Raw genomic sequence first — 114,485 nt, 5'->3', positions numbered from 1 at the left:
GAAAACATAGATTTAAAGTGGAGCTGAACCCATTCGTCACCTCTAACCCTAACCCTCACGTGTGTCTGAGTCCGTTTCAGACTGAAAACATAGATTTAAAGTGGAGCTGAACCCATTCGTCACCTCTAACCCTAACCCTCACGTGTGTCTGAGTCCGTTTCAGACTGAAAACATAGATTTAAAGTGGAGCTGAACCCATTCGTCACCTCTAACCCTAACCCTCACGTGTGTCTGAGTCCGTTTCAGACTGAAAACATAGATTTAAAGTGGAGCTGAACCCATTCGTCACCTCTAACCCTAACCCTCACGTGTGTCTGAGTCCGTTTCAGACTGAAAACATAGATTTAAAGTGGAGCTGAACCCATTCGTCACCTCTAACCCTAACCCTCACGTGTGTCTGAGTCCGTTTCAGACTGAAAACATAGATTTAAAGTGGAGCTGAACCCATTCGTCACCTCTAACCCTAACCCTCACGTGTGTCTGAGTCCGTTTCAGACTGAAAACATAGATTTAAAGTGGAGCTGAACCCATTCGTCACCTCTAACCCTAACCCTCACGTGTGTCTGAGTCCGTTTCAGACTGAAAACATAGATTTAAAGTGGAGCTGAACCCATTCGTCACCTCTAACCCTAACCCTCACGTGTGTCTGAGTCCGTTTCAGACTGAAAACATAGATTTAAAGTGGAGCTGAACCCATTCGTCACCTCTAACCCTAACCCTCACGTGTGTCTGAGTCCGTTTCAGACTGAAAACATAGATTTAAAGTGGAGCTGAACCCATTCGTCACCTCTAACCCTAACCCTCACGTGTGTCTGAGTCCGTTTCAGACTGAAAACATAGATTTAAAGTGGAGCTGAACCCATTCGTCACCTCTAACCCTAACCCTCACGTGTGTCTGAGTCCGTTTCAGACTGAAAACATAGATTTAAAGTGGAGCTGAACCCATTCGTCACCTCTAACCCTAACCCTCACGTGTGTCTGAGTCCGTTTCAGACTGAAAACATAGATTTAAAGTGGAGCTGAACCCATTCGTCACCTCTAACCCTAACCCTCACGTGTGTCTGAGTCCGTTTCAGACTGAAAACATAGATTTAAAGTGGAGCTGAACCCATTCGTCACCTCTAACCCTAACCCTCACGTGTGTCTGAGTCCGTTTCAGACTGAAAACATAGATTTAAAGTGGAGCTGAACCCATTCGTCACCTCTAACCCTAACCCTCACGTGTGTCTGAGTCCGTTTCAGACTGAAAACATAGATTTAAAGTGGAGCTGAACCCATTCGTCACCTCTAACCCTAACCCTCACGTGTGTCTGAGTCCGTTTCAGACTGAAAACATAGATTTAAAGTGGAGCTGAACCCATTCGTCACCTCTAACCCTAACCCTCACGTGTGTCTGAGTCCGTTTCAGACTGAAAACATAGATTTAAAGTGGAGCTGAACCCATTCGTCACCTCTAACCCTAACCCTCACGTGTGTCTGAGTCCGTTTCAGACTGAAAACATAGATTTAAAGTGGAGCTGAACCCATTCGTCACCTCTAACCCTAACCCTCACGTGTGTCTGAGTCCGTTTCAGACTGAAAACATAGATTTAAAGTGGAGCTGAACCCATTCGTCACCTCTAACCCTAACCCTCACGTGTGTCTGAGTCCGTTTCAGACTGAAAACATAGATTTAAAGTGGAGCTGAACCCATTCGTCACCTCTAACCCTAACCCTCACGTGTGTCTGAGTCCGTTTCAGACTGAAAACATAGATTTAAAGTGGAGCTGAACCCATTCGTCACCTCTAACCCTAACCCTCACGTGTGTCTGAGTCCGTTTCAGACTGAAAACATAGATTTAAAGTGGAGCTGAACCCATTCGTCACCTCTAACCCTAACCCTCACGTGTGTCTGAGTCCGTTTCAGACTGAAAACATAGATTTAAAGTGGAGCTGAACCCATTCGTCACCTCTAACCCTAACCCTCACGTGTGTCTGAGTCCGTTTCAGACTGAAAACATAGATTTAAAGTGGAGCTGAACCCATTCGTCACCTCTAACCCTAACCCTCACGTGTGTCTGAGTCCGTTTCAGACTGAAAACATAGATTTAAAGTGGAGCTGAACCCATTCGTCACCTCTAACCCTAACCCTCACGTGTGTCTGAGTCCGTTTCAGACTGAAAACATAGATTTAAAGTGGAGCTGAACCCATTCGTCACCTCTAACCCTAACCCTCACGTGTGTCTGAGTCCGTTTCAGACTGAAAACATAGATTTAAAGTGGAGCTGAACCCATTCGTCACCTCTAACCCTAACCCTCACGTGTGTCTGAGTCCGTTTCAGACTGAAAACATAGATTTAAAGTGGAGCTGAACCCATTCGTCACCTCTAACCCTAACCCTCACGTGTGTCTGAGTCCGTTTCAGACTGAAAACATAGATTTAAAGTGGAGCTGAACCCATTCGTCACCTCTAACCCTAACCCTCACGTGTGTCTGAGTCCGTTTCAGACTGAAAACATAGATTTAAAGTGGAGCTGAACCCATTCGTCACCTCTAACCCTAACCCTCACGTGTGTCTGAGTCCGTTTCAGACTGAAAACATAGATTTAAAGTGGAGCTGAACCCATTCGTCACCTCTAACCCTAACCCTCACGTGTGTCTGAGTCCGTTTCAGACTGAAAACATAGATTTAAAGTGGAGCTGAACCCATTCGTCACCTCTAACCCTAACCCTCACGTGTGTCTGAGTCCGTTTCAGACTGAAAACATAGATTTAAAGTGGAGCTGAACCCATTCGTCACCTCTAACCCTAACCCTCACGTGTGTCTGAGTCCGTTTCAGACTGAAAACATAGATTTAAAGTGGAGCTGAACCCATTCGTCACCTCTAACCCTAACCCTCACGTGTGTCTGAGTCCGTTTCAGACTGAAAACATAGATTTAAAGTGGAGCTGAACCCATTCGTCACCTCTAACCCTAACCCTCACGTGTGTCTGAGTCCGTTTCAGACTGAAAACATAGATTTAAAGTGGAGCTGAACCCATTCGTCACCTCTAACCCTAACCCTCACGTGTGTCTGAGTCCGTTTCAGACTGAAAACATAGATTTAAAGTGGAGCTGAACCCATTCGTCACCTCTAACCCTAACCCTCACGTGTGTCTGAGTCCGTTTCAGACTGAAAACATAGATTTAAAGTGGAGCTGAACCCATTCGTCACCTCTAACCCTAACCCTCACGTGTGTCTGAGTCCGTTTCAGACTGAAAACATAGATTTAAAGTGGAGCTGAACCCATTCGTCACCTCTAACCCTAACCCTCACGTGTGTCTGAGTCCGTTTCAGACTGAAAACATAGATTTAAAGTGGAGCTGAACCCATTCGTCACCTCTAACCCTAACCCTCACGTGTGTCTGAGTCCGTTTCAGACTGAAAACATAGATTTAAAGTGGAGCTGAACCCATTCGTCACCTCTAACCCTAACCCTCACGTGTGTCTGAGTCCGTTTCAGACTGAAAACATAGATTTAAAGTGGAGCTGAACCCATTCGTCACCTCTAACCCTAACCCTCACGTGTGTCTGAGTCCGTTTCAGACTGAAAACATAGATTTAAAGTGGAGCTGAACCCATTCGTCACCTCTAACCCTAACCCTCACGTGTGTCTGAGTCCGTTTCAGACTGAAAACATAGATTTAAAGTGGAGCTGAACCCATTCGTCACCTCTAACCCTAACCCTCACGTGTGTCTGAGTCCGTTTCAGACTGAAAACATAGATTTAAAGTGGAGCTGAACCCATTCGTCACCTCTAACCCTAACCCTCACGTGTGTCTGAGTCCGTTTCAGACTGAAAACATAGATTTAAAGTGGAGCTGAACCCATTCGTCACCTCTAACCCTAACCCTCACGTGTGTCTGAGTCCGTTTCAGACTGAAAACATAGATTTAAAGTGGAGCTGAACCCATTCGTCACCTCTAACCCTAACCCTCACGTGTGTCTGAGTCCGTTTCAGACTGAAAACATAGATTTAAAGTGGAGCTGAACCCATTCGTCACCTCTAACCCTAACCCTCACGTGTGTCTGAGTCCGTTTCAGACTGAAAACATAGATTTAAAGTGGAGCTGAACCCATTCGTCACCTCTAACCCTAACCCTCACGTGTGTCTGAGTCCGTTTCAGACTGAAAACATAGATTTAAAGTGGAGCTGAACCCATTCGTCACCTCTAACCCTAACCCTCACGTGTGTCTGAGTCCGTTTCAGACTGAAAACATAGATTTAAAGTGGAGCTGAACCCATTCGTCACCTCTAACCCTAACCCTCACGTGTGTCTGAGTCCGTTTCAGACTGAAAACATAGATTTAAAGTGGAGCTGAACCCATTCGTCACCTCTAACCCTAACCCTCACGTGTGTCTGAGTCCGTTTCAGACTGAAAACATAGATTTAAAGTGGAGCTGAACCCATTCGTCACCTCTAACCCTAACCCTCACGTGTGTCTGAGTCCGTTTCAGACTGAAAACATAGATTTAAAGTGGAGCTGAACCCATTCGTCACCTCTAACCCTAACCCTCACGTGTGTCTGAGTCCGTTTCAGACTGAAAACATAGATTTAAAGTGGAGCTGAACCCATTCGTCACGTGTGTCTGAGTCCGTTTCAGACTGAAAACATAGATTTAAAGTGGAGCTGAACCCATTCGTCACGTGTGTCTGAGTCCGTTTCAGACTGAAAACATAGATTTAAAGTGGAGCTGAACCCATTCGTCACGTGTGTCTGAGTCCGTTTCAGACTGAAAACATAGATTTAAAGTGGAGCTGAACCCATTCGTCACGTGTGTCTGAGTCAGGTTCAGACTGAAAACATCATTTGTCTAACAAAACAAACGTGATGACGAAAGAAAAAAAACGTTGCATGGATGCAACTGGGACGTATCCTCAGTGATGTACCCTGGGGTCATAGGATGTTTCGGGTCTCGCAACATCATACACCCTCGCCCAGGTGACCCAGCCGGGGCTGGCCAAGCCCCAACTTACGTCCCAGTAGCTACCCACGGTCAGCCCTCTAGGAAGGGTCGAAGGTGGTCACGTGGTCAGGGCCACTCAATCCGCTGCTCCGGAACTACCCTGCCGGGACCGGGGGAGGGGGAGGGCTCTGGTACGTAGAGGGACCAGGCTCTGTGGGTTGCCACCCGGCCGGGCTCCTCCCTCGTCTCACCAGGTCTAGGACCTGTGCGCTGCACCAGACTCCCCCGCTCCAAACATCTCATTCCGAGGTGATGGTATCTTGGTGGACACCATGCAGTACCAGTACTTGGTGGCACTGCAGTCTCCACTTGCGGCTTGAATGGCCCTCCTAAAAGGCCTCTCGTGGATTGTTGGGCTTCTTCCTCACGGAAGACGCAGGCTGGGGAGCTAACCCATACTGCTCCCGGGTGCCGTCCCTGTTCCGGCTGTCAACTGTCTCTCCAGTAGTCACTAGTCTTTCCTGGTTGTCACGTAGTCTATTCCTATGAGTCACTGGCTAAGCCAGGCTAACAAGTTGAGAGGCGGGTCATAGTATCATGTCGATGATTTTATTTGACAATTCTGGGGACTGGATTGGGCTTTGGCCAATCCTGGCGTGTTCCGCCTCCAAATCGAGTGGGATTCAGCGTGTTGTGGCGCTCCCCTCGGGAAGAGCCTGCTGACTGACGCGAGGTTAGTGGCTGAGTGGAGCTCAGCGAGCTGCAGGCAGCCAGCTGCCTTCGTGTTGCCGAGCGGAGAGTGCAGCACGTCCGCCTGGAATCTCCGAGGGACTCTCTGGCTCTCTGTGAGGCGGCGAGGCGCGCGCCAATATCGCCATTGCATTAAATAATATTCCTGGAATGCGACTTTTAATGAGCCAGTTACATTTCTTTGCATTCTTAGACATTACCGTTTGATTTAGTTTGCATAATTGCTCAAATTAATAGTTAGTTTATGGGCTAGAAATTCTGCCAGATGACAGGCACTAGGCACCATTTTCCCCTTCATTTGGAAGAGAAAATTATCCTGAAATGAAGATTTGATTGACAGCTGCCATGTCATGATATGATTGGTTGAAATGGGGTAGAAATTTGATAGTACTGGGTGACGTCCGCAAACTGTAAATTACTGTTATCAATGAAATCTTGAAAAATGAACTTTTGATGTGAAAAAGTGTGAAAAACTAAAGAAATTAGATTTTTGTGATTATTTTTGCCATACATTATTAAATAGGTGCACTGCATACCCAGGTATTTGAACTAAAAGAAAAAAGTCATTTTTGGGTTCAGCTCAACTTTAAAGTTTAAATGACAATGAAATAAGTGCTAATTAGTGGATTCCATGTGTGCTGAATTGAGGAGTGGTTCCTAACAGATCATAATAAAGGTCTGAAGTGATGTTCTACCATGTATGTTACCTTGTTGCTGAGCAAGTGCAGCTTTAAACTGCCAGATTTTTGAATGGAGTTTGGTGCAATGCAAGAGAGAACAGCTTATATTGGGGCGGTCAAGTTGTAGTGAATCCTATTTGTTGATGGTGGTTTCCCCCCTCACTAGGAGCCAGAAGAAGGAGGCTGACCTGGCTTGTGTGTGTGTGTGTGTGTGTGTGTGTGTGTGTGTGTGTGTGTGTGTGTGTGGTGTGTGTGTGTGTGTGTGGTCCCCACATCTCTAAATCATTACAATAAATAGTAGTTTGTTTTAAGTCACAATTTCACTTCAGTTATTTATGTACCATATACAGAGGGGGGGGGGGGCAGTTAATTCAGTGGCATACAGTATTTTAAACCTTAGCATTTTTGTAGACTAGTTTTAATGTAATTGTTGTAATCAAATTTCCATTGGACTATAACTTTCTTTGTTTTAATGTGAAACACTTTGTAAGCTCTGATTTCAGATAAGGGTTCTATAATTAATGATTTATATAGGACTTATCTCAAACAGATTATTATTAACACGTTCACTGCCAATGACGAGTTGAGTCGTCAAAAAAAATCCAACGGTTGACTGCCAATGACGAGTTGAGTCGTCAAAAAAAAAAAAAAAAAAAATTGACGGTGAGACGTGGATCAACGCCCCCCACGTCTCCTATAAAAATATTGGAGCCACCGAACGTGTACAACCCATTCCACCGACCCACTAAGTGGCGACAGTGCTCTCCAGACTAGAAAAAGCCAGCCAAAACTGCAGGGGAACGCGCGAGGAAACCATTCTCTCATACTGTAAAATGGATTGGCGAAAACGCTTTTGCTTTCGCGCATTATCGCGCTGGGAGCTGGCGGTGGGGGATTGCAAATTTGCATAATAGATTATGGGTGAAACACACTTTGAAACACCAGCATAAAGCGCAGAATCGCAAGCAGCTTCATTCCAGCTGAGCTCAACCTCAAACCCAGAAACGAACGAGCCTCATTCTCATACTGTAGGCGAAAACGCTTTCACGCTGGTGCACACGGGCGCACAACGGTGGGGGGTTCCAAAAATAGACTGGGTGGAAAACACACTTTGAAACACGCAGCATAAAGCCTAGAATCGCACAAAGCTTCATCAAAGCTCTCAAACCCAAGAAACGAGTGAGCCCCATGCACACTGCCGCCAGGGAGGGAGGCTGCTCACTGCTCAGACAGGCAGTAGAAACTCGCTTGTGACAAACGCTGCTGAAAGCCACCAGACACGCCCACGGAGGGAGGAGTTTGAAGGAGAGGGCGTTCAGAACTATATTGTTTAGATGTCTGATCTCTCACTGATGCCAAAAATAAATGGTTAAAGTGACTGTTCTGCCTGTTTGATTGAATTTCACAAAACTGCGATTATCTCAGCTTTCAGTCTCAGACGCTGAAACCAGGCTGTACTCAACGGCTAATATCTACATAACTACTAACTCTACAAACTAACTCTTTTAGACAGAGAAAGCACACATTCTACTAGTACTTTTGTGAACTTTGTGTTCACAAAGTCCAAGCAGAAAATAATCCTCGGCTCTTGTAAAATGAGCCAGAATCCTAAAAAAAAAACCTCTGGCAGAAGCTACCTACAGTAAAAAAAAAATGGCTGGCAGTGAATGTGTTAACATTAATGATTAATTCTACTCTGCATTATCTTATTGAAACATCTCTGGATGCCTGTTTGACCCATCGACCTATATATGCCTACCACAATGAAGACCTGGGTTCGATTCCCGGCAGCGGTGCTTCCGGCTTGGTCAGACGCTCCTACAGACACAATTGGCTGTGTCTGTGGGGGGGATGCCGGTGGGGTATGAGTCCTGGCCGCTGCACTAGCGCCTCCTCTGGTCAGTCGGGGTGCCTGTCTGAGGGGAGGGGGGGGGGGGGGTAGCGTGATCCTCCCACGCGCTACCCCCTGCTGGTGAAACCCCTCGCTGTCAGGTGACAAGAAGCGGCTGGTGACTGCACATGTATCGGAGGAAGCATGTGCTAGTCTACAACTCTCTCCAGATCAGCAGAGGGGGTGGAGCAACGCCCGGGACAGCAGGGGGAATTGGCCGAGTACAATTGGGGAGACAAAGGGTGAAAAATCGGCGAAAAAATACTTGATCAAAAAAGTAAATTACAACACTTCATCCTAAAATAAATGGGGGAATGTATTGAACACACTAAATTGTAGGAATGTATTGAACACACTAAATTGTAATGATATCTGAATGTATTGAACACACTAAATTGTAATGATATAGTAGTAGTAGTAGTAGTAGTAGTAGTAGTAGTAGTGTAGGTTCTCTCTCTACAACATCCGCAAAATCCGTCCCTTTCTCACAAGAGAAGCGACTCAACTCCTGGTCCAGTCTCTTGTCTCCTCCCGCCTGGACTACTGCAACGTGCTTCTGGCCGGCTTACCTGCCACCGACATCCGACCGCTTCAGCTCATTCAGAACGCTGCAGCCCGTCTGATATTCAACCAACCCAAATTCTCTCACGTCACTCCCCTCTTCCAGGAGCTCCACTGGCTTCCCATCTTGGCCCGCATCAAATTCAAGACACTGGTACTGGCCTACAGGGCAGTACACCAGTCAGCTCCCCGGTACCTGCAATCCATGGTCAGGTTCCAAACCTCTCACCGCTCCCTTCGCTCCTCCACCAGTGCAGGTCGCCTCGCCCCTCCTTCGCTACGGGGGCTCAAAAGTCGCTCATCCCGATCTCGACTCTTCTCGTCCCTGGCACCTCAATGGTGGAACGAGCTTCCACCTTCGGTCAGGACTGCTGAATCACTGCCGATCTTTCGGAAAAGACTAAAGACACACCTTTTCAGGCTCCACCTGGGCCCTCCTTGATCTAACTTCGTCTCTCTCTTTCCTTATATTAAAAAAAAAAAAAAAAAAAAAAAAAAAAAAACCTAACCAACCTTGTACCACTAACCTAAACTTGTACCACTGTTCCTTCAGAAGTTGTAGTTGTCACAGACTGTGCTCCATAGTTGATTGTTCTATTGCTGACAAAAAATGTGTTATTGTAAGTCGCTTTGGATAAAAGCGTCTGCCAAATGACGTAATGTAATGTAATGTAATGTAGTAGTAGTAGTAGTAGTAGTAGTAGTAGTAGTAGTTGATATCTGACAGTTTCAAATGGTTTTCTGTAACGATCATTACATTATTTCACAGGCCTCATAGGACAGACAGTTAGACAAACTCCAGTAGTGCTGCAACACTAATCCCATCCAGACAGGTTTTCATTTGGATTGAGTTCTGCTTGAAAGTCTTTTGGAAATTAACTCCTATGTTCTTTTTTTATGACACAATGCTGGACAAATGTATTTGTTTAGCAAATGACAAACAAAGAAATCACCTTCGTATCACAAATTCACACAGTTATATCTGTGAATTTGACTGCAGGTTCCTACAGCATTTCACAGAGGACATGAAGTTCAGCGTTGAGAACCGTTTGACCATGCGTATCCAGCACAGAGCAGCAGAGCTGGAAGAGGTGCTGTTCCCTGCTGGAGCCACTCCCTCCAGCCACCAACCACTCAGGTCAGACTCTAGGGCAAGAATCTAGCAGAGCTTCTTCTCCTGGAACAATACAAATGTATTGAACATGTGATTAGAGACAGCCATACTACAGTCAGTCCCTCTAGGATTTTGTGAAACTGTTGCGATCAAAGTGCTTGATTTTGCAGCGGTATTTCTCAAAAATTGCAATGCAATTTGCAAAGTTGTATTTGATTATTTTGTTGTAAAATTGTGGAAAATGGCAACAAAGAGATCGTGACCCCCCCCCCCCCCCCCATAGTACCTAATGGCAGCTTTTCTCTGCAGTTTTTGTGGAGAAATTGCAGGCCCCGCCTACATTGCAGTGATTGGTTGAATTTGGATTCATTATTGCAATCGCAAAATGGTGGAGGGACTCGACACCGTAGCTTTCATCCTAACCCTGAAACTGAATCCCTGAAATGTTTGTGTGTACAGTAGCTTGATTAACAGTCAACTGGAGAACAACCCAGAGCAGCGTAAAGGCTTTTGCACACCAAGTCCGTATAGTCCGGGAGCCATGGGGTTGAACCTCGCTTCGTCGGATAAAGTTTTTTTCTCTGCTGATTCTTGTAGTTTGGGGGTACCTATTCAAAATATAGGAGGGTGCCCGGTGAGTACCCTTGAGCATTTTCAGATATTAACCCCTTAACACGTTCACTGCCATTGACGAGTTATCTCTTTTTTTTTTACGGTGGGACGTGGATCAACGCTCCCCACGTCTCCTATAAAAATATTGGAGTCAGCGAACGTGTACAACCCATTCCACGGACCCACTAAGTGGCGACAGTGCTCTCCACACTAGGAAAAGCAGAGCCAAAACTGTAGGGTAACGCGCGAGGAAACCATTCTCTACTGTAAAATGGATTGGCGAAAACGCTTTCACTTTCGCGCATTATCGCGCTGGGAGCTGGCGGTGGGGGATTCCAAAAATAGACTGGGTGGAAAACACACTTTGAAACACGCAGCATAAAGCCTAGAATCGCACAAAGCTTCATCAAAGCTCTCAAACCCAAGAAACAAGTGAGCCCTATCCACACTCGCTGCCAGGGAGGGAGGCTGCTCAAACTCGCAGCAGCAGCAGAACACTCGCTTGTGACAAACGCAGGCTGAAAGCCACCAGACACGCCCACGGAGGGAGGAGTTTGAAGGAGAGGGCGTTCAGAACTATATTGTTTAGATGTCTGATCTCTCACTGATGCCAAAAATAAATGGTTAAAGTGACTGTTCTGCCTGTTTGATTGAATTTCACAAAACTGCGATTATCTCAGCTTTCACTCTCAGACGCTGAAACCATGCTGTACTCAACGGCTAATATCTACATAACTACTAACTCTACAAACTAACTCTTTTAGACAGAGAAAGCACACATTCTATTAGTACTTTTGTGAACTTTGTGTTCACAAAGTCCAAGCAGAAAATAATCCTCGGCTCTTGTAAAATGAGCCAGAATCCTCAAAAAAAACCTCTGGCAGAACCTACCTACAGTAAAAAAAAAAAGGCTGGCAGTGAATGTGTTAATTGCCAAAATTCCAGAAAAATAGGGATTTATGGGATTTCATGCAAAATACTCAAATCAAATGCATCCAATTTGTTTTCTCCAATGTCTATTCATAAAGGAGGTCATGTACAATGTATTTCATTCCACATTACATAATATTAACCCTTTTAGGCCGTGCCAGCAAAACAAATGTTTTATGACAATAGGGGTTGTGCTGGATGAGAACATCCATTGAGCCTTGGCAGGTGGCAGGTGCAGTGCACAATTGCTCCACTTTGCATCACTGATGACAGCCTACAGTTCGTAGCAAAAGTTAATTGAATTGTGTGTGTGTGTGTGTGTGTGTGTGTGTGTGTGTTGCGTCCATGCGAGCGCGGGATGTGTGTTTCTCACAAAAAGGTTATTGCACTTCAGTTTACATCAGTGCCTATGACTTCATCAGTCATGTCATACGATGATATGCTCTTATGACATCACTGATGACATCGTCAGTCTTATAACATCACTGATGACATCATCAGTGGTCTTATGACATCACTATGACATCATAAGTTGGACAAAAATGTAAACAGAGAACATTTACATTTACATTACGTCATTTGGCAGACGCTTTTATCCAAAGCGACTTACAGTAACACACTTTTTGTCAGCAATAGAGCAATCAACTATGGAGCACAGTCTATGACAACTACAAATCCTGAAGGAACAGTGGTACGAGTTTTAGTTTAGGGTTTTTTTTTTTTTTTTTTAATATTAAATAAAGAGAGAGAAAGAAGTTAGATCAAGAAGGGCCCAGGTGGAGCCTGAAAAGGTGAGTCTTTAGTCTTTTCCGAAAGATCGGCAGTGATTCAGCAGTCCTGACCGAAGGTGGCAGCTCGTTCCACCATTGGGGTGCCAGGGAGGAGAAGAGTCGAGATCGGGATGAGCGACTTTTGAGCACCCGTAGCGAAGGAGGAGTGAGGCGCCCTGCACTGGTAGAGGAGCGAAGGGAGCGGTGAGAGGTTTGGAACCTGACCATAGATTGCAGGTACAGGGGAGCTGACTGGTGTACTGCCCTGTAGGCCATTACCAGTGTCTTGAATTTGATGCGAGCTGAGATGGGAAGCCAGTGGAGCTCCTGGAAGAGGGGAGTGACATGAGAGAATTTGAGTTGGTTGAATACCAGACGGGCTGCAGCGTTCTGAATGAGCTGAAGCGGTCGGATGTCGGTGGCAGGTAGGCCAGCCAGGAGCACGTTGCAGTAGTCCAGGCGAGGGATGATAAGTGACTGGACCAGGAGTTGAGTCGCTTCTCTTGTGAGGAAGGGACGGATTTTGCGGATGTTGTAGAGGGAGAACCTACAGGAGCGTGCTGTAGCAGCTATGTTGGCTGAGCAAGACAGCTGGTTGTCGAGGATCACCCCAAGGTTCTTAGCTGTTTGGGAGGGCAGTACAGTGGTGTTTTCGATGGAGATGGAGAGATCTGTGAGAGGACAGTCTTTCCCTGGGAGGAAGAGTAGCTCTGTCTTACCAAGGTTGAGCTTGAGGTGGTGGGCAGACATCCAGTCGCCAATGTCCTTGGAGAACAGAGCAACATGCTCCCTTTTATATGGATTTTATAGGAATAGCCAAGCGAATGTGATTGGAACAACAACGTTTGACGCTAGGCCAATCAGATGCGGAGAAGGGCGGGTCATGCCTTTGCCATCCTGGGAAAAAATAAATAAAGACGATTACTTAACTTCCGGTTGAAAGGTCAGCATGTGTAAACTGTCCGGACATTTTATTTATTGCCCAATTGTTATTTATTGTTAAAAGTTCTTCTTGAAGGGTGCTGGGCATCATGCCTTCACTGTAAAAAAAAAAAAAAAAAAAAGAGAAAAAAATTGCACTTTGGGCATCAGGGGAAAACGGGCAGGTGCTCGGGCACCCCTAGCACCCACCTCTGCACGTGCCTGATTAAGAGAGTGTGGACATTGCATTTGATGTAAACCAGAGCAATTTAGAGAGAGACTGGCGTCAGCGGAGGACCAAAATGTGTGACTCATTAGCTAATGAACAGCCAGGAAGGGTCTCGCGCTACTTTTGAATGCTAAAATAAAGCTGATAATGTACAATTTAATTAAAAAAACAAAAACTAAAAAAACGTTCAAAGTACAACACAAACTGTCCATTTTACTGCAACTCGATAGTGTTGCTTAATCCAGGACCTTACTTCCTGGAACTCTTGAGAGTAAAAAACTGGTCCATTGGAGTGAATGGAGATGTCGTGACTCTTCTATATACACGGCTCTGATGTAAACTCATGACTTTGTCCTTGTCTCATACTAGGTAGCAGGGCTGGACTGCAATGTATTCTTACCGGTGCGATGGCCGCTGGGTAAGTGGGCCGGTCAGGTTGGTGAAAAAGTATGTATTATGTATTTGATTGGGCCGGTAGCGGCCCATTCAGGCGTCAATAATGAATGATTCTGGTCTCTGGAGTGGCCCTCTAACCAATGCTAATGTATAGCTTTGTAATTTAGGATGTTACCTGAAGGCAACACAGGTGGTGACAGCCAATGACATGCACGGAAAACGTATGTATGTCTGTGTGTGTCTCTGACCACAGAGAGAGAAAGAGAAACTGTTCCTCGTGTTATATTTATTTCCTCCGTCTTGCTGCTGCTCTGGGAGTGCACGCGAGAACTGCTGCATTAACCCACTCTGCTAACAGACGTGTTGTTCAAAGATGTTGTTGGTGCTCCCTCTAACTCCACAATGTGCAAGATAGTAATAGGCTATGTGTCTCTGTATAGGCGGGTGCACAACGCACACACCCTGCTGAGAGCAGCGCACACACATGCTGACATGCTGCGCTGCTGAGACGCACAGTGTGCGACTGAAATGTCTGCACTTTAAAAAAATCAGTGTTATGTTTAGTACTTGTTCAAAAGGCCGTCTATCAGCGCCGTTTGCTGAGGATGCAGATCAGGTACGCGCTGGGGATTGGAACGGACTCGTGCTGTAGCGGGCACGCGCTGTAGTGTAGCGGGCACGCGCTGGAGAGGTGAAGTGCGAGCGGACAGAGAGAAGAAAGCGAGTGAGGAGCATGGTTCATGTCCGCGGTTCAGAGACTGATCTCAGTTAGTACTGTGTGCGTGCGTCCCTGAGACCTGTAAGTCATGTCACTGTTTAAGTTATCAGTTAATTGCAGTTAATGTAAAGCATAAGTTTATATTCATGTTGGAGATTTGGTTACCCTAGAAGGATGCGTGATGGATTCCGCTCCTAGTACACGTGGCTGTTAATTGAATAATTGATGGAATGCCATACTCCGTGCCTGTCGGGTGCATTGTGGAGACTATGCTATGACTAAGATTATATTAGAAATAGATGTTTGCCCTGCATTAGTATTGTATAATTCATAGTGGTTTGTGGTTTGGTGCACATTTAAATAGTTTTATTGTATCAAGCTTAGGCAAGTAATAGTAATTATTAGTGATTGTTATTTCCACGATATATGTACATGTATGTTGATATGGAGGCTGATATGCTGGCTATGTATGTAGTGAACATACAATAGTTTATGTCAGTATATAGTGTATATACTGTGTGTATGTATGCATAGATGGATATAACTGATGCTATAGGCTTTGTGGTGGACTAGTTTATTACTGTAATTATAATAATGTATATATATATTTTATTATGCCTCCGCCGGCGAAGCCAGGCCGAAGGCATTATGGATCCGGGTTGTCCGTCCGTACGTACGGATGTCCGTCCGTCCGTCCGTCCGTCCGTCCATACGGATGTTTGTTAACGCCATATCTGAGGAACGCCTTGATGGAATTTCATCAGATTCGCCTTAAACATTCACTTAGGCCCAAGGATGATCTGATTAGATTTTGGTGGTCCAAGGTCAAAGGTCAAGGTCACTGTGACCTCTCGAACGCCATTTTCAAGCTTGTTAACGCGATATCTGAGGAACGCCTTGATGGAATTTCATCAGATTCGCCTTAAACATTCACTTAGGCCCAAGGATGATCTGATTAGATTTTGGTGGTCCAAGGTCAAAGGTCAAGGTCACTGTGACCTCTCGAACGCCATTTTCAAGCTTGTTAACGCGATATCTGAGGAACAACTTGACAAAATTTCATCAGATTCGCCTTAAACATTCACTTAGACCCAAGGATGATCTGATTAGATTTTGGTGGCCCAAGGTCAAAGGTCAAGGTCACTGTGACCTCTCGAACGCCATTTTCAAGCTTGTTAACGCGATATCTGAGGAACAACTTGACAAAATTTCATCAGATTCGCCTAAACATTCACTTAGGCCCAAGGATGATCTGATTAGATTTTGGTGGTCCAAGGTCAAAGGTCAAGGTCACTGTGACCTCTCGAACGCCATTTTCAAGCTTGTTAACGCGATATCTGAGGAACGCCTGGACGGAATTTCATCAAATTTGCCTCAAACATCGACTTAGACTCAAGGATGATCTGATTAGATTTTGGCGGTCAAAGGTCAAAGGTCAAGGTCACTGTGACCTCTCGAACGCCATTTTCAAGCTTGTTAACCCGATATCTCAGGAATGCCTTGACGGAATTTAATCAAACTTGTCTCAAACATCGACTTGGACTCAAGGATGAACTGATTAGATTTTGGTGGTCAAAAGTCAAAGGTCAAGGTCACTGTGACCTCTCAAACGCCATTTTCCAGCTTGTTAACGCGATATCTCATGAATACCTTGACGGAATTTCATCAAATTTGCCTCAAACATCTACTTAGACTCAAGGATGAACCGATTAGATTTTGGTGGTCAAAAGTCAAAGGTCAAGGTCACTGACCTCTCAAACGCCATTTTCAAGCTTGTTAACGTGATATCTCAGGAATGCCTTGACGGAATTTTATCAAACTTGTCTCAAACATCGACTTGGACTCAAGGATGAACTGATTAGATTTTGCTGGTCAAAGGTCAAGGTCACTGTGACCTCTCAAACGCCATTTTCCAGCTTGTTAACACGATATCTCACGAATGCCTTGACGGAATTTCATCAAATTTGCCTCAAACATCGCCTTGGACTCAAGGATGATCTGATTAGATTTTGGTGGTCAAAGGTCAAAGGTCAAGGTGAGCTCTCGAACGCCATTTTCAAGCTTGTTAACGTGATATCTCAGGAATGCCTTGACGGAATTTAATCAAACTTGTCTCAAACATCGACTTGGACTCAAGGATGAACTGATTACATTTTGGTGGTCAAAGTTCAAGGTCACTGTGACCTCTCACACACCCAATTTCCAAGCTCTGTAACGCAACATCACAGGAGCGCCTTGACCGAATCTCTTCCAATTTGCCTCAAATGGCGATTTGGACTCCAGAATGAACTAATGGCGGAGGCATAAGTCCGCGTTGCGGTCGTTCTAGTTTCTTTACAGAACCACATACACATGTAAACCACGCCCATGTCTGACCATTGCTCAGTCAAGTAAAAGTCTTGAAAGAAGATAAGTTGTCTGCTTCCGTGTTTTAACAGACACACCTGGAGCGAAGTTTAAATCCAATCAGAACCAGCAAGTTATAGTATCATACAGTCCTTTATTATAGCCTCAACAACAGTACTGTACTTATGTCTATTTAATAAGTAACCGTTGAGTTCTCACTGGGCACGTTTATTTAATGCTGCAACATCATTACACCTAAAACCCCTAGACCGGGTCATAACATGTGGCTTTATAAGTAAATCCCCAACCCATGCGAGCGCGAGCTCGAAAAATTGGGCCGATTCGAAATTGTGGGCCTGTCTGACACATGGCAGGTAGCTTTTTTGGTCCCAGTCCAGCCCTGCTAGGTAGGTAGGTGCTTCATACTAATGATGTGATTCATGACCAGAGACTTTGACAATCCATCAGTTCCTACATGGTCACTGAAATACCAATACCCTTCAAGGTGGCAAGTGGGCGGGGCACATTAGGTTTATCGCTCTATAAACTAGCAAAGAAACACACAAACACACATGCGTGCGCACACTCACACACCCGCACACCCACAGCACAGAATACTACAACAGTTACAGAGAAGTGTAATTAGTGAGTTAGAGGCCGAGGCCCAAATCCACTCAAGATTGTTGCTAGCGTAAATCCGAAATCAGTCAACCATTGTTTTCATTTCCACCCATATTATTTGCAGAAACTGTCCAATTTCATTTTCATGATGGTGTTTTGGCGGGGCTCCAGACTGCAAAACCATTTCATCACATTTTTTGCAATCATTGTTCTTGGCAGTGCTACCCAAAACTATAACTGGTCACACCAGTCAGTGCAAGTGGTATAATGTGTCAGATAATAGGAATCGTTGTAAACTTCCCTTTAGGAGAATCCAAATTCATTTTCATTTGTGAGCATTTGCATACAGTTTGCCAAACACAACAGTCAATGAATGATCAGTGTCAGGCACTTGTGTGCCTTGAGGCAAGTCCAGGTGTGCTTTGGGATGTTGTGACAACCATACATTATTATTGCAAATAGTCTACATGTACAAAAAGTCACGAGTTAATTTTGAATTGGACTATATCAGTTATTTGTATGCACTCATAGGCAGATTCTATAGCCTAAAGAAATTATTTCAAGGATAACAGAGAAATAATGATGGGGAAACACACATAGAGGCTATTTTGCACAGGTATTGTGTGCCTTGAGATTTTGTCTTGCACTTTGGTGTGCCTCAGACACACACAAGTTTAAACACCACTGGTCAAGTTAGTTCAGATGTCACCTGCACATACTGTCTGTACACACACTCTTCCCCCATAAGCGACCCAGACATGTTCAGGCCAAAGTGACAAGTTATTAAGACACAAGTTGACCCTGGTGCCTCTCTATCTCAGATCTTCTACATTCGATCGTCAAATAGGTCTAATTATTTATTTTTTATAAATACTTGATTCTAATCGGTCCCATTTCCAATTGATTGTAAATATGTAAAGATCAAAAAGTCTTTGATCAACAAAAACAAACATCTAAAGCCTTTAGAAAAGAAAGAAACAAACACTGATTCAACTTGTTTAATCAAGTAAAAAATTACAGGCTCTGAAATTTAATCTCATGGCTGTTCCTGTGCAATGCTAACTGAACCTCACGTCATATTAAGATAAACAGAATTTCTGGCGTGAGGACTCTGGAGACGATGAACCAAGCACACACGGATACACTCCAATTATCGCTCTCCAATGATAGAAGTAGAATTGGCTACAGCCCAGGTGGTGTATGATGCTATATAATCTCTGGTCCTGGATTTGTTTGAAACACAGTCACTGAAGAACTAAATGTAGGAAATGAAATAAATTAACTGACAGTCCTTAAGTCAGTTTTGGTGGAGCACAAAGTCCTTCATCGCTTGTGGTAGTGGTAGGGAGTGGACTTGGTTCAGCCGATGTGTGCCCAGCACTGACCAGACTGTGAGGACATCTCTTGGCCTCCAGAAAGACCCTGAGAGCCTCAGTTTCTTCCCCCAGGCTGTCCGCATGATAAATGCAAGACAGTAGTAACTGTAGGACGTTGCCATGTTTTTTATTATTTTTTCTAACAATTATTTATGGTTCGATTATGGTATTTTATGCAGGCCGTGTTAGGCTACTGCTTTTTAAATTATTTGGTCTTTTTACTTAGGATACTGTACAATACTGTACAGCACTAAATGGTTAGCACTTTATGATCAGCACTTTATGACTCTTATGTCCTGTGTCTTTTATTGTTATTATTGTTGTTTTCTTTCTTCTTTGACATAGTGTAAAGGCAGAGACCTAATCCTATTTCATTTCACTGCATGTTTTACCTTGTATGACATTGTATGTGACAAATAAACTACCCTTGACCCTTGACCCTTGAGGATCCGCCCTCACATCCAGCTCTGCCTGCTCTCTGGTCACCAGGGCCGGGTCAGCACCGTGGTCCAGCAGCAGCTGGATGAAGGCCGTGTTGCACCTGTTATTCAGCACCACCTCCAGCAGGAAAGAAGCCACATCACGGGTCAGAACGCCAGCGGCCTGGAGCAGCAGGCGGAAGCAGTCCAGGTGGTTGTGTACAGCACTGATGTAGAGAGGGGTCAGGGTGTCTGAGCCGTGTATGATTCTGTTCGGGTCGGCCCCGGCTTCCAGGAGGATCCGGACACAGTCCAGGTGACCAAAGCTCACGGCCAAGTAGAGAGGCGTCCAGTAATACTCATCAGCTAGGTCTACCTGTGCTCCCTGTGTGATCAGGTAGTCCACACAGGCAGCATGACCCCACAAGGCTGTGTATGCCAGAGGGGTCCCACACCCATAAAAACACTTCTCATTGATCTGCCTTCTGAAGTGGTCTTCCTGCAGCAGGCTCCTCAGTGTGTCCAGGTCTCCTGCCCTGACGGCATCATGGAGCTGCGTGTCATCATGCCCTGCTTGAACAGCCATTCCTTCAGATGTGTCACTGTACCACACTGACTTGTATGCTGTGTCTCAAACAGAAGGTATTATTTGGCCGCAGCTCGGCTGCTGTGTGGCCAATGAGACCAGCATCACTGATGATCAGATTTATGACATCACTGATGATGTCACAGTGGGATTTATGACATCGCCAATGATGTCACAGTGAGATTCATGACATCACTGGGATTTATGACATCACTGGGATTTATGACATCACTGATTAGGTCACAGTGGGATTTATGACATCACGGATGATGTCACAGTGGGATTTATGACATCCCAGTGGGAAAATCACGGTGCAGAGAAACAGACATCTTACAGACATACTTCCCATCTCTGATTCATTTAAACTTTTTACAACACCAGCAACAGAATTAACTAATGTGAGCCCAGCCTAAAACCCATTAGCCATGATTATGGCGCTACAATCCACAACATTTTGATAGTATTAGTCTCATTGTTAATGTTGAATATATTATTGCATATTATTTTAGTAAGCTATCAATTAATAATTATCCAGTCACTGTAATAGCTACTACTGAGACTACTGAATGTGCCACATGATTCAGAGGATGAGGAGCGCAATCTAAGAAAAATCGCAAAAACGTAAACTTTAAAGTTTGATTTATTCAAATGACTCAAATGTACAAAAAGTGTCAAACTCATCATCAACACCAGACACTTGCTATTATGCGACAGATTGTGCACACTATATAAACAACTAGGGAAAACCATCTCTGTGATGGTAGAAACTATGTGACTGCCAAAAAGTGGCACAAGGCGATTTAACCCTTGAAAAGCTGGTCTGAAAAACGCCATAGGTTGAGGCCACGTCTCATCATAGACAGTCCGCATGTCTGGGAACGCCCACAAAATGTTAAACGGCTGGCGCGCGAGTGGGGTAAAACCGCCGATATATCTCATGGGCTGACTCACCAAAAGACGTGCTGCGGCTCTAAACTACAGGTTCGGGGGTTCTAGAGCAGAACACAAGACGTCTGCTCAGATGTGCGTTTACTGCGGTGGTTAAATCCCCGATCGTGTCTGCCTGGGCTGGGCTATCAGCTAAATTCTAACTTTGCTGAATGGATAGAACAGGGGAATTTACCCCACCCTGACCCTGCCCCCAGGCTAACCCAGCGTCTATTGTGGGCGTTCCTAGAGCCTGTATGGGCGTTCCCAGACATGCAGACTGTCTCTATAGAGCCATTTTGGGGATACTATAGGTTGTGAATTTGAAGTAACTGGTTTTTAACCCTTGAAAAGCTGGTCTGAAAAAGGCCATATAGAGCCATTTTTTTGTATATATGGGTAGGTGGACAGTATTTGTGAACATTGATATTTGATACCTTTTTCCTCCCCAAAGTGAAGTACAGTAGCTGGTTTTTCATGCATTTCACAGGTCTATTAGACCATGAGAACCAGTTTTGGCCAGACTGTACTCCACATATTCAGACAGTCTATTATGCCCCTGTTAGTAGCATTAATTGATAACTTCAACATCCTGCATGCTCACCTTTTGATATTTAATTATTAAAATGATGGGTGCTTCTTCCGCTTCCGGTGTAATAGACTGTTTTAACTTGACAAAAAGAACGTCTATGAGGATTTTACAGCAGAGCCATTCTGCTCTCCAGCCGTGTCGTTCGGGTGCTGGGATAACGCAATGCATTGTGGGTAGTCGGCTACTGTGGCTAATGCTAGCGGCTAGCGTAATAGTTACTTTACATGGCAGTAAAACGCCACTAAATGACCAAATTGATTGAACTTTTAACCATTTCGAGTAACACTGTTTCCATACGGACCCCCAGCGTTGGTTAGTTGTTTATAACGTGACTAAGGAAATGGCAAGCTGCAACAATAAGTCATGTTAAACCGGACCTTGTACCCACAATTATTTTTTTACAGTGGGGCATTCAACAATAAGGTGGATAGGCTAGTGATCATCTCTGACAATCTCAATGAGACTCATGATGGCTGGGCATATTGTAGCAGCAAAGCCACATCAAACCAAGCATCGCAGAGAAAGCTATCCGGCACCGCCGAGGGAAACAAACCGCTATAGCGCTTTGAGGGATTCATCATTAAAAGCTTCCTTTGCAATGCTGACGTTAAAGTTGAAATGATCTTACAAAGTAATTATTTCGTTTGTGATTCAACTCCGAAATTGTTTTAGTGCTTCAGTACAGAGATTTGACTAATCTTGTCAAGGTATTGAGGGAGTCCATATAGCTCTCTTGTTTTGATGAAAGAGTTTTAGCTGATTCCTATTAGGGATGGGCATCGAATTTCGAATTTTCGAATAATCGTTGTTATTATCAAGGTCGACTTTTATTATTGAAATTCGAAATTAAAAAAAAAAAAAAAAAAAGAAATTGAGTGAAATGTTGCATTGTCTCCCCTGATTCTAAGTATAGTCAAATCGCTTGGTTTGAGCAAGTAAAACCATTTTTATAAGCATTTTAAGCAAGGTTTATGGAAAAAGGAATGGCGGATGAAATCCCATGAAGAGGGAGAGGGGGTGACTTTGGCACCCCTTTGGCACTCAGACCTGAGCCTACTAAATATTTAATGAACCACTCATGATTGTCAAAACTGTTTTTTATTTTCGAAAATGTCAATGTCATGTAACATGTTCTTTACTTCACTGGTGCAATGCTTGTTTGAGCTAAAAATCCACAGCAGAAGCTTTTTATATTAATTAATAAAGCCGTAGACTTAGAATCAGGGGAGACAATGCAACATTTCACTCACAAAAAAAAAAAAAAAAAAAAAAATTACATTTTTTTTTTTTTTTCGAATTAAATTCGAATTTGGCCAGCGAATTTCGAATAGTGTTTTTGCTAGAAATGCCCATCCCTAATTCCTATCAAGGCGAGAAAAAGATTTCTGTGTTTTTATCTGTGTGTGTGTGTGTGTGTGTGTGTCCGTGTGTGCGTGTGTGTGTGTGTGTGTGCGTGTGTGTGTGCGTGTGCATGTGCAGGCTGCTATGTGTTCCCGCTGTGGGTGTATGACTGGAATTAATGTGATGAAAGGGTGTTGCGAGTTATCTCTAGACCTGTTACACTCTCTGGCACACTTTGTAGAGGAGAGAGCCTCTGTAGGCTGGTCACATGACGCTGGTCACATGACGCTCATACTGGGGCCTTAGAGGAGGGGATGGATGGTGGACATTGCCGCTGTAGGATTGGCCCGCGTCAGAAGCAGACATTGATTTGTCAGGAGGGGGAGGGGCATAGAAGAAGAAGGCAGAGTCAACTTCTCGCGCGCTCGATTCGCCCTGCAACCGCCCTGCAACTTGCATACGTAGCTCAGCCGCAGCGCGGCCTCGCCCACGGCTCGGCTGCTGCATGGCCTCGCCTGCCCTATTGGCAGGTAGGGATGCAACGGTGTGAGTTTTTGACGGTATGATAACCTTGGACAAAAATAGACGAAATATTACCATACAGCCGACGTCGTCTTTTTAGATGGGGGAAAGTTCAGGGGGGTCCTTGCGGCTCCTCTCTACTGTGATCTAGTCTAGGTAGGCATGCAGCCAGGGGGAGAGGCCACGTAAGCTGCACTCTGCAAGCGACCTGGGCACTTTGTTTTGGGGAAACAGCTGATACCGTGGGGAAGGTATGACGGCAAATCTTAGTGGTTTTGATACCGTGACGTTTTCAAACCGCGGTATACCTTCAAACGGTATACCGCTGCATCCCTAATTGGCATGTAGAGATTCAGAGTAGATGATACACACTGGGAGGTGTGAAGGGCAGATTTGGCTGCTGATGGTCTGATGGTGTAGTTAAGCCTATTTGGGTATTGTGCATCCTACCCTGAAACATGCACAGAACATTGTGCATGGCAAACCAGGCACTTCACAGTTGCACTTATTTTTTTTTGTTATAAATTTTTTTATTCATGATTTTGTTACATAAAACAGTACAATGTCAAGTACATTTTGAGATGTCCCCGGAGGGATCAGGGAGAATAGGAATAAAGACAAAAATACAAAAACACAAAAACAACCCCCCCCCCCCCCCCCCTCCCTTTCCCACCCCTGTGGCGATCCGGACCCACCCCACCCACCCCACGTTGGTTTTAGAAGAAACAGAGAACACTGTTAACATTCAACAAAGAAAGTAAAGAAAATTAGTATTTAAACAAAAATGATCAGGTCAACAGCTGTTTGACTTTAGTTGCTGTAGAGGTCCATGTTAATAAAGTTTTTTCACAAGCTCCGTGCATTCGAGCTATTGATAGTTCCATATGCACAATGTTCAGGAAGGACATAATCCATGATTTATGGTTGAGAATGTGTGGAGGACTCCATCTTAGAGCGAGCATTTTCTTGGCAGCTGTTAGACCTGTAAATAATACCTGAGATTTATAAAACGGTAAAGCAAAAGGTGATGTGTCATTCAAAATGAATAGTTTAGGACAGCAGGGGACAGGCATGTCCAACAGATCCGATAATGTGGAGGAAATCTTTTGCCAGAATATTACAACTCCAGGACACTCCCAGAACATATGGATGAATGATCCGACAAGGTTGAGATTACACATTTGGCAGACAGGGGTGGAGATGATTTTCATGAGGTTGCGTTTTCTTGGTGTGAGATAAAGTCTATGTACGAAATTAAAGTGAATTAGTTTATGGTTTGGATTTTTGGACGTGCTGTCTATATTGTCCCATACGGTGGACCAGTTCACCTCTCCTTCATTGAGACCCAGGTCTCTCTCCCACACTTTTTGGACAGCAAGATGACCAGAAGAGGAAGTCAGTAACAAGTTATACAGTCTGGATACCAAACCAGTAGTGTGTACACCTATATTAAATATAGTATGAAGATTATGTGATCGTAAGGGATGGACTCCACTTAAATAGAAAAGGTGCTAAAATGCTGTCTGCCAACATCAAATCTACACTGGTCTCCTCTAGATGGGAGCCAGACACCAAATGACGGGACTCACATCCAAGCCTCCTAACCAATCAGTCTCTCGCACTCTCTCAGCTCGGGCTTGGGTTACTGTTAAACCCAGAACAGTCATATCTAGATCCATTATCTAGCTATGTATCTTCTAATGCTGATGGCTGTTTTGCTATTACAAATGGCTGTATTAATAATGACTGTTCTGATTGGAATGCTATGTGCGATTCATATAGTATTGCTATGTGTGATTCGTATAATATTGCTATGTGTGAATCATTTAATATTGCTGTTCTATTCCCGTGTATGGTACGACTGTCTCGCCGCTCTTCAAGACCAAGGGGAGTCACGAAGGGCAATCTGAAAATTATACCCATCTCTCCTGCCCCTTCTGTCCTCTCAAATAGTCCCACTTTATGGTCCATTCAGGAGTTTCATGCTACTTCGGGGCTGAAATTCCTGCATCTCAATGTTAGGAGCTTGCTGCCTAAAATGGATTTTATCAATGTATTAATTAATGATACTTTGCCTGATATCCTTGTCATCTCAGAATCATGGCTCTCTAGTAGAACCCCGGATTCGGATATTTCCATAAATGGGTTTAACCTTTTTAGAATTGACAGGAAGGCTAAAGGGGGAGGAGTAGTGATTTTTGTAAAAGATCATTTAACAGCTTCTGTTCTAACTGCCTCCTCTGTCCCAAAATGTTTTGAGTGTATTATTTTAGATGTCTGTGTCGGGGGCGATATTCACCTTTCAGTAGCTGGTGTATACCGCCCACCCTCCGCACCGAAATCAGCTTTTGAAGATCTCGGAAAAATATTATCCAACTTCACCGCTGGTGAACTGTTAGTGTTGGGTGACCTAAATTCCGATTGGTTATCTGAAACATCTGCCAGTCTGAAACATCTGTGCCTTGAATTAGATCTATCCCAGCTCATCCAACATCCCACTAGACCGAATGTAAAAAATCCATCTAAATCCACTCTCATAGACATCATCCTGACAAATAGACCAGTTAAGTACCCTCTGAGAGGGGTTTTTGCGCAGGGAATCAGTGATCATTGCCCCATAGCTTGTGTCAGATTGACCAAAAGTTTTAAATCTAGTGGTAAGTTTATAAGAAAACGTAATTTTAAATTTTTTTCAGATCAAGCCTTTTTACATGATTTATTTTATTCTGACCTGGAGAGATTGTGTCTGATTCCTGACCCTGAGTTAGCATTAGATTATTTCTCTTGTGTCTTCAATCTGTTCGCAGATAAGCACGCCCCCTACAAAAAACTGAGAGTAAAAAATCGCTCCAGTCCTTGGTTCTCAGGGGTCATCAAATCAGTATTGCGACTTAAAGACTCCGCTTGGGCAAATGCTAACTCAACTGGTGATCCTGCAGATTGGCTTCACTTTAGGAAAATGAGAAATAAATCCATTTGTATAATCAGAAAAGCCAAAGCGGATTATTATCTAGCTGCTAGCTGTAACACTTCCAACTTCTGGAAAACAGTTAAAACTCTCAAAGCCACACCTACCTCTACTCTCCCCCCCCAGATAAACGTTGATGGTAAAATAATCTCAGACAAACTTAATATGTGCAATACTTTTAACCAGCACTTTGTATCCGCGAGCTATTTGTTTGAGAGGCTCACTGATAACACGGCCCCCTCGACCCCCGCCCCCATTGGTGATCGCCCGCCTCCGCTGGCGATCCCCGCCCCAGTTGGCGACCGACCGCCCTCGCTGGCGACCCCCACCACTGTAAACGAGCGACCACCTCCATTGGCAACCCCCGCCTCCATTAGCGACCGTCCGCCCTCGCTGGCGACCCCCACCACTGTAAACGAGCGACCGCCTCCATTGGCAACCCCCGCCTCCATTGGCGACCGTCCGCCCTCGTTAGCGACCCCTGCTGGATATCGCCCGCCCCCGCTGGCGATCCCCGCCCCAGTTGGCGACCGACCGCCTTCGCTGGCGACCCCCGCCCCTGTAAACGAGCGACCGCCTCCGTTGGCAACCCCCGCCTCCATTGGCGACCGTCCGCCCTCGTTAGCGACCCCTGCTGGCGATTGCCTGCCTCCGTTGGCGACCCTCGCCTCCGTTTCCGACTCTCCGCCTCCGCCGGTGACCCCCGCCTCCATCAGCGACCGCCCGCCTCTGTTGGCAACTTCTGCCTTCGTAGCCGACCGCCCGCCTCCGATGGCGATTCCCGCCTCCTCAGACGACCGTTTTTCCTTCAGACCAGTAAGTAGTCATGAAGTTTATGAGGCTCTCTCCAAATTGAATACCAGGAAATCCAAGGGTGAGGACGACATTCCACCGTTCCTTTTACGCCTTGGCGCTGACCTGGTCGCCCCCTCAATTGCCCATATATTTAATTTAACATTTGTCACGGGCGAGATCCCGGCCATATGGAAAACCGCTCAAGTTACACCCCTCTTTAAAGGTGGTGACTTGAGCGATCTAAATAATTACCGTCCCATTTCTAAATTGTGCTGCCTTGCCAAGGTGCTTGAAACCTTGGCGAATGTACAGCTCCGTGCATTTCTAGATACTTACAACATTCTTCAGCCTCATCAATCTGGTTTTAGACCCGGCCATAGCACGGTCACTGCCACATCCCTTGTTTTGAATAACATTCTGAATGGCCTGGATAGCCGCCAGCACTGTGCGGCTCTCTTTGTAGACCTCTCCAAGGCCTTCGATACAGTAGATCACAACATCCTGATTGCTCAGTTGTCCGCCATCGGATTAGACGACCCCTCAGTCAGATGGTTTACTAACTATCTGACTGGAAGGAAACAGTCTGTAATGGCGGAAAATATCAAATCCATTTCATTGGACGTCGGGAAGGGCGTGCCCCAAGGTTCCATTTCCGGGCCTATCCTGTTCACTCTTTATATAAATAACATTTTTCTTCCTTCTGATCTCTGCAATGTCCATTATTACGCGGACGACACAATCTTATATTGTTTTGGACCCACCCCGGCACAGGCCGTCTTATCTTTGCAGGCCGCTTTTGATTCGTTGCAACGGTCCCTGTTCGATCTTAAATTAGTTTTGAACTCCACTAAGACAAAGTGGATGTTGTTCTCAAGATCTTTAAACAGAAATGATAATTTGTGTATCCGTACGCTTCAAGGCGACCAAATTCAATTAGTCCATTCTTATAAGTATCTTGGTATTTGGTTGGACACCAAACTTTCTTTTCATGTACATGTAGAACATCTCACAAAGAATTTGAGGAGAAAAATCGGCTTTTTGTATAGAAACAAGTCTTGTTTTTCACTATTGGCCAGAAAAACTGTTGTCCAATCTTTGATAATGTCAGTTTTTGATTATGGTGATGTGATTTACATGTATGCCTCTCCATCCGTCTTAAAGCCTCTTGATGCTGTATATCATAGCGCTCTGCGTTTTGTTACAGGTGATGCTTTCAGTACACATCATTGTATTCTGTACGAAAATGTGGGTTGGTCCTCCCTGTCGGAGCGTAGAGATCAGCACTGTCTGATATTTATTTATAAAGCATTAATTGGGAAACTTCCACCTTACTTATCCGCACTCCTTTCTTGTAACAGTGGAGGTTATCAAACACGATCGCGGTCCTATATCAGACTGTCTGTCCCACGGGTGCGAACCGAACAAGGAAAGACCGCTTTTTCTTGGTTCGCCCCCAACAGATGGAATGTGCTCCAGGAAAACTTAAAAATGGATAATTTGATCCCGCTTGCTTCTTTTAAAGCACTTTTAGAAAGCATTCCTCGCAAGGTGTGTTCATGTTTTATTTGAAATTATTTAATTATGCTCTTGATGCTTGTTATTGTCTGCTGTGTTAACCTGTAATTTTGTAACTGCTGTATATGTTCTTTGTACACCAGGGCTCCCTTGTAAATGAGAGCTTGCTCTCAAGGGACTCTCCCTGTATAAATAAAGGTAAAATAAAATAAAAATAAAAATAAGGGACTGGTCCAGGGGACGCCATATGCACGCATGGAAGATCTGAGTTGCAGATATAAAAAGAACGAAAAGCCGGGTAAATCATAAGTTACTCGAAGATCGTTAAATGATCTGAGACCCTCATCACTACAGACATCAGCCAATACATGGATGCCTACTACTCCACTGAGGAAAAGTAAACGAGACACCTCCAGAAAGTAAAGCAGAGTTATGAAAAATAGGACTATTTTCATGCCATTTTACATGAGAATGGGTGGCTTTCTCTACCTTATGCCAAGTGGATAAAAGAAAAGACATTATGGGGCCCATTGATTTGTAGCGTTTAACACATTCACTGCCAGCCGTTTTTTCAATACTGTAGGTAGGTTCTGCCAAGGTTTTTTTTTGAGGATTCTGGCTCATCTTTCAAGAGCTGAGGATTCTTTTCTGCTAAGATTTTGTGAACACAAATGATCTCAAAAGAACTAATAGAATGTGTGCTTTCTCTGTCTAAAAGAGTTAGTTTGTAGAGTTAGTAGTTATGTAAGCATTAGCAGTAGAATACAGCATGGTTTCAGCGTCTGAAAATTTATTCTGAGATAAATGGCTTTTTGTGAAATTCGATAGAACAGTCACTTTAACCATTTATTTTTGGCGTAAGACGTCAGACATCTAAACAATAGTTTTGAACAGTAATTTCCTCCATAGCAGCAGGAAACCCCCCTCTCCTTCAAACTCCTCCCTCCATGGGTGTGTCTCTGGTGGCTTTGCAGCGTTTGTCACAAGCGAGGCTCTGCCTGTCTGTGCTGCCTGGCTGCTGGCGGCTGCTCTTTGGGCGAGTCTGCATGAGTCGTTTCGGTTGTGAGCTCAGCTGCAATGAAGCTGCGTGCGATTGTGGGCTTTCTGCCGTGTTTCAAAGTGTGTTGCACGCATAATCTATTATGCAAATTTGCAATCCTCCACCGCCAGCTCCCAGCGCGATAATGCGCGAAAGCGAAAGCATTTTCGCCAATCCATTTTACAGTATGAGAATGGTTTCCTCGCGCGTTCCCCTGCAGTTTTGGCTCTGCTTTTTCTAGTCTGGAGAGCACTGTCGCCACTTAGTGGGTCGGTGGAATGGGTCCCAGCTGGCACGGGACGTCAGTTTAACGTCATATCGACGTTGGACTCCAACGTTGAACTGACGTTGGATTTTGGTTGAGAATGAAAATCGGGTTGACGTCAAAACACAACGTTGGCAAGACATCAGCGTCCAACGTTAGATAGACATCAGCCTCTGACGTTGGTTAGACATCAGCATCCAACATTGGATAGATGTGGAATTTTGGTTGGGAATGAAAATCGGGTTGACATCAAATCCCAACGTTGGGCAGACATCAGCCCCCAACGTTGTATAGACGTCAGTCTCCAACGTTGGATAGATGTAGGATTTTGGTTTAGAATGAAAATCTGGTTGACGTCAAAACCCAACGTTGGCAAGACATCAGCCTCCAACGTTGGATAGACATCAGCCTCTGACGTTGGTTAGACATCAGCATCCAACGTTGGATATATGTAGAATTTTGGTTGGAAATGAAAATCGGGTTGACATCAAATCCCAACGTTGGGCAGACATCAGCCCCCAACGTTGTATAGACGTCAGCCTCCAACGTTGGATAGATGTAGAATTTTGGTTGAGAATGAAAATCTGGTTGACGTCAAAACCCAACGTTGGCAAGACATCAGCCTCCAACGTTGGATAGACATCAGCCTCTGACGTTGGTTAGACATCAGCATCCAACGTTGGATATATGTAGAATTTTGGTTGGAAATGAAAATCGGGTTGACATCAAATCCCAACGTTGGGCAGACATCAGCCCCCAACGTTGTATAGACGTCAGCCTCCAACGTTGGATAGATGTAGAATTTTGGTTGAGAATGAAAATCTGGTTGACGTCAAAACCCAACGTTGGCAAGATATCAGCCTCCAACGTTGGATAGACATCAGCCTCTGATGTTGGTTAGACATCAGCATCCAACGTTGGATATATGTAGAATTTTGGTTGGAAATGAAAATCGGGTTGACATCAAATCCCAACGTTGGGCTGACATCAGCCCCCAACGTTGTATAGACATCAGCCTCCAACGTTGGATAGATGTAGAATTTTGGTTGAGAATGAAAATCTGGTTGACGTCAAAACCTAACGTTTGCAAGACATCAGCCTCCAACGTTGGATAGACATCAGCCTCTGACGTTGGTTAGACATCAGCATCCAACATTGGATAGATGTAGAATTTTGGTTGGAAATTAAAATCGGGTTGACATCAAATCCCAACGTTGGGCAGACATCAGCCCCCAACGTTGTATAAACATCAGCCTCCAATGTTGGATAGATGTAGAAGTTTGGTTGAGAATGAAAATTGGGTTGATGTCAAAACCCAACTTTGGGCTGACATCAGCCTCCAACGTTGGCTAGACATCAGCCTCCAACGTTGGATAGACAGCCTCAAACATTGGATAGACATAGAATTTTGGTTGGGGTTGACGTCAAAACCCCATGTTGAGTAGACATCAACCTCCAACGTTGGCCAGGCATCAGCCTCCAACGTTATATAGACACAGAATTTTGGTTGGGGTTGACATCAAAACCCAACGTTGGCTAGACATCAGCCTCCAACGTTGGCTAGGCATCAGCCTCCAATGTTGGCTAGACATGGGTAGAAATTTAAATCTGGTTGATGTCAAAACTTTCGTATCACAAAAAGAAAAAAATCAACATTGAATACAGAATTTTAGAAAACAGGATTTATTTTCAGAACGTAAGAAATTAGATTATCACATTAAAGGTACATTCAGCAATGTTTTTGTGTTAAAATAAGTGTTAAATGGCTCTATATTCTGACAGCAATCACTGAAATCGAGTGTTTGATCAGTGACTTAAACCCCCAACTTCGCTGTCCTCTATGTCTCTCCTGTAGTCCTGCATGCAGGGCGGACGTATCTCTGCAACTGTAACTCGTAGAGACTCATGGATGGATTTGGGGTGAGAAAATATATTATAGTCCTTTATAGGCATCTCGATCTGACCTTCCGTTTCCGAGAAAATGTCAACTTTTGTCTGATTGGATAGTTTGAGGTCAGTGCCAATTTGTATCGGCCACCACTGCCTGGATCCAGGAGAAGTGCAGAGAACATAAGCAAGACCTGTATATGGCTTTCATTGATCTCTCGAAGGCATTCGACACAGTAAATCAAAAGCTACTCTGGGACCTACTCAGTCGATTTGGAGTCCCACCCAAATTCCTCTCCATTCTAAAGCTATTTCATGACGGCATGCAAGCCCACGTTCAAATAAGTGGACAACAGTCTGACCCTTCTACGTCAAAGTAGGAGTAAAACAAGGATGTGTCTTAGCCATCATCATCTTCAACATCTTCCTCACAGCAGTCACTCTCCTCTCCCATAAGCATTCAATTCCATCTGTCTTAGTTTGCCATAGTCTCTCCCCAGACTCAAATATTACGTTGAATCGCTGCGCTCCGTATACTACATAAGTGAGTCTGTGCCAGTTAACAGCCACTGCTGGTTTTGAAGGCGGGTTGAAATTGAATGAGTGACAGGTCGTAGCACCGATGAGAGAGCAAATGGGCTGCGCCTCCCGTGTTGTCTGATCGCAAAGTCGTTACTGATTGGAGAGGACTGAAGCCATCACTGGCATATGACTGGCCAAGTGAACGGTTCCCTCCCATAACCAGCCCTCTGAGGGAAAGTGTCCCAGACCCAGAGAGAGCTCTGCAGCATGCAGTAACCTAGTGTATCAGCGTAAGAACTCTCATGGGTCTGGCGTCGAGACTAAGTTTGCCATAACTTCTATGTACTGTATCAATTCAACAGAATTCAGATACAACAGAAAGTAGCTGGCCCCCAGGTATTTTCACATTATCAAATCTGGCCCCCATTCAAAAGGGTTTGGACAGCCTTGCCATGTATAGTCTCATATCACAATATTGATATAAAATCGATATATTGCCCACCCTTAATATTGAGTGCCAGAATCAACCTCCCAATGATGCAATTTGTAGAAAAACATTGGATTTCATTTATCAATCACTGCTTTCAATGTCTTTCTGATGTAAATGTTTTATTTTTACAACCAGATCACCCTATTAAATAAACAGCGTCATGACTCAATAATGTTACTTGGCAGAGGGTCGCTCGTACTGAGCACATTTCCTCGTCAAACTGACGGTGAAAAATGTTTGCTCGTCACAAAATAAAAAAACTTATTTGAGGGAATGTAATTAGGTTATCGATCACATTCGCTAACCTGTTGCTCTTTTAAGTCGGGATGTTTGTCGGCGTTTGGTCAGCTCCCTTCGCCAGTTCGCCTCCGCACTTTTAAACATTGTTTACTGACGGGCTATGTAGTGTCAGTCCCTGTCACTGTCAGCAATGTAACGTAAGCAAAATAATCCCATATTTCGCTCTGTCCATGTCCAAGACAAGACCGTATGTGCTCACAGCAGCCATGTTTGTTGTGTTGAAGCTCTGAATGAGTGAAAGAGAGGAGGGGGGGGGGGACGCCCACGACAGGGAGTTAAAGCAGAGCACCACTTGGAGCACTCTTCGCACACCCCCACATGGACACAATGTCACATGCATGTAACATAAAATTATTTCTTTTAAAAGCACGCAAATTATTTTTAACTCAGCGTAAATGAACATCATGATTGAGAACATATATATTCACATCGAAAAAATAACACATTTAAAAGGTCTTGAATGTGAAATGGCAGAACATGACTGTTACAACACAGAACTGAAGCTCAGACAACAATTGACAAGGTTTTAAGACATTTCTACAGTGATGGCAGACCAATATATATTTTTCCTCCAAAAAAAGAACACTCATGAAGGCCTTCCATTTGCCTGTCCCTCACTCTCTCACACTCACCTCACTCATGAAGGCCTTCCATTCGCCCATAGGCTTTTTGTAGGAAGGGGTTGAATGTCCATCACGGATGGCATCATGGTGGATCTCAGCTTGCAGTACTGAGAGCACTGTTGAGTCACACTTGGAGTAAGTGAGGTGTAGGACATAATAATATGCCATCGGGTAGACAAGTCCCTCTTTCAACCGATCTCTTTCGAAGGTCGCCACTGGCATGCTCCCATGGCGATCATGCAGTTTTCCTCACTGATGACCACAACTGGAGATGATAGAGGTTGTTGGCGCAGGAAACCGTTTGGGTCTTCTGAAACCTAGATGACAAAAGTCAATGTAAAAGATTAGAAAACTACCAATTAGAAAAACCATCACAGTTAAAACAATCATTATACATCAAATCGGAGAAAAAGATTTCGTATAATTTTTTTGCTGACCAGATACTGAAACCAAGTTTCAATAAAGCGACTCTTAAAACAAAAATCACAGTGTGAACACTTCTCCTTATGTCATTGTGAAAATGACAAAGTACAAAACATAATGTAGGCATGCAGTATCCAATATACTGCACAAGTCTCACCGTAAAGACATGGAACTGGGCCTCGCTGCTTAAAGCTGGAGTGCATAACATAAACGAATGTTTATGTTATGCACATATTCAGTTATTGCAAAACGACTTCACACAATGCTGATTAAGCCTATCTGCACCACATAACTCTCTCTGTGCATTTCTCAGTATACCTGAGTTTTCTACCTGTCGGGCACGACTGTGTCGGATTGAAAACTCTGGTATATTGAGAAATACAGCATTGTGGGAACTTGTTTGGCAATGCCTTGAACGTAATGGACATTTGTTTATATAAACAAATTGTAAATGTACTCACTCCAGCAATTGTAAATGTACTCACTCCAGCTTTAAAGAGAAAGCCACAGAAACACAACCCCATAAGAGACTACTTTCCTGACATTTCCTGTTTTATCAGGAAAGTAGCTCCGGCTATCTATTTGCTTCGAAAATAAAATGTACAATGTCTCGTAATGTTATTACCTAGGTTATCCTACAAGTAGTCATGGCTAAGAAGTAGGGCTGAACGATTAATCGAATTTAAATCGAAACCGAGATTTGAAACAACGCAATTAGATTAATCGCAAAGGCTTCGATTTAACATGTGACATGACTGCATGTAGGTACACGTTACGTGACGTCGTTACGCAGCAGCAGCACGCCGTAGTAGACGGACGTATGTTTACGCAGCAGCACCAGCATCAAACGTGCCTGGATGGAGGAGGAGAAACCTAGCTGCAGCCCCATGGCTGCAGCAGTCTGCAGAATATAGCTAGCGAGCCGATTAGCGAACTTTACAAAAGTTGACACATTATTCACTCTGACTGGATTTTTAATAGTGCGCCACTGACTGGATTCTCTACAATGGAAGGGCAGCTATCTAACAAGACTCGGAAGTGTAATAGCTTCAGCCGAACAAGAACAAGAAGCGGCCGCCGGATGATTTAGCACCGAAGAAAGGCTGGAACTACTTTGGATTTAGAGCATCGGTTAGTTAGACAGTGTTAAGCAAGCGCGGTGCCGACAACGCTTCAAACGTCATAAAAGCTATGGAAATCAACAGATGGACCAGACTCCAGTGCTTCACCACAGACTACACCTCGCCATCGGTACGTTATTTAGCCTAGCAGCTAGGGCTAGCAACGTAGCAAGTTAACTTTACTAACGCTAGCTCTCTCCCTAAGGAGATAGCTCATTTAGCTAGTAAAGTTAGCTTGCTAGCCCTAACTGGCTAGCTCACGTTACATGTCCTCTTCCCCTCTCACTTAACATTATCAGTCTGACTCTGCCTGAATGCAGTAGGCTACTTGTATTGTAACGTTAGCTTGGTAAGCCTACAGTAATGTCTAAATGCCCCTCTTCACCTCCCCCAATATATTATATAGCCAATATATTGTCAGTCTGGGAAATGGAATGATTCTGTAGCTAATGTCCTCTCTCCCAGCGTTCTGCTCTCTCCCTCCCCATCTCTACTCCCTACTTTCTCTCCCTCCTACATCATCTATAATTAGTTCCAATCTTAAAAATGCAATACAGCCATGTAGTACTTATAGAATAATTTGGTTAATTATTTTGTTTTTCAGAAAAGTTGCGAACAAGCTACATAAGTGCAGAGAATGTCCCACAAATCAAGGCCCGGGTGAAGAGAGAGATGGAACAAGTGCAGGTGGCACTAAAGGTAACTTGCATTAATTCTCTCCTCTCCCACTCCTCTCTCCTTATCCTCCCCCTCTCTCCCCTGGCTTTCCTTGCAAAATAGGGCTTCACTGAAACACTGCTTGTGTATATAGCCTGCCCTGTGCCCCGTATTTGATGTGTGAATGAATGTGTGTGCTGTGAATTGCATTAATGTGAAACTTAACAGTTGTGTCTGTGTTTTGCAGGAGAAGAGGGCTGCCATCACCCCCAGATGCTGCTGCTGTGCCTCAAAGTGCAGCACAGGAAGGAGCCAGGCCATCGGCTGCAAAAAAGGCCAAGCGATCCTTGGGCAGTTACTTCAAGAGCTGCAGCGATGCTGGTGCTTTTTGTTTTGTTTGTATTGTTAAAGACTGAGACACAGAGAGAATTGCAGCTGTTGTTTAAAAGCAAATAAATGTTGCTGGAAGGAATTCTTATCCAAGTTCTCATCCTTGCATTATAATATAGAGCAGTTTGTTGATTGTGATGTTTGAATGTGGTAGGCAAATGCTCCATTGTGTTTTACATTTATTACAGTTAATATTGCACTGAAACTTGATTTAAAAAAAAATCGAAATTAAATCGAAATCGCAATATCGGTCAGAAAAATCGCAATTAGATTTTTTACCCAAATCGTTCAGCCCTACTAAGAAGCACTTTTACATTTGCAAGTGTTTTTTTATACTTTCATATTATAGACCAGAAATAGATTTTTTGCTAATAAGCATTTCCATTTTCCATGCTTCCATTTTAGAAATGGAAGCATTTTTTTCTCCTTATGCATAAAATGCGTAGTGAAACCATGACCCAAAAACAAAAGGTATGTGGACTGTGGGCTAATGTATTGTTGCAATATTGCATACAGAGTATTAAAAAATACATACATGTTTCATCACTGCTATCCTGGCGTTGCTCTGCGGTGCTCATTGCAGGTGACTGGCATTGCTGGTTTCAGATCGGCATGGCACTTGGGTGCTGGCTGCAGGTTACATCAGAAGAAAAAAGTATTGGGAAATATTAGGTTTCCAAACACTTACAAATGAATGGAATACTAAGATCCCTGGACAGACACTAAAGCTGTTGCGTGGCCTAACGTTTTCATCCAAAGACTCACAGATGCATACAGTATATTAAATGCAATACCACATACATGTTATCACTGTGATCTTGGTGTTGCACTGGGGTGCTGGTGCTTCCTGCAGGGGGCTGGTGTTGCACTGACGTGCTCCCTGCACTGACCCTTTTGTCTCACATCACAAGGTGCCATACAGCCTCAGGAAGTTTTCAGGACCGGGAAAAAGATTGTTGATTTCATCCCGGGAGAGTGAGTGCAGCAAGTCTTCTCCAACATTAGTAGCTGGAACAGAAGTTACAGTTAGGGGCAAGAAGACACTGAGCTTATCACTGAATTAATTCAGCCTTGTGTACATAACAGTTGAGGATATTCCACTATCTTTTTTTTTTTTAATTGTGACATTTCCTCTTTCCTGTACAATTGCCAGTGTTCTGAGATTTTGCTCACTCTTGCTACAGCAGACCTGCCAACCTTGGAAAATGATTTTTAGTGCCACACAGCATGTGTTTTGGCCTTGTGCTTAGTTCACATGCTTTCGCACTACAGTGCACATAACATCACTGTCAATGTGACAGTGTTAGCCAGATGGCTAATTTCCAACTGTTGTCCCTTGGCCAGAACTTAAGTTAGCCATTACTCAGTCAAAAGTTTGAGTACACTTGCTTAAACCATTGTCGTTTCATGATATATTTCAATTTGTGTGCTTACACCAGCTCAGTGGCCTTGTGGTTTGAGTGTCCGCCCTGAGACTGGGAGGTTGTGAGTTCGATCCCCGGCCGAGTCATACCAAAGACTATAAAAATGGGACCCATTTGCCTGCCTGCTTGGCACTCAGCATCAAAGCGTTGGAATTGGGGGGTTAGATCACCATATGATTCCCGAGCGCGGTGCTGCTGCCGCTCACCGCTCCCCCAGGGGATGGGTCAAATGCGGAGAACAAATTTCGCACACTCAGGTGTGTGACAATCAGTGGGACTTTACCTTTACTTTACACAAGCGGATAACCATAAGTGAAATGCAAGTAAACGTATGTTGTGATGTCAATTCTGAATAAAGTAGTTAAGTTAGTAGTAGTTAATAGTTAACACAATTGGAGAACATAGAAAAAATACTATATTGATCATAGTTTCACTGTTATCCATCTAACCATAGCAAAAAAATCTGTTGCTCATTCTGATCTCTTGAGACTAACTAGAGCCTCCTTATTTTTTAATCATTCTGTGCTCATTTATTTCTTGCTCCTAAAGCTGTGTTCACACCGAGATATTTATTTTTCTCTCTGTCGCTTGATTCAACCCTATGGAATCACTCTGTCGCTCTGTTTAAATCGCTCGTCAACAGGCACAATAATTGACGGACATCTGGGGGCTATAACGTTACGCAATGTCATGATATTTGTCCACTACGAGCCACTGTAGTTGTTTACAAGCTAAGCCTATCAGCGTGCTCCTAACGTGAGCTAGTACAGACTTCATTTCGGCTATGTTCACACAGCAAACATTAGTGCTTGAATCTGACTTGTTGCTCACATCTGATTTTTTGTGTGGCTGTTCACACAGACTTTTTAAAAGTGGCCCATATCAGACTCCAGTGTGAACAGGTCGCGGACCTGAAGTGACCCGCATGTGCAGCACACTGCTGTTCTACATAAACCCAGAAGAAGACAGCAGTAAACATGGCGGTAGCTGACGATGTTGTTTCATCTGTTGTTTACGGTTCAATTTACAAGTTATTGTGCAGTGGAAGACAGGGAATATAGTTAAGTTAAGTTAAGTTATCCTTTATTTATCCCCTTGGGGAAATCCATCCTCTGCATTTGACCCATCCTCTACTAGGAACCTTCCTAGAACTAGGAGCAGTGGGCAGCCACTGTGCAGCGCCCGGGGACCAACTCCAGTTATTTTGGCAGTACCTTGGTCAGGGGCACTGACAGCCAGGAGTATTAACCCTAACATACATGTCTTTCTTTGATGGTGGGAGGAAACCGGAGCACCCGGAGAAAACCCACACGGACACGGGGAGAACATGCAAACTCCACACAGAAAGGACCTGGGACGGACCGGGGTTCGAACCCGGGACCTTCTTGCTGTGAGGCAACAGTGTTAACCACTGAGCCACCGTGCAGTCATATAGGTGCAGATGATAGCGAGGAAGAGGAGAAAGAGAGCCTTTAGATTTTTTTTTAATAATGGCTTTCTGTGGAGCAATAGCTGCTACTTCTTGCTAATACTTATGAGGTCTAAAACCTCACTGTTCCTCCACTGATTACCTCCCTCGCAGCTGTCCTCCATGTTTGTAATCACAATCTGGTCCTCCCTCCTCCCGCCAGTGCAGAATAGTGACGAATGTCGCTCTGGAATGACGTAAAAGTCACATTGAAGCATTAAGTCAGATATGGGCAAGATGTCTGTTCACACCGGAGTCACATTCCAAAACATCAGATTCGAATCTGATGTTTTTCCACATTTGAAAGTAGCCCAGGTCGTCTTTAAAAAAGTAACTTTCAATGTGACTTGTACTGTTCACACAGTCATAAAAAAGACTGACCTGAGTCACTTAGGTGGGAAAAGATTAGATTCAAGCACTAAGGCTGGCTGTGTGAACGTAGCCTTCATGTCAGCTGTCAATGCGGTTTGTTGCCACACAATAACCAGCGGTTTGTTCCAAGCCAGTGTGATATTTGACACACTCTCACATGGCAGCCAATCAGCGTTGAACAGGGAGCGACTGATGCCAGCGTAATTTAGCTCGAGCTGGGATATTTCATCCCGGGCGGAGAGCGTATTTTCGATGCCAGCGAAAAACTTTAATAGGTCGGTGTGAACGCAGCTTTAGGGTCCCTTAGGAGCAATAATCTTTTTAGTTTAGGGGTTAGGATCGATTTTTTTAATGACTTGGCTCTCTCAGACAGCTTCTTTGACATGTTTTTCAAAGTGAAAACCAAGTTGTCAGGTGACGTAAGGATCCCACGCGAGAACGACCCACCCCCCTCTCAAAAGACCCAAATCGAAAATGGAATAATTTCTCTAGTTTTATTTTACAAGTATGAAATAATTTAGCTTACTACAATAATGATGTCTACTTTCTAGTGATGCGCTGGTCAGGTTTTTTTAAGGCCCGCCCCAACCCAACCCGTCATCGGAGCCAGCCCGCCCCGGCCGCCCCGTTAAAATATCTGAAAATTCCGAACCCAGCCCAACCCAGCAGCCCGCAACGGCCAATTTAATGTAATATGTCTCCGGACGCAGGAGGAGCACAGCAGAGCTTCCAAGGTGTGCAAAGCAGCTAATAACTCTGTCTCTCTCCCCCCTCTCTCTCTCTCACACAGACACACACACACACACAGACACTCACATGCTGCCCTGCGCGACAACAGTTGTAGCCTAGGCCTGCTCTGGATGAGTTGCGCTGCTGCTTTCATGTCGGTCTTTCTTCAATTAATCCATGGTCTTCAGATAGCACGACCGACTACGCTTCCCCAAAGTGCGGATGGCGTGACCGCGCAGTGTTTCAAATGGAGGTAGCAGGTATAGAGGTAGGCACTAGGCAGGCTACAGAAACAGTTCTTATTCTTCCCCATTTCTTTTAATTACCTCATGCGCTCTCAATTGTTGCAGTAGTAGGCTAAACGTAGTAGTGCAGCAGGTGCGCACACGGCTTGCAGATACGGCCAGACTCGCTGTCTGATTTCTTTTAATTACCTCATGCGCACTCAATTGTTCACAGCCTACTCACGTTGCAGTAAAGTTGACAAATAGATCACAGTCGAGTCCACAACAGAAAATCTGCGGTGGCATTATATGGACACTTCAAATAATAATTACAGCGAATAATCCTTCCAAAGTGTTTGTTTTGAGAGCACATAGGCTACCTCATTGAAGCGTTTCTTTACTCCATGTAGGCTATAGAGAGTGCAGCAGGAGTCTGTCTGATTGTGTGTACCTACATGCGAGAGAGAGTTAACGTCTTTAAGGTTAATTACTCTGCGTGTTTCATTGCTCTAAATTATTTAATAATGTTGCTTTGTCACGTTCTGAGCCTGCCCCGCCCGCACCCGCAATATTTTCATAATTTGCCAACCCAGCCCGCCTGCGGGGCGGCCCAGCCCGCGGGACCCGGCGGGTTCTGGGTGACCCGCGCATCACTACCGGGCAGGCATCAAACAGCACAAGGAGGCACAGATCACCGGAAATGTCCATATCTGTGCAGATAAGCATGCAAAAGATTACTTGGATTAATGTTAATGCAAAGGCCTATGTAATTTAATTGGCTTTTCATAACTCTCATTCTAGAATATCGCTATTCACAATGTCCCATCCGCGGTTCATGGCTCATTCCTGGCGGCATGACGGCAGCGCCTTTCTCCCCGGCTGGGAAGCAGCATAGTGAGCCAGCCAGGGACTGTAAGCTGGATTTACATTATATAGAGAGGCAAAGTGAACGTCACTTCCTGCCTTTCTCTCTGTACCAGCATCTGAAAAAATATGAATGGAGTGAACGGCGAGAGACGATACTTTTTTGATCCTGTTTGAATTGTGCCACGGGGTACAAATGTAATTTTGTGTCAATTTAAAAGATAACCATGCAAGTCAAGAAAGTCGCAGTTTGTGGTAAAACTGTGCCACTATAAGTTATAAAATCAGAAAGACTATGCACAACCAGTCGCATAAGTGACATCTCTCCTGCCAGTCCACGTTGTTGATGGTGTGACGTATTGTGAGACACGAGAGATGTAGTTGATTGACAAAACTAAACCTTACGTTTCAGTTTCAGAACAAACTGCGACTTTCTTGACTTGCAAAGTTATCTTTTAAATTGACAAATGTACATGTGTACCCCGTGGCAGAATTCAAACGGGATCAAAAAAGTATTGTCTCTCACCATTCACCCCCATTCATATTTTTCCAGATGCTCGTACCGAGAGAAAGGCAGGAAGTGACGTTCACTTTGGCTCTCTATAATGTGCCCGGCAGTAAGTACATCATGATACAGAAGTTAGATACACGCTTACAATGCCAGACTTCAAGCTGTCTATCACCGTGGAAGTAAAGAGATTGTATAACAACAATGAGCCAATCACATTCCCCTGCATCCACATTTAATCCAACAAGTTAATAATAATCCTGTAATTTGGAGTAGATTTTTTTTTTAAGTTGCTTGTACTGCATATCCAGTGTGAGATGCAGATGTTTTCTTACTTGGGTCCAGCATGGGCTGTTGTCCTCAGACTGGGCAGAAGAGGTGTGAGGAGTTGGAGAAGATGGCAGTGGACGTGTCCATTGGCTGGACAGAGGGGGAGGCAGATGCACTTGGTTGGCCCTGGAAGCAGACACAAGAGACAAGATAGCAGACAAGTGTGTTACCATACAATGACGCAGTGTAATGTTATGTGTGGTTGTATGCAGTCATAATGCCTTATTATAAATGGTTTTAACTTGACAACAAAAACATTCTAAATTGAACCCCAGCTCACTTCCTGTTGCATTAAAAAAATCATTAAAGTGGAGGACTGGCCATTCTGTGAAAACCGTCTATAGTAGTGTTGTGAGATAATGCGCCTTTGTCAATAGTGGTCATCAAACTTCTGTTGGTCATCCATGTGAACATGAAATGAAACACACCACACAACAGCTCTACCTGTATCTGCTGGGCTCCATCATGTTGAGACGAGAGGCAGGTTGAAGGTCCCCAGCCTGACTGTTCTCCGTTCCTCTGTGGTCCACTCTCAACTAGCATCACACAGCGTAGCATAAGGAAATTGGGGAAGTAGAGTGTTCAAAACGCTCTCCTACCCGTCTCCGACGTCCAATCGCGGATCCAAAGATATAATAATATTTCATGAAGTTTTACTTCCCAGGTGCACTGGATAGATACTAGATAGATCAGTTTTATTTCTGTCATGCACCATATTTGTGGTGCCTAGCCTGTATGTCCTTACAAGACACAAATCATTCAAGTTCAACACTTGATTTGATGATTTGATCAATGTGCTGCCGTATCCGTGTGACTGCAATGTTGTATGTTTGCTCAGACGCATGCACCATGATAGTGAGATCAAACACCCTGCTGTAAATTCAGCACAGGCTGTGGAAAGACTGCTTTTTAAAGGTTGTTTCATGCAGGAATATCATTAAAACCGCCGCCTAAACTACTGGCTTCCATAGGGATATTATTATATCTTTGGATCTGTGATTGGACGTCGGAGACTGGTAGCTAGGGCTGCACGATATTGGAAAAAACTGACATTGCGATATTCCCTGCCCCTGCGATATATATTGCGATATGAAAAAATACAGATTTTCACCAGATTACCAGAATAGCTCTATTTTAAAGAAAAGAATACTTCTAGAATGATTGGGATGATTTTGTAGAGGAGTCCATCTGATTTTGGAGGGGAAATTAGGTATTTTAATGTTTCTCAACCACTGGGCTGTCGCCTATACTGTAGGCCTCAGAGCGTCATCTATCAGGGTGCATACACATTTTGACCAATGGATTTCCATGACTTAGGCTACATACATGAAAAAGTGAGTAAGTTATGACATTCTACTTTAAAATGTCACTAGCCTACACTTCACTTAGTGTAATGCAGCCTTTAAAACCAGGGAAAGACAACATGTATGCTGTATCACCATATTACCATATCCAACATCTAAGACCATATAGTCTCATATCACAATATTGATATACAATTGATATATTGCCCACCCCTAATATTGAGTGCCAGAATCTACCTCCCAATGATGCTATTTGCAGAAAAACATTAGATTTCATTGATTATAATCACTGCTTTCAACTTCTTTCGTTCTTCTAACGTTTCAATAAATCAACAATGAAACACCCCTGCCACTTTACACACTTGGTCTGACCTCCCGGAAACCCCCTCCAGAAACGACCAAGTGGTACACTCCGCATCTGCGGAGTTCCGGTTTTTGAGCGCAAGGCTGGCAGTACAGAGAGACGAGGATTCACATGCAGCCGACCGGTGACAAACTATTCATTCGTGAAAAGTAATAAATATACATTTAATTGCCCAGATATGCCTCTTCTCTTTTTATTTTCACTGACATGTTTTGTGTAAATAAGTCGCTATGTATGATTAACTCTACCGTAACGTTACTGCTATCATGTGATGCAACATCAGAGACTTGAAGGGGAGAGACAGCCACAGTGATAACACGGACAACTTATCAGTAATCAGCCTTCGTGTCATAAGTTGCGGTCTTGCTTTTTGGTGTTTCAAGAGTAAATATCTCCACTCCACGGACATGTTGAGTTACAGCAGCCAGCCTGCTGTATGCGAGTGCGCTGCAAACTGTGGACAAGTCCGCCTCCGCAACCACATCGTTTACAGACGGGCTACTGTCTGTCAGCAACGCAACATAAGCAAAAGATAATTCAATTGAGCTCTCTGTGCATGTTTGTTGTGTTGAAGCTAAGCACTAAATGAGTGAGTACAGTAGCGGGGCGTCTCTCTCCTTTGAGAGAGCCTGCATTTCACTCAGTAGCCTCCCCTAAAGTGAGAGTTTATCAAGCAACATGACGAGTTAATTTGCTTTTGACATCGCACGTCCTGCGATGTGACTATCGCGCATGCGCACATCGCAATGTCGATGTGTAAACGATATATCGTGCAGCCCTACTGGTAGCAGAGAGTTTTGAACACTTGACTCCCCAATTTCCTTATGCTATGCTGTGTGACGCGAGTTCAGAGTGGATCACAGAGGAACAGAGAACAGCGGAACATATGTGGCTAGACACACTGTAGCTGTTGGCAAAGATATGCAAAGGCATGACTTACATACAGGTTTCTCTGACATTTCTATAAAAGCGTCTCAGTCACTCTCTCATACAGTGAATTATGAATCATTCAAGCAAGTTTGTACTCAGAAGTCTAATAGATTTTACCTGAAGCATAGAGGCAGAGGGAGACAGATGAAATCCAGGTGGGGGAAAGCTGTGGATGGATTTCAGGGAGGACACTGCAGCAGCAGGTGGGAAACATCTTACAGGCTCCCAGTTATTTCCTGGTCTATAGAGTACAAACATCCTTGTCCTCAATCAATTTAATCAACCAAAATCTCATACTGTTTCATCATACTGCTTTCTTAGCTAACTTAACAAGAATACATTTACACATTAATACACAGCAATGTGTGCTGCTGAAGCTACCCACTACATTCTCATTTTGCATACAAACACTTTGATAGACACTGAGCTAATGAGCACATGTTGAGAAGTAAATCAGAAGACACAACTAAGTTGTGCTATCCATTACCCTGCACCAAATAAATTGAGTTTGGCCCAGAATTTCCATTTCTGCAAGCCATGCATTGTGAAGAGAACTCCTAGCTAGCAAGCGAACTAGTAACAACACACTTTAAACTAAAATAAGTCTAAACTCATTCAAATTAGCCGGACATGGTCTGAAAGTTAACTGGCAGGCTGTGGTACATCAGCCCAGTGTGTCCTGTACCTATAATCACGTTAGTAATGTAGGCTAACAGTACAGCTTGCTGGGGAGTTGCAATCGTAGCCCATAACATTAGCGTTAGCTCAATGCTAACGTTAATGCTAACGCCATTAGCGTCACTTTGCGCGACTTAAAAACACAGATTTGGCTGGTCTAACCTCATTTGTTACTAGTAGTGGACTTACCTTTCCTGCTTACTTTAGTTGAATATACTGCTAATCCCATGAGACCATCCGATGAGAGCCAAAAAGTGAACATCTTCATGCTTTAACCCGCGCAGGAACTTCAAACTCAGGCCAGCTTCTTCTTCTTCTAGTAGTGTTTTATGGCGGTTGGCAAACAACTTATGGTGCATTACCGCCACCTTCTGAAATGGAGTGTGGATCAGAACGGACTTCTAAAACACTATCCTGACTATATTCTTCTATTTCGTCCAGTTTCCTCTAAAAAAAAATATATCCCTATACCCCACATTCCCTGAATTCAACTGCAATATTTATTTTAACTCCAGCTTGATTCGATTGCTCTCCAATCTGTTCTTGAGGATCTGTCTTTCCTGTTGGTAGTACAGACAATCAATCAGATTTTGATTTATGATTAGACCTCTGACTTCTTTTTTGTTATTAATTTTACTTATATTTGTGTTTGATCAAAATGTTGTAATTGCTCAGTCTTGATTTTGATATGACCAGAAATGACTAAATGTCAGACTTTATTATTATTATTATTATTATTATTATTATTATTATACTAATAATAATAATAATAATAATACTACTAATAATAATAATAGTAATCACAATAATAGCAATCATAACAATAATAATAACAATAATAATAACAATAACAATAATTATGTCAGTTGTTTCGGAGACTTCGCATCAACACCAGGGGCCGGCCAGCTCCCAGGGCACATTCTGGGCCTTCTGAGTCCATCACATGACATCCCTGAGTCCATCCATGACATCACAATGCTGCCCTGTGACATCATGACAGATGTGATGCCCCTGCCGACGATGTATGACATCAAGTAGAATGAGCTCTTCTTAACTATGCCACGAACACCACGCCCCATGCAGAGTGATTCAGGAGACGAAGCCAATAGCAGTCCGGAACAGGAAGGGATAATTAGAAGTACTCAGAGATTATTAGACCGTGTCCTGGCAGACACACCCGTGTCAACGCAAGCTTCAAGACCTGAGCCAGGCCCTTGAGAGAGACAGCTGATGGTGGGAACTGGTCCCCCACGGCTGCCTTTAAAACCTCTACAACATCAGTAGTAGTATGTGGTTACTAAAATCCTTGAAGGTATAACATTACCAGAGCCTGCTTTATAAAAAAACTGGTATGATAACCCCTTATGCCATGGCCAGGAACACTGTATACACATTGCACATTTTAATTTATCTTTACTATAGCTACTGCATGGTTTCAAAACAAATGAGAGTGGTCCCTTAAAGGATTACAGTATCCCCAATAAAATATAATTAAAATTATAGCTGCTGCGCAGCAATGGGTTGTGGCCGGGCACGACCCATTGCTGACTGGATGCTTGGTGGTGGTTGTTATGTCTGATAACGTTATGTTACGGCCTGGTTGGCCTTGTTAACTTAGGTACATGTTACTGTGCCTTTAAGAGTTACTGCACCCGATGTACGGCATTGTTGTAAAAGCGTGGGTTTACGGCAGGGAAGTAAAGAGCATGAAACAAGCAACATGGTGTGATTATTTAGCCTCTACCTAAACATAATAGTGGTGTTTTATGGGACTGGATGCTTGCATGTAAAAACACACATTGCTTCCACTTATATAGGGTGAGCCAGGACGGACACACTGCTTCCACTTATATAGGGTGAGCCAGGAAGGATTTATGACATCACAATTGCTCGAGTGACATCACTGATGGCATCACAATTGCTCGAGTGACTGATGACATCACAAATACAACCTAATTACCCCTAGGGTAATTAAGATGCTGTTTAGGCAGTGCATTTTGATGCACTGTGGGCTCAATTTTTGACCAATCGAAAAGCTGTTTGATACTTTTGTGTAGGACAGTCTAACGATGCAGATGCTGACGTTTCGTGTCGTTTGAAGAAAAAATGTGGGTTAAAAGGGCGGAGCGCTACTTTGTTCAGAATACCTTTTTTATGATTATTATTATATATTATTAAGTAGCCCAGACAGCACACACCAACACCAAGTAGCCCAAATAGCAGCAACTTATGTTTGAATGTAAATCTGACTATAGTATATATTCATAATATATGTATAGATTGGCGGTGGGGGAAGACCCACGGACATCTGTGAAAGAACGGATGACAGCTCGGAAAGACGGCACGCAACAGTGTTAGGGCTGGCACCCTGAGGCACTGCGCAAGCTAGCTACAAGTACAAGACCAAGTGCAAAGAGCAGCTACAGCAACGCAAAGCACCTGATACTATCCAGAGAGTTATCTCTGGGTTTATTAGTACTGCTTGTTAGTCGGCGGAGGACCGGGGTCAGGAGTTAAACCACAGTGCCCTGGACCTCTTTGCTCAACCTGCTCAGAGCACAAGAAGAAGGGGTGCAAGATGGGTGTGGCTGACTAGAGCTCGCAGTTGGAGCCCTTCTACAGACGAAGATTAATCTTCGCAGCCCCACTCAGGCGAGGCGTACAGGCTGGGGGGGCGAAACGCTGGTGACCCTGAGATACCTGCTGAGGATGTAGAAGGGTTTCCAACGGTGTGAGTGCTCTGGCCACACTCTCACCAAGGAATACCGCCGTGGGGGCGGCATGTCGTAGCTCCTGCGGTTTCTGCTTGTGGCAAGGCATCTTTGATGTGAAGTGAACGTCGGGGGTGCTTTGCTGCGGGCGGGGTCCGTGGGGGCCGCAGTGTGTTGTCCTGCGGTTTACTTCACCCATAGAAATGAGGTGTTATGTCAAGTTTCAAGTCGTTTCATCCATTTTTGGTTGAATGGCGGCCATTTCATTTTGGCACGACTGTGTATGTTCCAGCGCCCGCAATCTTGAAACGAGAAAAGCGATTGGCACCAAACAACACAAATCTACTCATATGGGACCCATATACAACATATTAAAAGATTGGAGTGCTACCATGTTCAGAGAACGTTTTGCTAACATTGGACTCAGCGGCATAAGGGCTGTCAGGCCCCCAGGGCAGAGGTTGATCAAAGGAACTTTTTTTCCTGAAGGACTTGGGGAGTTTATTGTTTCATAATCATGTTTAGACACCAAAGACTTGTAATATACACATGAGCGTACCATCCCTCAGTAGAGTGACAGGCATGTGGGGTCAAAGTTCCAAGGTCACCGTGTGCACGTCCCACATTACCCAATGGAAAATATGGTCCCTGCACACCGGGAGGAAACCATGTGATTGATGTGGCTGAAGATTACCCTCAATAGACTTGTAGAAAAGGGTCCATAATGGCCCACCGTTAGGCCTGTTCTTGGGGCAGTCGATGCTCGCGAACCGGCGCGCCAATGACGTAATGACGATGACACTGCCGTGACATCATCAATGATGACGTCAGAGGTCACCTGTGAGGTCATCGGCGACGTCAGGCGGTCTAGGCTGACTGTGATGGCAGACGGGACTTTACGGGGTCACCGATGATGTCATAGCATAGAGTTCACCTGTGAGGTCATCGGCGATGTCAGACATAACATATATATACAAGGTGTTCTGTGACGCTGTATCCGGTATACTTACTTCTTATATACCGTAAATTCCGGACTATAAGACGCACCGGTGTATAAGCCGCGGGACCAAAATTGACTATTTTTTTCTTCTATAAGCCGCACCGGTCTATAAGCCGCGGGTGTTTTGATGTTTAATTACCATATGAAAGGGTTCGTGCACAGAGAGGAATGTCGGGAAAGCGATGGCTGTTTGGGGAAGCTCCCATTTATTAACATTTCAACAAAACAAAACAAAAGTCAGGTCACTAATCCCCAGACAAAATCACACAACAATAGGCTATATGTGCAGCAAACCTGTAACCAGAGAAGTCAAGTCACTAATCCTCGTCTTCCTCTTCTTCCTGCGTACTGAAACCACCAAAGTCCTCATCTTCAGTGTCGGAAACGAACAGGTTCAGGGTGGCTTCGTCAACCACTCTCCTCTCTCCTTCAGGTGCCATGGCACGAGTCCGATACCTCACGAGTCCGACACCTCACGAGTCCGAAAAAAGAGGCTAACTTCCCCCAGACCCTAACCCAAAACCTAACCTCTCCCACCCCCACGCCTAAACCTAACATCCCCCAGACCCTAACCCAAAACCTAACCTCTCCCACCCCCACGCCTAAACCTAACCTCCCCCAGACCCTAACCCAAAACCATGAGGTGTCGGACTCGTGAGGTATCGGACTCGTGAGGTATCGGACTAGGGGGCAGTCCCCGCAGCGGTGATCCTCTTCATCCCGCAGCAGTCCAGCGTTTTGGAACCCGTTGGTAATTGTGGATGTTTTCACACTCCTATAATATTCCGTGATCTTCCTTTGTGTGAATTCGCCGAAGTTTGTGATTTTCTCCTGGTAGTCGGGAGGGAGTTGTTCAGTAGTTCTCCCCCGGACGGACAGTCCCTTTTGCCCAGGTTACGCGCGGCTGCTCTGTTTGATCGGCGGCTGCTCTCTTTTAATGCGAGATTGACTGCTTTCAACTTGAAAGCTGCCTCGTGTGAATTTCTGCGTACCTTCCCCATGGTAAGTGAGAGTGTTGCTTCTACTGCTCGTCTTGTTGTGAATATTCCTTGATCTTCCTTTGTGTGAATTCGCTGAAGTTTGTGATTTTCTCCTGGTAGTCGGGGGAGGGAGTTGTTGCCCGAGTGGCCGTTTGCTTACCGTAATTACCATATGTAAGTGGTCACGCACAGAGGGGATTGTCGGGAAGAGATGGCTGTTTGAGGAAGCTCCCATTTACCGTATTACAACATTTCAACAAAACAACATAACACAACACCACCGTTGTTTATTTTTACAGTGCACACAGTGTCCGCGGTGTGGTGAAAAGAGGGCAAGAGAGGAAATTAAAACAGAAGTGGATTTATAGTTAGAAAGAGTGCTAAAAAAGAGAGATTTTTTTTTTTTTTTTTTTTTTTTTCTGAAAAAATCCATAGATAAGACGCACCGTTATATAAGCCGCAGGGGCCAAAAAACGGGAAAAAAGCCGCGGCTTATAGTCCGGAATTTACGGTACTTCTTTTCTACTTCATAATGTCTACCCTTACCACGACCAAATCCGAACCCGAGCTGAACCCTGGCTGTCTTACAACCAGCCAGGCCCTGGTGACCGACTGCCTACAACCAGCCAGGTCACGAGTGGTATTCCTTCAACCGCATCCGAGGACCGACATCTCTGTGGTTCTGATCGACCACTGCCCGTGAGCCCTCAACTTCGATCCAGCACACTTCACGAGGCAAGCCCACAAGCTTCGCTACAAGACTAGATGCACAAGATGAGAGCCAATCAGGGTCGCTCAGAAGGCTGGGGAACAGCTAATTTGCCATAACATTGCAGCGGATGGAAAGAATGACTAAATTTTTTGCACGTGTGTTCAGCCGGAGGTCCTGAACTAGTGTAGCGAATATCGCCTCATTCCGTTAAGCCATGCCAAGATGAGATCCAATCAGGGTCGCTCAGAAGGCCGGGGAACAGCTAATTTGCCATAGCATTGCAACGGATGGATAGAATGACTAATTTTTTTGCACGTGTGTTCAGGGGGAGGTCCTGAACTAGTGTAGAGAATATCGCCTCATTCCGTTAAGCCATGACAAGATGAGAGCCAATCAGGGTCGCTCAGAAGGCCGGGGAACAGCTAATTTGCCATAACATTGCAGCGGATGGAGAGTATGACTAAATTTTTTGCACGTGTGTTCAGCTGGAGGTCTTGAACTAGTGTAGCGAATATCGCCTCATTCCGTTAAGCCATGACAAGATGAGAGCCAATCAGGGTCGCTCAGAAGGCCGGGGAACAGCTAATTTGCCATAACATTGCAGCGGATGGATAGAATGACTAAATCTTTTGCACGTGTGCTCAGCCGGAGGTCCTGAACTAGTGTAGCGAATATCGCCTCATTCCGTTAAGCCATGCCAAGATGAGAGCCAATCAGGGTCGCTCAGAAGGCTGGGGAACAGCTAATTTGCCATAACATTGCAGCGGATGGAAAGAATGACTAAATTTTTTGCACGTGTGTTCAGCCGGAGGTCCTGAACTAGTGTAGCGAATATCGCCTCATTCCGTTAAGCCATGCCAAGATGAGAGCCAATCAGGGTCGCTCAGAAGGCCGGGGAACAGCTAATTTGCCATAGCATTGCAACGGATGGATAGAATGACTAAATTTTTTGCACGTGTGTTCAGGGGGAGGTCCTGAACTAGTGTAGAGAATATCGCCTCATTCCGTTAAGCCATGCCAAGATGAGAGCCAATCAGGGTCGCTCAGAAGGCTGGGGAACAGCTAATTTGCCATAACATTGCAGCGGATGGAGAGTATGACTAAATTTGTTGCACGTGTGTTCAGCTGGAGGTCTTGAACTAGTGTAGCGAATATCGCTTCATTCCGTTAAGCCATGCCAAGATGAGAGCCAATCAGGGTCGCTCAGAAGGCCGGGGAACAGCTAATTTGCCATAACATTGCAGCGGATGGATAGAATGACTAAATTTTTTGCACGTGTGTTCAGCCGGAGGTCCTGAACTGGTTTAGCGAATATCGCTTCATTCCGTTAAGCCATGCCAAGATGAGAGCCAATCAGGGTCGCTCAGAAGGCCGGGGAACAGCTAATTTGCCATAACATTGCAGCGGATGGAGAGTATGACTAAATTTTTTGCACGTGTGTTCAGCCGGAGGTCCTGAACTAGTGTAGCGAATATCGCCTCATTCCGTTAAGCCATGCCAAGATGAGAGCCAATCAGGGTCGCTCAGAAGGCCGGGGAACAGCTAATTTGCCATAACATTGCAGCGGATGGATAGAATGACTAAAATTTTTGCACGTGTGTTCAGCCGGAGGTCCTGAACTGGTGTAGCGAATATCGCTTCATTCCGTTAAGCCATGCCAAGATGAGAGCCAATCAGGGTCGCTCAGAAGGCCGGGGAACAGCTAATTTGCCATAGCATTGCAACGGATGGATAGAATGACTAAATTCTTTGCACGTGTGTTCAGCCGGAGGTCCTGAACTACAATGATAACCTTAAATGGAAGTGGGCGAGGCCAAGGGGCGTCACCCCCCACCCTTCTGAGATCAATTTAGATAGTAAGTAGCCCTGGTGGCATGTGGGCGGGCTGTGTGTGGGCTAGAAGGCTGACACTTGGTGGTCGTAGAGTAGCAGGGGGTGCCACAAACATACCAAAAGATCAGCCTTCTAGCCCTCACCTCTCTTGAGAAACAGCTGTGTTCACCCTGCGTGTACACCGCGCATGCTTTATCATGTAATATGTAAAAGCTTATATCTCAAAAACGACTCAGGCTAGCAGGCAGTTCCACCTGTGCCTCCCGCCTCCCAAGACCAGAGGCAGGCGTGCGTCCCGGCCTCAGGGTTAGCACCCCGGAGGGCGCCACCCACTTCACCGGTGCCCGCACCCCGGCTCAACATTTCACCCGTGCCTCGCACCTCCCATGACCGGGGTCAGGTCAGCACGGCAGCTCCAGAGCCAACGACGTAATGATGATGACACCGCCGTGACATCAGCGATGATGATGTCAGAGTTCACTTGTGAGGTCAGCAGCGATGGCAGACGGTCTAGGCTGACTGTGATGGCAGACGTGACTTTATGAGGTCACCGATGATGTCATACCTCCCCGGACGTTGTGACATCACCAACGGTGTCATACCCCGAATGTGGGGGGGTATAAAAAGGTGTTGTTCTGTTATGATATGCTTCTTGGTCCTATTCCCCTTTCTGCAATCTGTAAGCTCTATACGTGGCTTCTGCCTTGCTCCTATCTGCCTGATATTTCATTAAAGCCTGAAAAGACATCTCTGTGGTTCTAATCGACCACTGCCCGTGAGCCCTTACCTAAGATCCGGCAACTTCACACTTCACACAAGGCAAGCACATAAACTTCCTTACAAACTGGTCCTTCGAGCCGGCGTGCGTACCGGCCTCAGGGTTAGCACCCCGGAGGGCGCCACCCACTTTACCGGTGCCCGCACCCCGGCTCAACATTTCACCCGTGCCTCGCACCTCCCACGACCAGGGTCAGGTCAGCACGGCAGCCCCAGAGCCAATGACCCAAACTACGCAACCCCCGGTTCCACTGCCCAGACAAGGGCAACGGCCATTGCCAATGCCACCAACACCCGCACCCAGGACACGTCCACCAACAAAGGTCGCCGACCCTGAGCATGCAATAGAGTGCAACGGGCACGGCTCCGCCGAGCCCGCCACTGGGATACACCACACTCAGGTAGGCATGGCGAACGTTGGGACCAACAGCACGGGGCACAGTCAGCCGGCCGGCGTCAACCATTCCCACAAGATAGCCGGACACGACAGCTGGGACCCCCCCAGAGGGCGGGACCAGCCATCACGATTACCTATTCCCGGAATTCACCTCCTGGCCCTGCCCGGGCTCATGGAGACAACTCCAGCCAAGGCCTCTAGGGATGCCAAGAAGTCCGAGCAGAGGAAGCCAAGAACGGGCCCCAAGCCTGTTCCCCCAGAAAGAAGCGGCCACCCGGCTCCCCCTGACGGATCAAGCCACCCTGCTCCCCCAGGGGGAACCGGGGGGGGGGGGGGGGGGGGGGGGGCGACTACACTGGGAAACCTCCATGGGGAAACCGTCATGCCCTCCGTAAGGTCTGCAAAGTGGTGACCCAACATGGGGACCAGAGGCTGGACACATACGCCATAATGGACGACCGCTCAGAGTGGACCGTGCTCCTACACCCAGCAGCACAGCAGCTGGCCCTTACAGGCCAGCCAGAGGACATGCCTTTGCGGACGGTGAGGCAGGAGCCCCAGATGCTTCACAGGGCGGCCGTCTCCCTCATCGTCTCGCCGGCAATTTGCCCAGAGCAGACCTATCGCACGCAGAGAGCCTTTACAACACAACTTAAAATCAACTAAATATCAATGTCTAATGATATTAGAATTTAACATTGTGTGGACGTTAATGTTAAAACGTTTAACAAACGTTGGATTTTGGTTACTTAACAACACAACATAAAATCAACATAATCTCAACATCTCATGATGTTTGGATTTTACGTCATATTGACATTAACATTGGGATGTTTAGAAGACGTTGGATTTTAGTTATTTTATAACACAACTTAAAATCGACTAAATATCAACGTCCGATGATGTTAGAATTTAACGTTGTGTGGACGTTAATATTGCAATGTTTAACAGACGTAGGATTGTGGTTACTTAAAAACATATTTTAAAACCAACAAAATATAAACGTCTAATGATGTTGGGATTTTACGTTATATTGACGTTAATACTGGGACGTTTAGAAGACGTTGGATTTTAGTTTCTTTAAAACACAACTTAAAATCAACTATATATCAACGTCTAATGATGTTAGAATTTAACGTTATGTGGACGTTAATGTTAAAACATTTAACAAACGTTGGATTTTGGTTACTTAACAACACAGCTTAAAATCAACATAATCTCAACGTCTAATGATGTTTGGATTTTACGTTATATTGACATTAATATTGGGATGTTTAGAAGACGTTGGGTTTTAGTTACTTTATAACACAACTTAAAATCGACTAAATATCAACGTCTGATGATGTTAGAATTTAACGTTGTGTGGACGGTAATATTACTACGTTTAACAGACGTTGGATTTCAGTTACTTTATAACACAACTTAAAATCGACTAAATATCAACGTCTGATGATGTTAGAATTTAACGTTGTGTGGATGTTAATATTGCAATGTTTAACAAACGTAGGATTTTGGTTACTTAAAAACATATCTTAAAACCAACAAAATATGAACGTCTAATGATGTTGGGATTTTACGTTATATTGACGTTAATACTGGGACGTTTAGAAGACGTTGGATTTTAGTTTCTTTAAAACACAACTTAAAATCAACTAAATATCAACGTCTAATGATGTTAGAATTTAACGTTATGTGGACGTTAATGTTAAAATGTTTAACAAACGTTGGATTTTGGTTACTTAAAAACACAACTTAAAATCAACATAATCTCAACGTCTAATGATGTTTGGATTTTACGTTATATTGACATTAATATTGGGATGTTTAGAAGACGTTGGATTTTAGTTACTTCATAACACAACTTAAAATCGACTAAATATCAACGTCTGATGATGTTCTAATTTAACGTTGTGTGGACGGTAATATTACAACGTTTAACAGACGTTGGATTTTTGGTTACTTAAAATCACAACTTAAAACCATCAGAATTTCAACGTCTAATGATGTTGGGATTTTATGTTATATTGACGTTAATATTGGGACGTTTAGAAGACGTTGGATTTTAGTTTCTTTAAAACACAACTTAAAATCGACTAAATATCAACGTCTGATGATGTTCGAATTTAACGTTGTGTGGATGTTAATATTACAATGTTTAACAGACGTTGGATTTTGGTTAATTAAAAACACAACTTAAAACCAACAAAATATCAACGTCTAATGATGTTGGGATTTTACGTTATATTGACGTTAATATTGGAACGTTTAGAAGACGTTGGATTTTAGTTTCTTTATAACACAACTTAAAATCGACTAAATGTCAACGTCTGATGATGTTAGAATTTAACGTTGTGTGGACAGTAACATTACAACGTTTACCAGACGTTGGATTTTGGTTACTTAAAAACACAACGTAAAACCAACATAATATAAACGTCTAATGATGTTGGGTTTTTACGTTATATTGATGTTAATATTGGAACGTTTAAAGACGTAGGATTTCAGTTTCTTTAAAACACAACTTAAAATCAACTAAATATCCACGTCTGATGATGTTAGAATTTAACGTTGTGGGGACGTTAATATTACAACGTTTAACAGACGTTAGATTTTTGTTATTTAAAAACACAACTTAAAACCAACATAATATCAACGTCTAATGATGTTGGGATTTTACGTTATATTGACGTTAATATTGGGATGTTTAGAAAACGTTGGATTTTAGTTACTTTATAACACAACTTAAAATCAACATAATCTCAATGTCTAATGATGTTGGAATTTTACGTTATAATGACGTTAATATTGGGATGTTTAGAAGACGTTGGATTTTAGTTACTTTATAACATAACTAAAAATCGACTAAATATCCACGTCTGATGATGTTAGAATTTAACGTTGTGGGGACGTTAATATTACAACGTTTAACAGACGTTAGATTTTTGTTATTTAAAAACACAACTTAAAACCAACATATTATCAACGTCTAATGATGTTGGGATTTTACGTTATAATGACGTTAATATTGGGATGTTTAGAAGACGTTGGATTTTAGTTACTTTATAACATAACTTAAAATCGACTAAATATCAACGTCTGATGATGTTAGAATTTGACGTTGTGTGGATGTTAATATTACAATGTTTAACAGACGTTGGATTTTGGTTATTTAAAAACACAACTTGAAACCAACATAATATCAACGTCTAATGATGTTGGGATTTTACGTTATATTGACGTTAATATTGGGATGTTTAGAAGACGTTGGATTTTAGTTACTTTATAACACAACTTAAAATCAACATAATCTCAACGTCTAATGATGTTGGGATTTTACGTTATAATGACGTTAATATTGGGATGTTTAGAAGACGTTGGATTTTAGTTACTTTATAACACAACTTAAAATCGACTAAATATCAACGTCTGATGATGTTAGAATTTAACGTTGTGTGGATGTTAATATTACAACGTTTACCAGACGTTGGATTTTGGTTATTTAAAAACGCAACTTAAAACCAACATAATATCAACGTCAGATGTCGTCAGTATTAACCGTCAACCTGACGTTGACATTAGACGTTGGACTGACATTGGATTATGGTCACGGACGTCACGACCTCCATCCAACCAAAGATCAACGTCTAATGACGTTGTGTGCCAGCTGGGGTTGTACACGTTCGGTGGCTCCAATATTTTTATAGGAGACGTGGGGGGCGTTGATCCACGTCCCACCGTCAAATTTTTTTTTTTTTTTTTTTTGACGACTCAACTCGTCATTGGCAGTCAACCGTTGGATTTTTTTTGACGAGTCAACTCGTCATTGGCAGTGAACGTGTTAAGAGGTAAATTAGAGTAGATTAGGTCTTGTAAACGGTGTGGAGAAGCTATTTTTTCCTCTATTGTTCGCCATGAGATTGAAATGTTGGGGTCTAACCAGACTGATAATGGGCGTAATATGACCAAAAATACATCTTTAGGTTGGGCACGCAAGTCCTCCATCCTGTCTGTCACGTTGTAAAGTAGTCAATTTAATTCGTGGGCGCTTCTCTCGCCAGATAAATCTTGTAATGAGAGCGTGAATCTTATCCCAGTAGTTTTTAGGAGGTGAGAGGGGTATCATATTGGAGAAGAAATGAATTAAAATGTCCATTTATTAACTGAAATGCGGGCTTGCGGAGAAAGTGGGAGAAGAGTTCGTTTTTCTAAGTCGGCTTCCACTCTATTTAAAATACCTTGGTCATTTTTAGTTGTGGTTATGTAGAGAGAGGGGAAAATTTCTATCCCAAGGTATTTAAAGGATTTTACTACTGGGATGTGAGGAGGTAAAGTGGAAGGGCAAAGAGATGAGTTAAGTGGGAGTAGGGAGGACTTAGACCAGTTAATTTCAAAACCTGAGAGGGCACTAAATTCTTTGAAGATATTTAGAACATATGGTATGGAGGTAGTGGCATGGTCTATGTATAATAAAATATCATCGGCAAATAAAGAAATGTGATGTGTAGTGTTACAGAATGTGATGGGTGAGATCATAGGGTGTTGTTTTATTGCTAGAGCTAAAGGTTCGAGTGAAAGCGCAAATAATGATGAGGAAAGTACGCAGCCTTGACGGGACCCTTTGAAGATAGAGAAAGGAGAAGAGAAAATATTGCCTGTGATAATCATAGCTGAAGGATTAGCATAGAGAACTTTAATCATGCTAATGAAGTTAGTGCCCAAGCCAAATTTATCTAGAGTCATCCATAAGTACTCCCATTCTAAATGATCAAATGCCTGCTTGGCGTCCAGTGAGAGGACTGCACAAGGGGAAGGAGTGTCTTGTGTGAAATGTATCACATGTAAAAGTCTACGTATATTATCTGCAGCTTGTCTAGTTTTAATGAAGCCGGTTTGATCGTGATGTATAAGTTTGGTCATATGTTTTTGAAGTCTCATGGCTAACACCTTTGCATATATCTTGATTTCTGCATTCAAGATTGAAAGAGGTCTGTAGCTGCTGCAAAGGGAGGGGTCTTTCTTAGGTTTTAAATGCACAGTCAAAATGGCAGAGTTGGCATCCCTATTAAAAGAGCCCTGTTCTATAGAAGTGGTGATCATCTGTAACATGGGGTGACCCAGGCAATCCCAAAAGGCAAGATAGAATTCTGGCGGAATGCCATCCCAGCCAGGTGATTTGCCCTTTTTCATGGCCTGCGTAGCTAACTTAAGTTCCTCAAGAGAAATAGGAACTTGTAGCTGTTCAGATGTCTCCTGAGTTAGGGATGGTAAGTTCACATTATTGAGAAAGGTTTCACATTTATCGTGATCTAGAGTCACTTCTGAAGAATACAGACTAGAGTAAAAATTACGAAATTCATTATTTATAGGATTGGTGATAGGGTTATTTGAATGGCTAGAGACAATAGTAGAAATAATAGTGTGTCTGTTGTCATGTCTCAGTCTCTGAGCAAGGAGATGACTCACTCGGCCTGGGCCCATTAAAGTAATAATTTCTTCTAGTTTTGTGAATAAGAAATTCAGCTCTCCTTCTGAGGAGGGAGTCGAGTTCTATACGTGTTACTTGAATATTTAGATTTCTGGTTTCACAAAATGATATTTGCTGCTGCCGCTCCTGCTCGACTAATGTTGATTCCAATTCTTGAATTTTATTAAGTTTAATCCTGCTGAGATGAGAGGCAAAAGATATTGTGGTGTTTCTAATACATCCCTTCAAAGCATACCAGAGGATGCGCGGGTCGTCTACAGAACCGACATTTTCTGATAGGAATTTATCTATTTCAAGTCTGGCAAATTTACAGTAGTCTGCATTCTTCAAAAGTTCGGTGTTCAACCGCCAACGTGTTGCCGGCTTAGGAGGTGTATTTAATAAGGTAAGTTTGACCAATATGACCTTCCTTTCCTTCATGAAGTCTCCAGCTCCCCTGCCTCGTTCTTCTCTCCTCTCTCAGCCTCTCTCCTCTCCTTCCCTCCTCCGCTCCCCTGTCTCGTTCTTCTCTCCTCTCTCAGCCTCTCTCCTCTCCTTCCCTCCTCCGCTCCCCTGTCTCGTTCTTCTCTCCTCTCTCAGCCTCTCTCCTCTCCTTCCCTCCTCCGCTCCCCTGTCTCGTTCTTCTCTCCTCTCTCAGCCTCTCTCCTCTCCTTCCCTCCTCCGCTCATCCACCTTGCTTTGTTTTCCTCGTCCTCCAGAGCAGGCCGGCCAGCCGCAGCAGCCTCCCTCGTCTCTGTCTCCATCCTCGTCGCTGTCGCCTTGCTCCGAGGCTCGGGTCACGCAGTTCATCCGCCAGTTCGTAGCGTCCTGCCTGCTGGTGTCCGACTCCAACACCGAGCTGTCCTATGTGCTGCCCTCCGAGGCCGTGAAGAAGGGCTGCTTCGAGAGGCTCTTCCAGGTCCGTAGTACACAACGATATTAAGATGATCGGCAAAGACGCTAGTAGAGATATCATTTAACATGACATGCAGAACAACATAGCGAGAGTCTGTGGGCCACTCTCAATATCCTGTATCTTCATGGAAAACTGACTGATTGATTTGTCCAGAATCTGGGATGGTGCACATTATGAGAAGATTTGCCTATACAGTATGTTGGATAAACATACATATTTATGTAGTCCTGCTGTTCAAACTGGTTAATAGCCCTTAAGTATGGATTTAGACTATTTATATATGGTATATTATAACAAAAAATTTGCAATGAAAAAGAAAAAGAAAATCAGGAACAAATCACTACTTAACTAATGTTACTGCTAGCATACACTTAGCAAGGCCTGCTATGCTGACATGCTATGCTAACATCTTCCACAAAGGATTATGATTGACCTTATCAGGAAATTGGGGAACTTGTGATGAATCTTCCCCCAAGCAATTTGAATGGTAGAGAAATGAGAAAGGGGGGAAAAACCAATGTTACAATACCACTAATGACAGCAGAAGCAGTAACTTGCAGTTCATCAGCTATAGTCTATAAAGGTTACTACCACAGACGTTTCAAACATGGTAGCTCAACTAGGACCTCATGGACATCCTCTTGGACACATCACGTGAAGATGCCGAGCCCCCTGACCCATACAACCTGAAGAAAGACAGAGGAGCAACAGGCAACGGAGAATGCACAGTGAACATATTTCACCCATACAGCCAAGAAATACATTGGTTCAATATCTGAAAAAGCGGTTTGGAGAGTGTAGCTTGAGGCCTTTGTGAAATGATTGATATATAGTGGTGGTCACTTCTGTTGTATCTGCCCCCGCAGGCTTTAGAGCAGAGCTTGGACAGCCTGGCGCTGACCAGCTTCGGGGTGATGGACACCACCCTGGAGGAGGTCTTCCTCAAAGTCTCTGAGGAGGACCAGTCGCTGGAGAACAGCGATGCCGGTGAGACCCCCCCTTCCCCACACACACACACACACACACACACACACACGCTGTCTCTCACAGCTCAACACCTCCACAAAGTTTTCGGCGGGCTTCATCAATTAGTTATGACTTTCTCAACGAGAACAGATTTCTGCAAGATGTGCATCATCTCGAGTTAAAGTGCTGACTTGAGACTTTTGCCAGTTTGTTATTTTGCGCCGCGTTAAAATGCTAATGTCCTCTCCTTCCTTCCTGCTCCCTTTGGCAGACATGAAGGACTCCCCGGGGGGCAGCTCGGTGGGGAAGCCGAGCGCGGGGGGCCTGGGGGCGCCTCAGGGGGGCACCGGACCCTCGGCCCAGAGCGAGAGGCCGGAGGTGGTGCTGAGCAACCTGATGATGTGCTCCAGGCTGAGCCACAGCCAGGCGTCGCTGAAGTCGTCCTCGTCCATCGGCTCGGTGAGGGGAGACGAGGGGGGGCTCTACGCCGACTTCTACGGAGAGTACTGTCCACTCTTCGACAACGGCCAAGAATCCGACTCGGCCAGCCTGAGGGGTGAGAGAAGGAGATGTGCTGCGTCAGACGCTCTGTGAGCGTTATGACAGCTGCCACCCAGAGATTTGAGGGTGGCACAGTGGAGAAATGGAAGGCTTTTTCCATTTATGGATTTTGCCCCGACTGCTCAGATTGTCTCAGATAATACGGTTACAGTAAGACGTGATGCAATGACACGATCGTAAAAGTATTCTGAAATTTAAGATCGATGAGATTAGACCAAATGTTAATTATCCCTGTGGGGAAATTTGGAGTAGAGTAATGTACAGACCAAATAAAATAAGAATGGAGCAAATGAGGAAACAGAAACCATCTGGAATTTTGACAACACCAGAATAGACAGCAGAATAATTAAGTATGACTAGAATCTAGTCATCTAGTCCCTAGATCACACATGTGGCCCGCGATGGAATTGCAAAAAAAAGATACATTTGTATTTTTACAGTGCACCTGAATACCCGCTGAATAAATGTCCAAAATGTTCATGTCATTCTGGCCAATACTCCACTTCTGTTATAGCATTTCAGTCTGGAATATGGAATATCTTTCAATACTCTTTATGACTAAAAGGCTAAAAGTAATCTCATGTGTAAGAAATGACCGTTCTACATTGAAGTAGAAATTTAAATAATGAACTCGTTGGTTTTGGATTTGTTTAGCTTCAAGAGTGCATTTTTGTTCGTGTGACCCTCAACACAGGCTTTGAGAATCCCGGGCCACTTACTGATACTTATGCTTAAATTTAGAGCCCGACCGATATGGGATTTTTGAAACCGATACCGATACCGATTTTAGGGAATAAAAAATTACCGATACCGATAATATCGGCCGATATTTTTATTTTATTTTATTTTTGTTTTTATCATCAAATGTTTATCCCCCATTAGTGCTAATTTTTTATTTATTTATCCTGGTTGCTGCTCCACCCTCTGCCAATCTGGGGAGAGCCGAAAACTGGCTCCATGCTTCCACATGGGCAGTTAGCCAGCCGCTTCTTTTCACCTGACAGGGGAAGCTTCACCAGTAGGACATAGCACGTGGGAGGATCACGATATTCCAACGAGTTCCCCTCCCTCCGAACAGGCGCCCTTAACGACCAGAGGAGGCACCACATCAGCAACCCTCAAATATCAAACACTTGACAAAGATATGATTGAGTTGACATGAATTGAAATATGTGATGTAGGCAGGATATTTTACAGCTTATTAATAATCTCAATGCAATGAAACAGTAAACTTAACTGGGAATTTAATAATTATAAATAACTAGAAATACAAAAACACAATAGAACAAATAGTTAAGAAAAAATATCAAATATACACAACATGCTGTCCATGCTGTCTATAACTTATATATATATATATATATATATATATATATATATATATATATATATATATATATATATATGTTTTGACTAATCCACCATTCAATTTAGTCACCATCAGGTTAGATGCAGGAGTTGCCGACACACATTCGTTGTAAAGCACGCACGGAGAAGTTGTACTATCAACATCAAATTTAATAAACAAAACTCCGGTTTACTTTTCCATATGAACAAAATAATATAAAACCCAGGATCGACAAACTAATATATCTTGTCTTATAAGTGAAGCGATGCGGTCGGAAAACTGTAGCTCTCCGCCGTCTAACCACACCTGTTCCACATTTCATTCATTAACTTAAGGTACTACAGAGGGGAGGAGCGTCACCCACGTCCCCCCCCAGTCATCATCAGGTAAGTATATCAGGTAACTATTCATTTCAATATCCATTTAAATACAGGTAAGTCGTAATGGTAAGTAAATCTAATTAATTACATATTTCATCAATCTGAATAAAAATAGAATTCAAAATATATTTTCTTTTACAGGTTTCCTTATTCAACTTAAATATTCCCAACATGGCTCCAACATACCGGCCCCTAATTGGAGACGCCATAGCAAAACAATTATAGTTATATCAATAACATTAAATGGAGCCAGAATACACATGAAATTATAAACAAGAAATATCAGAAATCAATTCATCACATTCAGTAATGTTCAATATACTTTTTTTTCTTTTTTTTTCTTTTTTAGCATTTCATAATGTCCCAACTTGAAACCCCCCCCCAGTCCATATTCATCATGCCCCAACTTGACCCCCCACCCCCCAAAGTCACAGCGGCAAACGTGTTCATGGTGGTAAAACCACGATACGCAGTCCATTGAAAAGGAAAGGAATGTCCAATGGCAGTAGATGTGGTGCGAGTTTATGTATGTAAAGATGGGTGACACGGGTGGTGTATGCAGGGGGCAAGGGCATAGTGGGCAGGGGCAAGGGATTTGAACATTTTCATTTTAAGCTCAATCTTCAGCTTCCAGAAGCAAGCAGAGCTTATCAACGGGCCTTTGGAGTGTGTTTGTCTTGGTTTGAACTAAAACACTCCGAACCAGCCCTTTACAGTCCGTCAAGGTCTTGACCACACGGGCTAGGGGCCATGAATTCCTTGGTGCAGTTTCGTCCACTATGACGACTACATCATTGACGTTGAAGTTCTTTCTTGTCTTGAGCCACTTTTGCCTTTGTTGCATGAGTGAAAGCTATTCTTTAGTCCACCTTCGCCAGAACAGGTCTGCAAGGTATTGCACCTGTTTCCATCTTCTTCTTGCATAGAGTTCATCTTTACAAAAGAGTCCAGGTGGCAAGAGGGGTTTGGTCTTTAACTGCAGCAGGTGGTTAGGCATTAAAGGCTCTAGATCATTTGGATCAGTTGAAACAGTTGTGATGGGTCTATCATTGAGAATGGATTCGACCTCGCATAGCGCAGTCTGTAGCACATCATCATCCATCGTTTTGTTTGGTTGTGAATGTATTTCAGTACTGACGTACTGTCTGTCCAGAATGTCGCATTCTCCAGTTCCATAGCTCCCTTCGTAACATTCTGTCAATTTTCACAGCAAGCGTTGCAGCTGCAAGCTCCAGCCTTGGGATGGTTATTTGTTTTAGCGGAGTTACCCTGGATTTGCCCAGCCTTGCTAGTGGCACTCCTAGAAGCGGGTTAGCCAAATCTGGACCTGGGAGAAGTTCTGTATTGATAGATTGACCCTTGTATGACGATGAACAGTCAAAGACAACTCTGAGTTTTTTCTTCCGCTTGTGGTAAACCCCGTGATGAGGGATATACCACATATGGCCGTCATATCTTTGGAGCTCCTTTTGCAGCACTTTTTCTGCATGACCTTTAGTCAGTACTTTTTCCATAAAGGCTTTGTATTCTGTAGCATAAGCATAATCTCTTTTGAACTTCTTTGCAAGGTTCACTGTGCGTTGCACTGCCATTGCATAGTTGTCTGGCAAGACAACATCTTTGTCCCGAAAAGGCAAAGGCAAGTTGTAGTGTCCGTTTTTGAAAACAACTGAACTTGTGGCTAGGTCCATGAATTTCTTGTCTTCACATGACATCTCCCTTTTCTCCTCATGCTCCCTTTCAGGGAAGTCCTGGTTGTATTGTTTAATCAACATGTCCTTAATATTTTCCATTGATATCCGATTAACTGACACTGACTTTGTTCCAGATTCCTCCATAGCAGAACAAGAGTTGAGTGGGCCATTGACCACCCATCCTAGACGTGTCTTGACTGCGTATGGTCCATTTCCTTGACTGTTTATTATTTGCCAAGGTTCCATGGCTTTAGGAACGTCCATTCCTATCAAGATTTCAATGTCCGCATCGATCTCCTTCAGTTGAATTCCACTGAGATAAGGCCATTTTTTCAGATCAGACTGGGTGAGTAGATTTTCCTTGGAAACGGGAATCTTGGCTTGTGTATATACTTTAGGCAAGTCAATATATCCACCCCCATCTAGATTGCCTACCTCAAGTCCTTTGAGTTCATAGCTCTTGACAGGTCCTTCTTGTCCCATTGTTCGCAGGAGAATTTGCGTTCTGCGTCCTTTTGCATTCAGCTGATTCATGAGGCTCTCAGTGCAAAATGTCGCCGAGCTTCCTGGATCCAGAAAAGCATAGGTTGTAATAGACTTGTTTCCTTTTGCGACTTTAACTTGAACCGGCACAATTGCTAGTGCACATTCTCTGCCGGCCCCTGTTCCTTGATCTGCTGAGACTAGTGCACTGTTGATGGAGGTTTCATTTGAATTTGTGGGAGTCAGGTGTTGTGCAGTTTCCTGTTTTGAGTTTTTGCCATCAATGTGCAGCAATGTTGGATGCTTTCGCTGACATGTCTGGCAATCAAGTTTTCTTTTGCACTCTTTGCTCATGTGACCTTTCTTTAAGCATCCAAAGCAGTGGCCATTCCTTTTCAGATGTTCCACCTTTTTCTCATGTGGCTCTGATCTAAATCGAAAGCAATCCCATATTGCATGTTTGCCTTTACAGAAGCTACATGAGGCCTGAATAGCAACCTGTATGCTAGAGTGCTGCTGCACTTTAGGTGTTTGTTGTTTGGTGCTGCATTCTTCAGCTGCTGCCACAGTGGTAACAAAGCTACTGCGTCTTTTCGGTGCTCTTAAGTCAGATGTTTTAATCTTTGAGATCAACCTTTTAGGTTGAGTAGTTAGATCTTTATCTTTAATGTCTCCAAACACAGGGTGCAGTAGGATGTTAGCCTGTGCTTCCATAAATTCCACCAGATGTATGAATCGAGCCCTTGTGTTTGTTTTTTGGAATTTCTCATACGCTGTAGTCCGCCATCGTTCTCTGAGCTTGTATGGGAGCTTGGATAATATCAGTCTTAAAGTAGATGTAACATCCAGTTCATCCATGTACTCCAAGTCTTGCATAGCATTGCAACATTCCCTCAGGTATAAGGCATATGCATGGAGTGATTTCCCCTCGTCTGCTTTAACAGCTGTCCAGTTAAGTGCTTTATCCAGGTATGCATTTGCGATCTTCATCTCATCACCAAAATGTGTCTTTAACAGTCGCATAGCTTCTGAATATCCTCTTCGCACATTCATGTGCAGACAGCTGCTCACTATAGCTCTGGCTGGACCTGCTGTGAACTGTTCAAGAAAGTAGAGCCTATCCTGGCAGCTACTTGTCTTGTCCTCAATTGAGTATTTAAATGCAAGCATGAAAGACTGATAAGATAGCGGATCCCCATCAAACACTGGGACTTCTCTTTTCGGTAATAGGGAGATATTTTGCTGTCTTATCATAAGATCAGCAATCTCATTTTGTTTTTGCACCATAGCACTGAGATCTTCGTGCGATACATTACTGACATCATGATCTTCCAACTGTGGAAGAGATGCACTTGTGGCTCTTTGAAGGCTACTGCTGATGTGTCCCACTGCCCCGTGTCGTTGGGTATTAGGTACTGCAGGCCCTTGAGAACTACTGTGGATGTGTCCCACTGCCCTCTGCAGTGGGGTCTTTGGTAGTGCAGTCAATTGAATGAATTCCACAGGAGAAGTGTCAGAATCCAGTGTATATTCCACCTTTGGTGCTGATTCCACCGTTCCTTGATCAAAATATTCATTCATAGCATCCACTTGTGACTCAGACTCATCATTGCTTAGGAGTATTTTCATTTTGGCATCTGCTGCTGCTATTTGTGCCTCCAACTCCACTTTTTCCATCTTTGCTTTGATCACAGTTTCTTCCATCCTTAAAGCATGTATGTCCTTTAAAGCAGCAGATCGGGCCTCCAGAGCTGCCTTTTCAGCTGCTGCCATTTTAGCTGCAGAGGAGGAGGCCCTAGAGGAGGCTCTTGATGATGATTTTGAGCCTTTTGATGATTTTGAGCCTTTTGTTGCAACAGAGATACTGTCCTGGGAACTGACTTTTGTCTGTGCAATTTGTTCATTTCTCCAAGTTTCAACTTGCATTAAAAAATTAGTGAAATTCATCATTCTGGGTTTATACCACTCAGTCTGGTCTTTCTCCTTTTCATCCTCTGATAAAAGCTGTTGCACCCGTTGATGCACCTCTTTGAGTTCATCAACAGCTTGGCTCAACACGTCCACATTGATATTAACATGATCCACATTTCCACCATCCACAAGCAACGGTTTTGTCTCATTTAATTTCCTTGTGCATCCTGCAAGTTTTCCTTTGCGAGTTGCAATCAGAGATTTTAGGAGTTCCTCTGCCTCAGCCGCAGTCTTAGGTGGGCTGGTCATTTTGTCTTGGACACTTTTTATCCACAAGCTGCTTTTATCTTCTTTGACATCAGTTTAATTAGTATCAATTTTACTCCATAATCCTCCGCTATTTTGCGTTGCATGTATTTACACAGACATCCTTTAAATCATCAGATGCGCTGTTGGCATGCTTCCATTCAAAACACCTTCATAGCGCGTAAAAGCGCTTCCATTCATATTTCCCCGTTGCGGACTGTAGCGCGTCATAGCGCTTCACTTCGCCATCCAGTAAGTAAAGCCCAAGCGTATTCATTCATAAATCGTTTATTTGGCTTGGTTTACTCACGACCGCCGTTTCCATTCACAAAGCTGGTCGCGTCCGGGGATCCACTTCACACGGACATCAAGCTTGAATCCTCCTTTCCTCGTTTGTCTTTCTTGAAAACCAGCTCGCCCGTCATTGCTTTTTGCGTCTTTGCGCAGAGTTTTCCGACTTTGTTTTGACTAATCCACCATTCAATTTAGTCACCATCAGGTTAGATGCAGGAGTTGCCGACACACATTCGTTGTAAAGCACGCACGGAGAAGTTGTACTATCAACATCAAATTTAATAAACAAAACTCCGGTTTACTTTTCCATATGAACAAAATAATATAAAACCCAGGATCGACAAACTAATATATCTTGTCTTATAAGTGAAGCGATGCGGTCGGAAAACTGTAGCTCTCCGCCGTCTAACCACACCTGTTCCACATTTCATTCATTAACTTAAGGTACTACAGAGGGGAGGAGCGTCACCCACGTCCCCCCCCAGTCATCATCAGGTAAGTATATCAGGTAACTATTCATTTCAATATCCATTTAAATACAGGTAAGTCGTAATGGTAAGTAAATCTAATTAATTACATATTTCATCAATCTGAATAAAAATAGAATTCAAAATATATTTTCTTTTACAGGTTTCCTTATTCAACTTAAATATTCCCAACATGGCTCCAACAATATATATATATATATATATATATATAAAAAAAAAAAAAACGGACGATAATTTTTTTTTTTTTACCGATACCGATATATCGATAATCGCCAATATCGGCCGATAATATCGGCGGGCCGATAATATCGGTCGGGCTCTACTTAAATTAACCCACTCATATTCTGGTTTATTTCAAGAAAAACATTTCAGCTAGTGGAAATTCTAATTGGCTGGTAACTTTAAAATCTAGCAGCCATATTGGTGGTCAAAAAAGTTAATTTCAAGCACTGCAGGGAGAGCAGGTGGTGACATAGGAGTGAGTGAGAAAAGGATCAAATATTGGTGGTTAAGACTGAATAATAACATCACAACTGTTCATTTAAAATTAGTTATTTCTCTAAACCTGGCTTCAAATGCCCCAAATTTTTCGCGCCGGCGCCGTTCGGCCCTCAGCAAAATCTGGTAGCGAGGAAATCTTTTTTGTGGCCCTCTCATCAAAGTTGCCCATCCATGGGTTACCGTATGACAATATTTGTTTGGCCCCCAGCGACAATCTGGGTTTCTCATGTGGCCCCCAATGAAAAATAGTTGCCCACCCCTGCCCTAGATGAATGAAATGTAATGTATGAATTAACAGCGTGTATGCAAGGTGTGAAAAACATCATATAGCATATAGCAATAAATCAATGGAGAATATGTGCAATATGAAAAAAAATATATATATGAAATATCATACAGCATTAAAATAAATGTAAAAATGAAGATATATGTGCTATATATACAGATTAGCAATGAGCGAAATGTGCAGAACGCCATACATACAGTACTGTATGTACTGTACAGACTTGACGTCTAGATGTTGTGCAGACATGCATTGTAACAACTTATTAGATACATCCAATCTGCTATTTTCCTGTTCCCCCCACATCTGACATCTCCTTCACCTCCAGGGGACGCAGATAACCCCTCCTCCCCACAGCCGGAGGTCCTGGAGGGGCAGGGCAGCTTCAAGCTGGACGGCTGGTGGTTAAAGCTTCGCCAGTTTCACGGCCTCATCGTCAAGCGCTTCCACTGTGCCAAGAGGAATACCAAGGGCCTCTTCTCTCAGATCCTGCTACCTGCCTTCTTTGTCTGCGTGGCCATGACCGTGACTCTGTCTGTCCCTTCCATCGGTGAGACCATAGATGACTTCTAGTTATTACACACTTTATAGCCTGGTAAACAAGCCGCTCACGTGAACTCACATTTCATTTCGTTCTTCGTTCCCGTCTGGCCTGAAGCCTACACCCAGTGTTTTGCAGTGGGTGGAGGTTGGGGCGGGTGTACTTGCCTTGACAGACAACTCCTTCAGCCAATCAGCGTTGGATCCAGTCAAACCCAAATCCACTCGGGAGAACGGCAAAAGCATATTTTATATAGTTGCGGCGATACTCCTGTACTTGTTATTGAGTCTATTTCTGCAATAACTGCACTTTATGGCTGTTTAAACTAGACGAACATTGACATTACTCCTCGAGGCGATCAGGCAAGGAGGCGGCCATTATTGATTTGTTAGTGCAGTGCTAGTGGCGTTCTTGATTGGCCAACTTGCGCTGTCAATCACAGGGCACTGAGCGCAGTCGCTGATTGGCTCTCCCACTTTGCAGTTTCTGCTTAAAGCCCTCCCAGGGCTTGAGGCCAGACGGTCCCGCAGAACCAAATGAAATGTGAGTTATGGTTGGTTTACCAGGCTACTTTATAGTAATCATCCACCACATGTTCCTATTTTTGAATGTCTGTTTTACTACTCTCTCTATTGCCACTTGTTGAACCGCACTAAAACCATGCTAAGCTCTCTGCATTGTTAGGCAGATACTGATACATAATGGTACTTTGCATTTGAAAATAACATGCAAAAAAGGCAGCACTGGTACTGTAGATGAACGAGCTATTTCTTCTGTCTTGCAGGAGACTTACCGCCCCTGATCTTGTCCCCGTCTCAGTACCACAACTACACCCAACCAAGAGGCAACTTCATCCCCTACGCCAACGAAGACAGACCCCAGTACAGGTCAGACACATTCCAGGAAGAGCATTTGTTTTGTTTTTGACCATTTTCACAATAATTACTCGTACAAACTGTGGGATCATAGTGCAGCACGAGGGAGATGAGGATATATGTAAGTCATGGGGGGTTGGGGGGTGACCCCGTGGGAAAAAAGATAATTGTTTTTTTGTTTGTTTTTTCCCCCCGCCCCCGATTTTTTATCCCATTTTTATCCCCCATTAGTGCTAATTTAATTTATTTATCCTGGTTGCTACTCCACCCTCTGCCGATCTGGGGAGAGCCGAAACTGGCTCCATGCTTCCTCCGAGACATGGGCAGTTAGCCAGCCGCTTCTTTTCACCTGACAGAGGAAGCTTCACCGGTAGGACATGGGAGCACGTGGGAGGTTCACGCTATTCCAACCAGTTCCCCTCTGAACAGGCGCCCTTAACGACCAGAGGAGGAACCACATTAGCAACCAGGATATTGCATGTTTTTGGTGAAGGGGGTTCCTATATGAAGGAAACCCCCGGGAGGCACGGGGAGAACATGCAAACTCCACACAGAAAGGCCCTTTTGACGACCCCACCCGGGCGGTGGGCACTCGAGGACATGCGGACGGGCACGCATTCCTTCAGCGTTCACAGCGTCCCAGGTGGGAATCGAACCCAGGACTTTCGAGCTGTGAGGCGACAGCGCTTACCACTGCACCACCATACCCCCCAGAAAAAAGATATGGTTACGGTTGCGTTTGCATGTGTCTACTACTATTATACAAGCACTTTGTAAGCTCTGTTGTGGAAAAGTGCTACACAAATCAAGTGTGTTATTATTCATTTGGCAACGTCGTCTCGGGGCACACATCTCACACACCACCGCGACGTTCAGCTGAGCAAGCAAAGTGACCCGGCTTCGTAATGAAGGCGATGGAGGCCCACTACGTTGCCGGCTTTCTTGACTATTGGTCCCTCTCTGTCAGGCCTGCTCGGCCCCGCGTCCAGGGCCAGGCTGTTCGCTTATAAGACATGTTAGTATGTTATCTTGTGTGTTATTTTGATATGATAAAAAAAATATTTAATAATTTATGTGAAGAACACCTACTCTTATAGAATTAATTCTCAAAATACTATGTTTTTTTTTCTAGGTGTAGTAGGCAATGCTTTTGTTCAGTATGATGACACTTTGACAGACTAAATCCTCTATTTTCAGAAAAAATAAACCTTTTTTTTCTTCTTAAAAAATATGATATATAACATTTTGAAATAGAACTCCTCATCAAGTGGAGCGTATCTACCCCCCCCCCCCCCCCTCCCTCTCAGGTGTAAGCTGTCCCCAGACGCCAGCCCTCAGAAGATCATCAACACCCTGCGTCTACCCTCGGGCGTCGGCGCCACCTGCGTGCTCAAAACGCCCTTCAACAGCACCCTGGACCAGCTGGCCCAGACCCTCAACCCCAGCGCCAACAACTCCAAGACCCTGGCTGCCCGCTACTTTGACTCCATGTGTCTGGACTCCTTCACCCAGGGGGTTCCACTCTCCAACTTCGTACCCCCTCCTCCCTCGCCCGCCCCCTCGGACGACCCGGACCCCCGCTTCGAGGACGGACTGTGGAACTACACCGCTGCCTCTCCTACCACCATCCATCGTAAGTGCATCTAATAGCAAATGACACCAAAATATGATACATAACCAGGCCTGGGACAAATCATTTCTTTACGGGAACCGGGGCATGACCACTTAGATTTGGGTTTGTGATTTGAGTTTTTGGTGTCTGCAGCAATATTATCTCGATTTTTTCCGAGTCCGTTTTACGTTATGGCATCACCAGCTGGTTTGGAAACCTCACAGTCAAGTCCAAAGCTCAAATCTTTAGCCTGGTCAAAACTGCAGGGAAGATCATCATGGGACTGCTCGCACCCCTCACCCTGCAAGACATATTTGAGCAGTCCACCACTCAACAGGCTAACAAGATTTTGTCTGACTCCTCCCATCATGTGTTGAACCCCTGAGTATGTGCTGATGAACTCTGGTAGGAGATACAGGGTCCCTTTATGCAAGGGCGTCGTTTTGGTGTCAAAGTTGGTAGGGTCGAGGACGGCATGAGGGGAGGGTGTTTCGGTGGCGCCCCGCCGAAAAAAATTTGAGGTTTTTGTTTTACCTTTTTTAGGGGGTGTTGGAGAAAAATATAAGTTAACATGACATCTGACACATTAATCAATAAGCTATAGGCCTAATTATGCTATAAGTTCCATGCCATTTGACACATAGACTCACACTGACATTTCACCCATATAGAATAGCAGGGACTGCTCCAGTTGCTGAAACCTTGGACAGTGCATCAAGTCCCATAACAAACTGATACAGACAGGCAGCCCTGTAGGCTCCAAGTCAAGTCATCACCCCCTCCTCTCGGCCTTTTCCTCCTCCTCTTCCTTTACAGTATAAAGCATAATGACTGTCGGCCATTTGCTGAATATTTGACTCTGTACATCGATCAGACATGTGTACATTGAGATTCATGCCCTCTGTCAATATACATATTGCAGAGAATGTATGGTATTAAATATACTTTTATGATAAATCTTCCTAGACTCATGGCTTCAATTCATTTGGTAGATAAGCTGTTATAAATAATCACATTTAGCGGATGTATAGAATTTTATTCTCTATCAGGGGGTCATCCCTATGTTCCCCGGGTCCTATGTTCCCCGCTTTTCCCAAATAGGGTCCTATGTTCCCCGCTATGTTCCCTGGGAGAGGTTAGGTTTTGGGTTAGGGTCTGGGGGAGGTTAGGTTTAGGCGTGGGGGGTGGGAGAGGTTAGGTTTTGGGTTAGGGTCTGGGGGAGGTTAGGTTTAGGGTTAGTGAAAAACGGGGAATATAGAACCCGGGGAACATAGAACCCGGGGAACATAGACATGATCCCTTTTTTAGCCATATTTAGACGAATATCTCATTTTAAATCAACATTAGGATTATACTGTTGTGATGTCATTATTCAGTATCTTCTCCTTTTCTCAATAACTTTCATGTCACCACCTGCTCAGCTCTCCTGTCAGCATAATTGTAACTAACAAACACAAACTGGAGGTTTAGCCATCTAATCATGTTCTTTCACAAACAGCCGGTTTGGAAAGAAAAAATTGCCACTGAATCCCACACATCATACATCCTACATTTCTTCCTCCTAAGAGTTGCACGATCTTCAGTCAGATGTCAATTGCCACCATTTGACATCGCCAATACACTGTTGTCATCGCGCAAGCACATGGCTACTTAATATGGACGTTAACGTCCATATTATAGCCATGTGCTTCAGCTGCGCGCTGTACTTTGCTAAATTAGCATCGATGCTAGCGGGACTTACCTGGTTGCTGCTGCTTGCACTGCTGCACTGCTGCGTCACTGCTGCTTGCTGGTAATGTTAATCCCATGTCAGAAAAAGTCTCCAGATTTGTCGCTAACAGGAGGGTCTGTCTGCTGCGCGTGATTTCTATAACCCGGAAAACTGTGTGTGGGTGGGCGTTTGTTTGGTCATCAGCCAAATGAGCCAATCAAACAGGAGTTTTGGGAAAAAAAGTGGACTGGCCCATTCCGTTGTGAAAAACAGGGGTAAATGTAACTTTGAACATATTGCAAACTAATTTCACTCAATAATGGTCGGGTCAATTCTATCCTTGCAAAATATGGGAAGACAATCTAAATGACCTATATAACTGCACTCCAAAGATAATGCAAATAAGGTTGCTTAAAAGTTGGTAGGGACAATTGGACACCCTGAAATGTTGGTAGGGTCCGGACCCCACCGACCCTACACAAAATGACGCGCTTGCCTTTATGTAACCACAATAGATACAAGCATTAATTTGTCCCTCTATCAGTTAAACTGATCAATGGGCTCCCCCTAGAGGTCAGACAGAAAGACAGGAGGCTCTGAGATAGCTTCACATGCTCTAATATCTGCCTGCTTACTTGCATGTATAGTTTAACATGCTTGTTTGCTTGCAGGTAATGTAATGTGAGACACACTTTGTAATCTATTACACTATAACCATGTATTTTGCACTGCACTATTGTATGATGCGAAAGGTGAGGAGTGTAAATGACTGTGACTATCTCAACTTGCTAAGTTTTTTCACGTGTCACCATATACAGTGTTTTTTAATGTACTTAACACATTCAGTGCCAAGGACGTCTGTGGACGTCCTAAAAAAAAGTAACGTTCAGTGCCAAGGACGTCTGTGGACGTCCTAAAATCATAATTCATATTATTCCATAATTCTTCTGTTTAAGGTCGTACCCAGCCAGTGAGCATGAATCCCTTCAAGGGATCACACGGCGCCACCTTAAAAATCACATCGCAGCTGCGCAGTGCAGCCACGTTAAAACCTTGCGACGCTCAGAGGCTCTTTGTAGAGTAGGTTGGTCAGTAGCAGTAGCATTAGCAGTATCCGTAGCAGAAGAAGAGAATAGATTTATAGCATTTAGTAGCATTTAGTAGAATTTAGTAGCATAGCGATTTTAGATTAGTTTGTGAGATTGTGTAGTGAGTGAATTCGAGTGCTTGGTGTGAGGTGAGTGCGTGCGTGGGTGGGTTGTGTCGGGTGTGTCTGAGTGTGCTAGCGAGTGTGCCTGTGTTAGATTTAGCAGTTAGCATTTAGCGTTAGTTAGGTCAGGGTAGATAGCATCTGTGTAAAAAAAAACAAAAAAACAAAAAAAAATTGTCTGTGTGTCTCTGTCTGTCTGTCTGTCTTGTGTGTCTGTTTTGTTAGACTAGCGTTAGTGTTAGACTAGCGTTAGACTAGCGTTAGTCTTAGATTAGCGTTAGTGTACAGTTAGACTAGCGTTAGTTAGATTAGCTGTCATGCCCAAGGCCAGGCGTAAGCGTGGTGGGCCGCTCCCAGGGCCTGGGCAGCTCACACTGCAACAGGCTCTCAGCCGTGCTGTTCGGGAGAGAGATCTCCCTGAAACAGACACGGATGAGCCCGAGGAGACGGCTTCATCATCTCCTGATGACGCCAGAGATGAGGAATGGCAGCCCCCTGGCCCTGGACCTAAGAGGTGAACATTCTTGGACGAGGCGGCTTCCAGAGGTTAGAACCTACATATAGGCTATAGATAGCCTACTTTATTGATCCTTTACAGGAAACTATTACTACTAAAGCTGTAAATGCCAGACGATTGTATGCATAGATGACTTCTCGATTGTTGACAAAAATGTGATATTGTAAGTTCTGATATTGTAAGTCGATTTGAATAAAAGCGTCTGCCAAATGCCGTAATGTAATGTCTAATAATAAAAAGAAGCAGGAGAAAAATAGGAGGTAGAAATGTAAAAAATAAAATAAACACACCCACACACCTTTTATTATTCATCAATTTATTTTCGTCAACACAAAGCTTGGTAAGAATAACGATCCTGCAATTAGTTAGCATACTAATAATACCATGTAAAATATTCAATTTCAGAGTTGGAGCACAGCTCGGAGGAAGAAGACGACGACGTCACACGTCCCCCCAGCGTCACACGTCGTGCGCGCTTGAGCTCCAGTGATGGTGAGATGAAGGCCATTTTAGAATTACAATTATTCATCTGATATTGAAAACAAACTTTTTTTCCTTCAAGAAATGTCAATATATTTTTATAAACTCACTTTTACTATACAGAAGAGTCGGAGGAGGAGGAGGAGGAGGAGGAGGAGGAGGAGGAGGAGGAAGAAGAAGAGCAACATCTGCCGGCATCTTCAAGCAAAAGAGGTGAGAAGATTATTGGATTTTGTCAAAAAGACAGCTTGTTTACATATCACAATTGTCTGAAGAAAAACCTTTTATTTCATTGTTTTCAGCGGGCAAGTCTCGTCCCTCCCTGGATCCTCCGAGCTGGCGGGATATGGCTGACTGGAGCCCCAAAACGCTGCCATTCACCGCAGTGCCAGGTCCCAGTGCGGCAGCATCACTGCAGTCCGACAAGCCTGTCGACTTTGTGGAACTGTTCCTCTGTGACAAGCTCATGTTGCTGATTGTTGATCAGACCAACAAGTACGCGGAACAGTGTATTGCTGTCATAGAGGAGCTGCGTCTGCCATACTCCAGGGTAAACGCCTGGCAACCGCTGACCCTGGTGGAGCTGAAGCGGTTTCTGGGATTGCTTTTCCTTACTGGCATCGTCAAGAAGCCGAGTTGGGCCGAGTATTGGTCTGTTGATCTGGCGCTTGAAACACCATACTTCGGGAGCACAATGCCACGCAACAGGTTCCAGCTCATTTGGCGGTTTCTCCACTTCAGCGACAATCGGGAGGTCGATGGCAGCGACCGGCTCCACAAGGTTCGTCTTGTCCTTGATCTGCTCCTCTCCAAATTCAAGGAGCTGTACCAGCCGTCACAAAACATCTCGGTGGATGAAGGGATGCTGCACTTTCGAGGACGTTTACGTTTCCGTGTATACAATCCTGCCAAACCCACCAAGTACGGAATCAAGAGTTACATTCTGTGTGATTCAGCCAATGGTTACTGCTACGCCATGAAGCCATACTGTGGAACTCACAGTACCCTGCAGGACACCGTGCGCTTCCTGATTGCCGGCCTCGAGGGGTTTGGATATCGCTTGTGGATGGACAACTTCTACAACAGCGAGTCAATGTGTCGTCTTCTCCTCGGCCTCCAGATCCACTCAGCTGGCACACTCCGTGTCAACAGGGGAGAACCGCCGTCCATCCGCGAGGTAACCACGTCTGACCTGGCAGTAGGTGAACACCGCGCTCGTCACAATGACACAGTGATGGTCCTGGCATGGCGAGACAAACGCATCGTCCGGATGATTTCGACGTTCCACCAGGATGAGATGACAACTGTGGCGGTGAGACAAAAAGGAAACAGTGAGAGAGTCCCCCAGAGGAAGCCAGCATGCGTGGTGGAGTACAACCAGTACATGAGTGGTGTGGATCGCCTGGACCAGAAGATCTCCTATTACCCCTTCATCAGGAAGACTGCAAAATGGAGCTCTAAGTTCGTCATGTACCTGATGCAGATCGCAATGAGCAATGCTTTCATTGTGTACAGGGCACGCAACCCAACGACCAGCTGCAGAACCCTAAAAGACTTCATCCTGTCTGTGCTCAAGTCCTGGACCGCAGATCCCCCTCCTCCTCCAGCCCCTCCCCAACCTCCTCTTCCAGGAAGAGCACCAGCCCACCCACGCAAAAGGTCCGCTTCAGCGAGGCTGGATGTGGACTTCGCGGGGCACGTGCCACTGCCAGTGGCAGACCCAGCCACCAAAACAATATATCGAAAATGTGCGCACTGCGCAGCCAAGGGACTCCGAAAAGAGACCAAGTACGTTTGCCCTGGCTGTGACCACGTACCTCTCTGCCTCTACCCGTGCTACTTTGAGTATCACTCACAGTGATACTTTCCCCGACCCCCCACCCCCCCACCCCCGCTTCAGCCAGTGATGCAGTGTTTAGTTTAGTTAGTGTCAACGAGTGTGTGGGCAGTCCATCAAGCTTTAGTATGTTTATTTGCTTTGACAGTTGAAAAGTAGAGACACTGGAGAGAAAGCTGTAGCGGGATTCAGTCCTTCAAGACTACAGTAACGTTACCTCCAAACACAAACTGCCTGCTGTCTGACTGTTGTCAAGCCGTCCAATAGCAGTGTCATTACTGTAACAAGAATAGTAGCAGTTGTAACACAGTAATAGCATCAGTCATGTGTATGCCTTTTTTTCATAAAATGTGTTGGTTCTTTTGAAAAAAAAAAAAAAAAAAAGCTGGAATCAAATATTTGTAGAAAATAAATGGAAGATTCTTTTCACATACTTGTTGTTATTGACTTGAGTTGAGTTTCCAACCTTTCGTTTGAGGTATTGCATTTTGTTCAACTCTAAGCAGAATTTATTCTGTGGGCTATTATGAAAATACTATGCATAAAAATGTGTTTTAGTTGGAAACTACTTTGAAGGTTTTTTTGAAGAAAAGAATACACTGCATGAAATGTTGTGGTGGAATATTTGATTGTTACACACCAAATGAAAGCTTAGTAAGTGTACTTTCATCATCAAAAAAAAAAAAGTTGATATCATGTTTCTTTATGGAGAGATGGCCTGCAACATACACCTTGATGCCATAAAAAGCAGCGTCTTGAAGTTGGACTAAGCGGTGTTCAAATATTTGTAAAAAATAAATGAAACATTCTTTTTACATACTTTTTCCCCCAAGGTAAAGTAGACATTCCAACCTTTCATTTAGGAATAGCATTTTATCAAGCAGAATTCATTCTGTGGGCTATTATGAAAATACTATGCATAAAAATGTGTTTTATTTTGAAACTACTTTGAAGGTTTTTTTGAAGAAAAGAATACACTGCATGAAATGTTGTGGTGGAATATTTGATTGTTACACACCAAATGAAAGCTTAGGAAGTGTACTTTCATCATCACAAAAAAAAAAGTTGATATCATGTTTCTTTATGGAGAGATGGCCTGCAACATACACCTTGATGCCATAAAAAGCAGCGTCTTGAAGTTGGACTAAGCGGTGTTCAAATATTTGTAAAAAATCAATGAAACATTCTTTTTACATACTTTTTCCCCCAAGGTAAAGTAGACATTCCAACCTTTCATTTAGGTATAGCATTTTATCACACTTGAAGCAGAATTCATTCTGTGACCTTTGTTTACATAAAAGTGTGTTTATCTCGGAAAGTAAAAAAAAACAGCAGAAAACCCTTGAAAGTGCTCTTCCTGCAGAGGCTGTCATTTCATAATGGAACTGTCTAGAAACAAAATTTCTTCTTTGAGAGAAGCAGGAGTGTCCAATGTTTCATTTGAGTCCAGTCCTGTCAATATACCCCTAATAGAAAAAATTATATAGCTGTTTTCAACTGAATGGAAGTGAACCTGGCACAGGCTCCAGACAATTTTACTGAAGCGCTGTGGCACTGAATGTGTTAATGTACTGCATTTTAATATTTTACTCCAAGACTAATTGCTCCCACGGGAGACAAATAAAGTGAACCTTGACGATCAGTTGGATTTGGGGAACACACACTTGATGATCAGTTGGATTTGGGGGACACACACTTAACGATCAGTTGGATTTGGGGAACACACACTTAACGATCAGTTGGATTTGGGGAACACACACTTAACGATCAGTTGGATTTGGGGAACACACTTAACGATCAGTTGCATTTGGGGAACACACACTTAACGATCAGTTGGATTTGGGGAACACACTTAACGATCAGTTGGATTTGGGGAACACACACTTAACGATCAGTTGGATTTGGACTTGACGACTCCTTGGATTTGGGGAACACACACTACCCCAGGGTCTAGTGCCGCCCAATTGCCGAATTCTCGCACTACTACAACACACAGCCACATCGAACATGGAGGCGGAATGTTTTTTCTATCCACACTTCTTGTTTTGTTTTGTTTAATTTAACCTTTATTTATACAGGGGGAGTCTCACTGAGAGCATTGCTCTCTTTTTCAGGAGCGCCCTGTTCACATTCACACACACATTCATACCTGGAAGCTGACCAGTACAACCACAGTCTGATCTGCTGGCCACTGATCAGCTCCACTGGAGCGGTTGGGGTTAAGGGCCTTGCTCAAGGGCAGCTCAGTGGTGGTAATGAGGGAGGGGCAAGCGCTGCCTTTTCACTTTCCTCACCCAAATTTATCCTGCCGGTCCCGGGTTTTGAACCGACGACCTTCCCGTCACAAGCTCGCTTCTCTTAACCGTTGCGCCACCACTGTCCAACGGTATTTGTAGTTGTTCCTCATCTCAAAAGCGGTTGCCGGTCTCTGTTCAGATTTGAATGGTCGACCAGCTCAATATAGAGGAAGATGTCAAGACTTTGAGCTTGATTCGAGTTGTAAAACTAGTGCCAACTCCTTGCTGCCACATAAGACACATATGATATTGAGTGAAATGAGTACACAATTACAGGAAAGTATTTGAAGCTCTATTTAGTCGTTTTCTTTGATTAGTAAACTTCCCAGACAATGCATGGATTGTTAGAATTGACCAGCTCAGTGGCCTTGTGGTCTGAGTGTCCGCCCTGTGACTGGGAGGTCGTGAGTTTGATCCCTGGCCGAGTCATACCAAAGACTATAAAAATGGGACCCATTTGCCTCCCTGCTTGGCACTCAGCATCTAAGGGTTGGAATTGGAGGGTTAGATCACCATATGATTCCCGAGCGCGGTGCACGCCAGGGGATGGGTCAAATGCGGAGAACAAATTTCACACATTGTGGGACTTTACCTTTACTTTACTTAGAATTATTGGCAGCTACTATTTGTGCCAGGCATGCATAAACCCCCATACAATCACACAACCTCATATTTTGTAAAAATCTACAAATAATGTTGTTCATTTTGAGTCAGAGGCAACTATAACTCCTCGTACCTGCTCTGTTTCTGGTCAGAGCCGGTGACGTCTCCTCCGACACTCCCCCTGTCCATCCACGAGCCAGTGCGCTGTACCTGCTCCATGCAGGGGACGGGCTTCTCCTGCCCCAGCGGGGTGGGCGGCCGGCCCCCCCTCATGAAGGTGGTGACGGGGGACATCCTGGTGGACATCACGGGCCGTAATGTCTCCGAGTATCTTCTCTTCACGTCGGACAGAGTGCGCCTGCACAGGTAGGACCGTGTCACTTTAATCACTACGCACCACTTGTCTCCCGTGACATTGGTGCAGAGACACTTTTGTAATTTTGTTTTTAGTTTTATTTATTTCCACACAATAAAAAGTGAAACGGAAAAAAAAAATGCAAACAGGAAAATAATGTGCAGGGTCTCTACCCTCAGAAAACCAAAATAATAACAATACAATACAATCCAGGTGTGCAAAGCATACAATACAACAGAAACAAGAAGGAAACAAGAAAACAAATAAGACAAAGAAAAGAAAATCAACAGTAAAAAAAGAACAGAAAAGGAAAAACACAAAAAGCAATCAAAATAAGTGACAGGATAATGTGAGGTGTATGTGTCATGTATGAGGGGGGCCATGCGTGACTCATCAGAGAGGTCGTAAGTTTGGATTTAAATGAGTTGAGAGATGATTGGCAATATTGATATACAGTATGTGTTCCGTAATATGGCGGCTCTGTAGCGTATTGAAAATTGGTTATTGGTAGTGAGACAATATGGGGGGTGATCTGAATGTCTTGTATTATGTATGTTAGAATTATGTGAATATGAATTATTATGTTAGAAAGTATAACCTACTGTACATGGTGCAGGGAGAGACAGGTGAGTACCGTAAATTCCGGACTATAAGCCGCGGCTTTTTCCCCGTTTTTTGGCCTTTTTTGGCCCCTGCGGCTTATAGTCCGGTGCGGCTTATCTATGGATTTTTTCCCAAAAAAAAAAAAAAAAAAAAAAAAATCTCTCTTTTTTAGCACTCTTTCTAACTATAAATCCACTTCTGTTTTAATTTCCTCTCTTGCCCTCTTTTCACCACACCGCGGACACTGTGTGCACTGTAAAAAAAAACACAGGTGGTGTTGTGTTATGTTGTTTTGTTGAAATGTTAATAAATGGGAGCTTCCTCAAACAGCCATCTCTTTCCCGACAATCCCCTCTGTGCATGAACCCTTACATATGGTAATTAAACATTAAAACACAATAAAAAAAAAAAAAAAAAAAAAAAACATTAAAACACCCGCGGCTTATAGTCCGGTGCGGCTTATATATGTAACAAACAGGCAATTTTGCAGGTGCGTCTTATACTGCAGAATTTACGGTATATATATATATTTATAGACAAAAGTGCATACCTGGAATGTGTTGATTTAGATTTTTTTTTTAAGTGCAGCTGATGGTTCAAATCTGTTCGAAGATGTAGCCAACCTAACATTTTTTTTGTATGATGTGAATTCTGTGAAGACTGGAGATAATTATACTGTATGTACTTGCCCATATGATATTTCCATACAATAGATATGGGTAATTAAACTGTAATAAAGGGTTAATCAACATGAATGATTTACCAAACTAGATATTTTTCCGATGATACCAAACCATTTGGCATTTTTTCCCATTCCCTTGTTTGCTTCTGAAATTAGAGAATCAAAGTTAGAATTAAAATGGTATCATCAGCAAAAAGTAAAGGCAGTATACATTTAGCAGATGCAGCAGCAAGGTCATTAATGTAAATAAAAAAAAGCAAAGCCCCAAGTATTGATCCTTCCTTGGGGAACCCCACACATTATTGTAGATCTTCCTGAAGACTCAGACACAGACATATTGCTCTCTGTTTTCAATATAGTTTAAAGTCGAACTGAACCCGTTCGTCACGTGCATATGAGTCCGTTTCAGACTGAAAACATAGTTTGTCTAAGATGACAGATTGAGAGGCGGGTCATAGTATCATGTCGATTATTTTATTTGACAATTCTGGGGACTTGATTGGGCTTTGGCCAATCCTGGCGTGTTCCGCCTCCAAATCGAGTGGGATTTAGTGTGTTGTGGCGCTCCCCTCGGGAAGACCCTGGTGACGCGAGGTTGGTGGCTGAGTGGAGCTCAGCGAGCCGCAGGCAGCCAGCTGCCTTCGTGTTGCCGAGCGGAGAGTGCAGCCCGTCGGCCTGGAATCTCCGAAGTGCGACCCCTGACAACCAAGCTCTCCGATGCGCGCGCCATTATCGCTGCTGTAAATACGATATCCCTGGAATGCGCGTTTTAACGAGCCAGTTACATTTCTTTGCATTCTTAGAGATTATAGTTTTTGTTTTTTGTTCATGTTTCTTGGCCAAGTTAGTAGTTAGTTTATGGGATAGGAATTCTGCCAGATGACAGGCACTAGGCGCCATTTTCTACTTCATTTGGAAGAGAAAATTATCCTGAAATGAAGATTTGATTGACAGCTGCATGTCGTGATATGATTGGTTGAAATGGGGTAGAAATTTGATAGTACTAGGTGACGTCAGCAAACTGTACATTACTGTTATCAATGAAATCTTGAAAAATGAACTTTTGATGTGAAAAAGTGTGAAAAACTAAAGAAATTAGATTGTTGTGATTTTCTTTGCATACATTATTAAATAGGTGCACTGCATACCCAGGTATTTCAACTAAAAGAAAATAAAAGTCATTTTTGGGTTCAGCTCGACTTTAATAACCATCTGTATGCGCATTCATGAAAACCATACTATGACAACTTGGAGAGTTTCACGTTCATGTTCTTCCCACATTGGCATCGACTTAGTTCTTATTTCATTCATTCATTATTTTCTCATTTTAGAGGTAGAGATGATTGTCATTCTTGTCAATAGGTATGGCGGTATAACAGTGGGGAACATCCAGAAATCAATCCCAGCATCCTTTGGGAGGAAGACACCTCCCATGGTTCGCAAGATAGCAGTTCGCAGATCAGCTCAGGTAAGACAATCAGTCTGCAATGGACTAGGAGGATTACTACACAAAGAAGAGCGACTGCTGACAGAACTCCCCCTTGTGTCCAGGTGTTGTATAACAATAAAGGCTACCACAGCATGCCGACCTATCTCAATGTCCTCAACAATGCTATCCTTCGTGCCAACCTGCCCGCATCCAAGGGCAACCCTGCTGCATACGGTAATTTTGTATTTAATTTAACCTTTATTTGATATTAATAACAATCATAATCATAATCATAATAATGGATTCTATTTATATATTGATTTTCACAGTGCTTAAAGACGCTTTACATTCACAGGATAAGAAACAACTTTCATGAAAATGAATAATAGGAATAAAATAGATGGGAGAGATAAAAAGAAGAAAAAGATTGCAAGTCTTTTTTGAAGGATGGTAGGGTGTTAGCCTGTTGACCAGGTCAGTAGGGGAAAGCTGCTGGATGAGGGCGGAGTCGGGGAGGGTCTCAGCCAAAACAGGTCGATCTCATTGAGACACAGGGTCTCATTCTCAAGAGAGGCCTGCTACTAATATAAGATACAGCCTGGCTGCTGAGTACTGGGAATAACTTTCCCATTGGAATAACAAGTTGGAAACAATCGTCGCTTGGTTTTTTGGGAGCGTTTTTGGTTTGTTGATTACATGGACATAAACAAAGGTGTGTGTGTCTGTGTGTGTGTGTGTGTGTGTGTGTGTGTGTGTGTGTGTGTGTGCGCGCGTGCATGCGTGTGCACATTTGTGTTTTGCAGGGACAAACCACCCAATGAATCGGACCAGCGCCAGCCTTTCTTTGGACTACCTGTAAGTTGCTCAGCACCATTTACTTTATTCTCTTTTTCTTCTTTGGTGGTTTTTACCTCGGCACTATTGCTACGGCGTCATGGTCATCAAGGCAAAATTCAGCTCAGGTACTCAGGGTGGAAACACTTCACTCCTCTATGGTTTTACATTATCAAACTACTTCACTCCTCTATGGTTGTACACTATCAAACTACATCACTCCTTTATGCCTAAACACTATCAAACTACACTACTCCTCTATAGCTGAACACTATCAAACTACATCACTCCTCTCTAGCTGAACACTATCAAACTACATCACTCCTCTCTAGCTGAACACTATCAAACTACATCACTCCTTTATACCTAAACACTATCAAACTACATCACTCCTCTATAGCTGAACACTATCAAACTACATCACTCCTCTCTAGCTGAACACTATCAAACTACATCACTCCTCTCTAGCTGAACACTATCAAACTACATCACTCCTCTCTAGGTGAACACTATCAAACTACATCACTCCTCTCTAGCTGAACACTATCAAACTACATCACTCCTTTATACCTAAACACTATCAAACTACATCACTCCTCTATAGCTGAACACTATCAAACTACATCACTCCTCTATAGCTGAACACTATCAAACTACATCACTCCTTTATGCCTAAACACTATCAAACTACATCACTCCTCTATAGCTGAACACTATCAAACTACATCACTCCTCTATAGCTGAACACTATCAAACTACATCACTCCTCTATAGCTGAACACTATCAAACTACATCACTCCTCTCTAGGTGAACACTATCAAACTACATCACTCCTCTCTAGCTGAACACTATCAAACTACATCACTCCTCTATAGCTGAACACTATCAAACTACATCACTCCTCTCTAGGTGAACACTATCAAACTACATCACTCCTCTATAGCTGAACACTATCAAACTACATCACTCCTCTATAGCTGAACACTATCAAACTACATCACTCCTCTATAGCTGAACACTATCAAACTACATCACTCCTCTATAGCTGAACACTATCAAACTACATCACTCCTCTATAGCTGAACACTATCAAACTACATCAGGGTTTAAATCATTTAAGAAGTGTGAGAATCAAGTCTCTTTTTTAATTAGCACAATCTCCTCTGCTCCTCTACATCCAGGCTCCAGGGGACAGATGTGGTCATTGCTATCTTCATCATTGTGGCCATGTCCTTTGTGCCAGCCAGCTTTGTGGTGTTCCTGGTTGCAGAGAAATCCACCAAGGCCAAACACCTGCAGTTTGTCAGCGGCTGTGACCCCGTGATCTACTGGCTGGCTAACTACATGTGGGACATGGTGAGGGAGGACGTTCATGTGGACGTGTGTGTGTGTGTGTGTGTGTGTGTGTGTGTGTTTGTGAGAAGATGGCAGGTTTCTTGTCATCCCCTCTAAATATCAGATTGTATTTGAATTATCCTAAACCAATTTCCCAAAGCCATCCACTGATTCATTTTTGATTCACATCGAGGTAGCTGAGATGATATCCCACACAACTACTAATCGCTTAAAATAACCTTACATTTACATTAATCCACCTCTTAATTTATGCAAAATCCCCTTAAAAATACTTCCCGGAGTTATTAATGGAGGAGACATGTTACCAGATGTTAACACATCTTTTTACCAGGAGACATCAAAACCACCTTAAACACGACTTAACACAACTTCATTTTTGACTCATCATTACTTTATCATTTAATGTAAAACCTACTTTATAATTTAATTTAAGGAGACAACAACATCGATAACTCATTAATAACCTTGTAAAACCTTACAAACCCATAATGCTAACCTTACTTTACAGTATTAAAGCTGATATTTTTTAGTCGATAATTTATGTTTATGTAATTAAGGAAATTTCAGGGAGAAAATGAAGGGCTTTGGCTTCTTGGCATTGATTGATTGATTGGTTGACTTTATTCATGGATATAGAGACAATAAAAGATAAAAGGGATAGCATGTAAAAGTGTAAAGTACCGGTAAACACTTATTTCCAACATGGTCCCTGATGTTTTAAAAACAGGACAAACAGTAACACAAAACATAGCCATCTAAAAACTGTAGCAAAAAAACCCATGACAATCATAGTATACATTAAACACCAATACACATGGTATTTCAAAATCCTGTCCTAAAGTCTTCCATCATAGTCACAATCAAATTACATCCGAAAATACAAACATTTACACAAAATAGAAACAGTCATCACAGTGAACACAATATGCTCACAGGCCACATTAGGCCTACGAAACTATTCCTTCACCTTACTCCAGAAGATGAGCGTGGACTAAACTAGAGCTGTGCATCTTCACTGATCTCACGATTCGATACGATTCGATTATACAAGTCTACGATTCGATTCGATTCGATTATTCGATGCATCTCCGATGCATCGCGATGCATCTTAAATCGATGCATCACTTTTTCCGCAATACATGATTTATTTTTTCTCACTTTCTTTTTTCTCAGTGTGGCTACTTTTCCAATAAAAGTGCATTTGGAATTGCATTGTATTATGATCCATAATTAAAATAAACAACTGCATGTACTTACATTCTATTTTATTTGATTATTAAAAAAAAAGAAAAAGAAAAAAAAAATTAAATAATCGATTTTTGATATTTGTTAATCGATTCAGAATCGTCCTATTAAGCACCGCGATGCATCTCTGAATCGATTATTTTCGGCAGCTCTAGACTAAACACTACATGACATAGAAACGCACAGGCGAGGCAATTGACTTATCCCGATTTTTGAATGGGAAAGAGATATAATGAGTAAAATTGAGTGTTTCTCCAAGTCTGAGTGCTCGCTCTCGTCTGGTCTCTCCCCAGCTGAACTACCTGGTACCCGCCACGTGTTGTGTCCTCATTCTATTCGTGTTCGACCTGCCGGCCTACACCTCCCCCACAAACTTCCCCGCAGTCCTCTCCCTCTTCCTCCTCTACGGGTGAGTCATCTTATGTTTGTACATTTTACATTTGAGCCATTTAGTGGATGCTAACTCGCAATGGCTATGTTGTCATGGACAGAGTAACCTGGTTATTGCCCATCTCATTAAGCCTTAATCAAGTTAAGCAGTTTACACAGTCAGACCTTTGATCCAAAAGCCCTGTTTGATACCATTCCCTATTACAGAAATAGTGGCCCTGTTTGCCATTTTTTACAAGTGTCCGAATTCTCAACTGTTAATTTCATTCACTATATAGTCCACTATAAAATGCCCACAATGCATTGCAATTTCTAGTGAACAGCAATTATAAAGCGGCTCTCTCAAATCAAACAATCTGATTGGTTCACAGCTGTGGTATATTTATCGTATACCACAGCTAGAGCCGCATCCCCGAAAAACACTCCGCCTCTGAGAAAACAAATGGTAGCTAGCTAGCCTGCTATCCTCGCAAACGGGAGCTCCTAAGCCAACCTGTGTCACCATAATACCCAGAGTGCCTTGCGCTAGTGTTTACTGTCATCTCCTGCTAGTGACGTCATCAGTATGCAACAGCTGAACTAGCTAGCCGCAAGCTAGCTAATGGCGATAACAACATTCGCTAGCTGCCTATCGAAATAGAAACATTTAAGGTTAGCTTCGACCTCCGGGGTGGCTTATCTATGGACGAGTGGATTGAGCAGTGCTTAACGGACACGTTATCTCCAGAAAAAAGCCACCTAGCCTCGTACCTAACATTAGCACAAGCATTAGCCAAAGTTAGCTAGCTAAGGTTAGCTGTTTGTCAACAAGCCTGTCTAGCTGACATTACGTCCAGCAACTGGGTCGGTTGTGCAGGAAGCCAGGAGGGACTATTTTATTACGCGGAAGAGTATGATTTATTAATTTTTGATCGTTCCCCATAGTTCACTAAACACTACATGTGGAATAGTGAGTGAGTGAATGAGTGAACCATTCTGAACATGGCTAATGTGATTGAGTCTTCCAGTTCCCATGAATAAAACAATCAACAGAATATTCCTCCTTCCTCTTTGGCTGAGCAACAGTACGTTACTTCTAATACAGTGGAAAGAAATTATGATACCGATAGTATTTCTCGCCGCCATGTTTTTTGACTGTTGGAGTTTGAATTTGCGCAGAAGGTGAAAACCAAAAGTGAAGCGAGTTTAGAGGTTTTCATGCCACAGTAAAATGTTTCATATGGTTAAGCTAAAGAGAGAGTAGAAAGCGTTGTTTTTTACTTCCCCCTTGAAGTTTCTCAAGAGGAAAATGCTCAAAAGTCATCCGATTTGTGTGAATTTGACGCCACCGCAGGCCACGCTCCCCCTTGTCCTCATTTATATGGTAATTAACGATGAATAAGATGAAAAATATCTCTCCCCGCTCGCGTGACCTAGAAAAAAAGGCTGAGGCGCTGGCTGTCCCCTTGATTACAGTTATGATCACTAATGCATAATTCATAATCGCCTGTCTCCAATCCCGATTTCACATAGGTCGAATTAATATTTGAATGTAAATTGAAATGGCCTATCATGGTATCTTCACCTGCTGTAAACTGATAAGCAATACCAACTGCTCAGCATCAGCATTTTTTGTGATCCATATCAATAATGCACATAATCATGAATTAAAAATACGAAATCATTATCACTGGAAATGTCAGTAAAATATATACTGTATATACATAATTCAAGTACTGTGTGTATGCAATCATATCAAATCATATCATGAGGTCCTTGACAATATTAAGTCCTATATTTTCTTGATTTGACATGGGTATATTTTCATCATATGACAGAGTTGCATGGCGGATGTGTTTGTGTGTGGTTTGCTGTTTTGATGTAAAGTGCAATGAGTTTCCCTGCACAGTATATGAAATGTGCTATACCAGTCAAGTTTGACTCTCTGATTGTTCCAGGTGGTCCATCACTCCCATCATGTACCCTGCCTCCTTCTGGTTCGAGGTTCCCAGCACTGCCTATGTCTTCCTCATTGTCATCAACCTCTTCATAGGCATCACTGCCACGGTGGCGACCTTCCTTCTCAAGCTCTTTGAGCATGACAAGGTCAGTTTGACCCTCGTTACTGCAGCTTTTTATTTTGCCTGAGACAAATCTGCTTCCCAACCATCTCCAAAGCGCTGGCGTACTCTTCAGAGGTTGCTTATGTTCAACAGCGACTGTGAACAGCTGATTGTGTTTCTAAATGTACAACTTGGCCCGTTTCAATAGAACTAAATAGATATTCATACATAATATCTGTGTGGTTTTTGACTAGGAACTGATCATTCTACCATTGATATGTCTAATTGATTTTGTGTTTAGATAATCAGCGTGTTAGCTAGCTAACCGTAGTATCAGGTCAGCTAATGGGGAAGTCCCACCAGGAACGTCAGGTACGCGTTCCGGCTCCGACGCGCTCGTCGGAGCTGCTCGCGGGCATTTTAGTCAACGTGTGTGATCCCACCAGGCACGCAACAACGCGCATCAGAAGCGGCTCGACGCCCCGCTCCGCTAAAGATACGCGGCAGTTCTATTTTTCACGGATGACGCCTGGAAGCTGCGTCAAGCTGCACAGAGCAGATCGTTCAGCCCGGAAGTCAGACACAGCAACTGCACGAGAATCCGGTAGATTTTCATAATAAAACACTGTGTGCAGACCCAATACCGACTCCTTCTCCCCCTCTCCCCCTGTAGTCGTTCAAGTAGACGAAGAAATGCAAGAGTTCTCCTGCTGCTAACAGGCACTGTATGACAAATTAAGAAATAATTTCAGCCTACTTACTTACCCATGGTAGAAGCACAACAATCAAGGGAAAATGACCAAATCAAAAGCAAGTCAACGACAGACTGTGTTGTTTGTGTGTTGTGCTCTTTACATCCACCCCATTGTACACACAGTATCGCGCGATCTCGTAAATCCCGCGCGATCTTGTATCCAGCTGGCAGGCAGCGCTCGGAAGCGCTCCGCTTCTGAAGCGCGTGCGGTGGGACATGCCGACGTGCAGAAGACGGAGCAAAACCGCGGCGCAGACGGAACGCTGCGCAGACGGGCCTGGTGCGACCAAGGTGTAACCGTCTTGTTGTAAACAAGTATGGTAATTTACACTCTAGTTAACGTGTCTATAAGAAGCTTGTGTTAGTAGTAACATGTAGTTGCATTGGATTGCATTCGAATTGTATGCTAAATGACATATGGCACAATTGCAAATTAAAAAACAGCAGCAGCGTGCACACTCCAAAATAAAGTAAATCAAGGTGCAGGGCCAAGGTAGAAACTTAAAAAAGGAGAAAAGGCCAGCAGCACTCCACAATGTCCTTCGTGCGTTTAATAAGGTCTTGTGCAGCACAGCATCAACGCTGATGAAGGCTACCTGCTGTGCATCACTACACAGTCTTCATCAGCTAAGACCTAACTAACTCACTAACGTGATTTAAAGTCACACCATCACTAACGTTGGGTGTATTTCACCCGATGCAATATACCCCATAAAACATACTTCTCATCAAAATATCTTAAAGTACAACAATACATGGCAAATTGAGGTACTCTTCTTTTGTTTTTAAATGTGAAATATCACAAAAAACACAAAAAAGTATATTATGGGGGACACTATAAAAAATATGTCAAATTCGGGAAAAATGAGGTAATCGTTATAAAAATTTAAAAAACAAAACAAAACAGGAGCTCCCAACTTCTCCTTCGGTCCACCCATTCATGGGACTTGTGTGGTGAAAAAAAAAAAAAAAGTCACCACAATACCATTAACCCTAACCCGAAGATATTTTACCCTCTATCACTAACGTCGGGTGAAAATCACCCGAACACGTAGCCGGTAGAAAAAACCATGAATGGGAGCAGGGAAACAAACTTACATTCAATGACGTCAGTGAGCATCCTGAAGGTACCTAAGGACCCGCCCACCTCAGACAGCAGCAAGACAATGAAAATCACGCGAATTCAATTGTCCGGGTGAAAATCACCCGACGTTAGTGTTCTAGGGTCAAGAAAGAACACACATTAGGACTAAATGGGAACAATTTCACAGATCCTCCCCCTCCCTCCAAAATAGAGCATTGTGGAATAGAACGAGGTGGTTTTGTGTTGCAGCACTATCAGAGTTAGCCTGTGGGTGCTTCTGTACGTATTCCTTCACTCCCTCGGTTTCTCCTCCAGGATCTGAAAAGAGTCAACAGCTACCTGAAGTCCTGCTTCCTCATCTTCCCCAACTACAACCTCGGCCACGGCCTGATGGAGATGGCCTACAATGAGTACATCAACGAATACTACGCCAAAATAGGTAAGGTAATAAGATGATTTTGCTCTATGACATCACTATGACTGACAGTAGAATGACATCATCAGTGCCTATGACATCATCAGTGATGTCATAAGATGATATTACCTGTTCATTGGCACCTCAGGTGTTCATTGGCAAACTTCAGACGGGCCTGTAGGTACATAAACCGAAAACCTAACTATGTAATTTAGGGTCTTATGTGACTAATTGTAAGCCTCAAAAGGTTTGAGACATTAGTTTCAAGCCAAATCCTAAATATCGCCATTTCAATGTTTACAATTTTTCTTGAGGCAGCATCAAAAATACATCTATGACAATGTAATGTACGAATGCATTTAGTGTAAACACAATTATAGAATGCTTCATCATTTTGGAAATGAATGTGTGCGTGTCTGTGGGATGTCACCCAGGGCTGGTTTTCAGTGCAGTCCTTTTTCAGGTCCAGGCCCGGTTTTACAGGGGTGCAAAAGCACGCATTGCACCCTTATTTTAATTGTCTGCATGCTCAGTTGAAAAGAGTGGGGGGGGGGGGGGGGGGGGGGAATTATGTCATAATAATAAAAGATAATGTAGCCTAGTAGAGTGTTGTATGTTCTGAAATACTTGTGTTGCAATATTCTTTGCTTAAACACTTTACAGCATTTAAAGAGATTATTTGGTCTTAACCAAAGGTACAATGAAATCTCCATGCTGCAGCTGCACACTTACTGTTTAAACTTGAATTATAATTGTTGTTTTTCTTTGTTCTTTGATGTGAATCTATGGCTTTTTAGAACCTATATGTAACATTTTAAGGTTGAGATAATTGTATTATCATTATATGGTCCAAATATTTCAGTAAAGCACTTGAAACACTTGAAATATTCTTGCTTGGCTGGTATCATTCTATTTGAAATGATGGTAAAATGCATTATTTTTAGTAAAATAACATGTCAAATTTTTCGGGCGGCCAGCCACCCGGGTCGGCCGGTGCATGTGCACCCCTTCCTATCTAGGATGCATCCCTAGTCATCTTGTTCTGGAACCGGCCCTGTTCAGGTCCTCCCTGTCTGCTTTTCAGTTGATGGTGTCTTGTTAAACAGACACTGAATCTGTGTTTTCAGGCCAGTTTGACAAGATGAAGTCTCCATTTGAGTGGGACATCGTGACTCGAGGACTCGTTGCCATGATAATCGAGGGCTTTGTCGGCTTCCTCATCACCATCCTGTGCCAGTATAACTTCCTCAGGAAACCTCCGTGAGTCTGTTAGCATGTTGGTGTATATAAATAAACCTCTGTGAGTCTGTTAGCATGTTGGTGTATATAAATAAACCTCCGTGAGTCTGTTAGCATGTTGGTGTATATAAATAAACCTCTGTGAGTGTGTTAGCATGTTGGTTTATTATAAATAACATGACATATAACATACTGCTTTGTGTGTACACGTGTACAATGGAATCTGATTAAATCTATTTACTTATTTATTTAATTTGGCGGGGGACAGTACAAGTCAATCAACATTTTAGTTCACACTTAAATGTAAATGTGTTAGCCAAGAGGCTAATTTCTGTATTCCCCAGGCAGGTCAAGAGCATAATCATTACAATAAACAAGAATACATGTTAGAAAAAATAAAACAGTATAAAAGTTAGTAAATATAAACAGTGCAGTACTATTAAAAATAATTAATAAAAACAATAATAACTCAACTAACTTAACTTAACTTATTTCCTACCAATATGGCGCTTTACAATACACACAGCTCATTGGCTGTGTTTGCTATGTGATTGATTGTGATCATTTGTGAATTTATTACAATCACCTGTTATTTTCCCATCAAGATGGCCATGTGATGATGCAACTGAATGCTATGAATTGCTCTCTCTACTTGCATGTAAAACCCACAGCTGGATGCAACAAGTCCAAGTGAGTTTGCTAGGGGGTTGTTGAAATGCATTCTGGGAAATGCAGTGCACTACTAGCCAAATGCGGCGCAAAATGCACTAACTGAAATTGAAGTAGACAAGGCAAGTTCAGGGGAAATGTGTACACCAAAAAACGAAACTACAGCAGCTCATCAGAAAATATCGATGACATAACAGTGAAACAGTATGTCCAGTAGGGTGGATTTATCCTTCAAGAATAAGCTGTCATTGCCAAGTGCTCCCTGTTTACATAAAGTGCTGTGTAAGTTTAACAAGTGAGTATACAATGTACGGTTACAGGAATAAGTTAGTGCCCGAGTAGAAATGTGTGTGTGTGTGTGTGTTGATCCAGGAGAGTGCCAGTCAGCTGCCAGCCGATAGAGGATGATGATGTAGACGTTGCTTGTGAGAGGCGAAGAGTGCTGCGAGGAGACGCCGACAACGACATGCTGAAGATCGACAACCTCACAAAGGTCGCCACAGTTAATACAAAAACAATATCCAAATCGCAATATTGACTGCTGCAGTTTTCAAATCACTGGAAGTTAAAATTGTATCTCATGGCAATTAGTGTGAAATGCACACTTTACTTAAACATCAATAATTCTTGAATGGGTTGTCCGATTGGCTCACGGTAAATAAACACTAGAAGAAATCACACTTAAACAGCCTGTTGAAATCGAGTATTGATTGGGCAATTACCACGAGATCAAGCTGAAACAGACCTATCAACTTTGTTATTGTGGATAAACTCCCCTGATTAGATTGAGTTTGACTGTCATATCAACAATTATTACTGTACGACACTTTACATTTTTCGCATGTTAAAATAGTGTTAACTTATCACAACAAAATCTGAAAAAGATGTGAACTGTTCATGTGACGTTCATCTGCGTGCACTCTTTGCCTTCTCGCTCAGGTCTACAAGTCCAGGAAGATGGGTCATATCCTGGCCGTGGACAGGTTGTGTCTGGGCGTTCGTCCCGGCGAATGCTTTGGCTTGCTGGGGGTGAACGGAGCCGGGAAGACCACCACCTTTAAAATGCTTACCGGCGACGAGAGCACCACAGGAGGGGAGGCCTTCATCAGTGGAAACAGGTACAATACCGGGAGGACAGGCCCTTTCACTGTACAGGAATACACCCGGTTTTGGGGAGTTGTCCAGGTCAACCTCCGGCCTTCCATGTCAACACTTTAGCATGCACTATACTGAGCGATACTGTAGATCGCCTGATACTGACATTTGTCCAGAAATACCGTATGCACCAACTTATATACAGAGACTACGCTGAATGTCCAAGCAGAATGCAAGAAAGCAGTATCATACATGTATGTATTATTATGGATTATTATGTGTGGTGTGCAGCAGAGGCCTGCTACACGACCCGAACCTGACGGGACCCGAGACCCGATTCTGGGTATTGGACAGGTAGGGTTAAATAAACAGTTAGGGCTGGGGTCAGGTAGGGTTAAATAAACAGTTAGGGCTGGGGTCAGGTAGGGTTAAATAAACAGTTAGGGCTGGGGTCAGGTAGGGTTAAATAAACAGTTAGGGCTGGGGTCAGGTAGGGTTAAATAAACAGTTAGGGCTGGGGTCAGGTAGGGTTAAATAAACAGTTAGGGCTGGGGTCGGGTAGGGTTAAATAAACAATTAGGGCTGGGGTCAGGTAGGGTTAAATAAACAGTTAGGGCTGGGGTCAGGTAGGGTTAAATAAACAATTAGGGCTGGGGTCAGGTAGGGTTAAATAAACAGTTAGGGCTGGGGTCAGGTAGGGTTAAATAAACAATTAGGGCTGGGGTTGGGTAGGGTTAAATAAACAGTTAGGGCTGGGGTCAGGTAGGGTTAAATAAACAATTAGGGCTGGGGTCGGGTAGGGTTAAATAAACAGTTAGGGCTGGGGTCAGGTAGGGTTAAATAAACAGTTAAAGCAGCTACGAGCAACTTTTTCGATTGTTATTAAACAGTATAAATTTAATATCAATGCATCACATCTTACCTCTAATAGTCGACGAGACCAAAGCCGTGTGTATCTGAGATTGCTCCCTTAGGTGATTATTAAGTCTATAGTCTGTCTAAACTCGCGCCAACAGGGGGCTCTCTAGAGCGACCGGACCGGGTAACCCGGAAGTGAAACGCGGAAGTGAAACAAGGAAGTGAAACGCAGCTGCCTTCCAACGCCGTTTGCGCTGCCTAGCAACATAACATAAACAATGTGAACGCCACGCATACTCGCGGGAACATCTCTCGTTATATTCTAACAGGTTTTTGGAAGTTATTTTGTGGTTATGGCCGAAGTGGCTGCTGCAAACCGTTTCATTTCACTTCCTGATCTGCCCTGGCTACAGACACACTAACACTGGCCGATTCACTCGGGGTTCAAGCGAGACTACTCTGCGTTGCTCTCGTCGACTATTAGAGGTAAGATGTGATGCATTGATATTAAATTTATACTGTTTAATAACAATCGAAAAAGTTGCTCGTAGCTGCTTTAAGGCTGGGGTCGGGTAGGGTTAAATAAACAATTAGGGCTGGGGTCAGGTAGGGTTAAATAAACAATTAGGGCTGGGGTCAGGTAGGGTTAAATAAACAGTTAAGGCTGGGGTCGGGTAGGGTTAAATAAACAGTTAAGGCTGGGGTCAGGTAGGGTTAAATAAACAATAGACCCTTCTCATGGGGGCCATTTTGTGTCGAGAAGCCAGGGTAAACACAGGTGCAAGCAAAACACTAATGAGGGTTTCCAAATCCCAATCATGGAAGTTGGAAACCCTCATTAGTGTTTTGCTTGCACCTGTGTTTACCCTGGCTTCTCGACACAAAATGGCCCCCGTGAGAAGGGTCTATTAGGGCTGGGGTCGGGTAGGGTTAAATAAACAATTAGGGCTGGGGTCGGGTAGGGCTCGTTATGGTCACAGAGAATGTGGGCTCTGGGTTCATTTCCAGGCCCGGGCAGACCTCTAGTGTGCAGTAGTGTGTCTGGTCATTTTGGACAAATTAAATATGTAAGGGATAATGTATTGTGAGCCGGTGATTACTGGCGAAATAATGACCGACAGGTGAATGATTGAGCCTGACGCGCAGCGGACGGCTTAATCATTCACCTGAAGGTCATTATTTCCAGTAATCACCGGCTCACTATACATTATCCCCCTTAGAACACGGCCTACAACTAAATCATTCAATAATCTGACAAAAATAATTATTCAAATAGATTTTTTATTAGCGTTTTCAACGACAAAGCGGTTTCATTCGTAATTGGCACACAAGACACCACAGCTGCAACTGGTTGGCCTAATTAGTAGTGTCTGCTGACAAAAGGCTCTTATCAACTGATTAATCCAGGTGTGGCAGAGCAGCGGTCGGTTGTCGAGAAATAATGACCGGTGAATCTTGTTGATTGACCAATCAGAATCGAGTATTCAAGAGAGCCGTGTTCTAAATATATATACCGTATATACTGTGAAGCACTCTATAATGTCAAACTAGATAACTACCAAGGCCAGGTACGAAATCAATAATGTTGTGTGTGTGTGTGCGTGCGTGCGTGCGTGCGTGCGTGCGTGCGTGCGTGTGTGTGTGTGTGTAGCATCCTGAAGGAGCTGTTGCGTGTCCAGCAGAGTATCGGCTACTGCCCACAGTTTGACGCACTGTTTGAAGATCTGACGGCCAGGGAGCACCTGGAGCTTTACACTCGCCTCCGTGGCATTCCCTGGAAGGACCAGGAGAGGGTAGAAAACACACACACACACACCACTCACACACACACACACACACACACCACACACACACACACACACACACACACACACACACACACACACACACACACACACACACACACCACTCACACACACACACACACACACACACACACACACCACTCACTCACACACGCACACGCACACACACACACACATACACCCACCACACACACACCATACACACACACACACACACACACACACACACACCACACACACACACACACACACACACACACACACACCACTCACACACACACACACACACACACACACACACACACCACTCACACACATACACACACATACACACACACCATACACACACACCACTCACACACACACGCACACACGCACACACACACACACACACCACACACACACACACACACACACACACACACACACACACACCCCGCTGAACCTCTTTTAAAGCTGCTCTAGTTAATAGTTGATGTCAAACTACACCTGCAAAGTGGGGCAGTAACACTTTATAAGGGTACATTAATTCACATTTAGTTCATCCTTAATAAGCTACCTGCTTAATGAGCAGTAACTACTAGAGGGCACACTATCTCATGCCTTCTGGTTCTGCCCTTCTTTAACGGGATTCTGGGCCAAAATATTTGACTGGTACTCTAAAGGCCTATAAAATAACCCTGCAGCCGGAGGCAGAACTCGCCATCTTCGGCTGCTCGGAGTCCTCTCTGGACTTCCCTACAGCTGTGCAACAATCTCTGACACTGGGGACAACTGTTGCCAAAAAACAAATTCTGAAGGAATGGAAGTCCTCCTCACCTTCTTTTCACGTGTGGCTGATGGACATGATCTCTGTTGTACACATGGAGAGACTCAGGTCCCTGAGAACCGACTCGCTTAAAAGGTTCTCGGCTATCAGGGACCCGTTTTGGGCCGACTTTGACGAGGTTAACAATGACTAGTGACTGAGGTTGGGGGTAGCGGAGGGCTTGTTCGGTGGGTATCTCATGGACCCCCTGTATGGGATCGCATGCATGTTGTCTCTTGCAAATACATAAGCACCTTATGCGACTGGTAGCACCATGTTGAATGTTGATGTCTGTATTTTTTTTTCTTTTTCTTTTCCTGTGTCTGATCCCGTTTGTCTTGTTCGTTTACTGTTCTATAAAAACTGAAAATAAAATATTGGGGGGGAAAAGCATTAAGTACTGTAACCTTTAATTAACAGCCTTGAATGTAAGCTTTCTCTACCTTTAACTTCAGTGTCTTCATGCCTCAACCCAACCGTCCAGAACACCATTAGATTACGAGACACTAGGGGTTGCATTGACTCGTCGAGACTAGGGATGTAACGATAACCGGTTTTAATGATAACCGTGATAAAATTCCTTATGATAACCATACCCTTTCAAATTTTCATTATCATTAAAACCGTGGTACCGTGATTACAGTGCTTTGAAAAACATGGTAAATACTTTCCATCAACTAAAGTTGGCAACAGTCTCCCAGATGCAAACGTGCAGCCTTGGAGAAATGATTTCAGTGAGTGTATCAATCCTTTTTGGGTCTGAGTTTTCAATATAAAACGTAAAATGATTTCAGTGAGTCTCTCAGTACTTTTTGAACATTTTCAGCAACTTTCTTTACGAATACCGTGATAATACGATAACCGTGATAATTTTGATCACGGTAATCGTGATGTGAAATTTTCATACCGTTACATCTCTAACAAGGATGCCTAAATGAAACTTGTGGGTTCAGCGTAGGTGGAGCTTAGGTTGAGCGTTGCTTCGGCGTCCTGTGTGAACGGGCTGTTAACAGTGTGCTGCCTGCAACATTTGCCTCCAGCCATGTGGCATTAGGACATACTGAAATGAGAGCTTACTAATCTTTGGCCATATGGCTCCTGAAGGGGAGGAGGGTAGAGGGGGAGGGGTGGGATGGGACATGTAGGTCAGCTTGAAACACAGAACAAAGGCTGTTGAACAAATCATTCTTGCCTGAACTGCAATGTAATAAAAAAAAATGACCTCAGAATTATGGCAATATGTGTTCTTCAAATGCAGGTAAATAGGCCAAAGAATAGGCCACGCCTCCCAACCTGTTAGAGCTGCTCCCCGCTAGGGCCCATATATATATATATATATATATATATATGGATATTGTATCAGGGTGGGCATGGCCATCCCTTGGTGGTGCCCCACCTGTTAGTGATATCTAAGTCCTGTGTTGCAAACAGAATGGGCATTCTTATCTTGTGGCCATAGAGGTCTGCTACATGCCACGTTAAGCCCGACTGTGATGCAACTTTTGAAGCCAAACCCGAAATCCAAACGTTCTTATTAACTCATTGGCTGCCAGCCATTTCTGGAAAACGGACGCTCCCAGTGCCAGCCCTTTCAGAGCGTTTTCAGTGATTTCTCAAGACCCACAGAATATTGTGTGATATTACTATGTAAACACAGAACACGCCCAAAAACGATGAGACTCTCTTGTATCATCAGAAAAAAAAAGTTTATTTGTATCATTTTCTGGTTTCACCAGAAACAGATGTTTCAAACTAGAACTGGAGATAATTACCCTTTTGTGAAATGAAGCATTTCAAGCACATCACTGACTCTGAAGCTAATATTTTCTGATGTAGTGACACCTCAAATATCTGAACAGTAATTTCCTTCAATAAAACAGCAAAAACAAAGGAATTTTGATGGCAAAATAATATTTTTTAGCTGCAACCAGCAGCGCTGGCCCCTGCGTGCGCAGACCCTACACCTTCTTGCTGGTCTTGATTTACTGCTGGTGGGCATCAGGTATTCCAGCTTGTGTTTGCCAATCTGTCCATCGAGCCTGCTGTCTGGGTCTGTGTTGTATGGTGCCCTGCGTGCCCCACCCCCCTCAACTGCAAACTCCTCCTCCGTGGGAGTGTCTCTGGTGGCTCTCTGCTGCACGTTTGCTCTGAACTTTCTGCTGCACGTTTCAAAGTGCGCTGCACCCAGCGTCTATTTTCAGAGCGCTCCGCCGTTTTTGTGCGCCGGCTCCCAGCGCTCCCAGCTGAGAATAATTTAACTTTTCAGAAAGACGCTGGTGTCGGGTGCTCCTCTTCTGGCAACTAATCATATGGAGAAACTATCGCAACAGAGACAGAAAGGCTCAATTGTGGGAGCAGATTGGCTGCTGTTCACAGCTAAGGTTACAGCATGCATCGGTTAAAGTTTCCCCATGGCTTCTTCTACTCTTTTTTTCTCATCTTTCTCTAATCCGGAGAGCACTGTCGCCACCTAATGGGTCCGTAAAATAGCTTATACACCTTCAAAACCCCCATATTTTTTACAGGAGATGCATCAGGCTTTGATCCACGTCCCACCGTCAAAAAACGCAATTGACGTCTTTAGACGTCAATGGCAGCCTACGTTACTATTTGAATTGACGTCTTTAGATGTCAATGGCAGCCAATGAGTTAAAAGTCATAGCCTTAGTGCTGGCCTGGCCGGCTTATAACCCACACTTCCTACCGGCGGTAAATGATCATGGATACAGACAGTGGACTAAAGGTGGCATTACAGCCCTTTGTAGAATCATGTCAAATGGGGAAATTGATAGTTTTGAGAACCTAAGCCGATCTTTCGAACTTAACAAGCAGGACTTTTATAGATACTTACAGATTCGTCATTATTTTTTTAATTTTTTAATTTTTTAATTTTTTTCCCCCCCCCGATTTTTTATCCCATTTTATCCCCCATTAGTGCTCATTTGATTTCTCTGTCCTGGTTGCTACTCCATCCTCTGCCGATCTGGGGAGAGCCGAGACTGGCTCCATGCTTCCTCCGAGACATGGGCAGTCAGCCAGCTGCTTCTTTTCACCTGACAGAGGAAGTTTCACCGGTAGGACATAGCATGTGGGAGGTTCACGCTATTCCAACCAGTTCCCCTCCCTCTGAACAGGCGCCCTTAACGACCAGAGGAGGAACCACATTAGCAACCAGGATATTGCATGTTTTTGTGAAGGGGGTTCCTATATGAAGGAAACCCCCGGGAGGCACGGGGAGAACATGCAAACTCCACACAGAAAGGCCCTTTTGACGACCCCACCCGGGCGGTGGGCACTCGAGGACATGCGGACGGGCACGCATTCCTTAAGCGTTCACATCGTCCCAGGTGGGAATCGAACCCACGACCTTCGAGCTGTGAGGCGATAGTGCTTACCACTGCACTACCGTACCTCCCTCGTCATTATTTTCTGAAGGAGGTTAGAGGGCCCGAACCTGTAATTCTCTCAAGATTGATCCACACTTTTATAGAAGCTTATAACGGGGAAGATACAAGAAGAATTATCGGTAAACTGTATAGCGCCATTACATCAATGAATAAAAACTCAACAGATTATGTGAGACAGCGCTGGGAAAAGGATTTGAGTGTGGAAGTACCGGAGGAGGTGTGGCTTCAGGCTTGGGAGGCTCATTGCTCTGTCACGAACTCACTGACCTGGAGAGACTTTGGCTGGAAGAGCCTGATTCACTTTTTTATAACACCAAAACAATTCTTTAGGGATCAGACTATGACGATATGGGTCGAAAACGGGAATAAAACTGTCTATTTACATGGATGAAAAGCATGCTGCCACGTGGCCCCCACGGAGCTCCATTCTAGGACTGGCTTGCACACTATTGATCTCAAAACAACGCCTAAGACGGAAAAAAACGCTGCGGAGAAGAACACTGGGTGAGTCGTCAGATAATAATTACGGTAATGTGAGGAGAGGGCTCCAGGTTAAAAAAAATGAAATTCTCCTTTAAGACAAGCAAACCTGAATTTGATCAGTTTTTTTAATTTTTGCACGTATAGCCTATTCCTAGATTATCATTCAAGAATTTTATTTGGGCATTGCAAAACAGAGGTTTCTCATTCTTAATAGGCTAAAACAGCTGTATTTTAAGAAAGAACAATAAACAGTAGTGCAAACGGTATTTTGATATGGCCTACCGGTAATGCAACTTCGCATCTACTCATTACATTTTCTTTTAACAGTGCAAACAGCACGTTACATATTCTTTTGAATAGAACAAACCTGGCAGTTTAAATCATTAGTGCAAAAACATTTTAGATTTCAGATTAAATCTTCTGAACACAACAAAATGGCATGTTACTACTATAGATTAGATACAATGTAAATAGCTTACTCAATGTGCTGTCGTCAGAGTTTAGTTGAATCTAGTAATGCTGACATCGCTTCTCATTAGTCGTGACTCACAACAATCAATGAGAAGCGCATTCTAGGGTAGTTGGACGTAACATGACACCACACAGGCTGAGGGGCAGAGCAGCTCCAGCAGCTACGGAGTTTCTCACTCAATACAAATAGCCCGTCACTCTTTGCACTGCATTGTTTCTCCAATACGGGACAAAGCGCGTCCCGTATCAGTTCAATACGGAACACGTCTTTTTGTTTACAAATTCCACTATTTGTTCCGTATTTTAAGGGACGGTTGGCAACCCTAGCTGCAGCTGAATAGTGATCACCATGAAGCGATTGTCTCCCAAAAAGTGATTCTTTCTCCACATTTCTTGTGACTAACGTTATGGGAAACGACAGTGTAGTCAGTAAACTAGTGCAACGTTTTGAATGAGTTTTACCGGGCGTGCGCTATGAAGAAGCGTGCTTCTCATTCGGGAGAATATCTCCAGCCACCATTTTCGGGAAGAGCTGGAAAACTTCCGGTTAAAACTTTCAAAATAATGTTACTTAAACAAAAGTAAATAGCTTATTGATGCACGTTGGAAGAGAAAAGGTATTTCGAATGAAGCAGCATCCTTGTATCAAAATCTCGTTGTGATGTTATATGGTGTGAAACTGTGGCTGTAACGCATTACTCAAAATAAATAAGGTTACAATAAGCATTTTATTTTGAAAGCAACAAAGCGGATGATGTACTTGTACATTCTGGCTGACTTGACGCCCGGCCGTGCAGTTGCTGCTGGTTGCTGCCAGATCCACATGACGATGCGTGCGTAGATCTTCTAGACAATTTTTAAAGGGGTGGGGAGTAGGGCTGGGTATCGAGTTTCGATACTTACTTGGCACCGAAATGGAAACATCGATACTAAGGGGTATCGAAGCCTCCCTTGTCAATCGATACCAATTTTCGATACCAAAACAAAACAGCGTCATTGAGCCTATAAGCATGCGACATGCTTGCACGCCGCGCTCTAATACGGCTGGTGATTGGCTGTCATGTAGAGGCATGCAGGAAACGTTACGCCCACTTTAGCCGGTGTGTTTGTTGTGCCAGGCGTGCGGTGCGGATATATTATACAAGAAGTTAGCCACTCAAGCTACTCCTATTGTCCATACTATCAACAGGAAAGACAGATCCTCAACAACAGATTGGAGAGCAATAGTATCAAGCTGGATTTAAAAGCAATATTGCAGTTGAATTCAGGGAATGTGGGATATAGGGATATATTTTCATTTCTAGAAGAAACTGGACTAAGTAAAAGAATATAGTCAGGATAGTGTAGTGTTTTAGGAAACCATTCTGATCCACACTCCATTTCAGAAGGTGGCGGTAATGCACCATAAGTTGTTTGCCAACCGCCATAAAACACTAGAAGAAGAAGAAGAAGCTACTCCTATCCTGGAGTACCATATGGCGAAGATGATGAAAAGCAGGAAAAGAAACAGAAACAACACGGACTGGTTTCCACAGATAAGAGAAATAATTGAGAGGTGGGTCAGCTTACCGCAAGTTAGCGGTTATCAGATCCCTCATTCTGACAAACCATGCATCTGGCTGTGAGTTGTAGCTAGCAGATCGTTTAATTAATTGCCGCCGTAACGTTATGCGCAAGCGGGCATTGTGTATTTTTAGCAACTCGTTAACAAACGCTGACGTCATGATAGTTTGTTGAATGTAAATGCGATTCATTTATATTGATTGGCTAGTCAGTGAATGCATGAAGTGGAGCTGTCTCGTCAGATTTGACAAGAATGACGTTCTGTTGCAGCAGTGAGCATTAAACACTGATCTGCAACACTAGCGTTAATGTTTAATTAATTAGCGTTAACGTTATGTGCAAACGTTATCGCCCATTATGTATTTTTAGCAACTCGTTAACAAACGCTGATGTCATGATAGTTTGTTGAATATAAATGGGATTCACTTTGTGCCATTGGCTATATTGATAGGCTAGTCAATGCTCAACTAGTCTTCCATGCATGAAGTGGAGCCATCTCATCAGTTTGGACAAGAATAGAGTTCTGTTGCATCAGTGAGCATTAAACCCTGATTTGCAACTCTCTGTTTTGCACTGAAAACTATTCCACTGATTTATTTGTTTTACATTTCTTTCCTTTGTAGTACTTCCAATATTTTTTGTAGGGACGGCAATACGTTTAGAGAACTTAAAGTTATGTTAAATACAGTAGGTTTTATTTTTTTCTGCTGTAAAACTTAAGATGGGGGGAAAACTAAAGATTTGTAAAATAATTTCAATGTGTAATGCAGTTTTATTTTTGTTAAAATGGATTTTTCTAAAAATTGGTATCGAAAAAAGTATCGTTCAGGAACCGGTATCGAAATCCAAGTATCGAAATGGTATCGATATCGAAAAATTTTGAACGATACCCAGCCCGGGGGCGAGTACCCGAACAGCAGAAACGTTACTCGAGCTTCAGCACGTGTCACGCTTGGAATAGGCGCATTACTGCTGTGGCTGTAACGCATTACTCAAAATAAATAAGGTTACGTTACAATAAGCGTTTTATTTTGAAAGCAACAAAGCGGATGACGTACTTGTACATTCTGGCTGACTTGACGCCCGTGCAGTTCATGCTTCCAGATCCACATGATGATGCGTGCGTAGATCTTCTAGACCATTTTTAAAGGGGTGGGGAGTGGGGCGAGTACCCGAAGAGCAGAAACGTTACTCGAGTACTGACGTTATGAACGAGTGCTCGAGTACCCGAGTACTCGCGCCCATCCCTAATGTATGTATGTATGTATGTATGTATGTATGTATGTACAGTATGTATGTATGTATGTATGTATGTATCTATCTATCTATCTATCTATCTATCTATCTATCTATCTATCTATCTAAGGCCCTGTTTACACGGCAACGCTCCCTGCATAAAATTGCAAACTTTTTTAGTGCATTCCTTTTACACGGTGATGGCGTTCTTGGGGCATGAAAACGCAAAAAAATGAAAACAGGTCCCAGAGTGGAATTCTTGATAACGCTGCCCCTTACTGTTGCTGTGTAAAGTGGAGAAATGCAATTCAAGTGATGACACAGCCGCCCTTCAACATGGAAGACAATGGTAGGCAATATGAGCATTGAACTAGCCCAATACTATACAGGCTTATGGCACAGGCACAATGAGTCGCATTGACATTCAACAAACGTGATAACGATTTGCTAAAAACACATAATCTGAGTTAAGTGCCCGCTACTAACGTTGCACATAGCCTATTAACTCATTGAGTGCCAGCCACTTTTGGAGAACGGACGCTCCCAGTGCCAGAGTTTCAGAGCGTTTTCAGTGATTTCTCGAGGCCCACAGAATATTGTGTGATATTACTATGTAAACACTGAACACGCACAAAGAACGATGAGACTCTATTCTATCATCTGCAAAAAAAAGTATATTGATCCCATTTTCCGTTCTTTAGTTATGAGCCGGAGAAAATAGCTTGATTCATCCAAAAACAGCAATTTTTTTCTAGAAGCTGAGATAATTGGCCTTTTGTGAAATTAAACATTTCAAGCACATCACTGACTCTGAAGCTTGCTGCTGGTGGGCATCGGATATTCTGGCTTGCGTTTGTCAATCCTGTCCTGCTGCCTGGGTCTGTCTGGGTGTTGCGTGCTGCTCTGCGTGCCCCCCCCCCCGCCCCGCCCCGCCCCGCCTCGCCTCAACTGCACACTCCTCCTCCTGTCTGTGGTGGCTCTCTGCTGAGTTTGCTGTGCGCGACATCCAGCTTTTTTACAGCGTTCCGCGTGTGTTTGTCACCGGCAACGATGCTTCCAGTTGAGAATAATAACAACTCCACGGTGTGGATGTGCGGATGTGCTGTCGCAACCGACACGGAGCGGCTCAATTGTGGGAGCAGATTGGCTGCTGCAGGCACAGCTGCAGTAACGTGCTTCAGCATATCGATGCATACGGATGCGATGCGATTTCCGTTTCCATAACGACTTCTTCTTTGTTTTTTCCTTGCCTTTCTGTTATGTGGAGAGCACTGTCGCCACCTAAGGGTTCTGTAAAATAGGTTATAGACCTCCAATAGCTATAATATTTGTACAGGAGAGGCAGAAGGCTTTGATCGACGCCCCACCGTCAAAAAACGCAATTGACGAACATGTCCGTCCTTGGCACTCTACGTTACTATTTGAAATGACGAACATGTCCGTCCATGGCACTCAATGAGTTAATCACTGTCTCCCGCATTGAATAATTGAAACTCAATTGTGCCCCAATGAAAACTGGTCTTTTTTATGTTGCTTCACTGGGGTTTTATTCTGTAATCCAATCTGGAGCAGTTTATTACCATTGGTGACTTCTGTGTCACTCTATCATTAAATTAATTAAAAGTTTAATCCTACAAAGTTAAATCAAGCCCATTAGAAATAGACAGAATAGAAGAAGCTAAGCATTTTTATCTTCAAATTAAAATTATATAACCATAATTATAACTGGGTCAATAAAAATCAGGGCTACGTCTTAAAATTGACTTTTAGTATAGTTGCCTGTGTTGTCTTCTGTATATTTCGGATCACACACACAAAACGTTGCAACATGCATCAATAAGGCTATTAGTTTATTTAATGACCATTATTTTGTTTTAACCAGAAGCTTCAATGTTATTCTGACTCACTTGATGCTGCTCTGAGATTTCTGCGGCTTCAGTCTGCACGCAAATCGTTATCACAAACGCTGTGTATAAACGTGAAATAAAAGGTGAGAACGCAACGCGAGTTTGCTGTTTTATGCAGACTGTTGTCGTCTAAACATGGCCTAAATTTTGCAGTGTAGGCTCTGTTCTCTATTTACATTTTTGTCCCACTGATGATGTCATAGTGACATCATTGATGATGTCATCATTGATGTCATAAATCACTGATGATGTCATCAGTGATGTCATAAGATGGAAGTTGTGACATCATCAGTGATGTCATTCATCAGTGATGTCATAAGAGCATGTGGTCATCAGGGATGTCATAAGAGCATGTGAGCCCATGTGGCCGAGCTGCGTATGTCAGCTGCATGGCTAGCTCGACGAGCTGCAGGGTGGGCGAGGCTGATAGCGACTAGGAATCGAGCACTTGTGGCGCGTGAGATGGCTAGTTATATAAAAGGGAGCAAGTGGACTGTGTTTTTGTCCCGCTGATGATGTCACAATGTCTATGACATCATCGGTGATGTCATCAGTGACATCATTGTTGACCAAAATGTCATAAGTTGACATCACTGATGATGTCATACACACTGATGATGTCATAGGCATGGTGAAATCAACAGTGATGTAATAGGGATTGTGACATCATCAGTGACAGCGATGTCATCAGTGATGTGAAGTTGAGCAAATGTGTGTTGCACATGTCAATAGAGCAGGTGAGGCCAGGCAGCAGCCAAGCTGCGGGCGGGGCTGCGCAGCGGCTGAGCTGCGTGCATGCGAGCCCGCACAGCGGGCGAGCCTAGGGTTTTGGCCCTAGGCGATCTGTCAGTTCTGTTAAATTTAATGAAACAGAAGTGAAAACAATCCATCAAAATCCACAAATGAAAAATGGAAATAGAAGGCATTTATTTGTCTTTGAGCAGCACCTGTGACTGAGGAGGATTGGGATGTTTTCTGTATGTTTGCCTCAGTCTTCCACAAAGCTTCCCTGGCAGCATTTGCTTTGAGTTAAAGCCCATAGAAATAGCAGAGCCAGATGGCACCACAAAGCCAAACAGTTTATTTGAAGCCCGAGCTGAGAGCTCTGGATAGTAATTTAACTGTGGTCCCATGGTAGCCTGGTTCTGTGTCTATATCTGCCACAGTGAGCGCTCCATAGTTCAGCACAAAAATAAAGGCTCAACCAGATTCCTCCCTTCAGATAGGAGCCTTTATTTGTCAATGGGGCCCATAAACCTTTTCCTCCATTTCCCACTGATTAGCCATAATCTGAAACCTTGTCTTGACAAGCTAACTCAGCAAGCTTAGCTTCAGCAGTAGGGATGGGCATTTTAAGCTATTTAAATACTCGAGTACTCTCCTTATGAATGAGTAATCGGGTACTCGCTCGGGTCTGTGTGGAAACATAAACGGAACCAAAGTTTTCCTATGTTAACACGTTCACTGCCAATGACGTGTTTTTACGTCAAACAAAATCCAACGGTTCACTGCCAATGACGTGTTTTTACGTAAAAAAAAATCATTTTTTTTTTTTTTACGGTGGGACGTCTCCTATACCAGAATTGGAGGTATTGAATGTGTATAATCTATTTTACCGACCCACTGAGTGGCGACATGTCTCTCCACAGTAGAAAGAGGCGAGCCAAAACTGGAGGGAAAAGCGCGAGGAAGCCGTTCTCATACAGTAAAATGGATGGCGAAAACGCTTTCACTTTCGCGCTGATTGCTGGCGGTGCGGGATTGCAAATTTGCATAATAGATTACGGGTGGAACACACTTTGAAACACGCAGCATAAATATGACCAGAATCGCAAAAGCTTCATCAAAGCTCTCAACCAAAACTCCAAGAAACGAGCGAGTCCATCCAGACTTCCTCAAAGAGCGGCCGCGCAGACAGGCACAGCAGCAGCAAAACAGAAACGAGCTTGTGACATGGCCGCTGCAGCCAAGAAGAACACACAAGGAGGGAGGAGTTGGAAGCAGAGGGGGGTTTCCTGCTGTTATGGAGGAAATTACTGTTCAAAACTATTGTTTAGATGTCTGACGTCTTACTGATGCCAAAAATGAATGGTTAAAGTGACTGTTCTATCGAATTTCACAAAAAGCCGTTTATCTCAGAATAATTTTTCTGACGCTGAAACCATGCTGTATTCAACTGCTAATGCTTACATAACTACTAACTCTACAAACTAACTCTTTTAGACAGAGAAAGCACACATTCTATTAGTTCTTTTGAGATATTGTGTGTTCACAAAATCTTAGCAGAAAAGAATCCTCGGGTCTTGAAAGATGAGCCAGAATCCTCAAAAAAACCCTCTGGCAGAACCTACCTACAGTAAAAAAAAAACGGCTGGCAGTGAATGTGTTAAGCAGTTAATTTCACATTAGCCTGTAAGAATATCTAGTATGAGAGCAGTGGTAGGGTTAGGGCGGCGATCCTCAAAGTCCGGACTCCGGTCCGCATCCGGACCGAGACGCCGTCCTATCCGGACCGAGCCCTATAACCTACAAATCATTGATAACTTACATTTTCACGGAGCGTTTCTATTTTAACCGGCACGTGCTTTTACAGTATTTACGGTACTCCTGGTTTATCTGCCAGGAAGCTCACAGACCAATGAATGCGCTGTAAATCATCACACGTGATGCTACTCGGCCAATCAAATAAGCGAATCGTTTCTCTCTGTTGCTTCGAGTGGTGCTGCGAGAGCACACGGACGGAGGGGAGGTGACGCGAGGCGAGAGATAGTAATTTCACATGGTGTGCTCAAAAGAAACCACTCTTACATGTCCATTCATTGTTCTTACGGGCAGATCAAAACCAGTATGTCTCGTGTGAAGTGCGGTGCGATCCTGACCTGTCTATGGAAGCGCCACACATGAGCAAACACACACACACACACACACACACACACACACACACCAGGGCACACTCACTGCCCAACGCAACGGCATGCGAGGTTGATCGTCAGACAGACAGACAGACAGACAGACAGACAGGCAGACAGGCATACAGATAGACAGATAGATAGATAGATAGATAGATAGATAGATAGATAGATAGATAGATAGATAGATAGATAGATAGATAGATAGATAGGGAGCTCACTTCTCTCAAGAGAAAAGGTTGTTTGTTGGCTGAGAGTGTTAAATGTGAAATGGAGTGAAGAAAAGGGGAAACTTATTTATCTTAAATTAAAGCACTTCATTTTAAGATGCACATTTTTCCAAAGCACTCTGTTGTATGTTATTTTTAAATGCATAATTTTACTTGAAATGAGAAAAGATAATTTATTTATTATAGTAGGGTAGTTATGTATAATTAATCCAGTTAAATATGAAAACTGTAAATAAGCATTATTGATGTTTATTTAGATTTAACAGTCAGTTGTTGACTACATACAGACATTGTACCATTAGGCTACTTCAATCATTGAGTTCAATGGCACTGAAATCATAGCGTAAGCTACGTTACAATGGTCCGGACCTTTGCTTGAGGACATTTTCTCTAACTGGACCTCTTTGAATTTTAATTGAGTGCCCCTGGGTTAGGGTATCCTATCTGCTGTGTATGGGGATGTTCACAACGTTAGCATTTTTGCATAGAAAAAACGCTGCTGCCCTGGAGCACTTTTTGTGAGGAGAAATACATGGAGGGGCCGTGGTAAGGATCAAGGATACTTTATTGTCATTCATCATGCCAAACATAATGAGCGAAATGTAGTACTCAGGTCTCAGTACTAAGTAACCTAAAAACTATAGCATAAAAAATATAACTATTAGGGATTAAGAATAAATACCTAAAACCAAAACAGCTCTATTAAGTTACATTAAAATAAATAAAATCTAAAGTACAACCAGCTAAAACAACAATGGACAGCAATAATGGACAGCAATAAAAACATACTAAAAAAGACTAAAAACAACAACAACTAAAAGACTAAAGGGAAGTAAAAGACAGCAGCAATGGGGTAGCAGCATGATAAATCTCTCAAAAAGTGCATTATTTTAGAGTTCATCTGTTTAAAGTGCAGTAATCACAGGCAGAGTCGAACAGTTCAACAGTCTGACAGCATCCAGGAGAAAGCTGTTCCTCAGCCTGGTGGTTTTTGCCCGGATGCTGCGCAGCCTCCTGGCCGAGGGGAGAGGGACAAACAGTTAATGTGCAGGGTGGGTGGAGTCTTGCATGATGCAGAGGGCTCTGTCTCTGCATCTGCTGCTATCCACCTTATTTTTGGCAGCCATTTTGCCTTACATTAACTCATTGAGTGCCAGCCACTTTTGGAGAACGGATGCTCCCAGTGCCAGAGTTTCAGAGCGTTTTCAGTGATTTCTCGAGGCCCACAGAATATTGTGTGATATTACTATGTAAACACTGAACACGCACAAAGAACGATGAGACTCTATTCTATCATCTGCAAAAAAAAGTTTATTGATCCCATTTTCCGTTCTTTAGTTATGAGCCGGAGAAGATAGGCTGTTTTGAGCAAAAAGACACTTTTCAAATTAGAAGCTGAGTTATTCCGCCTTTTGTGAAATGCAGCATTTCAAGCACATTCACAGTCATCTGGTGGGCATCGGATATTCTGGCTTGCGTTTGTCAATCCTGTCCTGCTGCCTGGGTCTGACTGGGTGTTGCGCGCTGCTCTGCGTGCCCCCCACCCCCCCCGCCCCGCCCCGCCCCGCCCCGCCTCGCCTCGCCTCGCCTCAACTGCACACTCCTCCTCCTGTCTGTGGTGGCTCTCTGCTGAGTTTGCTGTGCGCACAGTGAAGGGACATCGACATCCTGCTTTTTTACAGCGTTCCGCGTGTGTTTGTCACCGGCAACGATGCTTCCAGTTGAGAATAATAACAACTCCACGGTGTGGATGTGCGGATGTGCTGTCCGGCTCAATTGTGGGAGCAGATTGGCTGCTGCAGGCACAGCTGCAGTAACGTGCTTCAGCATATCGATGCATACGGATGCGATGCGATTTCCGTTTCCATAACGACTTCTTCTTTGTTTTTTCCTTGCCTTTCTGTTATGTGGAGAGCACTGTCGCCACCTAAGGGTTCTGTAAAATAGGTTAGACACATCCAATAGCTATAATATTTGTACATCAGAGGCAGAAGGCTTTGATCGACGCCCCACCGTCAAAAAACGCAATTGACGAACATGTCCGTCCTTGGCACTCTACGCTACTATTTGAAATGACGAACATGTCCGTCCTTGGCACTCAATGAGTTAAGTATGGGTTCTATTTCCGGTGTAACCAATTTAGATAACCCCCCAGCCCCGACAAAAAAAGCGTCTATGAGGATTTTACCCTTTTACAGCAGAGCCATTCTGCTCTACAGCCGTGTCGTTCGGGTGCTGGGATAACGTAATGCATTGTGGGTAGTCGGCTACTACTGTGGCTAATGTTAGCGCCTAGCTAGCTATGTTACATGACAGTAAAACGCCACCAAATTGATTTAACTTTTAACCATTTCGAGTAACACACATTTCGAGTTTCCATACGGACCTCCAGCGTTGGTTAGTTGTTTATAACGTGACTATATTTATAACTTTTATAACGGACTCCAGCTTCCGGTTTATAATTCGGGTCTGCAGCCAGAGTATAACAAAGGAAATGGCAAGCGGCAACAATGAGTCACGTTAAACCGGACCTTGTACCCATGGTTCTTTTTTTACAGTGGGGCATTCAAAAATAAGGTGGATAGATGTCTGACAGGGGTGATAAGCTGCAGCCGATGGTCCTCTGAGAGGAGTTGACCACCCGCTGCAGCGCCTGCTTCTCTGCCACCGTGCAGCTGCTATACCACACGGTGATGCATGGTGTCAGTGTGCTCTCCACCACACACCTGTAGAAGGAGCTGAGGATGTTGGAGTTCAGCCCCGCCCTTTTCAGCTTCCTTAAGAAGTACAGCCACTGGTGAGCTTTTTTGATGATGCTTGTGGTGTTGTCCTGCCAGGTGAGTGTGCTGGAGATGTATATCCCTCATTTGTGTGTGTATCCCTTCAAGACCGCGAACCGCGTGACGTGGTTCGCAGTCTTATTTTCTTAATTTCCACCCCCCCCCGATTTTTTTATCCCATTTTTATCCCCCGTTTTAGTGCTCATTTGAATTACTCAATCCTGGTTGCTACTCCATCCTCTGCCGATCTGGGGAGAGCCGAGACTGATTCCATGCATCCTCCGAGACATGGGCAGTCAAGTCAGCCGCTTCTTTTCACCTGCCCGAGGAAGCTTCACCGGTAGGACATAGCACGTGGGAGGTTCACGCTATTCCAACCAGTTCCCCTCCCTCTGAACAGGCACCCTTAACGATCAGAGGAGGAACCATATAAGCAACAAGGATGTTGCATGTTTTTGTGAAGGGGGTTCCTATATGAAGGAGACCCCCGGGAGGCACGGGGAGAACATGCAAACTCCACACAGAAAGGCCATTTTGCCGACCCCACCCGGGTGGTGGGCACTCAAGGACATGCGGACGGGCACGCATTCCTTCAGTGTTCACATCGGCCCAGGTGGGAATCGAACCCACGACCTTCGAGCTGTGAGGCGATAGTGCTTACCACTGCAACACCGTACCTCCTGTGGTTCACAGTCTTAAAGGGATGCATCAGGTATCAATGGGTTA

General features: G+C 43.7%; 1 protein-coding gene across 1 annotated transcript; it reads left to right on the top strand.

The window, feature by feature from the left end:
- Nucleotides 1-9,836: 9,836 nt before the first annotated feature.
- On the top strand, nt 9,837-113,780 carry LOC310770982 (ATP-binding cassette sub-family A member 2-like; the record flags this gene model as incomplete). The annotated part of the gene is made up of 22 exons (XM_083663676.1): nt 9,837-9,962; nt 13,757-13,805; nt 26,675-27,015; nt 60,020-60,214; nt 61,078-61,198; nt 61,449-61,733; nt 69,755-69,976; nt 70,752-70,854; nt 72,150-72,475; nt 81,262-81,475; nt 84,112-84,217; nt 84,301-84,412; nt 84,982-85,033; nt 86,195-86,369; nt 87,908-88,023; nt 89,942-90,089; nt 92,200-92,328; nt 93,432-93,559; nt 94,580-94,700; nt 95,147-95,325; nt 97,812-97,953; nt 113,712-113,780. The coding sequence occupies 22 exons, from the start codon at nt 9,837-9,839 to the stop codon at nt 113,778-113,780; spliced, it is 3,459 nt and encodes a 1,152-aa protein (XP_083519802.1).
- Between the last annotated feature and the right edge of the window lie 705 nt (nt 113,781-114,485).

Source organism: Poromitra crassiceps (genome assembly GCF_964638095.1).
Source record: "Poromitra crassiceps genome assembly, contig: HAP1_SCAFFOLD_287, whole genome shotgun sequence".
NCBI lineage: Eukaryota > Metazoa > Chordata > Actinopteri > Beryciformes > Melamphaidae > Poromitra > Poromitra crassiceps.
This window is presented reverse-complemented; position numbering and strand designations above follow the sequence as displayed.